Below are 144,179 nucleotides of genomic sequence, written 5' to 3'. Positions count from 1 at the left end.
GTCTCGGCCATCGCGACCATCTCCCTTAGCAGTCGTTAGAGCTGTGGGTGTTAATCCACAGCCTAACGACCGACATGGAGGCGGCCGTTCAGGATGCAAGCGGCCGCCCTGTTTCTGAGCGACCGCTTGCATCCTACGACCGCCTCTGAATGAGGCCCTATATGCTTTATGTACCTTTTTTATGTGATATGACAATGTTGGTGACTTGTCTTTAAGTATACCCTGCAGCCTTTCTTGTGGCGCCCAGGTACAATTCCAATCTTTGTACATTATAAAGATCAATTGTTGTCTATGCACAGTGGATGCAACTTATACATAGGCTGACCCAATATTCTTTATAATACATATTTTCTGAAACAGAGTGAAGATCTTACCAAACAATTTGAAGAGAAAGAGTACCCACAAACCCTAATACTTCAATCACTAGAGGCAGTACAAGATAGAGACAGAGCTGATTTACTGACTCATAAAGTATCAGGCACAAATCGGGAAGGAACATCGAATGACGAAGTCAGATTCATTACACAATATTCACAACAAAGTAGACAATTAGAAAAGATCCTAAGAAAACATTGGGGAAATACTCAAAGAGGATGATATGCTGGCAGGATTAATACCCAACAAACCCAAAATAACATATAGGAAGGCACCAGACCTGAGGTCTAAATTGATAAAGAACCATATTCTGCCTAAAAAAACAATACAGACCACTTTATGTACACCATCAAATGGCTTCTTCCATTGCCATTCATGCTCCGGATGCAGAAGCACAGGAGCAACAAGCACTAAACCAACTACGACATTTGAATCTTGCTCAACAGGAGATACATACAATATCAAGGAAACATTAACATGCAACCATAAGAATGTAATTTATCTTCTACAATGTACATGTCCGAAACAATATGTGGGCAGAACTACTAGACCCCTGAAAGTAAGAATTATGGAACATGTCAGAAACATAAATAAGGGATTGGACAGCCATAATTTATCCAAACATTTTAATGATCATCATGATAATAATCCAAAACATTTGAGTTTTATAGCATTACAGACAGTGGAACCAAACTGGAGAGGGGGCAATTTTGATAACTACATAAATAGAGTGGAACTAGAATGGATGTATAAATTACAAACTTTTCATCCTAAAGGTCTGAATCGTGACAATGAGGTAAAATCCATAATATGTAAAGATTAGATTACTATTCCATTCATTATGCAGACCGTATACCCCATATACCCCCTACTCAGATATGATTACAGAAGTATTTACTTCTTTTTGCTTCACTTTCTCATATACACAATATACAATATGATAATATACTATTGAGGTCTAGGTTTGAGCTATCTATATCCCGTTAGACAATAATATAAGGAAAACTCTTATTCACCTTTATGTATCAATTACACCTCAGGTGACACCTAGGGATATATCTCCACTCGTTTATTAATTTCATCTCTATTCAGTATTTTTGGTTTAGTTATTCTTTCTTTATTTATTTATTTTCTTCATTAATTTTCTTTCTATATTTATTTATTTTCTTCATTAATTTTCTTTCTATATTTATTTATTTTCTTAATTAATTATTTAATTAATTAATTTTTTATTTAATATTATTTTTATTTATCTTTATTTTATCTTTTCTTTACTGTGTTTATTTGTGTATATATATATATGTATACTTTGCATATATATATATATATATATATATATATAGATACATTTATACAAGCAATATCATACCTATTCATCTATGTATGTGGAACCTTATTATCCAGCCTATCAGCTACACATTATAGATAGCACTCTCAGGAGGATGTAATCACCAAGTTGACCCGCCCTCCTGTCAATCACAATTTGAACCAATCACAGACATTGTCGCTGTATTTGAAGGCTCAAGCAGCAGTACTAGAACAATTCAACTCCCAGAAGAAGACCTGACAGGTTGAAACGCGTTGGAGGGAACACTGCAATCCCTATCTAACAGCGTCTCCAGTACCACATTTGCCGTCCAACTGTTTCAGCTTACCACTACCGGAACTTGAATCTACTAGCGAGCAACAGAAGCGCGCCATCACCGCCGACGAAGAAGACCGCCGGGACCAGCAGCTTGATATCCGGGTAAGTATCCTCTGGTGTAGAGTCGTCCGCGGCCCCCGGCTTGCGCAAGCCAGGACCGTAGGCACCCCTCTCCCCTGTCCGGCACCTGGTGCACGCGCACGGACCTGCCCCCTGGCAACAGGGACAGTGTCCGTGATCTCGGCACTCAGGGCGCCCGTGACGCAGAGTGATCCCCGGCGCTCGCCACAGCCAGCCTCCCCTACACTACACGGAGAATAACCCGGGCAACGTACAGACATCCACAGGATTTACAGCATACCACCGAGGTACCCCTTTGGAGCTAGCGGGACACCGCTAGATCTCCCTGACTAAACACTATACTTTAACCATCTCTATCATATTGACTATTCAGTTGGCGGCATCTAAGGTTGAGACCAGTACCAGTGCCTATTCACAAATAGATCGGCACATTTGCTATTTATATTTTGTCTACATTTGTCTATATTTTGTTTATTTTTGTTTATATTTGTTTACTTCTCCTTCTGATAATTTTGACATATTGCAGCATTGTCCATTGTGTTTATTTGTTTGTTTATTCTGTTGGTGTATAACCAATGGTTTACAGGCACCATATTATATTGCATTACAATTGTAGTGACTATTATTGTGAAACTTTTATCAGTAAAAGCAACATTTGTTTCTTAGTTGGTACCCTCTCATCATTTTGGGTTCTACTACTTTAGAATATATTTAGATTATACAGAGTTCAGGAAATAGGTTGTGCGCAGCATCTGGTCCCCACGTTTCTCTTCTTTATAATACAGTCTAATAATTCACTAGGAATTTACATGAATATGACTGCCTCCATGAAAAAACTTGTCACAGGGAATTGATATGTTGCATTCATCTCCAAACACAGTTGTCTCTATTTCCTGTAAGAGACATATCATACTTACCAACTTTTGAAAAAGCATTTCAGGGAGATTGTGAAAGCAGCACCTATGAGCGCGCAGTAAAGTGGGTGTGTACTGCTACATCTGAGGGGCGTGTCATAACATTCACTTGCATCCGAATGTAAATGAGCCCAAACCCAGTTAGTAAGTGTTATGATATCCAATGCCTACTCCACGTGAAAAGTCTAGAAGGAGGCTAGCGACATCTTCTGCCAATAACAACCGCCCGTTGTTCCCTTAGAACTGGGATACGTTCACCGATACTAAGGCAGCCGCCTGGACTTACAGCTCGAGGTAGTAGCAATTCACATAGAGGAGCAAAAGGATACAATGGTGAGAGCAACAGTAGGAATGGGGACTAAACCGTGGATAGTAGATATCAGTTAGGAGCCAGTACTAATGAATTTTAATAATTGATTTGGCTTTGAGAACCGATGGTATGGCTTGGACCCCGTGCTGAAGAGAGTTATCAGTTGATTTGGCTTTGAGAGCCGATGGTGCAGCTTGGGGCCGATGCTGAGGAGTGTAAATAGTTGATTTGGCTTTGAGAGCCGATGGTGCAGCTTGGGACCCATACTGGAGAGTGTGACAATTGATTGAAGCCGATGTTGAGGCTGGGAGCCCGTATTGAAGAGTTTGACTATTGATTTGGCTTTGAGAGCTGATGTTGTGGCTTGGAGCCCGTACTGAGGAGCGGAAAATATTTGATTTGACTTTGAGAGCCGATTGTGTGGTTTGTGCACTGAACGAGATACAACGCCCTGATAATTAGTACATTGGTTAGAGTACAAATTAGTGTACAAGTTTGTGTACAAATTAGCGTCCAAAGGCCTGACAGACAGTACATAGGTTTGAGTACAAGTTAGTGTACAAGTTTGTGTACAAATTAGTATCCAAAGTCCTGACAGAACATAGGTTTTAGTGCAAATTAGTGTACAAGTTTGTGTACAAATTAGCGTCCACTGACCTGCCGAGAATGCTGATTCAGCTTGGAGGGCCGTCACTGCCCATGCAGCAAGGAAGCCGTAGGTGGAATAAGGAAACCAGAGAACAGCACGGGAGTTGATTGTGTGGCTAGAGAGCCGTAGGAGGGGCCACAAGAGGCAGCTGGGAGACAACACTGAGGAGATGGAGATCCTTCCAGCAGATGCAACAGGATACTGCTCATGCCGCTGAGCTAAGAGAACCCACAGGAACGCTATAGTCGGCAGTGGTGGCAAAGGTCCGGCGTGTACAAATAGGAGCGTCACCCAATCAGATTGTGCTATGGACAGTACGTGACCTCCTGAGGCATGCCGATCACCTAGCACCTTAGGAGAATGGAACAGCCACATCACGCACAGATACATTCCTGGAGGGAGACAAGTCGTGACTGCGGCTTGGAGCAGTAACCCCCCTTGACGCGTGGTTGAAGATCCCCCAGAATCCGGTTTGTTTTGGAATTCTAGGAAGAAGAGTCTCTTCAGCCTGGGAGCATGTAGAGCCCTTTCAGGAACTCAGGACGTTCCTTCGGACCATAGCCCTTTCAATGGACCAAGAAATACAGATAAACCGTGGAAATCCTAGATCTTTTCTACCACAAACTCCTGTTGCCCGTAGACCAAAACTGAGGCAGGCCTAGATGGGAACTGAGGCTTAAACTTGTCGAACCTGAAGACTGGTTTGAACAATGAACAATGAAAGGTGTTATTGATGTGGAGAGACTTGGTTAACTGAAGTTTAAAGGCTACTGGGCTGGTGAAGCTTAATATTTTTTGTGGAGAGCCAAACCAGATCACCCTTCTTAAAGTTACACGATCTCCGGGTCTTCTTGGAGCAAAGAGAGACCTTCCGAAGGCTTTGATAAACCATGGTGCAGATGCGATAGAGTCGAGTGACAGAGGGCGACATAGAAAATCTGGAATCAAAAGTATTGGCTCTGGGATGTTGGCAGTGACGCAAAAAAATTGGGAAACTGAAGATGCTGAATGACACGAGTTGTTAAACGCGAATTCAGTAAATGCAGATGGGATGCCCAGTTGTTATGACACTTGGACACGTAGCAACATAGGTATTGTTCCAGACACTGATTGACTCGCTCATTGGACTGCGGAGGGTATCCAGAAGAAAGGCTGATGTTAATGCCCAAGGAAGCACAGAAGGTCCTCCAGAACTGAGCCACAAACTGTGTTTCACGATCCAAAACAATATCCCTGGGTAAATCATGCAGGCGGAAGATATGTTGAAGGAACAGATTAGCAAGTTCTTTAGCAGAGGGTAACTTGGGTAAAGGTACAAAGTGCGCCATTTTACTAAAATGATCCAGCACCGTCAGGATCACGGAACATTGGTCAGAAACTGGAAGATCGAAGATTAAATCCATAGCGATGTGAGACCAAGGAATCTTTGGTATGGACAGAGGAAGCAGAAGACCTGAAGGAGCTGTTCGAGGCATTTTATTTCAGGCACAGACCACATACCAGGATGAACTCCCGCACATCTTTGGACTAGGAAGGCCACCAAACCAAGCGGGAAAGCAATTCCAAGGTTTTACCAATTCCTGGGTGGCCAAAAGCTCAACGGGAGTAAAAATCCAATAAAATAGACCTTCTTAACCTCTCTGGAACAAAAAGGAGACCAGGTCTTTCTGGAGGTGCCTCTGACTGACAGTCTCGAGTGAGTTCGATTAAATTTTGGGTGATTTCACAGTGGAAGAATGTGTCTGGAAGAATAGGTTCAAGAATAAAAATAAATGAACTGCGCTAGGTATGTCTATACAGCTGCTCAATTAAAAAACATCAAGTATGGAAAGGGAAAATGAGCGCTTGTTAAAACTAGATCAGGGAAAACAAAAAAAAATGAAACAAAAAAAAATTAAAATTATATGGACAAACAAACAAACAAATGAACAAACATAAAACACGGAAACCATATGTTTAAGCTCTTTTAGGAAAAATTGATGGCAGGTCCAAGCAAGCGTGCAGTGGTATGTTAAATCCAATGCGACCTAGCTGTCCCTACCTTAATCTGTGGCTTCTAGTGCTGGCAGCGTGTTGAATTGCCTGCACTGCACAGGAAGCTGCACGAAGTGTAAGTGGGGTAGCGGTGGTTGTGAGCAGCGGCACAGGATGACGTCAACAAGTCAGGAAGATCGTCAAGTTGTAGTCCAGTAATGCTCCACTGTTCTTCCTCCACACTATCTCAGGGGTCCAACGCATTTCGTACCTGCCTAGGTACTTTTTCAAGGATAGTTTCCTTCTCTCTGGTTACTTCCTTTTATAGGGAAAACTTTATTAACCAATAAAAAAACCGGAAGTGGTCATCATAAAAATGGCCGAAAAGAGCGGTAAGCTCATGGACCAATGTTAAAACATGTGGTTTCACAAAAAATAATAAATAAAAAATAATATAATAAAAAAAAATGGGACAACATTGAAGACGAACATACAACATATAGCTAAAAGATAAAAGTGAAGAAGGGGGGATATTTCTATAAAAATACATTAAGCTCAATATCTACATTAAGTTCCAATGGCTGTAAAGTTTTTAATGAATAAATCCATTTGGTTTCATTTCTTTTTAGTATGTCTACTATATTGCCTCCTCTCCAATGGGGGGCAATTTTTTGTATGCCGACAAATTTCAGGCCAGATGGATCTTGATTATGTTTCTCCAGAAAATGTTGAGACACACTATGAGTTTTTAATCCTTTTTTTATATTATATATATGTTCGGAAACTCGAATTTTTAGTTGTCTTTTAGTTTGCCCTACATATTGATACCCACATGGGAATTCTAAAAGATAAATCATACCTTCTGTGTTACACGTCAATTGATTTTTGATTCTATACTCTTTCTTGTCTTGGTTTGAAATTAATTTGGTAATTGGTCTTGTATCTGCTTTTTGGTTTTTGAACCCCTTGCATTGTAAACAAAAATGAAAACCTGGTGTTTTGGTAGTTCTTTGTTCTTGTTCTGCCACTGTAATATAACTATTGGTTAGTTCCTGTTTAAGATTTTTTGCTCGTCTGTAGATTATTTTAGGTTTAGGAGGAATTTGTGTATTGAGATCTTTATCTAATAGAAGAATGTGCCAGTATTTTTTCTAAAATCTGTTCAACTTTTTTGTGATCTGTACTAAATTGGGTAATGAAACTAGTAGTGAATTTATTTGTTCCGACATCATTTGATTTTGGTTTATATTGAATCAATTCATTCCGATTCAGTTTAGATACTTTCATTATTTCTTTTTGTAAGAAAGTTTCTTTATATCCCTTCTGTATAAATTTTTCTTTCAATATTTCACTTTGTTCTAAAAAGGTGTTTTCTTCAGTACAGTTTCGTCTAATCCTACGTAATTGGCCCCCAGGAATATTGTGGATCCAATTGCGGTGATGATTACTGCTATAATGTAGCATATTGTTTCCATTCACTTTTTTAGTATGGCATCTAGTTTGAATGTTGTTGTCTTTTATAAAAATTTCCAGGTCGAGATATATGACCATCTCTTTACTGTAGGTAGTAGTGAATTCAAGATTTAATGTGTTCTTATTAATGTAGGCAATGAACTCTTGTAATTCTTCCTCCTTTCCCATCCAGATAAAAAAGAGGTCATCTATATACATGCCCATGTGGGTATCAATATGTAGGGCAAACTAAAAGACAACTAAAAATTCGAGTTTCCGAACATATATATAATATAAAAAAAGGATTAAAAACTCATAGTGTGTCTCAACATTTTCTGGAGAAACATAATCAAGATCCATCTGGCCTGAAATTTGTTGGCATACAAAAAATTGCCCCTCATTGGAGAGGAGGCAATATAGTAGACATACTAAAAAGAAATGAAACCAAATGGATTTATTCATTAAAAACTTTACAGCCATTGGGACTTAATGTAGATATTGAGCTTAATGTATTTTTATAGAAATATCCCCCCTTCTTCACTTTTATCTTTTAGCTATATGTTGTATGTTCGTCTTCAATGTTGTCCCATTTTTTTTTATTATATTATTTTTTATTTATTATTTTTTGTGAAACCACATGTTTTAACATTGGCCCATGAGCTTACCGTTCTTTTCGGCTATTTTTATGATGACCACTTCTGGTTTTTTTATTGGTTAATAAAGTTTTCCCTATAAAAGGAAGTAACCAGAGAGAAGGAAACTATCCTTGAAAAAGTACCTAGGCAGGTACGAAACGCGTTGGACCCCGGAGATAGTGTGGAGGAAGAACAGTGGAGCATTACTGGACTACAACTTGACGATCTTCCTGACTTGTTGACGTCATCCTGTGCTGCTGCTCACAACCACCGCTACCCCACTTACACTTCGTGCAGCTTCCTGTGCAGTGCAGGCAATTCAACATGCTGCCAGCACTAGAAGCCACAGATTAAGGTAGGGACAGCTAGGTCGCATTGGATTTAACATACCACTGCACGCTTGCTTGGACCTGCCATGAATTTTTCCTAAAAGCGCTTAAACATATGGTTTCAGTGTTTTATGTTTGTTCATTTGTTTGTTTGTTTGTCCATATAATTTTTTTTTTTTTTATTGTTTCATTTTTTTTGTTTTCCCTGATCTAGTTTTAACAAGCGCTCGTTTTCCCTTTCCATACTTGATGTTTTTTAATTGAGCAGCTGTATAGACATACCTAGCGCAGTTCATTTATTTTTATTCTTGACTATTTATTACTATAATGAACCGCAGCTGGAAAAACCTTCCCACGCATTATTCTAAATACATTACTCATAAGTATAGGAAAGATAATTTAGCAGAGATCTTTTCAGTAAAAACACCATCACAAAATGAACCAATTGAAGAAGAAAAATTCTGTAATCAGTTTTTAAAACTGGAGAAAAATTATATTCAGGAAGCAAAACAATGGTGGGAAATCACAACATTAACAAAATACTTAGAAGAAAAACTCATTCCAAGAGGTTTGTGGCTCCAGAAAAATCCCACTTTTGACCCAATCCAGCTTGATTTTTTCAAAAAATGGAATAACATCTTAGATGAGTGCTCAAACCGATTAATTCATCTGATCATTGAGAATAGAAAAAAATCCCTAGAAAAAATTAATGTAAGCATTGAAAAAATAGAGAAGAAATTTGAACCTCTACAAAATATGGACGATTACATAAACTTGATTAGTATGACGAATGAAAAAATTGTAAAAATTGAAAATAACATCATAGCCCAAAAACAAAGAAAGTTCATAAGGGATAAAGAAGAAAACACAGAATTTATCAGATTGGCAAACGAAAGAAGAAAACATAATAAAAATCAAAATAATTGGACAAAATTTCAGAAAAGAGAACATACAATATCCCTACAGAAAAACCAACATATTCAGAAATCGACATACAGAAGTCCGTTAATTAAAGATCAACCCATACAATTAGTAACAGAAAGGATCTATAAACCATACAATCATAACAATTTTAGTATGCAACATCAGTCGACCAATGAATTAAGAAATAACCCAAGACAATACAACCAGAAAAATAATTTTCAGAAAAAGCCTTATAGAAGAGAGAATCCTTACACACTTATTAGATAGTCTTTCACACAAGGAACAAAAGAAGCCGAACGAGAACAGACATCCAATTTCAGGACTCTTATAAACAACATCCAATAAAAAAATGAAGGAAATGGCCATATAGATTCAACACCTCAAAGACAGCAAAAGAGGATCTTCTTGGAAGATGAAAATTCTGAAGATGAGAGTGATTTTTTAGACTTCATCAACGGAACAGAGAAACCTCCAGATATGCCGGTGACAGCGTACAAAAAAAGAAGGAACAATACACCTCCAGAAGGAAAAGAGGTAAACGGGGCGGAAGCCGGAACAAGAAGTCAAACATACACAATACAATAGAGGAAAAAGAAACAATTTTTAATCTAAGTAAGAAGATTCTCACTCCAGATCAAACAAGTGTCCTTAGAAAAGGTTTGAAGTTCGCACCTCATTCAACCATTAATAAATTTGACCTATATATCGACACACAGAAGTTCATTCGCAAGTTATGCATAAAAAAGTATTTCATAAAAGATCCGGTTACAAGACAGTCAACTCTTCAAAGTAGAGAATATCAACATACCTCCTTCAAACCCTCATCTACATTCTATCCCTCCCACATTAAAGGAGCGCATATTGAAACCTTTCAAAAATTGGTGGAAAAAGAAATTAGCGAATTGCCGGAGATAAATAAATTGTCATACAATTTCACTATTAAAGAAAAAAAAGCCTTAAAAGAATTAAAAAAGGACAAAACAATTGTAATTAAACCTGCGGATAAGGGTGGAGGAGTAGTCATTCTTGATAGAGAGAAATATGAACAAGAAACAGAGAACTTCCTTTCAGACAGAGAAACATATAAGAAACTAATAAGTGATCCAACAGCAAAATTTCAAAAACAATTGATGGAAAATCTAGAAGAAGGCCTCGAATTTGGAATTATCAATAAAAAGGAATTTGATTTCTTGAATATAAAAGCCCCAAAGATCCCAACCCTGTACCATTTACCGAAGATCCATAAGGATGAAGTGAATCCACCGGGACGACCAATAGTGTCTGGGATAGGCTCAATGACCTCAAATCTTTCTAAATACATTGACTTTTTCTTGCAGCCAATTGTAGAAAAACAAAAAAGTTATCTTCAAGATACCATGCATTTATTACAAGTTATCGAAGAAATAGAATGGAAAGAAGACTATTTCCTTTGTACTAGTGACGTTAAGTCACTTTATACATGCATAGGACACCAAGAGGGCTGCGAAGCCTCAAGACACTACTTATCAACACAAACAGATATCAATAACAGTCAAATTAACTTTATAATGGAGAATATTAATTTTATTTTACAGAAGAATTATTTTTGGTATAATGGCGATTTTTATTTACAAACAAGAGGAACGGCCATGGGGACATCTTTCGCCCCCAGTTACGCAAATTTGTTTGTAGCGTACTGGGAAGACGAGAAAATTTGGAAAAACAATATATACCGAAAACATTTAATTCGATGGTATAGGTATATAGATGACCTCTTTTTTATCTGGATGGGAAAGGAGGAAGAATTACAAGAGTTCATTGCCTACATTAATAAGAACACATTAAATCTTGAATTCACTACTACCTACAGTAAAGAGATGGTCATATATCTCGACCTGGAAATTTTTATAAAAGACAACAACATTCAAACTAGATGCCATACTAAAAAAGTGAATGGAAACAATATGCTACATTATAGCAGTAATCATCACCGCAATTGGATCCACAATATTCCTCGGGGCCAATTACGTAGGATTAGACGAAACTGTACTGAAGAAAACACCTTTTTAGAACAAAGTGAAATATTGAAAGAAAAATTTATACAGAAGGGATATAAAGAAACTTTCTTACAAAAAGAAATAATGAAAGTATCTAAACTGAATCGGAATGAATTGATTCAATATAAACCAAAATCAAATGATGTCGGAACAAATAAATTCACTACTAGTTTCATTACCCAATTTAGTACAGATCACAAAAAAGTTAAACAGATTTTAGAAAAATACTGACACATTCTTCTATTAGATAAAGATCTCAATACACAAATTCCTCCTAAACCTAAAATAATCTACAGACGAGCAAAAAATCTTAAACAGGAACTAACCAATAGTTATATTACAGTGGCAGAACAAGAACAAAGAACTACCAAAACACCAGGTTTTCATTTTTGTTTACAATGCAAGGGGTTCAAAAACCAAAAAGCAGATACAAGACCAATTACCAAATTAATTTCAAACCAAGACAAGAAAGAGTATAGAATCAAAAATCAATTGACGTGTAACACAGAAGGTATGATTTACCTTTTAGAATGCCCATGTGGGTATCAATATGTAGGGCAAACTAAAAGACAACTAAAAATTCGAGTTTCTGAACATATATATAATATAAAAAAAGGATTAAAAACTCATAGTGTGTCTCAACATTTTCTGGAGAAACATAATCAAGATCCATCTGGCCTGAAATTTGTCGGCATACAAAAAATTGCCCCCCATTGGAGAGGAGGCAATATAGTAGACATACTAAAAAGAAATGAAACCAAATGGATTTATTCATTAAAAACTTTACAGCCATTGGGACTTAATGTAGATATTGAGCTTAATGTATTTTTATAGAAATATCCCCCCTTCTTCACTTTTATCTTTTAGCTATATGTTGTATGTTCGTCTTCAATGTTGTCCTATTTTTTTTTATTATATTATTTTTTATTTACAATTTTTTGTGAAACCACATGTTTTAACATTGGCCCATGAGCTTACCGCTCTTTTCGGCCATTTTTATGATGACCACTTCCGTTTTTTTTATTGGTTAATAAAGTTTTCCCTATAAAAGGAAGTAACCAGAGAGAAGGAAACTATCCTTGAAAAAGTACCTAGGCAGGTACGAAACGCGTTGGACCCTGAGATAGTGTGGAGGAAGAACAGTGGAGCATTACTGGACTACAACTTGACGATCTTCCTGACTTGTTGACGTCATCCTGTGCCGCTGCTCACAACCACCGCTACCCCACTTACACTTCGTGCAGCTTCCTGTGCAGTGCAGGCAATTCAACACGCTGCCAGCACTAGAAGCCACAGATTAAGGTAGGGACAGCTAGGTCGCATTGGATTTAACATACAACTGCACGCTTGCTTGGACCTGCCATCAATTTTTCCTAAAAGAGCTTAAACATATGGTTTCAGTGTTTTATGTTTGTTCTTTTGTTTGTTTGTTTGTCCATATAATTTTTTTTTTTATTGTTTCATTTTTTTGGTTTTCCCTGATCTAGTTTTAACATACTGGAAGAATAGGTTCGTCAAAATTGGGAACCAATTGCACTGGTTCAAAGCTCCTGGAGAGAGCATCCGCTTTGATGTTTTTTGAACCTGGACGGAAGGAAATGACGAAGTTAAACCGGGTAAAGAACAGTGCCCAACGTGCTTCCCGGGAGTTCAACCTCTTAGCAGACTGGATGTAGGAAAGGTTCTTATTGTTAGTAAGAACTGTGATCCGGTGTTTGGCCCCCTCCAGCCAGTGCCTCCAGTCTTCGATAGCCCATTTAATTGCGAACAACTCCCGATTTCCTACATCATAATTTTGTTCTGCAGAAGTAAATTTGCGAGAAAAGTAGGCACAGGGGTGCAATTTGTCATCAGTAGGATCTTTCTGCGACAGAACAGCTCCGGCTCCCACTTCAAAAGCATCCACTTCAAGAACAAAAGGATGATAAAGGTCTGGGTGACGGAGTACTGATGCCTGAGTAAATGCGAGCTTGAGTGCTTCAAAGGACCGAACCACTTTAGCTGACTAATTTAAGGTATCCGCTCCTTTCTTGGTCAGTTCCACAATAGGCGCCACAATGCTGGAAAATGACTTAATGAATCGGCGATAATATTTGGAAAAGCAGAGGAATCGTTGGATTGTCTTGAGAGAAGTTGGCTGGACCCTTTTCAGTATGGCCTCAACTTTACCAGGATCCATTGCAAATCCTTGGGACAAAATGACGTATCCTAAAAAAGAGTCCTGGGTGACATCAAAATCAAATTTTTCCAGCTTGGTGTACAGATGGTTTTCTCGCAATTTCTGAAGGACTAAACATACCTGCTGATGATGTTGATCAATCGATTGGAAAAAAATGAGAATGTCGTCCAGGTAAACAACAACAAACTTCCCTAGAAACTCTCGAAGGATGTCATTGATAAGGTCCTGGAAGACTGCCGGTGCATTGGATAGTCCGAATGGCATAACCAAGTACTCATAATGCCCCGAGTGAGTACTGAAGGCAGTCTTCCACTCGTCCCCCCTCCTGATTCGAAACAAGCTGTAAGCGCCACGTAGGTCAATTTTGGAAAAGATATTAGCCTGGCGCAGCTGGTCAAACAGTACAGAGATGAGAGGTAGCAGATACAAATTTGTTATGGTGATGTTATTGTTATTGTTATGGTGATGTTATCTGTAGTCAATACAGGGATGAAGGGTCCCATCCTTCTTTTCCACAAAGTAGAATCCAGCCCCCAGTGGTGATTTTGAGGGGCGAATGAACCCTTTAGTCAGCGCGGCCTTATCTTCAGGAATTGACAGAGAGTGCAACCGACCCTTAGGCCTGAGGGGCGAATGAACCATTTAGCCAGCGTGACCTTATCTTCAGGAATTGACAGAGAGTGCAACCGACCCTTAGGCAGTTTAGCACCAGGAACCAGGTTGATCGCACAATCATAGGACCTATGAGGAGGAAGAACATCTGCCAATTGTTTAGAAAAAATGTCAGCATAATAGCGGTATTGGAGAGGAATGGTGGGAGAAGGTTCAGCAACTGCAGGAAGAATAGATTGGACTGGGATGGCCAAGCAATGGGCATGGCAAGCAGGACTCCATTTAGTTATCTCTCTGGAGGACCAATTGATGATGGGATTATGATCCCTAAGCCATGGGAGACCCAGAACGACTGGGGCCACAGGACACTGGAGAAGATAAAATGAAAGCACTTCCGAGTGCAGAACTCCAACCATCATGTGGAGAGGAGGTGTTTTCAATTTGATATGACCACATGAAAACAAACTCCCATCCAGTCCGCAGACTGGGATATTCTGTTCTAAAGGAATGGTGGGAACACCCAAAGTTTGAAAGAAATGTAAATCCATAAAATTACCAGCTGCCCCACTATCCAGAAATGCTGAAGTGGCAAGAGTAGATTTGAGGAGTTGGACAGTCACCGGGACTAATACCAAATTTTTAGAGGAAATGGGGACTAGGCCTAAATGTAATTCCCCCTGAACACTTAGGCCTTGCCTTTTACAAAGGTTCCTCTGGATCTGATGCCGTAACCCATAAAAGAGAGCAGGGCGACCTTGTGGGAAGATTTTGTTCCCGTCTACGTTCCCGGAGATGTCGGGCAATCCTAAAGCCTTCTGCATGAGGTCGTCCAATATGTCAACAGGAGGATGTTGGACGAGGATATCCTTGACAGTGTCAGAAAGGTCCAAACGGTATTGACTGCGCAACGCCGGATCATTCCATCCAGAGTCATTAGCCCATCTGCGGAACTCAGAAGAATAGTTCTCTGCTATCTTCTGACCCTGTTTAAGGGTTATCGGGGTCATCATACAGTAGGCCCATGGCAGTAAAAAGACATTAACTGACTGTAATGCTGCGTGAGTAGAGGGCAACCCGAAAGCCCAAGTCTGTGGATCCCCCTGGAGTAAGGAAATAACCAGTCCTACTCGTTGTGATTCTGTTCCAGAGGAAACAGGATGAAGCCTGAAATATAACTTACAACTTTCACGGAAGTTGATGAATTGCCGATGGTCTCCGGCAAACCGATCCGGCAAATTCACTTTTGGTTCTCTGGGAGGAACAGATACTGTGGAAGGTCGACTTTCTTCAACCCGTAGAGAAAGATCCTGGATCTTCTGGGTTAGGACTTGGATTTGAGCGGCGAGTGCCTGGGCAATGTTCTGCCCTTTCTCCATGACTGTACTCTGAAACTGTATTTTTTGAGCCGACTATAATGTTATGATATCCAATGCCTACTCCACGTGAAAAGTCTAGAACCAGGCTAGCGAGATCTTCTGCCAAAACAACCGCCCGTTGTTCCCTTAGAACTGGGATACGTTCACCGGTACTTAGGCGGCCGCCTGGACTTACAGCTCGAGGTAGTAGAAATACACATGGAGGACCAAAAAGATACAATGGTCAGAGCAACAGTAGGAATGGAGACTAAACCATGGATAGTAGATATGAGTTAGGAGCTAGCACTAAAGAATTTTAATAATTGATTTGGTTTTGAGAACCAATGTTGTGACTTGGAGCCTGTGCTGAGGAGAGGAAAATATCTGATTTGGCTTTGAGAACCGATGGTATGGCTTGGAGCCCGTGCTGAGGAGAGTTACCAGTTGATTTGGCTTTGAGAGCCGATGGTGCAGCTTGGGGCAGATGCTGAGGAGAGTAAATAGTTGATTTGGCTTTGAGAACCGATGGTGTAGCTTGGGACCCGTACTGGAGAGTGTGACAATTGATTTGGATTTGAAAGCCGATGTTGAGGCTTGGAGTCCGTACTGAAGAGTTTGACAATTGATTTGGCTTTAAGAGCCGATGTTGTGACTGGGAGCCCGTATTGAAGAGTTTGACTATTGATTTGGCTTTGAGAGCCGATGTTGTGGCTGGAGCCCATATTGAAGAGTTTGATAATTGATTTGGCTTTGAGAGCCAATGTTGTGGCTTGGAGCCCGTGCTGAGGAGCGGAAAATATTTTATTTGACTTTGAGAGCCGATTGTGTGGTTTGTGCACTGAATGAGATACAACGTCCTGATAATTAGTACATTGGTTAGAGTACAAATTAGTGTACCAGTTTGTGTACAAATTAGAGTCCAAAGTCCTGACAAATAGTACATACGTTTGTGTACAAGTTAGTGTACAAGTTTGTGTACAAATTAGCGTCCAAAGTCCTGACAGATAGTACATAGGTTTAAGCACAAGTTAATGTACAAGTTTGTATACAAATTAGCATCCAAAGTCCTGACAGACAGAACATAGGTTCGAGTGCAAAGTAATGTACAAGTTTCTGTACAAATTAGGGTCCAAAGTCCTGACAGAACATAGGCTCGAGTGCAAATTAGTGTACAAGTTTGTGTACAAATTAGCGTCCACTGACCTGGTGAGAATGCTGATTCGGCATGGAGGGCCGTCACTGCCCATTCATTAAGGAAGCCATAGGTGGGATCAGGGCCGAAACTAGGATATCTGTCACCCAGTGCAAGGTAGCAATTTTGCGCCCCCCTCTCTACTCGTACCTGGATTTTGTCCTTGCTCCTCCATAAGGCAGTGCACTAGTCAAACGTCCCTGGTATAGTGACTTACATTATTCCACACACAATAATGCCCATTACACATTATGCCACACACTGTAATGCCTGTTACCAAAGTGCCACTTACATATTTGCCCGACACCATTTTATGCCTCACAGTAAGGCTTCTAATTACTTTAAAATTGCCTGCTCGTTGTCAGGGGTTTTATGCTCATTGCCAGGGGGTTTCATGCTCGTTGCCAGGGGATTCATGCTCATTGCTATGGGGTTTATGCTCATTGCTATGGGGTTATGCTCATTGCCAGGGGTTACATGCTCGTTGCCATGGGGTTTATGCTCGTTGCCATGGGGTTTATGCTTGTTGCCAGGGGTTACATGCTCGTTGCCATGGGGTTTATGCCCGTTGCCAGGGGATTCTACGCGAGAAGATGCAGCTTTCAGCATCTTCTCCCGGCACTTGCGCTGGCCTAACAGACACTAGAGGTCCAGTAGGACCTCTGGTGTCTGTCTCCTCCTTGGCGGTGGCCATTTTTGGATGGCCATTTTCCGCAGAGTCCATGCGGACAGCTAGTAAGGACCTCTAGCATCTGTCTCCTCCTTGGTGGCGGCCATTTTTGGATGGCCGTTTTCTGACTCTGCAGCCCCCAAGCCACCGCGAGTCATCCCTTTTTCACTCCCTGCATTCCGGCACCCGGTGCATGTGCACCTCTAGCCCCCCCTAGTTGTGGCCCTGGGTGGGATAAGGAAGCCAGAGAAGAGCACGGGAGTTGATGGTGCGGCTAGAGAGCCATAGGAGTGGCCACAAGAACCGGAGGCAGCTGGGAGACAATACCGAGGAGACAGAGTTCCTTCCAGCAGATGCGACAGGGTACATCTCGTGCCGCTGAGCCAAGAGAACCCACAGGAATGCTATAGTCAGCGAGGTGGCAAAGGTCCAGCGTGTACAAATAGGAGGGTCACCCAATCAGATTGTTCTATGGACAGTACGTGACCTCCTGATGCGTGTCGATCGCCTAGCACCTGAGGAGACTGGAACAGCCATGTCACGTACAGGTAAATTCCTGGAGGGAGACAAGTCGTGACTGCGACTTGTAACAGTAAGATCTATTTGTTGATGAAAATACACTGATACTTTTCAGAAAATGCATGTAGCCATAGGGATCATTGTGCCTTATAAGCAATGCAGAGAAATTATACTAATGATCCCATTTGAATGTATATATCTCTGCTTTTTTTAATATAAAGGCTTCATAATAGGGGTAAGGTGCAATTGGGGAGATTGCTAGGCTCTTCAGGGAGACAGGGAGATTGCTATTATTTCAGGGAGTCTCCCTGACAATGAGGGAGAGTTGGCAAGTATGGGACATATGTACTTGTAATAGAGACCTTTATGGACTGAGGAGGTTTTATGTAACAGGGCCTTATTATTATAATGTTAGCCCTTAAATTTGCGATTAAATAGCATATTTACATTGTACTGTATAGCAGGCTTCCTATATGTATGGACCCCACTCTCCTGCACTGCACTGAAGTAGCTAAAAAAGCAACGCAGACCGGCCAGAACTCAAACCATAAGGTAGGTGGGCAACAATGCCAACAATAGATGACACTTTCATTTTGTCAGTGGCTCTGCTTTTCAGCATTGTGGATACATAAAGTTCTGACAACTGCTGCTGGGACTTCAAATTCAAAAACAACTGAACACCGGTATACAGCCAGCCACATAATAAGCTTAAAACTGAACTGGACTCATATTCATGGTACCTAAATTCACCTTAAGAAATTTGTAAAGCTCATGCACTATGGACCAGTGATACCTGAAATTAGAAGCCAGCCAGCCACAAATAGCTAATGTGCAATCAGCATCACGTTACTTATCTCATACCATGGGCTAAGCATTCGATATGTGGTACATCCGGCCTCTCATCGGGTACATACCGCGGTTGATTACGATGGAATGTACCTAGAATATTGCAAAGGACAGCTCTCGCTCTCTCTCGAGTGGGACCTCCGGGGTTTAACACCAAGAAGTCCCTCTGGTGTCCTTCTGCGCATGTTCAGGAGGCCTCGGGGGTGATGGGAGGGATCCGATTGGAGATTTCTACACCATCACCAGCATCTGTGAACATGTCCAACAGTATCTAAACTTTGCCTATATGAGAACATCTCTTATTTCCCCTAGTCTATCTGTCCGGTCATAAGGTTTGACACATACAACATACTTGCGTATCTGCAAAGCCGCATATGCATGCATTCAGTTTCTGACCATGTCAGGGCCAAATCATGGAATATAAACTACAAACACTGGCATAATACTTGCTTGGCATCAGCTCTTAAAAGGTAAATTTCATATGCGGGTGGGTTTCAAAGCTGATGCGTCTTCAGCAGATTTCAGCTACTGCGGTTTAAATGGGTTATAATAATTAGAGATGTGCGCTGACCCCCGGGTTTTGGATCTCCCCTGGTTTTGGATCTGGATGGGTTTTGCCAAAACCTCACCTCCGTGTTTTGTTTTTCAGTTTTGTTTTTGGATCTGGATTTGTTTCTTAGAAAATCATAAAAACAGCTAAAATCACATAAAATGGGCCTTTTATTGTTCCTACAGCATCATTAACCTCAATAACATTTATTTCCACTCATTTGCAGTAAATTTTGATCCCCTCAAAGCTCACAATATTGATTATTTTCATCTAGTTAAGGGCTAACAGGTTGCATCCAGCTAGCTGGCTCAAAACTGAGTGATAAATAGAGTTGAGGACTGTGCAAAGATGATGGTTGGGGTACCCCTTGAGGATTGAAGAAGTGATAGTTGATAATTGATACAATCACTGGCTGAAGTAAGAATTGATAGTTGATAGTTGACGCAGCCACTGGCTGAAGTAAGAATAGTTGACACTTGGTAATTGGTGCAGCCCCTGGCTGAAGAATTGATAGTTGATAGTTAATTGTTGATGCAGCCTCTGGGCTGAGTAGTAGTGGAATACAGAGCTATGATTAGTTCTGCAACAGCCTTGAGGCCTGGAACTCTTGGCAAGTTGCGGCCATTACAGCCTTGAGGGCTGTTGAGGAGTGACGACAGGTGGCTTTTGGGCCGTGAAGCAGGATGTGGCCTTTGGGATGTGTAGCAGCCTTAAGGGCTGAGAACCTTTGGCTGAATGTCACTGTTGTGCAACTTGTGCCGTCAGGTTGACACAACAAGCAGCAATTGGTTCAGAATTTTCTTTAAAAAAAATGAAAGGGGCATACAGCAGATGCTGTCTGTGGCCATTCCAATTTCTGGACATTCATAAACCATAACATTAAAAATGTCAAACAGCAATTCCCAACCAGCACATAATGGGAAGGAAAAAGGTGCAAGATGGAATTCTCCTTGGGCCCTCCAACCCACCCTTATATTATATATATGAAACAGGACATTCACAGTTTAACAGACCAATCCACAGGGACTGCCACTTGTGGCTGAAAGTATTGGTTTGTTTGGACCCCCCACAAAACATGCTGCCAATGCGCAGTGGACATTGGTGGCGATGATCCCATACACAAACTGGCTTTACAATACATTAGATTATTAGATGCCATCATCGTCATTCCCATCAGTGTGTGCATCCTCCTCTTCTTCACCTTCTGGAATCCACCATTACAGAGTTAGACGCTTCTGTAGTTTTATTACTTAATTGCTGGTAAAGGTCTTCCTCATGGAATTTGTAATTCATTTTGATGAACATCTTCTTCTCCACATTCTTGGAAAGTAATATCCTACGTTGATCACTGACAAGGTTCCTGGCTGCGCTGAAAACTCTTTCAGAGTGCACACTGGAGAGTGGGCAACTTAAGTACAGCAGAGCCAGTTTGTGTAAGGGACTCCAAATTGCCTCTTTTTCATGCCAGTAGTGAAACGGACTCTCTGACATGCAGGGATGGTGCAAGGTTTCTTGACACCCTAGGCATTTCTTCAGCCTTACGCCCCCCCTGCCCCCCTCCTCGGTAGCTACACAAGCCCTTATACAGTGCCCCCAGTAGTGGCCCCCCTATGCAGCGCCCCCAGTAGTACCGGCAGTAGTGGTCCCCCTATGCGGTACCCCCAGTAGTGGTCCCCCCATGCAGTGCCCCCAATATAGTGCCCCTTATACAGTGCCCTCAGTAGTGCCCCTTATACAGTGCCCCCAGTAGTGCCACCCTATGCAGTGTCGCCAGTAGTCCCCCACCTATGCAGTGCCCCTTATATAGTGCCCCCAGTAGTAGCCCTTCCTATGCAGTGCCCCCAGCAGTGGTCCCCCTGATGTAGTGCTCCCAGTAGTAGTCTCCCCCCAGCAGTGCCCCCAGTAGCAGCCCTCCCCCAGCAGTACCCCCAGCAGTAATCCCTCCCTATGCTGTGCCGCCCCCCATTGCTGTGCCCCCAGTAGTGGTCCCCCCAGTGCTGTGCCCCCAGTAGTAGTAGTCCCCCCTACAGTAACCCCAGTAGCAGTCCCCACAAGCAGTTCCCCTAGTAGTAGCCCCCCCAGCAGTAATCACCCCCTATATAGTGCCCCCAGTAGTAGTCCCCCCAGGTTGTGTAGTGCGGTCTGCACTTATGTCTGGTCCACACTACCGCCCTGCAGTGGCCAGCGCTCTTAGGCAGCTGCCTAAGTTTGCCTAGTGGTAGCGCCGGCCCTGCTGACATGCCTATTTGGATGCTATCCCTAAAATAATCATCCACCTTTCTCTGAATGGTGACCGTATCAGACAAAGTCACTGTAGATATGTCACTCATTGTAGGCAGTTCAGACACAACCAGATGTCATTAGTGTTTGCTGACTGATCTGCATCACCACCAGCAGTGGGTCTCTTAGGAAAATTTAGTTTTTTCCTAGCAGCTGCAGAAACTGAAGGAGGAGATGATGCCATGTCACGTGCCACTTGAACTGACAATTTTTTCACCAACAGCTCTTTGCATCTTTTCAGATTTATGTCCGTCGGAAAGAAAGACACAAGGTATGACTTAAACCTAAGATCAAGTATGGTCGCCAAAATATAGTTATCTGATTTCAAAAGATTGATGACCCTTGGATCTTGGCGAAGCGAATGAAGGGCTTGATCTACAAGTCAGACATACCTAGCGGAATCACTTTGTTTCAGCTCCTCCTTCAGTTTCTCCAGCTGCTTTTGCAAAAGTCTGATTAGTGGAATGAGCTGACTCAAGCTGGCAGTGTCTGAACTAACTTCACATGTGGCAAGCTCAAAGGGTTTGGGAACCTTGCATAACACGGAAATTATTCTCCACTGCGCTTGACTAAGGTGCATCCCGCTCCTCTCCCTATGTCATAGGCTGTAGTGTAGCCTTGGATGGCCTTTTGCTGCTCCTCCATGTGCTGAAGCATATAGAGGGTAGAATTCCACCAAGTTACTACCTCTTGCTTCAGCTGATGGCAGGACAAATTCAACAGTTCTTGCTGGTTCTGCAATCTTCGACACGCAGTTGCTGAATATTGAAAATGTCCAGAAATCTTTCGGGCCACCGAGTGCATCTCCTGCACGCCCCTGTCATTTAAAAAAAAATGTTGCACCACCAGATTAATTGTGTGAGCAAAACATGGGATGTGTTCGAATTCGCCCACATGTAATGCTCGCACGATATTGCTGGCATTGTCAGAAATCACAAATCCCGAGGAGAGTCCAAGTGGGGTAAATCATTTTGCAATTATTTCCCTGAGTTTTTCCTAGAGGTTCTCAGCGGTATGCCTCTTAGTGAAACCGGTGATACACAGAGTAGCCTGCCTCTGAATGAGCTGGCATTTGTTAGATGCTACTGCTGTTTGCACTATTGGAGGCAAAATACTTACCCAGTGGACTGTTACAGTCATGTAATCTTTAGTTTGCCCTGTCCCACTTCTCCACATATCTGTGGTTAAGTGGACAGTGGGCACAACAGCATTTCGGAGGACATTAATACGTTTTTTTTAATGTCCTTGTACAGATTTGGAATTGCTATTCTAGAAAAGTAGGATCTAGAAGGGACATGATAGCGGAGACACAGGACTTCCATTAACTATCTAAAACCCACTGCATTAATGGTGGATACTGGATGCACATCGAATACCAGCATAGCTGTTATTGCGTCATTAATACACTGTGCAACTGGGTGTTTTCTGTCATACTTGCTCACAAATGCAAAGCATTGTTTGACAGGCAATTGTTTGGTTGAACTACTACAAGTAGTCTTCTTCCTGGTCCCCTTCTCAGATGAAGATCCACTCACAGCAGCAGCAGGCGTAGCACTCAAGGATCCTTCTGAACAACAGATAGGAGAGGAGTCAGTCCTTATGATATTGGATGCAGGAGGACTATTTCCGATCATGAATGAGGATGTTGATGATGATGCAGGTGTTGGTGGTGGAGATTGCACGCGCTTGCATCCAGATAGAAGGGAGCAGCTAGGTGACACTGGACTGATTGTTGTTCATTTTTATGTCCCCAAAGCTTCAGAATTTGAAGTACCCTTTCCAATTTGATGAATGCGCTGCAAGTGACGTAACAGGGAGGAGGTTCCTAGATGGTTAAAGTCCTTACCTCTACTCACTGTTACATGGGAACAGTTACACATGACTTGACAAAGGTTGTCTGGATTTGGGTGGATATAATTTAACACCTAAGAAGTGGATTTTTTGATCCTTTGCCTAGGCATGGCAACAATGGGATTTTTCCCACCATGGGCAACAACTGTTGCCTGATTTACAGTTTTTACACAAACATCTTCAGCATCAACATCCTCATAATCATCCTTATCATCCTTGTTGTTATCGCTAACTACGTAAATATCCTCCTCATCCTCCTGGTGCAATTCCACTGAAGCATCTTTGATTTCTATGTCACCATGTTGACTTATGCTGCTCATCCCCACATTTGCAGAGGGCACACAAATGGTGGAAGGAGGATCTTCTTCAAGTACAGTAAGGTCAGGCTCACACATGTCAACCACGGACACACTTGGACTCTCCTCGGGGATCTGTAACTTTTCTGAGACAATTTAATTTTTTTTGTAACCTCTTCTACAAGCAGAAGGGCTTAAATCATCACAACTAGAACCACCAGTCATAAACAAAGACCAAGGCCTTATCCTTGCCTTGCCACTTCATGTAGTGAATGGCATATTGCCAAATTTTTGTTTCTCTAAAGCTGACTTAGCTTTAGATTTTTTTCTTTAACAGGGTAAACGTTGATTTTTTTACATGGCCTGACTTAAACCCAGGTGCATCGGCCTTCATAGATGACATTGACGTTGTTGCATCGTCATTATGACTGCTGGCAGCAGCTATAAGACTGGTATGTGGATCCTGCTCTCCTGTCATGTGTATGTCCAACATACTCACTGCAGTCTTAAAGCTGTGTCACCAAGCAATTATAGCGCAGCTAACTTGCTGCTAACGCACACAACCACACACAGAAAAAAAACTTTTTTTTACACACTGGGTGGGGGGGGGGAAGGGGGACCACCCATGAACGAGACAGCAGCCCCTTAATAAATGACACAGGCAGTACCCCTGCACACCTATGCTGCTGATAAGTATGGCTAACGCACACATGAAACACAGAAAAATTTTTTTTTATTTTTTTCACCCTGGGGGTGAAGAGCACCCCTTAAAGAGGCAGCAGCCCCTTGATAAATGACACATGAAGCACCCCTGCGCTCCTTCGTTGCTGATAAGTGTGGCTAATGTGCACACACACACAGAAAAATAAATATTTTTTTCACACTGGGGGTAAAGAGCACCCCTGATGGACAGAGCACCCCCTGGACAACACAGCTGTTGAACTATTTTATTTGGTGGGCCAGTCTACTTTACTATATACAGTATATGTGGAGCTTTTCAGCCCCTCCAAGAAATAAAAAGGTGTCACTGAGTCCTCCACTGCAAACATACACAGTGACATATACACGCACACAGACACAGACTGACAAAGCCAAGACACACACACTGACAAAGACACACACACACTGACAAAGCCTAGACACACACACACTGACACAGACACATACACACACACTGATAACGCTTACACACACACACATACACACTGACAAAGCTGATACACAGACACTGACAAAGCCTACACACACACAAACTGCACTGGCAAAACCTACACACACACACACCTACACACACAGACACTGACAAAGCCTATACACACACACACACACTGACACACTAACAAAGCTGACACACACACACTGATACAAACACACCTCTCACTTAATAACACAAATTCAACCATATAGATAGAGCTGGCATCTCTTATTAAAGATCAAAGCCTCCCCCCACCTTCATTCTCCCTTCTCCCCCCACATGTGATACATTACACCCACCTGCAGCGCAGCTCTGGAGAGAGCACCGGTCACTGTCACCCAGTAGGATCTCTCCACCTCCCACAATGCTGGTGGCCCCATGGGAACTGTGAGGTAGGAGCAGCGCGCTTCCTCTGCAGCTCCCCCTACAGCCAGCCCAGCCAGGAACAGTTGCCGGCTCAGGTCTCTTTACAAAAAAAATTATTGTTAAGCTGTGCTGGGATGGAGTGGTGGGTTTCCGAGTTTCTAGGTACTGGGAAACCCCCTTGCGTGCGCGTATGCTGTCAGTGGTTCTAATGTTATGGCTTACCAATATATAGAGAGAGAAAGAGAGAGAGAGTTAGTTTATTTATTGTTATTAATTTATGAACAGTTACTTAAATAGCGACTGCATGTTCTGTTGCACTTTATGTAGATATATAGATATATAAATATATATTTATATATGTTGGATCTAAATACATGTGTATATATATTTTTTTATATATAAATATATAACTATTTCAACATATAGCGTATATCTACATCTTTATAAACACAAACATCAAAGTATGCTTTATATTAAAAAAAGATGCAACACGTTTGTAAATGAAAACTTTTAAATATTTTTATTTCCAAAACAATAGCCAAACTTAACATGCAATACAGTAAATCAAAAGCAAAAAATCAAATATATGAAATTAAATTCATTATATTTCCAATGGAGGCCTGGATTGCCCTCATGTTTTCTGCAATTAGGCCCAATTCGTGAAGCACAGCCTGATGGAATTTGTGTCTCCAAAGAACATCTAAAATAAAAGTTAGACAAAATGTATAAAAATTACTAGAACCATAGTTATGCTTTGGTGTGTCCAGTTCTATACATGTAACCTTTCACGTGTCTTAGCAACACACGTTAAATGCTATGTCACAATAAACACATCTATATGTAGTGTTGCACGTCACATAACATACAGTATATTGTTATGTGAGTTTCTTGCTTATTGCTTTTTGAAAACAACTGAAGGTGCATACACACTTAGTGATTTGCTCCATTAAGTATTTGCCGAGCTCAACGTCGTTAACAACATTAAGCCTTTACAGTGAACAATATCGTTAACAATATTGTTCAATGACGTCACCGGCAGCATCCCTGAACACGCACATGATGATGTCGTCAGGTTTGCCTGCATGTTTAGGCGATGAAAGATATCGTTAACGATCTGCCAATGGTGACATTCATGAAAGCACAAACAAACAAACAAACAAACACACATTTCACTATGTTAGATTTTCTAGATGTTACATTTTGACAATACACTAATCAACATTACATGACACATGTTCTTTACCTCCACCTTCCAGCATTGGTCCAGCCCCATCATCTTACATCCTGGCTGGTGGAGTTCCAGGCTTGGCAGGGGAAAGGGCTAGCGGAGGGATATTAGGAAGAGCGAGGATATGGGCTGGGGAGACTGTTGGGGAAGGGGTCAAGGTGTGGGCCGAGGATGAGTATTGCACAGGGGGTGGGATGTGGGCAGGGGATGTGGTGGAGGCAGGGAATGGTATGTGGGCAGGGGATAGGGGGTGGGTAGGGGACAGGAAGTGGGGAGGGGATGGGGCCTCCCCCTGCTACCCCTCTTTCCCTCTCGTCTCAGCACAGCTGTTACCTGTAAAGACAACATATAGAGAACTATTAGCATTCTGCTTACATTTACGACATTACAAATACATTTAAAGTGATCTATCACAAACACAACACGTGTCTACATTCAGGGACAATAATACAACTAGGGGTAAATTTACTTAGAATCGAGTCTGGTCGAGTTTGCTTTTTTTTTTTACTCGATTACCTTTGCCGAAACTCGGGTGATTTGAGGCTCCTGAAACTCTCAAATTTACCAAGAAGTGAGTTTAGCTGAGAGTGAGATGGCCGATGGTGAAGCAGAACGAGATATCTCCCCCGAGTAGCAGGTTTTGCAGGAGATGACTAACCCGAGATTGCAGAGTCTTCTCTCTGCAAAACTCTCCCGAGCAAGCAGCCTGCACATATCAGTGAGATATGTGAAGGCTGCTTGTGTTCTATGCTGTTAAAAAACAGGTTAAATGTTTTTTTTTAAAAATGACATAGGGAGAGCAGCGCCAGGATGGAGGTGAGCATACAATCTTTTTTGCAGGCCATTCCACACGGATTCTACATTGGAGAAGAGGACAGAAACATCTGGTAGAAGGTAAGTATGTGTGATAGATGGATGTGTGTAAAAAATCTTTACTATTCACAGTGTGTTTGTTATGTCTTTTTTAAACTATTTATTTTACAGTGGGGATACGTCTGCTGGCGGCCTGCTGGCACTTGTAGTTCCACAAGTGCCAAAGGGAAGGCATGCTGGCACCTGTAGTCCCACTGTAAAATACAATAGTTTACATCTATTTTTCACTTTAGTACCCCCGTACCCACAGCCCAGGGGTGTGGGGATGAGCCCCGGGCTTCAGACCAAGCCTGGGGTTTGGGAGAGGGGGGACCCTTTTTTGGGGGTTCCCCACTTCCCCTGAGATCCCCAGCTTGGCCTGACCGGCTTGGGCTGATAATGCTTTGGCCATGGAGCCCCTTTAATAGGGTCTCCAGGCTGTGGCATTACAGGGTCTGGTGCTGGTTTTAATTATAGGGGGACCCCTACGTAATTTTTTCCCCCCTATAATTAAAACCAGGACTGGCACTGCAGCCTGGTGTTGGTTTCTAAATTATGGTGGAACCCTACTCATTTTGTTCCCCGTAATTTTAGGAAGCAGGACTGTCTGGCAAGTCTGGGGCTGGTTAAGCTTTAGGGGGGGACCCTATATAATTTTTTTTCTAACATTTAACCTTTTTCATCCTATTTACAGGCAGAAACATACATGGATCACAGTGATCTGTGTATGTTTCTGCCAAACTTGCAGATGACAGGCAGGTGAAATTATTTCACGAGTTTTTACAGGAGAGTTCTCCCATCTCAGAGTTTAGAAACTCTCTGCTTGGTAAATTCCCAAATCCTATCTTCACTATTGAAAAGGTTCTCGAGTTTAGCTGATGGTGGGGTAAAATTACTAAGAATCGAGTCTGGGAGAGTTTGCTTTTATTTTAACTCGACTAGCTTCACCAAAGCTCGGTTGATTTGAAGTTCCTGAGATTCTGAAATTTACCAAGAAGTGAGTTTAGCTCATACATGCCTACCCTCCTGGTTTTCACGGGAGGCTCTCGATTTTTCGGGTAACCCCCCGCACCCCGGAAGGGTAGGCATTTCTCCCGCATTCTGCCCAATTCCTAGTGAAGTTGGCAGAATGGGGAGAGTTTCTGCGGCGATCACGGTTCTCAGAGTAGGGGGCGGGGCCATGAATCACGTCATTTAGCCATGCCCCTATTTAAATTTAGGCCAATCGCAACAATTTGATGTGAAGGGGTGGGGCTTAATGACATGACCCGTCAGGCCCCGCCCCCATCACAGCCCATCTGCTTGTCCTCCCCAGGCTTCTCCCGGGGAGGACAATGAAAAGGTAGGCAACTATGGTTTAGCTGAGAGTGAGATGTCCGATGGTGAAGCAGAACGAGATATCTCCCCCGAGTAGCAGGTTTTGCAGGAGATTTCTCCCCCGAGTAGCAGGTTTTGCAGGAGATGACTCACCCGAGATTTGCAGTGTCTTCTCTCTGCAAAACTCTCCCGAGCAAGCAGCCTGCACATATCAGTGAGATATGTGTAAGCTGCCTGTAAAAAAACGTGTTAAAAGTGTAAAAAAAATTACATAGGGCCCCCCTAAAGCTTAACCAGCCCCAGACTTGCCAGCCTATCCTGGTTCTTAAATTTATGGGGAACAAAATGAGTAGGGTTCCACCGTAATTTAAGAACCAGCACCATGCTGCGGGGCCAGACCTGGTTTTAAATAAATAAAGACAATGTACAGTTATACTGTATTTTTCACACTACACTTACACTATCAACCCACCACCCAGGGGTGGTGGGGATAGCCCCGGGCTATCAGCCTAGGACAGGGGTGCCCTGGAGAGGGGGACCCCTTTATTGGGGGGGGTCCCCAACTCCCCAGGGATCCCTGGTCTGGGCTGACTAGCGATCAGGGCTGATTCTGTGGCTTGGGGGCCCGGTGAAAGGGCACCCCTGGCTGTGGCATCAGTCCCCCACTAGAAAGGGTCCAGAGCTGGTTTTACATATAGGGGTAACCTCACGCATGTTTTTCACCCCTATATTTAAAACCAGGTCTGGCCCTGCAGCCTGGTGCTGGTTCTTAAATTACTGTGGAACCTTACACATTTTGTTCCCTGTAATTTTAAGAACCAGGACAAGCTGGCAAGTCCGGGGCTGGTTAAGCTTTATGGGGTGGGGGCCCTATGTCATTTTTTTTTTTAACTTTTAAACTTTTTTTCTATTTACAGGCAGAAACATACATGGATCACAGTGATCTGTGTATGTTTCTGCCAAACACTCAGATCACAAGCAGGTGTATTTTTTTCACGAGTTTTTATAGGAGAGTTTTCCCATCTCATGAGAGTTTAGAAACTCTCTGCTTGGTAAATTCACGAATCCTATCTTCACTAGTGAAAAGGTTCTCGAGTTTTGCCGATGGTGAATTGAAGAAAGTTTGCTAACTCTCCAGTATTTTCCAGTAGCAAAGGAGAGCTCTCTCCCGAGTTTTACATTAGTAAATTTGAGAGTTTGCAAACTCTCCTAAACTCTCAGCTTAGTAAATGTACCCCTTAGTAAATTTACTCCGGTAAATTGAAGAGGGTTTAATATATCTCCAGTATTTTCCCATAGCAAAGGAGATCTCTCTCCCGAGTTTAACTCTCCAGAGATTGCTAACTCTCCCAAACTCGATTCTTAGTAAATTTACCCCCTAGTCCTTTAGAATGTAAGCTCTCACGAGCAGGGTCCTATTCTCTCATGTGCTTTTCCTTCCCTTACTTATACTATCATCTACTCCATACTCCATAAAACGGCCCGTAACCCTAGGTTTCTGTCAGCATGCTGCTGATATGAGTATTATAATAACCGCTACTGCAGGAACGTTTTTGAACCACGTCCTTGTCCTGCAATGTTTTGTACTGTAAGTCACAGTTGTCAATGTACTCTGTAAGGCACTGTGGGACCCTTGTAGCAACGTATAAATAAAGGATAATAATAACAACAGATAATAATGGCACTTCTCACTGCACTTTACAACATTCTGTGGTCATGGCCATGTGTGTACACAATATGGCTTATGTGTAATGATGCAATCTTTCATTGGTGTAGCATATAGTTTAGTGGAATGCCGGCCATACACCTGCACGATTTCGGGCCGATTACCTGATTTTCGACGCACTGTACGATCATTCATGTAGAAATCGTGCATTTTTAAAGTAGGATACGATCCGATGCGAGCTCCCGCAGCTCCTAAAACGGATCATATGATCAGATGTGCAGACCATATTATTCGTCGTATTCGTATGCTGATCGTGCCGTGTTTTTCACCATGTGATGCATCGTGCGTCCAAGCGTCCGAGCCCCGTCACTTGAGTGACAAGTTCCTGTTTATGCCCACTGCAGACAGCGCCTGAGTGGAGAGGAGCAGCATCGTGAGCAGCAGACACGATTGTGCAGGTATGTATAGTATTTGCTGCCCTGCAATGCCCACTGGTCACCAATGTTACCCCAGCAATGTCCACTGGCCACCAATGTTTTGCATATGCATAGTGGGCATTGCTTGGAGCCCTGCATACACTGACCACCTCTGTTTGCCCAGCAATGCCCACCCCTGTTTGCCCAGCAATGCCCACTGCCCACCTATTCCCCAGCAATGGCCACCGTCTACCTATTGTTTCCCCAACAATGCCCACTGGCCACCAATGTTTTGCATATGCATAGTGGCCGTTGCTTTGAGCCCTGCACACACTGACCACCTCTGTTTGCCCAGTAATGCCCACCCCTGTTTGCACAGCAATGCCCATTGCCCACCATCCACCTATGTTTTGGAACCAATGCCCATCGCCCACCCCACCGGCCATGTTTTATTACTGAAATCACGGAAAGCACATTGTGATAATGAATTGGATTTATCCCCCACCCCATAGCCAATTATATATATCTCAAATAAATATATATCTCTCAAATAAATTACACTGCAACTTTATTAATAACAAGTCATCAATTTAACCAAAACTGTTCAATACACCTTTTTGGGGGAGTTATTTTGAGTTCATTGGCCACCCCCACTGTTGGGGGTATAGAGAATATAAGTCCTCTGGGGGCCCCATTTACACAGTTCAATAGCCACCCCAACTTTTGGGGGTGTAGAGAATATAAGTCCACTGGGGGCCCCATTTACACAGTTCAATGGCCACCGTCACTTTTGGGGGTGGCCATATTAAAAACCACCAAATGTCCATTTTACTCCATTATTTAAATTTTTTTTTTCACCATAGGAATGTCTCTGGATCGTGAACCAGAATTCATAACTGGCTTTATCGAGCTATACAGGCACCATGACTGTCTTTGGCGTACCAAGTCAAAAATGTACAGCAACAAACAGAAGCGTAACCAGGCCTTAGTCAAGTTGTCAGAGTATAGTAAGCCATATCACTATGATGCATCATCCCTAGTTTGGGTGCGCAATATGATACAGAATTTGCGTACAACCTTCATCAAGCAGTACAAGAAGGTGGAGGATTCAAAGCGTTCGGGAGCCGGGACCGACAGCGTAATTCAACCCAGTATTATGACCTCCTCCTGTTGCTGGTGCAGCAGGATCCGGTTCGACCTTCTGTACAGATGATGGCTGAGTCAGGAGTGCAGCCTGCAGGAAGAGGATGTTGGGGAATCGGCAGAGACATCTTTTATAAGTTCCAACATTTTTAGATAAACTCCTCTTGCCACGACACTGTACTGTCCCCATTAAAATAGGCCATATATTCTTCTCTGACCTTTTTAGCCAGAGAAGTCCCGGTACCACCACTGAGGGGAACGGAGCAACCTCTTCCGGATTTTCTGGGTCTTCCACTGCAGGTGTGCCCAATAACCTTTCTGGGTGGCTTTCTTGCGCAGGAAGTTGTGCAGGATACAGCAAGCCATGACCACCCAGTCAATCTTCTCCACCTTTAAATTTATCGGGGTATGCAAAATCCGTAATCGGTTGCTCAAGATCCCAAAGGCGTTCTCGACAATACGCCTTGCACAAGATAGGTGGTAATTGAACACCCGCTTTTCATGAGTCAAGGCCCTCTGTGGGAATGGCTTCATTACATTTTCATGAAGGGCGAAAGCCTCATCAGCTACAAAAACGTAGTTTAGGCCATGTTTTGTAGCCTCTCTGGACGGCAAATGAAGGGTGTTAGTGGTGAGCCTCTCGTTGAATGCCATCTTCTGAAAGGAGCCACCGTTGGAAGAATGTCCGTTCTTCCCCACATCTACAAACAGGAACTCATAGTTTGCGTTCACCACAGCCATCAGGACAACACTGAAGTACCCCTTATAGTTGTAGTAGTAAGACCCAGTGTTGGCAGTGTTGGCAGGTGGTTTAAACCTAATATGCTTGCTATCGATAGCTCCTCCGCAGTTAGGGAACTGCCAATGGCTCTCAAACTCCTCCCCATTGGCTATCCACTCTTCCGTGCTTGTAGGGAACTGTGAAAGAAATTTAAATCAAATTTAAAATATGACATTTTAATTAATATTCTCTATTTACAGACTTGTGATATCCCCAGCAACCCAGACCTACACAGTGGAGAAGTTAGTGTTGCGACTCCAAACCCCACCTCACCAATATCCAAAAAACAAAGGCGGAAAACTAAAAATAAAGAAACTGAAGAAGACCCACTACTTTGCCAGGCCAGATAGGCCTTATTGAAACCTCCAGATGAATATGACCACTTGGCAGCCTATGTCAGTGCAGCGTTGCGAGAAATGGTCCAGGACCAAAGAATACAATTTGAAAGACTGACCTCCGAACTCATATTTAAGCAAGGCACTCTCTACTGACATCGGACACTACCATTATTACCACACCAGTAGTTCCAACCCCCCACTCACCACGCCAACACCCACCTACTATTCATCCCAAACATACCATCCACCAACGGCAAACTACCCACCCTACCCTCCTGATACCCCACCCACCTCCACCTTCAAAACTCATCCCTCACCCACCTCCTCCTACCATCCTGCTCCCCCAAACACCTTGTCACAGCGTGCCGGACACCGGCTGTCACTTATCGGGTCCGGCGGCGCTGGAGTCCCGGACAGCGGGCGGTGTGTCCCCTGCGCCCGCTGCCCATGTGTGTGGCTTCCCTCTGTGGTGCTGCACGCAGGCTGTCGCCAGCCAGGTCCGGCGGCACTGGGAGTTCCGGCAGGGAGCGGCAGACGGTGTTTCCCTGGCATCCACGGCTGGTGGATGCGACTCCCCCTGCTGAGCAGCTGTTGAATGGCAGGTGGCTGCGGCTCCTAGGAGCACGTGTGCCGACCTGTAAAGGAATTTAAAGGGCCATGCACAAGCAGTGGTGACGTCACAGTAGGCGCCAGATTAGCCTGCCTATTTAAGGAAGTCCCTTGGAACACTCCTGTGCCAGAGTATAGACTCCATTACCTTACTCCAGCGTTCCAGTGTATATCCTGTTAGCCGTTCCTAAACTTTGGCTTACTTGTGACTCTGATTTTGCCTGACCCTTGGTACTGCGTTTATATTTGGTTCTGACCTCATCTATTTCCTGAGACCCGCTTTTTGTCTGCTCCCTGGTACCGTATTGTCTGTTGGTTCTGACCCGGCCTGTCGGCTATGCTGAATATTCTCTACGCTCGATCCAAAGTTTCTCAGCACCTGTATAGGGGAACCTATCCTGAGGGCCGCGACCTGTGTGTCGGACGCAGCCAAGTCCATACCTTCTTACGAGGGTCTCTGGTGAATACCGCCGGCAGATTAGACTCTGCGCCTCAGGAATGGGTCACGCCAATTCCCTAAATACGGGTTGCTTCCATTATGTACTCGAGAGTTGCGACACACCTCCTCCTACCAATCTCATCCCCCACCAACCTCTTCCTACCATCCTGCTCACCCAACCACCTCCTCCTACCAACCTCATCACCCACCAACCTCCTCCTACCATCCTGCTCCCCCAACCACCTCCTCCTTCCAAACAACTCACCCAACCAATGTGTTGTGTGTTTTATCTTACCTTACAATAACGGAACTGCAGCACCTTCACGATAGCCTTGCACGTCTCCGGGATAATGCGTCCCAAAGCTTGAGCCGAGATGCAGGTCCCAAACTTTAAGGCCTCAAAGGAGCGTCCTGTAGCCAGGTACCGCAGCGTAGCCACGAGCCTCTCCTCGGCGGTGATGGGCATCCGAAACTTGGTGCCCTGCTTCCGGATATAGGGGGTTACCGGACGCAGCAATTCCTGGAAGGTGGTGTCATCCATCCGCAGGAAGTTGCGTTAGTCTGGATTGTTCTCCCTCATCTCCGTCAGCAGGGGCATGTAGGATCGACTCTCCCTTTAGCTGCGTCTTCAGATCTTTCGTCACAGGAGATCCAGGCTCTCGGAAGATGGAAGTCCAACGCCTACAGAAGATATGTTCATGTGGAATCATAAACTGTTATGCTTTAATCGTTTGACTTGAGTGCTTTGGCCAACTAGCCACCTTTCCGGTGGGAGTCTTGAGGGATTTTGCCCTGTATTTTTGCCCTACTTTGGACAACGATTGGTTAGTTTAACATAAAAAATAAATAAATTAATAAATAAAAATAAATGAAACAGATGAAAAAAAATGTTTACAAAAAGAAAAGATTCAGCAGGTTTTTTGTAGGTTTTTACCTCGGGTCAACGGGGTTTAGTTAGTTAGTATGGTGGCGGGCTGGTTCTTTACTGAGAACCGCTGTGGGGGGAAAGACCGGCAATATTGAAGCATCCATCTTGCGGCAGTATGAGCTGTGTGCACCCCTTCAACGCACTGGTTAGGCTGATTTCACCCTATTGGGGTCAGCGGCACCTCTCGACCGAGCAGGATGAATGATGCATTGGCATGGGTGTCGGAGGCCGCATCAGTTGCTTTGAAAGGGATAGTTGGCCTTGCAAGTTTTAAGTTCACACTTGCCCTTGTCTGGGATAGTTGGCCCTCGTAAGTTGTGATATCCTTTTGGCCTAAGACAAGTGGACGCTGGTTGTTTGCTCTTCTTTTTCTGCCACCATACCTACCATTGTAATTAAATAAAGCTGACCATTTATTTTTGAAATGGCATAACTTGGTCTTGTGTGTTTATTTTAGTTAAGTATAGTTTAAGTTTATGGGTCACATCTATCATCTGGCGATAGACAGTTTAGTGATAGTCAAAGATTATTAATCAATAGAAGCATTTGTGAATTCAGATTCAGTACCATGTTTAAAACAATGTTAAATATTAATTCTAGGATGATGACACAGTATGTAACCCAAATTTTGGAAGACAATTGTATCAGGCCTTTGGGCATTTCACAACCAATATCATCCATGACCTTTGCTGCCTCCCCGTCTGTAGCAATGCATGCCACATTTTATATACTACTGTACTTCTTTGTTCAAAATATAGGAAAATTGTCTCTGACTTTTTAGATCTCATTTATTAACTTGACCAATTGAAGACTTAAATGTATCTTATTAGCAATTCAAATGATTGCTTTTAAATTGTCTTTGATTTTTTTTTTTTAAAACACTAAGGGGTATACTAAAGTGTGGGATTTTAAAAGTAGAGATGTTGTCCATAGCAACAAATCAGAATCTACTTAACAATTACATAGCATCTTTTAGAAGATAATAGCTAGAATCTGATTGGTTGCTATCTCTACATATCCATTTGTAAAAATCTGCACTTTAGTGAAATACCCCTAAAGGGGGAGAAATGAAGTCTGATACTCGGCACCATTAGACGCAACTGTTTTATGGAATTGTAACGTGCACCTCCGTTTGCATAAATGTAACACGCCACTTTCTTACTGGGGGGGGGGGATTTTAACATATCAAAGTATCAAAGTACTCTCATTCTATCCTGTTAAATACGTACTGTGCACATTATACTATATACAGTAACTAATTCTATACAGAGGCCTATACATGCCATGAAATGTACTAACAGAGCGTACTGATCAGTGCATAATGCAACATATATATGCAGAAAAAAAACCTCATACGAGATCCCACTCTTGGGCACAGGGGCCGGTACATACACAATGAAGCCCTGCCTGGGCATTACCAGGCTTTCCTAACCTCTGATCTCATAGATGACATAACCCCCCGTAATGTCGCTAGTCCTGCCCCTGATCTTAGCAGAGGACATGGCAGGCAGTACATATTTAGATGGCATGCAAGTCTAAGGAAGAGGGGAGTCTTACACTTACTTAAACGAAGTGTCCCATATGACTAGACATATAACATAACTGAACAAACATGTCCACTTTAAGACGATTGAATGCCTCCTCTGGCCCTAAAAGGTTGCAATTCCTGTGGTAACTCACCTCCAGCACAGTCGCTGGACGGCTCTACAGCCAGGATTTCAATGCAGGATTTCTTCAGGATCTGAAAGAAGAAGCAGTTCTCTGTCTCAATACAAGTTTTAGTCAAGCAAAGTGGGAGCCACGTTATTACTGTTAGTACGGACCAAAGAGGAACAGTTTTCTCTAACTGGTGCTGACAGGAAGAGCAATTTTATGTGCGCTCCATCTCTGAACAATTTCATATACCATATCACATAAAATATACTTTACACTATATAGCAACAAAATAATGCAATCCACATCACAAAATAGCCAAGGGGTGAATTTCAGATATGAAAGGGGGTCACTTCATCAGTTTTACCAATGGAACTTTACTTAGAATTGTCAGTTGAAAATTCTTGGAAAAAGGGGGGCTGTCTGCTCCTCAAAGAAGAAGAAAAGTCATCTGCTGCCCCCACTGGAAGACTCATCTGCCTAAACTATTACATGAACATAAATGAAGAGCATTCCAAACAGGTCACAGATATGATTCGTTGGGAACAAACCTGAGGACAGGACCATCTGACGCAACATCGCTGCTTTCAAATTAATGGAAACTTATCCCCAAAAAAACGTTTTAAGCTTTAGGGGCCCATTTGTGGCTTATTCATCGTTTACGTGGGGTAACCGCAAATATTATTTAGTATCCCATGGGAATCCTCCCTGGTAATGGCCGCAGTGCATGCATAGTCAGTAGACCGCACATGTACTGGAGGCCCAGCACAGGAGTCCCAGCACATCACTGTCACAAGTCGCCGGCGTGATTTGTCACACTCCCAACACTTTGATGATCTCTCCTACTACTTCCGCATGCCGTGCGGGAACCACACCAACTGTTGCTAGACGATCTGGACGCCGGATGACATCGCACATTACTGGGAACATGGGATAATTGTTCATGGTTCTGATTGGTTCCTCTCCTTTTTTATGCCTAGCAGCATCCTCTTGGCCTTGCCGGCTATAGCGTCTCTGTACGTGCCTTTCCGGTTCCTGTTACAGTGTCCCGTCTCAGCATCTCGGCGAATCAAGCCGCACCACGGTCACCCAGGCCGCATCCATTCCTCCGGCTGTACTAGCCGCATCACAGCAAACCAAGCCGCACCATGGTCACCCAGGCCGCATACATTCCTCCGGTTGCAACAACATCAACGGCTGTACCAGCCATATCAATTCTTCCAGCGATATTCGCTGCAACAACATCAACGGCTGAACCAGCCATATCAATTCCTCCAGCGATATTCGATGCATCAACATCAACGGCTGAACCAACCATATCAATTCCTCCAGCATTATTCACTGCATCAACATCAACGGCAGAACCAGCCATATAAATTCCTCCAGCGATATTCTCTGTATCAACATCAATGGCTGTACCAGCCATATAAATTCCTGCAGCGATATTCGCTGCATCAACATCAATGGCAGAACCAGCCATATCAATTCCTCCAGCGATATTCTCTGCAACAACATCCCCGGCTCTGATTGGTGTCACATTAAACTCTGGTCTTCCTTGGAGGTCTGTGTAAACCTCTATTACCATTACTTCTATTATTAGTAAAAGTCCAGGTGGCCGCCTAAAGGGGAGATGTATTAACGGCGACATCGCCGTTGCGGTACATCCCCCCAAACTTCGAGTACATACCGCGGTTCATTACCGCGGTATGTACCAAGGATTTTGCAAAGGACAGCTCTCTCGATGAGAGCTGTCCTTTGCGATGCTGCCGGGCAGAAGGACTTCCGGGTTGAACACCCAGAAGTCCTTCTGCGCATGCGCAGAAAGACGCGGGCCGCGGGGGCTCATGGGAGGGATCTGATCGGATCCCTCCCAGTCCCGAGCGTCGCGCTAAGAAGCCCATAGGCTTCTATTGGGTAACGCCACCAGAAGGTGGCTTTACCTAGCGACGCGAAGCAGCAGAATACAGCGCATTCTGTTGCTTAATACATACGGGGAATGCGGTAAAACCCGCATTTTGCCGTTAATACATCTCCCCCTATGTACCGGTGAACATATTCTGTTCTAAAGGAACAGAGGGTGGCTGTTATTGGCAGAAAACCTCGCCTTCTGGTTCTGGGGGTTTACACAGTGAGTCCTGGGAGACCATAACAATAGCAGGAACGGGCTCCTTTCAGAGCCTCTTTCCCTGCGGGTGCTTTTTGTTACATCCGGGCGGTATGATCGCATCCTGCAATGCAATCATGGACGCTAGTATCGTGCCCAGTTCGCATTGCAAATGTAATCATTAATAAATGGGCCCCTTAATCACTATCAGAGGTGGATCACCATAAATAACCAAAAAACAAATTATATTTTCAATTATATTCATTTTTATTACTTTATGGTTTACTATTACCTCTCCTTTTTAAGGGGTCACTGCAGATGAATGTGACTTTTGCAAGGCTCTATATAAGTCAGCTACGGCAGAATTAACTTTACTCAAGTGTGTTTTAGACTATTTTAGGACACATTATTGAGTTAAAATAGTCCTAATTGATTGAGCTCAAATTGTGCTTTGATTAGGATATTACAGGGAAACATTAGCAACAATACAAACAAAAACAGACAATCTGACCTCATCTTCCTTCACACTCGTCCCCTTTGCTCCAGAAATGCACGCCGCCTCTCCTCCCAACTGATTACGTCCTCCCACTCCTGCCTCCAAGATTTTGCCTGTGCAGCTCCTTACCTCTGGAACTCTCTCCCTCTCTCTATCAGACTCTCCACCATTCTACAAAACTGCAAGCTGGCTCTCAAGACCCACTTCTTTGTCAAAGCCTTTCAGCTCTCATACTACTACGCAGCTCTATACTTTTTCATCACTGTCTACCCCATCTGTGTCACCCCTGACTTTGTTCCCCTCCCCTTTAGAGTGTAAGCTCTCACAAGCAGGGCCCTCTTACCTCACATACTTCTCTTCCCTCACTCATACTATCATCTACTCACAACAGTACCTAACACTTATTTGCTGACTCCCTGCTGCTTATTGTGAGTGTTATGATCACTAATGCAGCTATGTATATAAACCATGTCCTTGTCCTGCAATTGTTTTGTACTATAAGTCACTGTTTTCTTGTGTGATCATTTGCTTATGTACTATGCAAGGAGCTGCAGAACCCTTGTGGCGACATATAAATACTGGATAATGATAATAATATTCCCACAAGTATAGCACTGCATTTATGGAACTCTTATTGGTTGTACAAATGTGAGTAGATAGATATTGGAGCCTCATTTACAGTTGAATGACGAGACGCCTTGTTTGCATATGAGCAGAGATGCATCTACAAGATGAGTAAATCTAGTGTCTGTGCAAAGACCCAACAATCATCATCAATAACTCCAAAAGTGCGCTTGCCATTTATACGGGTGATACATTTACGCCTTACAGCTAGCGAATGAGTCACAGTTTGTGTTAATCTTGCCCTGTAACAATCTGGGAATATTTTGTACACACAGTTCTTTTTAGTTACCAGTGATCCTTAGATTAGTTTACATTATGTAGCGCGTTAATATATATACTCACTGAGTCAATAACGCCCTGTAGAGCTTGAAAGCCACCCGTCACTGGGAAAACATGGTCAATGCTGTCAGCAATTGTAGAGAGCTGTGGAATAGACAGGAGATGCAATAAAATGCTTTGTAAAGGAGCTCCAAACACTATGGGGTCAGTCCTACTAGCCACGAGTTCCCCCGCGGCACGAGTAATGCGGTTATATGTCGCACTCACGGTACCTCCAGACTCACAGATTTTGGTTCACAGCATGAGGGGGCACGTTGCAGGGTGCTGTTGCTGGCGCTTCTACGCCATTGCAATGGCAACTCACCCACCTTGCGGCTAGTAGGATTGAACCCTAAAAAGCGCCAAACCTTGTAAAGAGGATGGGTGTAGACTGACCCAGAGGAAGCAATCAGCTTTTAACTATAATTTTATAGCATGTATTTGATAAATAGGGGTGATGGGAGGCATAGGGGGAGAAATATGGGGTGATGAGAGGAATTTCTGAGAAAAAGGGTGAAATGGAAGAAATAGGGGGAGACTAGAGGAATAGAGAAAGATAACAGGAATAGGAGAAGCAATAGGGGGCGGGATGTACTAAAGGAAAAATGCAGTAAAAACCCAGTTTTCGGGGTCTTTACCGCATTTCCATATGTCCTTAGCCCTGGCCATCCTTTTTTTCGGCACGGAGGGTAACGCCAGAAAAACCAGGCTTTACCCTATAGAAGCCTATGGGCTTCTTACTGCACCCCGCACCCGACACTTCGCCGCCACCTTGCCGCCCCGCCGTCGCCCAGCGCTGGCCCCCACTCACCTGCTCTTAATGGTTGCCAGCCCGTGCTCCTCCTGTGTCCTCCTCCTCCTCCTAATCTTCTTCTGGGTGCAGGGAGGAGGAGGAGAAGCCCGGGGCTTCCTGCACATGTGACCAGCAGGATGGGGATGGGGTCCCACGCAGACCCAGTCACCTGGCGACGGCAGCTTCGCAAAGGGCAGCTCTTATCGAAAGAGCTGTCCTTTGCGATACTAATTGCATATGTTAGTACAAATGCGATTAGTAAGGTTGCGGTGACTGGTGGAATGGTCACCGCAACCTTAGTACATCCCGCCCAGGCGGAGATGGGAGGAATAATGGGAGAAATAGAGAAGATGGGAGGAACGGGGGAGACGGAAGTAATAGGGGAGAAAATAGGTGGAGACGGTAAAGAATAGGGGGAGAAATAGAGTGAGATGGGAGGAACAGGGGGGAGACAGAATGAATAGGGGAAGAATAGAGGGGGCAGTAGGAACAGGGGGAACAGGGGGAGATAGGAGGCATAGGGAGACAGCAGGAACAAGAAGGAACTCAGGGCCTGATTCAGAGCCGGACGCTCTGACAGAGCGCTCGCTCTGAATCAGGGCCGGCCTTCTTGTTTTTTAGAGCGGCCTCCTGGCCGCTCACATAGCTGTGGGTGACCACCCACAGCTATAGCGAGCGGCCAGGAAGATGGTCGCGATGGTCAAGACCATCTTGACCATTGGGCTTGCGACGAGACCCTTGTGGTAGGGTCTCATGGCCGCATGCCCCAGAGAGATTTCGGCTCTCACAGAGTCGGAATCTCTCCTACTGACATCACTTGTGATGTCAGTGGGGCCGCCCCCAAACAGAGGCATTCACATGGGAACGCCTCCGTTTGGGCAGTCACTCCCCCGGCCCGCCCACCAAAGGTGGTGTGCTGTCACTCAACATCGACAGCACGCCTCCTTTGTAGCGAGACCCGGAGCGATGGTTTGCCCGTCGCTATCCGGGTCTCGCGCATGCGCACGACGGAGCCGGCTCCGTCATGCGCATGCGCAGTGGGCCACCATCGACCCGCTCGCGAGCGGGTCTGAATCAGGCCCTCAGTTCCTGAACCTCTCATTAACTATGATGTAATATCCTGGGCCAAAATTTATTTTCCATAAGATAATTTTAATTTTAAAGTTCACTTTTGAGTGCCTTATTTACTATGATATGGAAATGATCAGAAAAATGAAAAGTCTCTTTGAAGATTTATTTGTGTAGCATACACAGAGCTGGAAAAGTATTTTATTGCCAACTGACAACATCATTGAACACTTTTATATATAAAATTGTTAATATCACATAAACCAATCAAATTATTGTTATACTCTCCTAATGGAAGATGTCCAACCTTATCATCATGATCATGTATCACCTTACCCTTTGATTGTGACTTATAGCATTAAAAATATCATTTAACCTTTGTGCAGAATTTCTACTTCCCTATTCCATAGGATGCTAGCTAACCACAGTATATCTATCTATCTATCTATCTATCTATCTATCTATCTATCTATCTATCTATCTATCTATCTCATATCTATCTATCTCATATCTATCTATCTCATATCTATCTTTCTATCTATCTATCTATCTATCTATCTATCTCATATCTATCTATCTATCTATCTATCTATCTATCTATCTATCTATCTATCTATCGTAGAAGTATAGAAGCCATTTTAGAATAAGAATCCATTTTGTTTTCAAGTATGCCACGTATACATAGAAAGTTAATGTACAGGACAGGAGTGAGTTAATTCAAATGCTAACTCCAGAAGTTACTGCGAGCTCATCAGTTTCACTGCTTTGAATGAACAACAGATGTAATATAAATATGAGTCTGTCTGTTAAATAAAGCAGAGAGGAGATGCTTGTGGTTACCCACATTCGTGTCCAGTGTCTCATCTCTCCATATGATCATATGTAGGCAGGGCCGGTTCTAGACATTGTGGAGCTCAGGGCGAAAGTTCTCAGTTGCGCCCCCACCCCTCCCAAAAAAACCCAAAAACTTTTCTAGATGGCGTTGCCATGCAGGCGCGAGCGCTTCCGGAAAGGGGGCGTGTTCTTCACCCCCAATTCATCACGCTGTGGGCCGTGACCAGCACTTACGAAGGTGCTGGGCTTCCCCCAAGCTCTCCCCTCGTGGCAAATAGTTGCCATGTGCAGTAATGCGCCTTACACAGTATGTCTTACACAGTAATGTCCTTTATAACACATTGTGCCACGTGTAGTAATGCCCTGTATAACACATTATGCCACACGTAGTAATGCCCTGTATAAGACATTATGACACACGCAGTAATGCCCTTTATAACACATTATGCCACACGCAGTAATGCCCTGTATAATACATTATCCCCAATTCAAATTACGCCACACAGTAGTCCCTTATTCATGTTATGACCCACAGTGGTGCCCCTTTTACACAATGCCCACATTAGTGCCCCTTATACACAAGGCCCCCAGTAGTAGTGCCCCTAATACAATGCCCACAGTAGTAGTGTCCCTAATACAATGCCCATGGCAGTAGTGCCCCTTACACAATGGCCCCGGTAGTGGTGCCCCCATGCAGTGCCCTCATTAGTAGTGCCCGCAGTGGTAATGCCACCATTGATAATGGCCACATTGGTAATGTCCCCTATAGTAGTGCCCCATTGGTAATGCCCCCAATAGTAGTGCCCACAGTAGTAATTTCCTCTATAGTAGGGCCCACAGTTGTAATGCCCCTTATAGTAGTGCCCCCAGTAGTAATGTCCACTATAGTTGTGTCTACAGTAGGAATGCCCCCTATAGTAGTGCCCACAGTTGTAATGCCCCCATTAGTAGTGCCCCCAGTAGTAATGCCCACTATAGTAATGCCCCATTAGTAGTGCCCCCAGTAGTAATGCCTCCATTAGTAGTACCTCCAGTAGTAATGCCCACTATAGTAATGCCCCATTAGTAGTGCTCCCAGTAGTAATGCCCCCCTATAGAAGTGCCTCCAGTAGTAATGCCCCCATTAGTAATGCCCCCCTATAGTCGTGCCCCCAGTAGTAATGCCCCCTTATACCAATGCCCCCAGTAGTAATGCCCCCTATAGCCATGCCCCACTATAGCAATGCCCCCAGTAGTAATGCCCCCCTATAGCCATGGCCCCAGTAGTAATGTCCCCCTATAGCCATGCCCCCAGTAGTAATGCCCTCCTATAGCCATGTCCCCAGTAGTTATGCCCCCCTATAGTAATCCCCCCTATACCCATGCCCCCAGTGCTGGTGCTTCTGAAAAAAAAAAATAGACTATTAAAATACAGACACAATACTTACCTTAAGCCCCATTCCTGCGTCCGCTGCCATCCGGTCCGACCGCGGCTCCACCACGGATGTATGGGAGAGACATCATGACGTCCCTCCCATAGTGCTCTCTGCGGGAGCCGGAGCTCAGGAGTCAGCTCTGGCTTTCGGCTACCGCTGCAGGGAGGGAGCCGGGTGCCCGCTGATAACAAATATCAGTGGGCGCCCGGCAAATGGAGCTTCCCTGCAGCGGCTAGCGGGTGGGGTTCAGGGACCGGTGCTGTTATTTTTTCTTGTGGGATTTTTTTTTTCTTACCTTCTGGGGACTCAGTGGCACCCGCTAGGAGCCGGCACTCCGGCCGACAGCCCTGTTAACCCGCCCCTAGAACCGCCACTGTATGTAGGCTATAGCAGACAAAGCCCTGTTGGTGATCAAGAACTCAATTTATTAGCCATAGCTATTGACCAGATTCGACACTATCTGTCTGTCTGTCAGACCGTCCGTCTGTGTGTGTGTGTGTGTGTGATTTTCTATAGCTCCACCCCCAGTAGTTCCATCCACAGTTCCTTAAACAGGAATAGAGAGATGGGTGGAGCAAAGGGAAGAATAGGGGAGCTGGGAGGAATAGGAGATAGATGAGTGTTATAGGGGGAGATGAAAGGAATAGGGAGAAAAATAGGGTAAGAGAGATGGGAAGGTGGAAGAAGAGAGAAAAAAAAAGCCCCAGCACAATAGCTAACGACCCAGCAAATGACAGGTCCAAAATACTAGTTGCATAATATTACTGTTGCAAATCCCCAGATAGACCACATCTAGAACATAAAGCACAGTTTGGGCCACCTCACTATAATAAGTACATACAGTAGGTGAACTCAAGATGTTAGAAACATTTGTTGTGTTTATGTTGGAAAAAATTTTGTAAAGGTGACCTTACTAATATGTGTAAAGGTGCGTACACACATAGCGATGTACTCACGATCTGACCTGAGGCACGATTTCCCCTGAACTCTCCCCAGGCAGCTCCCCGGCAGTCGTGGTCATGATTTGGAGTAAAAAATGTCCAATCTGACTTAAGATCTATCGTGCACCCAGTGCATTGTGTCCCAGATTGGCATATATATATATATATATATATATATATATATATATACAGTACATATATCCAATAAGACATTACATCTGTAGCTATAATCACAGGACATCATGTGAGTGATTGATCCTATGATTGCCCCCATTTTTAAGGTAATTCAACATGAACGGACAAATGATTGTTATTAAATTGCTGTAAGACAAATGCAGGTTTAGATCATTTGAAATCAGGTTGAAAATCCCTCAACCTATTCATCCCCATTTATACTGAAAACTGGTCAATACTCATCAATCTGAATGGCGTTCCCCTTCTTTAATTGGGGGAGAACATAAAATACTGTATGTGTTTCATTTTGGCAACCAAAAGACAATAGTAATAAAATAAATACATGTTCTACCAGGGAGGGAGAGAGGGTTGGCGGTGCCCTTCGGCCCGGGGACAGTGAATCTCCGGCAACGCTGCTTCCGCTGCCCTTAGCATGCAACCCCGGGCCCAGCAGGCATTGCAGCCCGGGTGCGCTCGTGAGCCACGAGAGCGATGACGGAGGCAGAGAGGGGGATCCAAGAGACACGAGTGCCGGGGACTGGGAATCCGCGGCCGCGTCAGGCAACATATATAAAGCGGCCACAGGTGCAGGGACACCTGGCCTCCCTGCGGAGCTCCCAGGGCCTGCACCAGCCGCTGTGCCTGTGGTTGCCATTTTGGGGGCTGCAGAACTGAGCTCTGCAGCTCCTATAATAGCTGCCAATAATTCCATTGCTCCTGGGGTGCCCCCTGCAGGATCTGCAGACTATCTGCAGTCAATTAATATTCAATGTTCAATGGCAGCAGCTTATAGTTTTCCGGCTCAGCCTGCACCTATAGATTGTAAGCTTGCGAGCAGGGCCTTCCTACCTATATATCTGTCTGTTATTACCCAGTTTTGTTCTATTAATGTTCTAATTGTAAAGCGCAATGGAATATGCTGCACTATATAAGAAACTGTTAATAAATAAATAAATTAAACTCTCACAGGGCTGTAACTGGTCATACCTTTTCCACTGTTACCACAAGCATACCTCTTTTCCCGGTTTTGCCTGCAATCAGTGCTGCTAGGCAGCCATTTTTTTTCTGCATCCCCTGCCACCCTTTGGTTAGTTTCCATCTTCCTTCGCGGTTTTCCTCCCATCATGCAGCGCAAACCACATGGTCATTAGGCGCATTGCATGGTTTCGCGCAGAATCCCATTTTTTCCGCAATCGCAGTGTCTTATCCATCGTACAACTCCCTTGCCCCAGCAGTTAGTTAATTTTCATACAGGAAGTCGGCTTTTTCTTACCCGCTGCATCTACCCAGCAGATATTAGCCGTGGAAGGCTGCTTATGGGCCACCCAGTACTTGGTTGCATACTTAGCCTTCGCCAAGCTTGCTGCAGCAAAATGTCCCTGCCTCGATGACCATTGCTGGCCCTCCTGTTCCACTGTTATCTCGGACCACTCCAGTCCCTCCTCCCATCCATTCACCTCAGCCTCCTCCTCCCCTACCCATTATTGATTCTATGTCGCCCTCGGAATTGAATGTGTTTATTTATTTCCACTCACGAAGTTCTACCTGGAGTTTCAGCTGCACCTCCAGTTCCAGAGGAGGTAGTGTGACGCAAGAGAAAGGCGGTTCGTGATGAATTGGCATCAGCATCGGTTGTCGTTGTCGAGGCCGAAGGAATTTCTGCAGGTATTTCGGAGCTTCCAGGCCAGTCTGGATCTGGTGAGCATACATTTTGACAAGTTTCAAATGACAGTTCTTCATCTGATTCATCTGTTGGCAGCGAGTCCTCGGGATCCCCAAGGCGCACACGGAAATTAACAAAATTAATTGCGCATCGCATTGTTAAGAATACGGCAAAGAGTAAAGGTTCAAAGGGCAAGACAACTGCGCCTGCTGAAGCGGCCCCATAGTCTGATAATGGTGCATTGTGCCCATACGGCTATAACTAGGGGTTTGAGGAATCAGAGAAAAGATAGATAAGATAGGGATTATGATGAAAAATGTAGTCGTAAGCGGGATGGGAATTCAGTCATGCCTTTAGGTGCTAAGAACGTAGAGGTGTGTTTGGAAGTTACCCAGCATAGTAAAACTCTCTAGAGAGTCATTTGCGGAAGCCAAACGTGGCAGAGAAGGGCAGCTCTGGATGTGCCAAAGGGTAAGTGCTTTGCCTTCAATGATTCTAAATGTACGAGAGGAGTGAGATGTTGTTTTCGACACTCATGTCGCAATTGTGGGGCAGGGCACCCAGCCAAGGACTGCAAGGTGGGGGTGGTAGTGCCCAGTCAGAGAGTTGCGTTAAATAGGGCAAAAACGCCTATTGTTATAGAAGAGCACGGAAAATTAGTTTTTGTTAGCAGGTTTTAGTTCAGGTTTCGTTGCCCATTTCGCCCATTTTAGTCCTTTTCAAGTAATTGCTCGCAGGAATCTCAAGTCGGCGAGAGAGTCACTGCTGGTGGTGAGGCAGAGGGTGGAGACGGAGATTAAATTGGGACGTATGAGAGGTCCTTTTGGTGTTGAACCCCTTCCCGGCTTGTGCATTTTCCCCCTTGGGATGGTGCCCAAGAAGTTCCGGGTAAATTCCGTTTAATCCAGCATTTGTCTCATCTGCGGGGGGAGCTCTGTCAGCAATGCCATTTCAGAAGAGCTTTGCCCGGTGCGGTATCAGCTGTTTGATGACGCACGGAGTTGAAATTCACAGCTTTGGCCCTGGGGCATTCAGGACAAAATTGGACATTGAATCGGCTTTTCGGCTACTGCCATTGCACCCCGATTCTATGCGCTATATGGGTTTTAAGTTGGAATATAAGTTTTACATTGACAAGTGCCTACCAATGGGCTGTTCTGTCTCCTGTGTCTATTTTGAGAAATTCAGCACTTTCCTTAACTGGTGCGTTGTGGTGAGCACAGGACAGCATGGAGTCGCCCATTACTTAGACGATTTTCTCTTTACAGGTACAGGTGACAGCAACATTTGTCGGGAACTTCTGTTTTCAGCTAGCCCATTGTTTCATGCTTTGGGGGTTCCTATTGAGCGGGAAAAGACGGAGGGCCCCATTTTTTGCTTGTCATATTTGGTTATTAAGGTCGATAACAGGGTGGGATGCTGCCGCCTCCCCGCAGAAAAGGTCCAGAAGCTGTTGGGGCAAATTGAAGAAAGTTTTCGGCTAGACAGGCTCAGGTTGAGGCAGGTTTCTATCGCTTTTAGGCTCTTTTAATTTTGCATGCCAGATCATCCCAATGGGGCAAATTTTTTTCCGTAAGCAGGAGAAATCAACGGCTGGTGTGGTTAAGCCACATCATACCATCCGCCTCTCTAGAGAGATCAAGGATGATCTCTGAGTGTGGTTTTCCTTTTTGAAAAATTTTAAACGTGAACTTTTATGGCCTTCCAGTGCGTTTTTTTAATTCTACTCTGCAATTATTTACTAATGCAGCCGTTTTTTCTGGTTTCGGAGCATTTTTCAGGGGGAGTGGTGCACTTCGCATTGGCCGCCATCATGGTTGGTCCGGGGTTTCACAGCCAACCTATTGTTACTGGAACTATTTCCAATAATCGTGGCTATGGAGCTTTGGGCCACCGGGTTGGCAAATCAAAGCATGGTATTTTGGTGTGATAATTTGGGAGTGGTACACACTATTAACAATCAGCGTTCCTCTTCCCCTCAGGCTTTGCAGTTCTGAGGCATTTAGTTCTAAGGTGTTTGCAATTCAATATAAATTTTTCAGCAGAGCATGTGCCAGGGGTTGAGAACGAGATAGCGGACACTTTATCACGTTTCAACTTTACTAGATTTCGCGCTTTGGTGCCTGGGGCTGCCCCCATTGGCCTAATATGTCCTCCTTATGTCTGAAAGATTATCGAGCAGGCATAGCCGGGCTGGCATGTAAGTCTTTGGCACCATCTACTTTGAGGGCATATACATCTGCGTGGCCGGACTCGGAGTCATATCGGGCTAAGTATGGGGATGTGGGTAAATCCCAGGAGGATTGCTTGTTAGCATTTGTGTGGGGTCACTATGAAAGGGGTAGATCTAAGTCAGCCATTGCTGCTGCAATAGCAGGTATTTAAATTCTATCTAAGATTTATCAGATCCATGATCCCACCAAATCTTTTGTGCTAGCCAAGGCTCTTACGGGTTGGGCCAGGGATAGACCTGCCCCCGCTGATGGCCGTAGGCCCATTGATTTGAGCTTGTTATGGGACCTTATGTCAGCCTTGCCATCTGTGGCTTTGAGCAAGTTTGAAGCTTTGCTTTTCCAGTGTGCTTTTTCTTTTGCATTTTTCTGTGCTTTTCGGGTCAGCGAGCTGGTGGCGGTTAGGAAGTCGCCGGCCTGCTGTCCCGAAATGTACTGATTAAGAAGGAGTCAGTCCTGTGCAAAATCCCCCGTTCTAAACTGGATCAGATGGGCCGTGGGAGGTGGGTTTCCCTTAAATCCCATGCTATTCCTGACATCTGCCCTTTGCGCCTTGCGTCCCTTTACAGCCAATCTAGGCCCGCGGGGGGGTGAGTAATTTTTAGTTTATTTAGATTTTTTCCCCCCTTACGAAATTCCAGTTTGCGGAGGTTTTCAGAGTTTACTTGGTTTAGGCCTTAAGAGCGAAGAGTATGGTACTCACTTGTTTTGCATTGGCGCTGCTACATGTGCTGCGGCTGAACGTTTACCAGCATCTGCTATTCCGGAAATTTGCAGGTGGAAATCAGCTGCTTTTATAAGTTATGTTTATTGTGATAAACTTTGAAGTTGCGCTGTTTGCGCCAACCAAGAAATGTTGCTTACCTGTCAGATCACAATTGGCTAAACAAGTGGTCCACGGGAAGTTTTTACGTTTTCTTCTTCACCTGGGTTCTATAATATTGTCTGTTGTATGTTTTAGTAATTTGCATGGTTTTGGGTACAGAACACTTTCTGACGGTTAGGCTATTTTTCTTTTTCATCATTCACGGGCTCTGCAGAGCAGGTGTGGCTTGTGGGCCATTCCTGTAATTTTTGGTCTGAAAGGCACCCCTTTGGCTAAAAGGCAGTTATATTGATGGGGGGTCGCAGAATTAGAAGGCTTGGAATCCGAGGATTGCTTTGGGCGTCCATCTTAGAGTTGTTGTTTAAGCAGGAACAGCAATGGGGGCGTCCCGACTGGTTCACTTTACATTTAGGAGGCAATGATGTGGGCCATATTAAGGGCATTGAGCTGATCCTTCGGATAAAAGAGGATTTAAATACGGTTTTGTCCCATTGGCCGAGGGTACATGTAGTGTGGTCAGAGATTGTACCCAAGTTCATCTGGAGAGGCTCCAGAGATTTAGCGGCTTCGGACAAAGACAGGAAAAAAGGTGAATATTGCGGTGGCTAAGTTCGTGATCGCTGCCGGGGGTGTTGTGGTCAAGCACCCATTGTTGGTTCTTGAAGGTCCGAATTATTTCAATCTTTGATTAGCTGGTTTTAGGTTTTTGGGTGGCAGGCTGCAGTTCGTGGAACCTGACATTGGCGGGAAGGCGCTACTAACCATCAGCCACATGTGGCGTAAGTGGCCGTTGTGGGGCACTTGCCACTTTGAAGGATGGGGAGTGGGTCCTACCTATGCGTCCTGGACAATCGGGTGCTTTCTTTGCGGACTGTGCCAAAGTAAGGGGCGGTGAGACTTGCACAGCGCAGGTTACGCATATTGAAAGGGGGGCGTTTTAGTCGTCCCCATGTCATGGTAAGAAGTATTTGGCTGGAGCTGGGTTGTGGTAGTGCCTTCTTTTGCCACCCTTTAGTAAAATAAATTGCAGTTAATAAATACATTAATTTGATTCGAACCAAGCAGTTGTTGTCAGTGTCGTTATTTTAGAGTTAAGCTTAGCATAAGAGGGTTATAATGTTTTTCACAATAAATTAATGGACGCCTTATACACTGTTTACCCATAAATCCAGCTATGAGGGCCCACTGCAGAGTCAAAATTAATGTTTTTCCAGCTTATTAGTTTATATTATATTGTGGTTATTTTATTACCACTATATAGGAGTTGTGGGTTCACAGTTAGCGGAAGATGTATCAAACCTTTGATAGAGATGAAACTGCCCATATCAACTATTCGTCTTTTAACTATCATTTATCTGGCACAGTTTATAAAGTGATAATTCGAATCTGATTGGTTGCTATGGGCAATTTCTCCACTTTATCTCTCTCTAGGGTTTGATACTGTACATTTCCCCTTAAGAATGTTCCATAGGTTTACATGCCCATCTCTCAGTATCAGTGGCGGAACTAGAGAGTGGAGGGCCAAAGTGCAAGAATATGCTTTGGGTCCCCCTATGCAGTGCCCCACATAGTGGTACCCCTATGCAGTGCCCCCAGTAGTGCCCCTTATATAGTGCCCCCAGTAGTAGTCCCCCCTATGTGCAGTGCCCCCAGTAGTCGACCCCCCTATGTGCAGTGCCCCAGTAGTCGTCCCTCCTATGTGTAGTGCCCCCAGTAGTAGTCCCTGCTATGTTCAGTGCCCCCAGTAGCAGTTCTCTTTAGGTGCAGTGCCGTAGTAGGGGATGTAGTCTGGAACCCGACGGTCTAAATGCCGACCGCCGGCTCCGGACTGCATTATCCCGACTAGGGATGAATGACAGGCGTCTATATGTAGACGCCTGTAATTTGCCCGACGTCGGGAGACCGGCGCCCGGCATCCCGATCGAGCGGATGCCGGGCGCCGCAGCAGACAGCCGCGGGGGGAGGGTTAGGTTTAGGGCTCCCGGGGGGACTTAGGGTTAGGCACCCCCCAGGAGGTTAGGGTTAGGCTAGGGGGAGGGAGGGTTAGGGTTAGGCACCCCCTGGGGGAGGTTAGGGTTAGGCACCTCCCCGGGGGACTTAGGATTAGGCAGCGGGGAAGGGGGGGTTAGGTTTAGGCACTTAGAGGGGGGGGTTAGGGTTAGGCACAGGGGGGGAGGTTAGGGTTAGGCACCCGTAAGGAGGGTTAGGGTTAGGGGGGTTAAGTTAGGTTAGTAAATACTTACCTTTAGGACGATCTGGATTTCCTCCTTTGTTGGGCAGCCGCTGTTGGGAATTGAACCGCCGGCCATGCGCCCGGCGTTAATACATATAACGCCCCGTAGTAGTCTCCCCTATGTGCTGTGACCCCAGTAGTAGTCCCCGCTATGTTCAGTGCCCCCAGTAGTACTTCCTGCTATGTGCAGTGCCCCGAGTAGTAGTCCCTGCTATGTGCAGTGCCCCCAGTGGTAGTTCCCCCTATGTGCAGTACTCCCAGTAGTAGTTCCCTCTATGTGCAGTGCCCTCCGTAGTAGTTCCCCCTATGTGCAGTGCCCCCAGTAGTAGTTCCCTTTAGGTGCAGTGCCCCAGTAGTAGTCCCCCCTATGTGCAGTGCCCCAAGTAGTAGTTCCCTTTAGGTGCAGTGCCCCAGTAGTAGTCCCCCCTATGTACAGTGCCCCCGGTAGTAGTCCCCCCTATGTAGAGTGCCCCAGTAGTAGTTCCCCCTATGTCGCAGTCCGCATATAGGACAAACACACACAAAAAAAACCCCACTTACCTGAATCCCCGCTCCTGCGCCCGCCTCTGTCTGCTGCTCTGTCTTTCCGACATGCTCTCGCTCTGCACTATGGGAGAGACGTCTCTCCCATCACCCACTGCGTGAGCTCCAGCCCGGCTCCCTCCATGGACGCAGCAGCCAATGAGAGTCTGTCTGACTCTCATTGGCTGCCAAAACAAACACACCGCCGCAGGGTACGAGTGTACTATCCGGGGCCGGCGGCGGTGTTTGTTGTGTAGTGCAGACCGCACTCACTGCGGTCTGCACTACACTGTGGGACCCAGGGGACACTGGCAGCGGGTGCAGCGGTGCTGTTGGCTGCAGGGGCTATGGGCCGCTAGTTCCGCCACTGCTGAGTATTGCTCGTGGTCTTACTCTGCGTGTTCTAGTCATGTTTGTGCATGCCAGCTATTGCATTGTATAGCTATGCCAATTGTTTCATAGTTGATTTGATGGTAATTTGTTGTGTTATGATGTTTTCAATGGGTGGGATGTACCATCACAAAGGACAGCTCTTATCGGGAGAGCTGTCCTTTGCAATTTTCTTGGTACATACCGCAGTAATGACCCGCGGCATGTACCTCAGGACAGGGGGGATGTACCGCATCGCAGAAGCGATGCTTAGTACATCCTACCCTATGTCTACTAATGTGCGCATTTTCTGGTCTGCAAGGACTGGTATCCCTGTTGCATTGTATAGCAATCTTTAAAAAAAAGTGTTTTACAATAAATAAATAAATAAATAATAATAATAAGTTTTGTAGTACACATATATATTTGTATTTATTCAAAAGATGATGCAATTATTATGTTATTTATATATATATATCTGTAGGGATGTTTCAAGTTCTTGTCGGAACAGAAAATATCTGAGATATGCTGTTTCCGGTAGGGAAAACCTTCCTCTATATACTGTAAAACCTTTTTATGTATAGTAGGCACCACACGTTTCCTGTAGCAAAGGACAGTAAATTCCACTTCAAGTCACAGATACAAATTCACCCAGTGATTACTGCGGCTTCACGGTGACACAAAGTCATAGGCAAATGCAGGGGGGGTTCCGGTTGCTTGGAAACCGCCCTCCACAACTAATTTATGTGGAAGATAGAAATGTATAATAAATTGCACTAGTCAGTCATTGACAGCAAACAAGGAAACTTTAACACCCACTGTAAGCAGCTTGTTTATCAGTTCCTGTAATACAGCAAAAACCAATGCTATACTGTATGACCAGCATTACACTTACCTGAGATTCTTTAAAGTCTTTTACTCCCACACAATAAACAATAGCACCCATTTTGCGAGCTCTCTCTGCCTACATGAAAATAAAAAAATTATGGGAATATAAACACATGGTATATGCATTGCACTTGTATGTGATAATGCAATTCCCTTCCCCAATCCACGCACAGACACCAGTTATACATTGTTTTATGTATTTGCATGCAAAATGCTATGTTATAGTGTCACAACCGCTGACGCTGTAACTTATCATTTTGCATGCAGATACACCCGCAGTCGCTCACAGAATATAGGCATGCTGCATATAATTTTAAAGAGAGCAAGTGAAAGTCCGCACAGACCTTACATAACTATCATCCTTCCCCAATCATCCACATAAGTATCTAATAATACTGTATAGTGGGAGGTGCACCCAGGAATATAAATGAACTGTCAGTAGCCAGGAGTCAATCAGTGGGCATTCTACAGATAGCAGCAGGGCCAGACCTGGTTTTAAATATAGGGGTGAAAAAAATGCGTGAGGTTACCCCTATATTTTAAACTAGCTCCGGACCCTTTCTAGCGGGGGGACTGATGCCACGGCCAAGGATGCCCTTTCACCGGGCCCCCCAGCAGCAGCATCAGCCCTGACCACTAGTCTGCCCAGGCCAGGGATCCCTGGGGAGTTGGGGACGCCCCCAATAAAGGGGTCTCCCTCTCCAGGGCACCCCTGTCCTAGGCTGATAGCCCGGGGCTATCCCCGCCACCTCTGGGTGGTGGGTGGCTGGTTGATAGTGTAGTGTTAAAAATAGAATTAACAACATTGTCTTTACAGTAGAACTGCAGGTCCCAGCAAGCCTCCCCCACATGCTAGTACTTGGAGAACCACAAGTACCAGCATGCGGGGCATTAAGGGGCCACTGGTACGTGTAGTTCACCTGTAAAGAAATGTGTAAAAAAACACAAGACACACACACCGTGAAAATAAAGATTTATTACATCCATATAAACTCACACATACTGCACTCACCTTCTTCCAGATGTAAAAAAAAGATCCAGTACTCACCTTTTGTCCGACGATGTTCTCTGCAGTAATCCAAATAGGGCCCCGGACACACTGTAACAACACACTCCAGCATGTTGTTACAGTTACGCTAATGACAGCTCAGGGTTTGAGCTGTCATTAGTTACCGGGCCGCGAGCCAATAAGCGGCGGCTTAACATTAGCGTGCGCTCATTGGCTGGGACCAACGTGGCCAATGAGCGGCTCCTCCACGTGGGTCCCAGCCAATGAGCGGCCGCTAATGGAAGCTGCCGCTGATTGGCTCGCGGCTCGGCACTAATGATAGCTCAGTCTCCATGAGCGGTCATTAGCGTAATGTATCAACATGCTGTAGCATGTTGATACAGTGGGGTAAATTTACTAAGAATCGAGTCTGGGAGAGTTTGCTTTCTTTCAACTCGACTAGCTTCACTGAAACTCAGGTGATTTCAGACTCCTGAGACTCTCAAATTCACCAAGAAGTGAGTTTAGCTGAGAGTGTGATGTCCGATGGTGAAGCAGAACGAGATATCTCCTCCGAGTAGCAGGTTTTGCAGGAAATGACTCACCCGAGATTGCAGTGTCTTCTGTCTGCAAAACTCTCCCGAGCAAGCAGCCTGCACATATCAGTGAGATATGTGTAAGCTGCTTGTTTTGCAGCCTGTAAACAAACGGGTTACAAGTTTTTTTTAAAAAAGACAAATGGCCCCCCCTAAGCTTAACCAGCCCCGGACTTGCCAGCCTGTCCTGGCTCTTAAAATTATGGGGAACAAAATGAGTAGGGTTCAACCGTAATTTAAGAACCAGCACCAGGCTGCAGGGCCAGACCTGGTTTTAAATATAGGTGGGGAAAAAATGCGTGAGGTTACCCCTATATTTAAAACCAGCTCTGGACCCTTTCTAGCGGAGGACTGATGTCACAGCCAGGGGTGCCCTCTCTTCACCACCCCCACGCTACAGCATGTTGTTACAGTTACGCTAATGACAGCTCAGGGTTTGAGCTGTCATTAGTTACTGGGCCGCGAGCCAATCAGCGGCAACTTAACATTAGTGGCCGCTCATTGGCTGGGACCCACGTGGACTTAGCCAATGAGCGGCTGCTCCACGTGGGTCCCAGCCAATGAGCGTCCGTTAATGGAAGCCGCCACTGATTGGCTCGCGGCCCGGCACTAATGATAGCTCATTCTCCATGAGCTGTCATTAGTGTAATGTATCAACATGCTGTAGCGTGTTGATACAGTGGGGTAAATTTACTAAGAATCGAGTCTGGGAGAGTTTGCTTTTTTTTCAACTCGACTAGCTTCACCGAAACTTGGGTGATTTGAGGCTCCTGAGACTCTCAAATTTACCAAGAAGTGAGTTTAACTGAGAGTGAGATGTCCGATGGTGAAGCACAACGAGATATCTCCCCCGAGTAGCAGGTTTTGCAGGAGATTTCTCCTCTGAGTAGCAGGTTTAGCAGGAGATGACTCACCTGAGATTGCAGTGTCTTCTCTCTGCAAAACTCTCCCGAGCAAGTAGCCTGCACATATCAGTGAGATATGTGTAAGCTGCTTGTGTTGTAGCCTGTAAAAAAATTATTAAAAGTTTTAAAAAAAAATGACATAGGGCCCCCCCCTAAAGCTTAACCAGCCCCGGACTTGCCAGCCTGTCCTGGTTCTTAAAAAAATGGGGAACAAAATGAGTAAGGTTCCACCGTTATTTAAGAACCAACACCAGGCTGCAGGGCCAGACCTGGTTTTAAATATAGGGGGGAAAAATGCGTGAGGTTACCCCTATATTTAAAACCAGCTCTGGACCCTTTCTAGTGGGGGACTGATGCCACAGGCAGGGGTGCCCCCCAGCAGCAGCATCAGCCCTGACCACTAGTCAGCCCAGGCCAGGGATCCCTGGGGAATTGGGGACCCCCCAATAAAGGGGTCTCCCTCTCCAGTGCACCCCTGGCCTAGGCTGATAGCCAGGGGCTATCCCCGCAACCCCTGGGCGGTGGGTGGCAGATTGATAGTGTAGGTGTAGAGTTAAAAATAGAATTAACAATATTGTCTTTACAGTAGAACTGCAGGTCCCAGCAAGCCTCCACCGCATGCTGGTACTTGGAGAACCACAAGTACCAGCATGCGGGGCATTAAGGGGCTGCTGGTACGTGTAGTTCACCTGTAACGAAATGTGTAAAAAAACACAGGACACACACACCGTGAAAATAAAGATTTTTTACATCCATACACACTCACATACTCACCTTTTTCCAGATGTTCACGTCCCCTTCTCAACATAAAGTATCCAATGGAAGTACCTGTAAAAAAAAAATCCAATACTCACCTTTTGTCACACTATGTTCTCCGTAGTAATCCAAATAGGGCCCCGGACACACTGCAACAACACGCTACAGCATGTTGATACATTACGCTAATGACAGCTCATGGAGAATGAGCTATCAATAGTGCCAGGCCGCAAGTCAATCAGTGGCGGCTTCCATTAGCGGCCGCTCATTGGCTGGGACCCACGTGGAGCAGCCGCTCATTGGCTAAGTCCACGTGGGTCCCAGCCAATGAGCGGCCGCTAATGTTAAGCCGCCGCTGATTGGCTCGCGGCACGGTAACTAATGACAGCTCAAACCCTGAGCTGTCATTAGCGTAACTGTAACAACATGCTGTAGCGTGTTGTTACAGTGTGTCCGAGGCCCTATTTGGATTACTGCGGAGAACATCGTGGGACAAAAGGTGAGTATTGGATCTTTTTTTACAGGTATTTCCATTGGATACTTTACATTGAGAAGGGGATGTGAACATCTGGAAGAAGGTGAGTATGTGTGAGTGTGTATGTATGTAATAAAACTTTATTTTCACAGTGTGTGTGCCTTGTGTTTTTTTACACATTTCTTTACAGCTGAACTACACGTACCAGTGGCCCCTTAATGCCCCGCATGCTGGTACTTGTGCTTCTCCAAGTACCAGCATGCGGGGGAGGCTTGCTGGGACCTGCAGTTCTACTGTAAAGACAATGTTGTTAATTCCATTTTTCACACTACACTATCAACCCACCGCCCAGGGGTGGCAGGGATAGCCCAGGCTATCAGTCTAGGACAGGGGTGCCCTGGAGAGGGGAACCCCTTTATTGGGGGGTCCCCAACTGTCCAAGGATCCCTGGTCTGGGCTAACTAGCATTCAGGGCTGATGCTGCGGCTGGGGGGCCCGGTGAAAGGGCACCCCTGGCTGTGACATCAGTTCCCCGCTAGAAAGGGTCCGGAGCTGGTTTAAAATATTGGGGTAAGCTCACGCATTTTTCACCCCTATATTTAAAACCCGGTATGGCCCTGCAGCCTGGTGCTGGTTCTTAAATTACGGTGGAACCCTACTCATTTTGTTCCCCATAATTTTAAGAACCAAGACAGGCTGACAAGTCCGGGGCTGGTTAAGCTTTAGGGGGGGGGCGTTATGTAATTTTTTTAACACTTTTACCCCGTTTTTTTACAGGCTAGAACACAAACAGCTTACACATATCTCACTGATATGTGCAGGCTGCTTGCTCGGGAGAGTTTTGCAGAGAGAAGACACAGCAATCTCTGGTGAGTAATCTCCTGCAAAATGTGCTACTCGGGGGAGAAATCTCCTGCAAAACCTGCTACTCGGGGGAGATATCTCGTTCTGCTTCACCATCGGACATCTCACTCTCAGCTAAACTCACTTCTTGGTAAATTTGGAGTCTCAGAAGCCTCAAATCACCCGAGTTTCAGCATAGCTAATCGTGTTGAAAAAAAAAAAAACTCTCCCAGACTCGATTCTTAGTAAATTTACCCCTTTGAGTATATTTTTACAGGGGACCGACCAGAGGGGTATTCGCATTACTAGCAAACACCCTCTTACACACATTATTTATCAAAATAAATATTGTTCATGACTGCAGCTGCGTTTTGGCAGGAAAGTATTATTTTTTGCATTGTTTTTATTATTGTCAGGGCAAGCAAAGTATCCAAGTGCTCAGGGAAAGAAGGGGCAGTGTAATAAGCAAACACTTTAACACCTAGCAAACTAGTGAACCTTATTAGTGCTTGTATCTAAAGCTACATATGGCAGTGGGCATCACACCTCTCCAATTACCATGTGCCTGTGATTTGGTTGAAAAACATTTTTAATTTCAGTTTCAGCAACTTCATTTATGAAACTGAAGTTATAACCTAGGCAAAGAACAGGATCTGTCTATTGGAAGATCAAACGTACAGCACTACAATTTTTTCTCTCACAAAGCAGGACTTTAAAGATCCTCGGGTGTTTAGCTAATGTACATGACATAAGTGAAACTGTTAGCAAGCTGTAACATTCAGTAAGAAAAACAGAGGCCAGCAAATGGCAAATAACACACTTTAAGGATCTTCACACTTGCTGAGAAATTAAACAGTTGTTTGTCTGCTGCTGCCCAGGATGTAATTGCAGGATGAGTGAAACACATCAGTGTGCCTAGGGCAAACAGATCTTACTATGAATAAAGCTAGGTACACACTATACCAGCGGTTCCCAAACTTGGTTCTCAAGGCACCCTAACAGTCCAAGTTTTAAGAATATCTATGCTTGACCACAGGTGACTTAATTACAGTGACGTGCAATGATATCAATGGCTGGGGAGGCACACATGGAGATGGGTTTGAGTGCTGGGAACCTGTCTCACCCCCTACTCACTGTAACTCTCCCCTCACTACACTAAGCTTCAGTGTCCATTGATTCTCCTACCTGCATCACTGTATCTTCTCTTGCTTCTGCTGACTGAGCTCCGATCTCTAAACACTTCAGTGCACTTCCTGGTCACATGACACATCCATGGTTCCATCAATGCTCAAGGCATGCCACCCATACTCAGAGGCATGCCTCTATTAGCTCTCTTTCTGTGCAGCTTACTGCCCGTGGTGTGGCCCGTACCCAGCTCTGCAAGCAGTGTCTGACTATACAGAAGCGAGGCTGAGCTGTTGCTGCCTCATCTCTCGTCTCCCTGCAGTCCCAGGGACCTCCACAAAGCTGGTGAGTGTTAACTATAAAAATTTTAAGCTGGTGAGTGTTAACTATAAAAATTATTAGAATAAACAAAGAAGATGTTTATGAGTTATAGATATCTTCTTTGCATTATTCTAATCATTTTATATCAAATATCAGGAGTACGACAGGAAAGGCTCTGCCTACAATGACTGCACATCTCTGCTTAATTAGTACCTCAGTCAATTTGATTTAACCACCTGTGCTCAACCATGGATATCTCTAAAACCTGAACTGTTGGGGAGCCTTGAGGACCGCTTTTGGGAACCTCTGCACTATATAGTTATTGAGCCAATTTGCGAATAATCGGGTGATCGACCTGATTTATTGTATAGTGTGTATGAACGATCATTTCAGCGTTTCACCGATAAAACGGTTAGAGAACATCCACAAACGCATTCCTTCCATTATCTGATCTGTCGGTCAAGAACGAAAATCTCGGCCTCAAATTCAAATGTGTGCGATATCTGCCCATGTTTCCTATGTTCTCCTGTCACTATGTCATCATTCTTGTGGGTGGACATATGCAAAATCAGTATGGTGTGGTGGAAAATCGCTGGCTTCTATGGAAACATTGCATAATGTGTAGCACAGATATTGGGGCAGGCAATTTGCTGAAAAATCGACCCGTTTGTCGCCCCAATCAAAATATACGGCCAGTGTGTACCCAAGTAATTTAGTTAACTAAATGCAAGAAAATACCTTTCAGTTTACTGAAGATTCTGTTGCATAGTCTTGGCCGCCCCTATTTGTTTCATATGATTTAGTATAATGTGAGTATTTTTAAACTCATTGTTAACCAAAAACAATTGGTAGAAACAGTTTGCTCATTAAGTTCATTCATAAAAATCACATGTAGACATAAACTGGAATTGCGCGATTCAGCCCTGGTCACACAGAGCCTGATTGAGATGTCGATACAATGGGGTTATTTACGCAGTTCAGCGATTATCGGCCAAGTGCGCATGCGTCACGATCGTACTGCCAAGGTACCTTAGAGATGCCGCTCGCAGTAAGGATTTTTTTGCAAAATGATTGACATTTAGGGACCGTTTGGTGCCGGTTACGGGGAGTGACGGCAAAAACTTAGGCATGTCGCGGACGTTTTTGGGGCATCTCTTTATACTACTGTGATCCCGTACCCAGAAAACCTGGCGCCAGTGTCTCAGTTCCCGTGGTGCCATTCTGCGCGACCATAGGGTTACTCAGATGGTCGATTATCGAAGGAACTGTGAGCGCTGCTCCATCTTTGTACGCGCTTGCGAGGATCTGCGAGGCGACCGGTGGGCTGCGTGCTTTAGCAGATTTTCACACAGCAGCTGCGCACGGGATCGCAACTGCGATTGCATTAGCGTCCACATATGAATCAGGCCCACAGTGCGTCGCGTCATTCACATGCCGTACTAACATAGGCATAACATAAAGCCAGTAATACAGTATATGATGACCCAGCACATCTTACTCATTTCTGGCTGGATTGCATGTCCAAATAAAAATGTCCCATGTATAAGATTAATTCTTATATTTGATAGTCTGGTGATTTATGTTATTTACAGAGCCATGGGCAGCTGTTTTTTTTAAATGTAAAGCAGCAAATGAGCAGATGATTGCACTTTGCGCTTTCTGAAACCAACAAAACATTGACGTACCTCTTTTTCTGCATAGTAGAACTGGTTTTGTTGCAGTTCCCCATCAGTAAGAGCTATAATAACACTCGCCGCTCTGGCACCTGAGGGTGGGGGGGAAGAGTGTAAACATCAGTTCAAATTCAAAAATGACAGAAATAGAATTTTATTCAGTATACTGTATATCAGTGATGGCAACAGGCGGCCCCCCGATCCATCACCTGCTGCAGCCCCCAGCTCATTCCTGCTTTATCTACAGACTTGTGTAGCTTGTAACACTGCCTGCAGATCCGTTATTACAGATATGCCTTCATTAAATATATTCCTTTAACATATTAATGAGATTATGGGTAATGTGCCGGCCCTTTTAAAGGTTAGAGGACAGCCCATTAAATATATCAAGCTGTCTATCCCTAATGCACGAGTATATAGATCCCACTGCAAAGCTGCCACAAAAACATGGTAGTTTTGTAGTGCAACCAGACACGGTGCTACCTTTAGGCAGCTTTAAAGGTGCCGGCTTCTGGAGGGCGCCGATGATGGCGCCGATGATGGCTGAGTAGCATATTATGAATATGCGGCAGTGTTATGAGGTATATTATGATTTTGGCGCTCTGCTGTGTGCAATATTATATTATGAAATTGGGACACTACTGTGTGGCATATTATTATTTAACTGGGGAGACTGATGCATGGCATATTATGAATTGGAGGGAGCAGGGGCAGTTGGTGAAATATTGCCTAGGGTGCCCGGAAACCTTGCACTGCCCCTTAGTGCAACCAGGGCGGTTTAAGACAGGAAGGGGTCAGTGGGCAGCCTCTGTGCAGGCCCCCTCCTCTCCGTCAGCCCAGTAGAGTCGGGATTTGTGCCAGAGTTTACTGCGCAGACTTTTCTAGTACGCATGTGCTAATCATGTGCAACGCCATTTTCCCGATGATTTCTGTCTGCAGCACCAGCCGACGCGGGACTCCGGAGAGGTAAGTATAATTGTATGGGTGTGCGGTGTGGGCCGTCCTAGGCCCAGGGGCCAGTGTACTAACCAAGAGAATGGCGGTTCTCACACGCTGAGCATTCATTGCGCAGTTACTCATTTCAATGGGAATGACAGGATCTATGCTGAGCATTTTGGTTTTTTTTGCCAAGCCAGAACATGGTTGCCACTTGGACTGAAGAAGACTAGTGGATTTACGTAAGTAATAAATGTATAAAATGTCTAGGGGAGTTTTTTCAATAAATTATACATTTTCAGTGGGTAAGAAGCGTCTTAATTTTAATATTGTTTTACAGTTGTACACAGGTGCCAACAGGTCCTTTTATCCACTTGTGGTTCTCCAATTGCCAGCATGCCCTTCTATCCATTTAAGGGCTGTCTTCAATTAGCCGCGATAAGCCGTTTTAGCTGAAAAAGTTTAGCAGATGATGTCATTTCGCCAGGTGAAAACTTATCCCCGTATTCAATTCCAAGGACTTTTCGCCTACGCGAAAAGTCAATGCAATGTAATCGGCGGACAAGTTTCGCCTATGAGTTGCAGGCGGAAAAAAGTGCAGATTTGCTATTTTGGGGTGCAAACTTCGGGAAACCCCCCTGCACCCTTGGAACAGTCCCACAAAGCTAAACTGTGTCAAAGAAATTGTAAAAAAAGACTTTAAAACACCCCAAAAAAGTACTTTCAAATTGGGGGGCGAAAAAGATCAAAGTTGGGGGACAAACTTAAAAACTAGCGAAATCGACTACAGGGGGGTCCCCAAGTATGGGAGGAATCGGTATGAAATACTGACTGACGCATGGCCGGCAGTTCAATTCCCGGCAGCGTCAGTCCGGCAGTGGCAGCCCGACAGCGCTGGAAATCCTGATCGTCCCTAGGTGATCCCTCGCCGGGATAAAGCAATCGGGAAGCCGGCTGTTGGGCTTATGTCAGCCGGTTTCCTGATTGTATACCGTATGGGACAGGTGTTTATTTGATTGCAGGTGCTTGAGGCAGGTGGATTTTTTACGTGATTTAAAACTTCACCATTTTCGCGTCCTTTCTAATACAAAACGGCGAATAGTGGAAACGCGCCCGATACTTTTCTGCATGCAAAACACGCGATGTAGACGAAAAGTCCGGCATGTGAAAAAGTATCGCGGGTGCAAAACTAATTGAATATGGCCCTAAGTAGGGCATGGCAGGGCTTGCTGGGACCTGTAATACACCAGTAAAAAAATTATATTTGTTTTACTATTAAACTTTATCATTACCCCAACACCCATGGACCACAAGTTATTAGAAGAGCCCTAGTGCTACCAGCATGCTATGCAAGGGGGAGACCTGCATTTTTTTGTGGGCAGAATCCCCCTAGGGCAAAGTTTCCGAAACTCTTCCATTACAGTCCAGGTTTTAGGATATACATGCTTGAGCACAGATGATTTAACTATCTGGACTTAAGCATGGATATCCTTAAAACCTGTACTGTAATGGCGGAGTTTGGGAATCTTTGCCCTAGGGAATACAACCCGGCGCTGACAGGCCTAATGCTGGTTGACAATATGGCGGGGGGACATGCGGGGGGACCCCACGCTGTATGGCCTCTTGCTATAGTGGCACCAGCCTACTACCAGTTCTGGTAGTGGAAAGTTTGAGGGAACCATATGCTTTTTGTACCACCTGATGTTTCCATAACCAAAACTAGGCATTTAAACTACCGTGTTTTTGTGCTTGATAAATATGGTTTATATAATTGTAATGGGAAAAAAATCAGAATGGAGGCTTTGGTTCTAAAGTATGGTTTAGAACCTATGGGAAAAAGAAGACTTTCCTGAGACACATCAAGTTACTACATTAATTAGGTTGGAAATTAATTATACAAAATTGGTAGTAGCATCACTTTTGATAATTAGATCTGTATGCTAAGTAATGTAATTATTGCTAATGGAAACAGTAATAACTTACCGTCACTGTTCGCATGAGAGATTTGTTCGTTAGCCTGTAAAAAACATTTAGGTACAGTTAACTTAATGACAACAAATGATTATATGAGCACTGTTGGTTTCTGCTAAGTATAATTTGAGGAGCAGCCTGGTTATATTGTACAATATACTTCTGGGAATGATGTGTTGTTTATTGCTGGGTATAATTTGCTGGTTAATATTGGTCTTATTGAGCTTCTCACCGCTAGATATAATATGCTTGTTATTACATGGTATGTAATAAAATACAAATATTTATAGTAAGAGAAATTAGCAAGTGACCACTGTTTTGCATGGCCACGCACACCTTTAGAAAATAAATTTTTGATAAATTCTGCAAATTAAATAGAACATATAGGGGTCTATGTACTAAGCAGTGATAAGAGACAGAGTGAAAATTGATAAGTAAGTGATAAGGTGCCAGCCAATCAGCTCCCAACTGCTATCTCACAGGCTGTGTTTGAAAAATGAATTTGTGAATAATTTAGCAGCCCTTTAATATACAGAATGGCAACATTTATTTTAAGCTTATTATCACTTTAATATTAATACCTCACCTACAAGGAACAAGTTTTATGTTATGTGTATAATAAATAGTTATAGATGGACACTAGGGGCCTAATTCACATGTGGACACTAATACCATCGCAGCTGCAATCTCTCACGGATAGCAATTACTAAAATAAGCTAATGACTCACTCGCCGCCCTGTGGGTAGGGTTAGGCACTTGGAGGGGGGGGGGGAGGAGTTTAGGGTTAGGCACCCCTAAGGGAGAGTTAGGAGGGGGTTAGGTTAGTGGATATAGAAAATACTTCCCTGTCGGGATCTTCAGTGCCGGTCTTCCATGTCTACATGCGTCTGGCGGTATTTCATACCGATCCCCTGTTTGGGTCTGTCAATTTTCCTGTTTATTACCATTCTCACTTATAGCTTCCTTTTCTTTTATCCCCAGCAGCTCCAGGCCTCCCCTATCTCTTCCCTGGCCCTTCCCCATGAGGCCATGGCCCTTTTCAGGTGCACTATCTTATGTCCCTGTTTAAAAAATGAGGGGGGGGGGGGGCACCAATGCTCTCTCTGGCACAGGGCACCAAAAAGTCTAGTTACGGCTCTGCGCAATGGCTAACAGTCGCTCAGTCTGCATAAATATCTGCATTGTGTCCATATCTGAATAAGGCCATGGGCAGCAAAGCAAGAAATGCTGTTAATTCCCCGAAAATGCTGTTATCGTGAGTCTGACCACATTTCTCATATGCATTAAGCCCTGGAATGCGATATATATTTCAGGGCTTTGATGCGGTGGGTAACAGTGGGTGGCCAATAGAAGGCTATGGGATCTACTTCCTACCTGGGAGGGGTCCAATCATCGCGTCCATTTGTGCATGCGCAGAAGAATGCCAAAAGGATCTTCTGGGTCAGACACCCAGAAGTCCCTCACTCGCACAAGACAGCTCTGACCTCTTATCGCGAGACCTGTCCTTTGCTTTTTCCGTCATGCATACCGGTGTAATTAATACCGGCAGGTATGCGAAGAGTGGCAGGATGCATTGCATCCCGAATGCGATGCGTCATGCATCCCGCCCCCTATATTCATAGGAGCATATTCATTAATAATCGTGTTTTAGACCCAATAATCATCATTTTTTATCGATGAAAGGAGCCCGTCCCTGGGATAAGCAAAAGTAGTGATCACTTATTCATGATAGGGATGTGCGCCGGACCATTTTTGCCGGATTTGGATTTGGTTCTAATTCGTCGTCCGGCTTTGGATTTGGATTTGCCAAACTGCGTTGACTGGCTTTGGATTTGGATTTGGATTTTTTTACAAAAACTGACAAAAAAAGCTAAAATCACATAAATTGCTCTTTTTTTTCATCCTAGAGTATTATTAACCTCAATAACATTAATTTCCAGTCAATTTAGACCATATCACAGCTTATAATATTGTTTTCAACATTATTGGCCAAAGGTTGCAGTGAGCTGACTGGTTACTAAGCGACAAAGCAGCGGCACAATGACACAGACACCACAGTATAAAGCACATCTATGACATATTGCCACACAGCAGTAGCAGAAATGAAAAGTAGTGCACCCACCCAGTGGGGTATGGCCAGCAGAATCACAGTACTTGTTTACAAAGTGGGCTACGGCCCAAGGAGTCACAGTGCACAATCTTATTCACATTACACCACACATAGTGCCCCTGATTCACATTACACCATAAAATAGTGTCTCTTATTTATGTTACGACACACAGTAGTGACCCTTTTACACAATGCCCACAGTAGTGCCCCTTTTACACAATGCCCACAGTAGTGCCCCTTTTACACAATGCCCACAGTAGTGACCCTTATACACAAAGCCCACAGTAGTAGTGCCCCTTATACAATGTCCACAGTAGTAGTGCCACTTATACAATGCCCACAGCAATAGTGTCCCTTACACAATGCCCCCAGCAGTCGTGTCCCTTACACAATGTCCCCAGTAGTGGTGCCCCCTATGCAGTCCCCTTAGTAGTAGGGCCCCCTATGCAGTGCCCCCAGTAGTAGTATGACCCCCATTAGCAGGCCCCCAGTAGTATGCCCCCCCAGTAGTATGCCCCCATAAGCAGGCCCCCAGTAGAATGCCCTCCCAGTAGTATGCCCCCATAAGCAGGCCCCCAGTAATATGCCCCCCCAGTAGTATGCCCCCCATTAGCTGGCCCCCAGTAGTATGCCACCCCCCAGTAGTATGCCCCATAAGCAGGCCCCTAGTAGTATGCCCCCCAGTAGTATTCCCCCCAGTAGTATGCCCCCCATTAGCAGGCCCCCCATTAGCAGGCCCCCCCAGTAGTATGCCCCCATTAGCAGGCCCCCAGTAGTATGCCCCCCCAGTAGCAGGCCCCCTGTAGTATGCCCCCACAGTAGTAGGCCCCCCGGGAGTATGCCCCCCATTAGCAGGCCCCCAGTAGTATGCCCTCCCAGTAGCAGGCCCCCTGTAGTAGGTCTCTCCATTAGTAGACCACTCATTAGCAGGCCCCCATACACACACACACACACACACAAAAAAAAACGTACCTGTATCCCCGCTCCAGCCGCCATCCGCTCTGCTGCCACGCGACGAGGAGGGAGCCGGAAGACGGAGCTCATGAGTGAGCTCCAGCCGGCTCCCTCCGTGCAGCAGCCAATGAGAGCCTGTGTGACTCTCATTGGCTGCTGTAACAAACAAACAGCTGCCGCTAGCCGCTGTGTGTTTGTTCTGTGTAGGGCAGACCGCTATCACAGCGGTCTGCCCTACACTCGAGGAGCCCTGATGTCAGATTCTCTAGCGAGAGTCCGACATCAGTCGGCCGTCGTTCGGCCCCGAACAGGGATCTGAGTCAGGCGGAGAACACCCGAACAGGGTTCAGGTGGACTCGGATCCCCTATGTTTGGAGCGGTTCGGATTCCACAGAATCCAAACCGCTCATCTCTAATTCATGATCACTTTATTTTCTGCTTCAGCACTCCAGCGTCTGCGTTGTCATCAGACCACACATGTGGGAGCGGCCTAATGTCACATGACGTCCAGAGCTTGGTAAATTTGCCATTGAAGCAGCCCCTTACAAAACTATGATCATTTTATGATCGAAAATGGGGGATCGCAGCAGATAAAAATGGCAAATAGGGCCTGATTCAGCAAGGATCACTATTGCGATTACGCACGCAGATGGCCGATTGTTGCGTACTGTGCATGCGTTTGCATTGCAGTGCACGCACACGAACACTCCACTGCGATCGGGCAGTGAATACGCAGACCCATCGCAAAGTGATTGACAGGAAGCACTGTTTGGGGGTGGTGGTCGGCAAAATGCAGGCGTGCCAGTGCGTTTGAACAAGTGTGCGAGAGGCTCCGATGTTACCGATGCTTTCGCAGTCTTGCTAAGTGTTACGGATGTGTGTAAGGTAAGGTGGGCTACGTATGGCATTGCGATTGCAATCATTAGCATATCTTCGTAGTGAGATTGCTGGCATAATCGCTCTTGCGATTGCAATAGCAATCCTTGCTGAATCAGGCCCAAAGTCTTATAAAAGTTACCAGAAATTCAAGTCATAATAATGTGAATAATAACTGTAAGCTGATATAATATGGTGTCACATGGGTTATCATTGCTGCCTCACAAGGGTGGCGCCATGGGTGGGTTTCCAGCCAGGATACTATCTTGTATGTTCTTCTCCCCGTTTTTTGTCCGTGTGTTCCCTCAGGGTGTGATCAGGTTTCCTCCCACACCCCAAAACTGGAAGGGGAATTGTTTTCTGACTAAACTAACCCAGTTTTTGTGATTGATTGGTAGGGAATAAAGATTATTAACTCCACTGGGGCAGATACTGATATGAATGATTAAATATTCTACATATCGTGCAGCGTAATATTCAGTCACTATATAAATTAAGATACATAATGAAATAAAATGCATTTTGAAACATTCACAGATGTATTTGAAAAAGGTCCAAGACCTAGGCCAATCTTATCATTTTCCATTATCACATATCTCTGGAACCGAATCTGCTCCTAGGTAAACTCTTGCGGGAATTAAATTAAAATGAATAAATAAATAAATAAGGTTCCCTCGAATTGTGAGAATCATGCCAAAGGATAGCATCTGTGCTTAGTGGCTATCTATCAATGCAAGTAGAATATTTTTAGGAAGAATGGAAGTAATAAGGGGGAGATGTACTAAGCTGTGGAGAGATAAAGTACCAACCAGTCAGCTCCTAACTGTCACTTTACAGTCGGTAGGCTCCATTTACAAATGAGTTTCAGCTGTTGAAACTCGTTACTTATGATAAACAACACTTCGTCCTATTTAGTAATGCACGTTTAGGATTTGTGTATAATAGCGCTATTTGTTAGCATTGTAATCATGAAAACCATATCTTAGCGTCCGTTTATGTAAAATAATATCCCCAGGCGTTGGCGTCTTATAAAAAACTCTCACAGGCTAGGAGGTCCCGGCAGTCAGCTGCGGCATCCGGAGATTTACCCAGAATTCCTAGCAGACGCTGTGTACCATGTGATCAGGCCAATGCGTAGAGGCTGGCTGTGACAAGCTCATCGGCTTCCAAGGACTGACACTGCGCATGTACAATATATTCACTTCAGTGCGCATGTGCCAGACTCAAGTTTTTTTTTTTTAAATATATATCGCCAGCGTTATATACATATGAAAAATAGTGCTGACATGACCTTTTTTCATTAGCGCTCGCTCCGAACAGGAAGATTGTTAAATAATGAATGTAAAATGAAAAAAAAAAAATGCAGAGAGGGAAAAAGATATTTATCACTATGCTTCTGATTCATTTGTAAATGGAGCCCTGTGTTTGAAAAATGACAGGAGTTGAATGGTTGGTACTTTATCTCGCTCCACGGCTCAGTACATCTACTCCTAACATGGTGAAATAGGAATACATAAATATTTAGTTGGGTCAGATTATACATTTATTTATTTTAGAACATCTTGGGCTCATCCAGATAAACATGGTCTAGACGAGCCCAAATTTTATTTTGTAGAAAGTATCAATGTCAAAACCAATTAGCACTGTCTTATCACATAAAACCATATTTACCCTTTTAAATCCCTTATGCATGAAAGTGTCACCTCCCGGCATCTCAAAACTAAGGGTCTCCAGACCTTGTCGGATCAGTTCTCTGTGGAGGATACACACAGACTGAGTATTATACAGGAATAATAATATTACATCATTTATAAACTGTTTATCCATCAAAATGTGTCCAAGCAATTTTAAATGGTACCTTTCATCAATAATGTGCAACATTATTTACTTGCAGTACTGTATGTAAACTCAACATTCCCAGTGTGAAAACATTAAATAAATGGTAGAATACTGACCTCACTACCTTAGGAAGGAAGCTGCAACTTTAAATGTTTTGTGCATGTACTGTAATATGCAGGTGAGGTTACCCTAATAAGAAAAATATGGGTTCTAGGCTCACTGGGCTAATCAGCACCTTACATGTAGTCAGCTAGCGGAACCCGAGCATAGTGGGGAACACAGCCCGATTCCTGCTGCTCTCTCCTGTGTGAGGGGGTCTTGCAAATCTAGGAGTTGGACCTGGTAGACCACCACACCTGTAATCTGAATGAGCTCTTGTGGGACTAAGGAGAGGAGGAGGCCTCTAACAGAAGGGAGGAGGTGACCGATATCTTATCCAGCACTAAGAGGGGGTCATATAGCGGTCAGGCACGTGCTCATCTTCCTCTTTCCAGGGCAGTCACATAAAGGCAACTCCACCCTGCCCACCCATTCTTACTGGATTAAGTCACAGAGAATAGCAAGGTTAGGTTGTCATTATTGTAAGGGTATGTGTATGTTTTGTACGCTTATTAAAAAAGAACAACAAAAGGAAATAAAAGATAAAAAATGACAGCAACAGACAACAACAACAACAACAACAACAACAACAACAAAAGGAATACAAAAAACTGGTAATTTAGTTATAGTTAAATGTATACAGGGTATAAGTGCAAATTGTTATGTCACAGGCTGTGTAAGGGAGGGGGCATGAAAAAAAAACATTTCTCTTACAGGGGGGTCAGTCCCTCATAATGGGAATTGTGGGCCTGATTCAGAGCCGGACGCTATTTGCGGACGGTCGTTCTGAAAAAGGGGCCGGATATTTAAATGAAGCGCTCGCTCTTTGCGGTCTGTTGATGCCTCTATATCTGAACGAGCGAACGAAACATGCGCTCGCTATTTTGTAAAGACGCCCCCTGGCCGCTCGCATAATACGTCATCTCCGCTATTTATTAGATTAATCGAGTACATCGAAAGGCGTATGAACTGCTCGCTATTCTTGTGGTAGCATTTTCCTACTGCAATCATGTGAGCAGTTCAGGCTAAAAGACAACCATGTGACGTGGCCGATGACGCTGCTTTGTCAATTATGCACACGCTTAAAACGCCCGTTTTGACCGTTTGGCACGCCTGCGTTCGGATCTCCACTCCCCGTTTTCAAGCACCTTCCCCTGTTACCACCCACAAACGCCTCATCCTGTCACTCAAATTAGCAGGCATTCGCTATTTTGCGAGCACACGATTTCCGACCGCACTGACTGGTTGGCACATGCGCATTACAACCCATACGCATGCACAGATGTGCGAACATCGCTCGGAACGAATGAGCGGCCGCTTACGAGCGGCTCTGAATCAGGCCCCGTGTCCGTTACATTTTTTGGGAGAAATCTATGGTGTTCCTGAACTGTTCTCTTCCTTGGCGAAGGTCTTATCCCCTTGAGTGGTTTCCACTGTGACTTAGGGGCAGATATATGACATTTCTAAAGAGGACAGGTGGAAAAGTCACCCATAGCAACCAGCATTTTATAGAATGTATGTGATAAATGACAGTTAGAAGCTGATTGGTTGCTATTAGAGACGTGCGGGTTCAGTTTTACTTTGTTATTTTTTCACCACATTAGCGCAAGTTCGGATTAGTTCGGATTTACCTTATTGGCTATCCAAAACACGTGAGAGCAGGATAGCCAATAAGATAACTCCGAACTAATCCGAACGAAAAAGAACCAAGTAAAACCCAACCCGCACATCTCTAGTTGCTATGGGCAACGTCTCCATTTTATCTTGCTCAAAGGCTTGATACATCTCCCCCACAAAACCTAATAACAGTTACTGCTCAGTGTTGCTGGGGAATGAAGTAGGTTATGCAACACAAGACTGCACTGTCCCCTCTATGTGGATGCACGAGGTCATCCATCGGCATTAGGCATTACTGTTATCAGCACTACTGGGGACAGTGCTGTCACTGCTTCACTCTCATGCAGGGCTGCCCATATTATATATATCACCTTTACAAGGGGTGATATATATGCCTCTGAATGCCAGGTGGACAGTGGGAGGGCAGAGTATCTGTGATCCTGTGGTTTGTGGCCATATCCCTCCCCTTACTGGTCACACCTTGGGCACTAAATTGACTGCTCTGCCTCTCACCTTGGTCAAATTGTTAGTAAAGGATGATGTATTTCTTGGGTGAAATCTGTAAACAGGAGGAAGGAATTCATTGGGGATAGAGGGGTGGGAAGCTCATCCATCTGTGGTCATGTCATCAAAGATAAACAATAGTGTACATTTCACCTGCCCTTATTCCTTTATCCCATGAACATTTTACACTTTGTAGTTAAGGCTGAGCTCAGTATGTACAATTGCATCATAGGATATGGCTTGTTTAATGGGATTTTCCACTTTAAGTGAACTGCCAAGGTTAAAGCTTGTGCCCAAAGTATCAGAGCTGCAGGTAGATTTAGATAATATAGTTATATATGGTAGGTAATTAGAAGAAACACGGACAGATAAAGGGCCTCATTTATCAACGAGTTTTATCATACACTACGAGTGATAAAACTTGTTGTATATGATAAATGGTGCACCAGCCAATGAGGTCCCAACTGTCATTTTTCAAACAGATAACAGCTGGAAGGTGATTGGCTGGGGCACCATTATCATACACAACGAGTTTTATCACTTGGGGCTCTATTTACTACAATCCGCATTTTGAATGCAGATTGTAGTTATATCACATCGCATTGCGAATTCAGGGATTTACTAAAAAACCCTTGCAGGGACAGAGCTTGCGATAAAGCTCTGTCCCTGCGAATCCCCTCCACATACTTATCAGGGTATTTTCGCAAAAAATACCGTGACAAGTGCCGACGCGTGCGCCGACTAACCATCGCTAAGCCCCACCCCCTGATGCTAAGCACCGTCCCCTGCGATGGCTGACCCCCCCACAACCCCCCCTCCCCCCCCGTGACCCCCCCATCCCTTAATTACACTTACCTGCAGTGATCAGTGCTCTGGTGATGTTCTCCGTGGCTCCGGTCAGCTGACATCCCATCCTGCACTGGGACTTGGTCAGCTGATGACCGGACCCCAGTGCAGGCTGGGAGACCAGCTGACCGGAGGGGAGATATCAACGAAGCCCCGATCACCGGTCCCTGGACTCAGGTAAGTTTTTTTTTTTTTTTAACTAATTATTATTATTTATTTTTTTTACAGTGTATCGGCATGTGGTCTGTTTAGACCACACAACTGATCACTGGGGCCGGCTCAGGGCTCTGCCCTGCCCTGGATAACGCCACCTCCAGGTGGTGTTATTATCAGAGGGCTTCCCCAATATTTTTTCACAATTTATTTTTAGTAATTTTGGCCAGATCACATTTCCCATTACAATTATGGGAAATGCGATCTGTTTACTAAAAATAAGTGATAATTATGGCTTGGAGTAGAATTTTACTAATTCTACTCCAATTGCCCTTTAGTAACTTTAGGTGATACTAAAATAATGTGAAAAGGGTGTGAAAACACCCTTTTTCACTATGTTAGTAAAAATAATGTTAATAAATAGAGCCCTTGTTGTGAATGATAAAACTCGTTGATAAATGAGGCACAAAATATGCTAAATGAAGATTAGGATCTGAGGGTAAAAATGTATATTGAAAGCAAAGTAGAATTGGGAGCACCAAGATTACCAATGGTGGGAGCACCAAGATTACCAATGGTGGGAGCACCAAGATGACCAATGGTGGGAGCACCAAGATGACCAATGGTGGGAGCACCAAGATGACCAATGGTGGCCCTGTTCACTGGCAGCTCCAACACACCATTCGTACCATGCCTAGAGAAACTCAATATATAAATATGTCTTGTGTGTATTTATGCATAAATAAAAACACATATTAAGTATGCTACAAAACAAATACAGCAATATAAGATGTGCTGTGGTTAGTCATAGGCAGGGCCATACCTATTTTCAGTCAGCTTCATGATGGTTTTTGCCCGAGAGGAGAAGACAATAAATGACATCCTCAGCATAGGGCTGTCCCACAGCACGGGCAGAAGAAAGGAAGACAAATACATACAGCAGTTGAATAAGGAAAAAAACATACTGTTCCTGACTACTATACGCCAACTAGACCACAATTTCTATAAGACCATGAATTGCCTTTGAATTTTGGATGACTCTCTCTAGCCTTTTAAAGATGTTTTGTTGTATGCCTCCCTAGCTTGTACCCCACCCACCCCCTCACTCGCCCTCGGTGCCCCTGTCTATACAGCTATGCTTGTATTTACAGACTCTAATTTTGAAGATAATTATTTGGTCTTTTAATATGACCATTTATTTTCTATCTTCATATTTATTATTTATGAACAGTGACATTATAAAAAGCATAAATAAACCCAGAAATGTACAATGTAACTTACTAAGATGACCGACTTCCACTATGTTCAAAGTAGAGTGTAACCCTCCCTCTCTCCCTCCCAAATAAATGCATTTTGAAAAGGTTCATATAGTCACATTGCATAGGCATTGCCCATTTATTTTAAAAACTTCACACTCACTTTGTGAATCTTTCAGTAAGACTTTCCACAAATTGGTAAATCTCATGCCAGTGGTTCCCCACACTGCCAGACCTACAGAAAAAATTACAATTACACTTTCAATCACAGAAAAAATATATATATATCATTGATATGGCAGTGATCTAATTTATCTATCCAATTCTGGTCAACTATTAAACCTCACTTTCACAGGTACCTAGAGTGAGGAACACAACTTGAGGTGTTCCAGCTGTGCTGCTACCAAGGCTGCAGGGCCTAGAGGGAGAGATCATCGCTGCCCTGTGCGCCTGTAGAGCTGCAACGCTGCCCAAAGGGCTCTATTTACGACAATCCGCATTGGTAATGCAGATTGTAGTGTGATATTACCGAGTGAATTCGCATTGCGAATTCAGGCAATATCACAGGGATTTACTACAAATCCCTTGCAGGGACAGAGCTTGCGATAAAGCTCTGTCCTTGCGAATCCCCTTCGGAGCCTTATCACGGTATTTTCGCATAAAATACCGTGAGTAAGTGCCCGCGCATGCGCCGACTGGTCGCAGTTGCTAACCCCCCTCCGGCGCTAAGCTCCGCCCCCAGCGCTAAGCTCTGCCCCCGCGACCCCCCTCTCCCTTACTTACACTTACCTGCATGCTCCAGGCCTCCGGTGATGTTCTCCATTCCTCCGGTTAGGTGATCTCCCATACTGCACTGGGGCCCGATCACCTGATGACCGGGCTGCAGTGCACTGTGGGAGACCAGCTGACAGTAGGGGAGTCATCACCGGAGGCCCGATCACCGGTCCCTGGAGTCAGGTAAGTAATTTTTTTTTTTACTATTTTTTTTTTTTCTTTTTTTTACAGTAATCAGCTTGCGGTATGTTTAGACCACACAGCTGATTACTGGGACCGACTCCCGGCTCTGCTCTCCCCGTTAGAGCAGGGCAGGAGGCCGGTAACCGGGGGAGACCCTGGATAATGCCACCTCCAGGTGGCATTATTATCACAAGGCTTTCCCCGATATTTTTTTCACATTTATTTTTAGTAACTCTGGTCAGATCACATTTCCCATTACAGTTATGGGAAATGCGATCTGCTTTACTAAAAATAAGTGATACTTAGGGGTTGGAGTCGAATTTTATGAATTCTACTCCAATTGCCCTATAGTAACTATAGGTGATACTAAAATAATGTGAAAAGGGTGTGAAAACATCCTTTTTCACTTTATTTTAGTAAAAATAATGTTAATAAATAGAGCCCAACGTGAGGTGAAGACTTTTGGAGGATGGCATGGTGTCAAGAAGGGCAGCAAAGAAGCCACTTCTCTCCAGGAAAAACATCAGGGACAGACTGATATTCTGCAAAAGGTACAGGATTGGACTGCTGAACACTGGGGTAAAGTTATTTTCTCTGATAAATCCTCATTCAGATTGTTTTGGGTATCTGGAAAAACGCTTGTCTGGAGAAGGAAAGGTGAGCGCTACCATCAGTCCTAAGGTCATTCATGTGTGGGGTTGCTTCTCAGGCAAGGGATGGGGATCACTCACAATTTTGCCTAAGAATATAGAATGGTACCACATCCTCAAGAGCAACTTCTCCCAACCATCCAAGAACAGTTTGGTGATGAACAATGGCTTTTTCAGCATAAGGGAGCACCTTGCCATAAGGCAATAGTGATAACTAAGTGGCTCGGGGAAAAAAACATTGAAATTTTGGGTCCATGGCCAGGAAGGGGGGGTATGGGCGGGACAAGGGGGAGTGGACGGGCGGGTGACGGGCATTTGTGGGCATGATGGGGTGGAGCCACACGATCACATCACTTTGGCCCCGCCCCTGCTACACAATGCCGATAATACATGCATTGTGGAGTAGGGGGCGGGACCAAAATGACGCAATTCAGTGTGGAAGATCATCGGCTGCCGGGAGGTTTGACTTCCTTTCCGGTGGGCCAGGAGCTGCACACGATTTTCGGGAGGCTCCCGGCCAAATCGTGAGGGTAGGCAAGCCTGCCTTAATCCCATTGAGAACTTGTGGTCAATACTCAAGAGGCGGGTGGACAAACAAAAACCCACAAATCCTGTCAAACTCCAAACATTGATAAGGCAAGAATGGGCGGCCATCAGTCAGTATGTGGTCCAGAAGTTGATTGACAACATGCCAGGGCGAATTGCAGAGGTCTTGAAAAAGAAGGGTCAGCACTGCAAATATTGATACTTTGCATAAACTTAATGTAATTTTCAATAAAAGCCTTTGACACTTATGAATTGCTTGTAATTTTACTTCAGTATACCATAGTAACATCTGACAAAAAGGTCTAAAAACACTGAAGCAGCAAACTTTGTGAAAACCAAATTCTCAAAACTTTTGGCCATGGTAGTACATTGTTGCATGTTTAACACTTTAATTTCCAGTTTGGAAGCAACATCAGAAGCTACATAGCTCCCAAATCTGATATTCCAATTAAACTGAAACAGGGAGCATGGATTATATCATTGCAAGTGGCCTACTGATGGTGTTTCATCTAGAGTTTAAGTTGAAGCTGTAAAACAATTTTTGTGAAGCATAATCCAAAGCATTATATCACATTGCATCAGGATAAAATATATCACATTGCATCAGTATAAAATATATTATATTGCATCAGTATAAAATATATTACATTGCATCAGGATAAAATATATTACATTGCATCAGGGTAAAATATATTACATTTCAGCCATCAGGATAAAATATATTACATTGCAGCCATCAGGATAAAATATATTACATTGCATCAGGATAAAATATATTACATTGCAGCCATCAGGATAAAATATATCACATTGCATCAGGATAAAATATATTACATTTCAGCCATCAGGATAAAATCTATTACATTACATCAGGATAAAATATATTACATTTCAGCCATCAGGATAAAATATATTACATTGCAGCCATCAGGATAAAATATATTACATTGCAGCCATCAGGATAAAATATATCACATTGCATCGGGATAAAATATATCACATTACATCAGGATAAAATATATTACATTGCAGCCATCAGGATAAAATCTATTACATTACATCAGGATAAAATATATTACATTTCAGCCATCAGGATAAAATATATTACATTGCAGCCATCAGGATAAAATATATCACATTGCAGCCATCAGGATAAAATATATCACATTGCAGCCATCAGGATAAAAGGGGTTGTAGAGATATTGCTGGCGGATGGAATGCCGGGCGTTGATATACTGCCACCCGAATCCCGCCATCTGGTAATATGCCGACGCTGATATCCCGAAGGTGAACAGGATACCGATGTCGGCATCTCGAAGCGCTGGCATCCCGATCGTCCGGATGGGTAAGTAACTGCTCTATGCCCAGGGAAGGGGGGGTTAGGTTTAGCCACCCCCGGGGGGATATTAGGGTTAGGCACCCCCGGGGAGGGTTAGGGTTAGCCTAGGGGAAGGGGGGAGTTAGGTTTAGGCACCACCGGGGGGAGGTTAGGGTTAGGCACCCCCTGGAGAGGTTAGGGTTAGGCACCACCAAGAGAGGGTTAGGGGGGGAGGGGAGGTTAGGGTACTTACCTACCGCTGTCGGGATTCTGCACCAGAGGCGGGCTTCCAGTGTTGGGACTTCAGCCGGTGGCATATAATACTGATTCCGGATAAAAGGTGTGAAATGAGCTACTGTACAGATTCATAGTTTTGCAAGTAAATTAAATATCTAAGTGAAATATTGACATAAACTTGCCACCATGTAAAGGCTAATGCCGGGTACACACTAGACGATATCTCGTCCGATCCGCCGGAAAGTGGAAGGAGATAAAGTACCAGCCAACCAGCTCCTAATTGTCATTTCAAACACAGCCTGTGACATGGCAGTTAGGAGCTGATTGGTTGGTTCCTTATCTCTGTTCACTTTATCTCCATCCAAGGCTTAGTAAATAGACTTCATAGTCTAGTGTGTACCCTCCATGTCACTGATGATGCGTGCACTCACACATCATCAGCGACATTGCACGGTCGACATCTTTTAGCGAGGGCCATGCTGCACTTGCTGATGCCAGCACACCGTCGGGTGCTGTCGCTTACAAAGTCGGTACACACTAGACATTGTCTAGTGTGTACAGGCTATAAGTGTGACTGGATGGTTTACCCGGGTATACAGTACTAGTACTAAGTAGCTACAGACTAACTGGATGGGACACTATCCCAGCTGGCACACACTGATTACATGCTGACCAAATGCTGACAGGGAGCCTGACAGGGATGACACTGAGGGCCTGATTCAGAGGGGGGCGCTATTGCAATTCGCACGCAGACTGAGCATCGCTGTGTGCAAAGGCAGCTGTGTGATTATGTAACGACCGCCGTGCATTCCACGAAGACCATGAAGGTCAATTTGAGATTGATTGACAGGAAGTGACCATTTGTTGTTGATGGGTGTGGTTAAGGAAATGCAGGCGCGTCTGGGCGTTTGAATGCCGTTTCATGGGCGTGCATAAATTAGCCACTGCAAGTGCATACGCAGCCCTGCATGGCAGAAGAGCTTCCTTGGGGGAAAAATGGCCACCGATGTACTTCGATGTTTCCGATATTTATGTTTCCGATATTTATGCGTGTTTGGGATTTTGCATGCAATTACGAAGGCAGCAGTGGGCGTCTTTATGCAAACATTAGCATATTTACACATCTGCGAGCGTGGGAATGCGCGGCTGCGTACGCATTACCATCCACCTCTGAATCAGGCCCTGAAAGCATTGGGTTTAGTGACAAAGGCGATAGTGTCCCATGCAGTTTGTCTGTAGTTACTCAGTGCTGGGATGCCCAGGTTCCATCTTCTCTGCCTAAGGGCTGAATTCAATTAACCGCGAAAAGTGCTGTCCGGCGAAAAGCGGAATGAATATGCCTGTTTTAACGCGATGTTTTCTCCATGCGCATTCCTGCTTTTCGCCCTATTCAACTGTAAAACAGGCGATAACGCGGATGTCGAATGTATACAAGGCGAAGCTAGCAAAAAAAGAGTCAATATTTGCAGTGTTGACCCTTCTTTTTAAAAACCTCTGCAATTCGCCCTGTCATGCTGTCAATCAAATTCTGGGCAACATACTGACTGATGGCCGCCCATTCTTGCCTAATCAATGCTTGGAGTTTGTCAGAATTTGTGGGTTTTTGTTTGTCCACCCGCCTCTTTAGGATTGACCACAAGTTCTCAATGGGATTAAGGTCTGGGGAGTTTTCTGGTCATGGACCCAAAATTTTGATGTTTTGTTCCCCGAGCCACTTAGTTATCACTTTTGCTTTATGGCAAGGTGCTCCATCATGCTGGAAAAGGCATTGTTAGTCACCAAACTGTTCTTGGATGGTTGGGAGAATGTCCTCTTGGAGGATGTTTTGGTGCCATTCTTTATTCATGGCTGTGTTCTTAGGCAAAATTGTGAGTGATCCCACTCCCTTGGCTGAGAAGCAACCCCACACATGAATGGTCTCAGGATGCTTTACTGTTGGCATGACACAGGACGAAGACTTTTGGAGGATGAAACAGAAAAGAAATATGCCCGCGCTCGGTTTTACCCATATCATACATGGTACCAGCAGCATGGCAATATTAATGCCATAAATGTATACAAAACAGAAAAACTTTTGCTATCGGCGCTAACAATAATATACTGCAAATTTATGTGTGTGCAGCAAATAAAACAAAGGGGATTTTGTCATGATTTGATCAAAGCATTTAAGCCTGCAGCCCAGCATCAAGTGACCCCATTTTTCTGCAGGTCCCTAACACTAGCATATATGCCCAGCACATCATTACATTATAGCTAAATGTACTTACTTCCTAGATGCAGAGGGACACATCTATACATCTACGATGCTGGGCTGCAGGCTTAAATGCTTTGATCAAATCATGACAAAATCCCCTTTGTTTTATTTGCTGCACATAAATTTGCAGTATATTATTGTTAGCGCTGATAGCAAAAGTTCTTTTGGAGGATGGCCTAGTGTCAAGAAGGGCAGCAAAGAAGCCATATCTCTCCAGAAAACACATCAGGGACAGACTGATATTCTGCAAAAGGTACAGGGATTGGACTGCTGAGGACTGGGTTAAAGTTATTTTCTCTGATGAATCCCCTTTCATATTGTTTGTGGCATCTGGAAAAATGCTTGTCCGGAGAAGGAAGGTGAGCGCTACCATCAACCCTGTGTCATGCCAACAGTAGAGCATCCTGAGACCATTCATGTGTGGGGTTGCTTCTCAGCCAAGGGAGTGGGCTCACTCATTTTGCTTAAGAACACAATAATCAAAGGTTTTCAGAAAGGAGAACTTTCAAGACCATGGGTGGGGTCTGTAGTCTGCAAATCTGTCCTCATACATCTAACCTCCTTGCGCGTTAAACAGTCCCTCTAGTCGCACCATGCCGTGGCGCAAATCGTCTTTTTGAGGAGCTATTTTCCTTCAAATGTGTCTTATTTGCACATCAGTGCCAGTGGGATGCACAGGCAGCTTCTGCTGATTACAATGATATGCAACATGTCTATGTTCTGTGTGTGACTGCGGGTGTATCCGCATGCGAGATGCTACGTTACCGTGTTACAGCCGCTGACACTGTAATGTAGCATTTCTCATGCAGATACACCAGCAGTAACAAGCAGCATATAGGCATGCCACATATCATTTTAATCAGCAAAAGCTGCCTGTGCATCCTATTGGTATCGCTGTTTAAATAAGTCCCATCTAAAGGGAAAACGTTGCACGAAAAGATGCTTGCCGCTACCAAGTCACACAGCGCTCACGCGTTATGTGTAACACGACTTGTAGCGCAAGGAGGATAGATGTATGAGCGCACATCTGTACTTAAGTGTTTAGGGGCTCAGGCGGAAACACTTTTACAGTCTCTGCTTTAATGAACAACTGCAACATTTGAAGGAAAAATACACACTGCTCACATTAAGGGTCCTATTTTCACACCATTTTAACATTGTTTTAGTTTATTGAAATGTATTAAAGGGCTTATGGAGCAGTTTTTGTAAAAAACTACTCCAAGTCCTTTAATTCACATATTTTTAGTAAGCATATCGCATCTCCCATACATGTATGTGCTTATTTTGGAATCCAAGGAATGATGTCTATAACTGCTTATAGATGGATTGCGGGGAGTAGAGAGACCAGTAAATAGATGGGAACGCCTACCGTCTGGGGCCGGCCCCACTGACATCACTAGTGGTACTAGAGGAGCAGCCTGCAACACACGGAAAGAGCTATGTGATCCCTGCTTAGTTCATTAACGCAAGTTAAGGAATTTTCAGGCAGACTCTTTTATGTACCAGTCTGCTGCAAAGTTGTTTGTGTCTATTTTTGTACAACAGATTGACGGAGGAAAACCTCTGTGCACAACAGCGCTGCGACTTCCAGCCTTTTACCTAACTTTCACACGCTGATGGAACATCTGGTTACTCAGAAGTCATCTTTCTGGCAATCTCAGCTCTCCCGTGTTTTGGATCGTAGGGTTGTCTGGGTACCACACACCCTGCACCCATTATAGATAGGCCACTGTATGGGTTGTTTACTGCCCATGGGTAGATGTAGCAAGCAGTGGAGAAGTGGAGCAGTTACCATAGCAACATACCTCCCAACATGACCCTCTCCAGGAGGAACACAATGCTCTGGTCCTGGACTTCCCTGGTAAGAGGTGGGGCTGCAGCGCAGTCCAAAATTCAAATAGGGGAGTCACACCAACTGTCATTTCACGCGCTGCCAAACATCACTGGCTGGGACTCACTGGCAGTTGGTGTGACTCCCCTATTTGAATTTTGGACTGTTCTGCAGCCTCACCTGTGGAGTCGCCACCAATCATAAATTACCAGGGAAGTCCAGGACCAGAGCATTGTGTCCCTCCTGGAGAGGGTCATGTTGGGAGGTATGCTATCGGTCGATTGTTGCGTACTGCGCATGCATATGCATCGCAGTGCGCGAACTAGCAATTGCGAAGGGAACTGCATTTTCAGAAGCTACGCAGACCCATGGCTGAGAGTTTGACAGGAATTGCCATTTGTGGGTGATGACGAGGAGGGGTGGTCGGACGAAAGCAGGTGTGCCAGTGCGTTTCAACGCCGTTACAGGGGCGTGCATAAATTATCCACTGCATGGCTATAAGCAGCCAAAACACTGATAGCGTGCGTGGCTGGTAGCAATTTCTGAGTAAGGTCAGGGCTTGTGCAAGTGTGCATATGGGTCCGATGTTACTCAGTGTTACAGATGGTTTCGCTATGTTCCCCTAGTATACGGATGAAAGGGAAAGTGGGCGTCCTTATGTCAGGATGCAAACACAATGTGTATGCAAACATTTAATGCAACTGCGGTGCGTGCGTATAAGCAGAATAGCGATCCATGCTGAATCAGGCCCTCTATACACTGCTTGGTAAATGTGTGCCATGGATATATATTAGTAATGTAACTGCTGTGTATGATGGATATTTAATGTATGGCCTTGATACAGCTAATCATTCTACAAATGTTATATTATATACAGTGACTGTTTGATAAATATGTTCAATAAAAACGTATTGCTTGTTTAATAATAGTAACAAAGCAATTACATTTTCTAACCAATCACCAATTACATTCTGTTTATCTGTCACTGGGACTAAGATGAATATCAGATCACATCACATCAATTAATTATTCTGACATATTCCTAATCTTTCTTTTACCATTGAGCATTTGTCAGACATTTTCACAAAGAGATTACGGTGCCCCTATACTGTATGTACACTGAGTGCTGAAAGTTGATATGATAATGATCCTATCAGGATGGAGAGGAACACTAGCAGGCATGGTGGGTAATACTGTCTGAAGATGACTGCTGATAATCCCATCCCACCTATTAGTGCCGTCTTCCCAGGCGGCTTTTCGTTCACCCGATGAGAGAAGCCAAGTTACTCAGGAGAGGAGTAACTGCAGTTCAGGAGAACGCGCAGGATGACAGACTACAGTGAAATGGAGTTGCATCAGACGGAGGTGGAAAGTGCAGCCGGCGTAACAACGGACGCCCCTCAGAACGTGGTGAGAGGAACAAGTCCCACCCCCTCTCACAGCAGTTATGTTTCTCAGCATTCCCAAGCATGGCAGGGATCCCAACGTTCCAAGGGGGGCGGAATGGATACCCTAGCGGATCGGCTAGCGGAATTGGGAGAAAGGGCAACGGAGCAGGAATGTATGCTAATCATTCGGATGTGGCATGACGAGCGCGCACCACCGGCCGTGGTACCCTGAGCACCGTTGCAGACTGCTGTACAGGGATCAGATCATATACAGTTTGCCAAGTTTGCAGATTGTGATGGGGACATTGATGGACATTTGCAAGTATTTGAAAGGACTTGTAAACTACATGATTTACCCAAGCAGGAGTGGGTCAGACACCTAGTGCCCACACTGCACGGAGAGGCCCTGGAGGCCTATCAAGGAGTGGCCACCAAGGACTGCGGTGACTATGACGAAGTCGTAAGGGCCCCCCTACACCGAAACTTTGTCACTCCTGAGTCCTACAGGAAAAAGTTCCGGGACTAGCCCAAGAACCCTACCAGCACCCATGAGCAGTTTGCCACCAAGCCAAGGCAGTACGTGGTGAAGTGGGTGAAGGGATCTGGTGCCATTACCTGGGGCACATTAATTGATCTGCTGTGCCAAGAGCAGTTCTACCACAGGTGCACCCCAGAGGTGAAGGAGTGGGTGCTAGACTGGGAGCCACCCAGCTTGAAGATGGCTGAAGATAGCGGACAAATGTGTGGCAATTTGGCGACAAGGGCAGAAGCGCCTGATCAGCAGCCGACCCCAATGGACTAAACAACCAGGGGAACACCCCTCTTCTACTCATCGCTCCCCAAAGCATGCATCCTCCAACCCGGGTGCTACAGCTGTGGTCAGATCAGCTCTAGATCAGCACATCTACCCAGCATGCCTTTTGCCTCGCTTTTGCAACGCAGAGGATGTTGTTTCCAGCTCGTTGGATCCTGTAGGGGTGCCCAGTGATGCTCCTGTCCCTAGTGGTGTTCCAACTCTGGCAGTGAGCATGAGTGACCACACTGACTTCCCTTTGACTGACCTCAACCAGACTGACCCTAGTGATCCCAACCCCTACCCCCCTATAGACTGTCCCTACTTAGAAGGAAGCGAGGGCCACAGGCAGGAGTTCAGGGAAGCTCAGCTTGCTGACCCATCTCTAGAAGGCATATCGTGCCCAGTTGGCAGCGGCCTTTCAGGGATGGTGCGGTGAGTGTGACCTGGCGGGAAGGGTTAAGGTACAGGGTAGCCAGGAAGGTAGAAGGGGATAGGCCAGCTAGAGAGCAAGGTCCCCTGCTTGTGCCAAGTAGATCGGGGAAGACACGCAGCCTAACCGTGGTGGGTGCCACATGGGGTTCAGAGGCTGGTGATCTGTCCACCATCACTGTGGAACAGGTAGCGGACAAGGTGGTGAGAGAAGACCTAGGTGACAGGGTAGGTTCCCCTAGTCATAGGTCATTGGAGGAGGATAGTAGGGCAGGTCTGACAGTTAGTGCCGACAGATGCCAGGTGGAGATGACAGAGGTGCAGTGCCTGGAATATAGAGTGGAGGGAGACAGTGGTAGGCCTAGACCAGTGGGGGTAGAGGCAATCAGAGCCTGTCACCGGACCACAACCCCAAGACAGGTACTGACTTTAGAAACTGTAAGGCCCTACGGAGGAGTTGTCCCTGACTTTAGTACTGTAGTGACAACCCTTACAGATTGGACTAGGGAGGAACTTCCCAAGTCAGTGGACTGGATACCTGCTTGTGAGTTGGCATTCCAGTCATTGAAGGAGTCTCTGGTACCAGCTCCAGTGCAGATGGCGCAATTCCAGGACCAGGACATTGTGGTACAAACTAACGCATCATTGCACAAACTGGGAGCAGAACAGAGCCTGGAAGGGCCATATGAGCAGGAGCACCCTGTGGCCTGTTTGAGCAGAATTCTGCTACAGTGGGAGGTGGGGTATACCACAATTGGAACCCAGTGGTTGGCAATTGCTTGGGCATTGGGCCACTTTCAGCACTATGTGTGCAACTGATTGGCTAAGAGGTACCCAGGCCGGACTTACCACCTGTGGTAATGTGTTTTGGAGTAGCATAAAAGAAGGCTTCATGCCTGGTAAAATTGTACATCTTTGTTTATCCTTTGTGGAGAAGAATTGCTGAAAAATCTTTGTATGCTGATATTGCCCTTCCATCAGAAGGGAGGGTCTTTTTTAAGACTTTGCACAATAAACACCTTTGCCTTTATTCGACTGCATGTGTACCCTGCGACCAACAGAATTGCGCCAAACGCTATTCCGTTCTCCTACTGTTCTGGGTTGAGTCAGGCATCTCCAAAACTCAAACCCTCTGCCCCCTATCATGCAGAGCCAGGTCCATTGTGAGGGATCTGGTGGGAATAGCCGAAACCAAATAGGAGGTGTGTCCACAGTTAGTCAGCGCTTACTCAGCATTTAGTGGTTCCAGGTGCCGGGGTAGGAGCCTGGGTGTTCGTAAGTGGTTCTGAGTGCCGATAGGAGGAGCCCGATGGTGGCAGCATCATTACATGCCCACGGCACAGTGGGCAGAGTCAGTGACAGGCGGTCACTGATGGTAAGCGGGAATCCCTGATACCCCAAGATCCAATGGGGGTCGAAACCCCAACCTGTGATCGGGAGTCAGGCTGGAAGCCATCCGGTCACAGTGACTCTACCTTTTATGTTAGTCTTGAGAAAGATCCCACCACTTCCTTTTTATTAGAACTCAAACAGCTATTAGACACTGCAGCCACTTCTGGGATTTTGTCTAGAGACGTACACCAGTTTCTATTACCACAATTCCCTACCATTCGAAACTTTTATTTTCTTCCTAAAATTCACAAGTCACTTACCTTATCCCCCGATCTTCCTATTATTTCTGGTGTTAATTTTTTAACCTCTAATCTTTCTTTTTATTTAGATTCTTTTCTTCAGCCTCATGTTAGCTCCCTCAGGTCACATCTCAAGGATACCAATCATATGCTAAATAAAATCAGCAAGCTTGAATGGAAGCCTTCTTATGCTTTTTTAACCCTTGATGTTACCGCCCTATATACTCACATTCCTCACCATAAAGGTGTGGAAGTGCTTGGTCAAAGACTTCGTTCAGATGGAGACCTCAGGGAGGAACACCAGACTTTTTTGTTACAATGTTCTTCCTTTATTCTTTCTCACAATTATTTTCTTTTTCTTGATACGCACTATCTCCAGGAGATGGGAATAGCCATGGGGACCAGGTTCGCTCCCAGCTATGCCAACCTATTCATGGGCAACTTTGAGGAAGCTCATGTGTGGGGTGGCCCCAGGGTAACGGAGCCTGATCTTCTATGGCCATTATAATGATTTATTTTTTGTTTCAGACGAGGATCATGTTTCAGCCACTGCCTTTGTCACTTTCCTTAACACTAATTCTTATAATCTCCACTTTACTTCTTCTTTGTATAGAAACCGGGGTAATTTTCTCAACTTAACCCTTCAGATTCATGAAGGGAAAATAACTACATCGAATTATACCAATTGTACCAATTATACCATATGTTTTCCAGTCAAGCCAAGGATATGTTAGAAACTTTTAAACAAATATGTTATCCTGAAATATTATTAGAAATAATATTATTAGAAAAAACATATATGGAGGTTTTGAGACTAGACAGAGAAACCTTTCTGTGTCCAATGAAATCAACTAGATATAAGACTCCAGATTCTGATAGGGAGAAGGATATGAATTTGGTTTTCATTTGCAAATTTAACAATGGCTTTAGGGAAATCAAAGAGATCATATCCAGGAACTATAGTGTATTGAAACAAGATAATATACTTTGCGATCTATTACCTACTTATCTCTGAGTTACTTTTCGTAAAAACAGGTCACTTAAAACTATTCTAGCCCCTAGCCATCTGGATAAAACAACAAAAACACACAGCAACAAATTAGACAAAATCAAAATGAAGGAATATAAACAAACCAGCATTAAATGGCTAATTTCAAGACAGAACTCAATATACCTTTTTCAGGGGAAAAATATGTACTAAACTCCTTTATGAATTGTGACTCTAAATTTATTGTCTATATTCTCTCATGTGATTGTGGCCTATTCTATGTGGAACATACCATTACACCTCTAAGAACTCGGTTTAAGGAACATAGGAGGAACATCCTTAATCAAAACACTTCACACAGTGTCCTTTGACACTTTAGTGTCAAACATAATAATGACCCTTCTTGTCTTAGGATGATAGGTTTGCAAACAATCGCCCCTATATCAAGAGGTGACAATAGGTTTAATAAATTATGGGGCATATTCAAAAGGCTGCGAGAAAAGCCAAAAACCTGCACCTGTGAGGTATTTCCTGCAGGTGGGGGTTTTTTGCTATTCTATTAGGTGCGTGTTTTTTTTAAAAACACGCGCCGCAAGTTTTTTTTTGCGCACCTCCTGAGCAAACGTGATTTTTCCAGAAATCAATGTTCTTAGGAAAAATCACGTGTACTTGCTCTGACACCCTCCCCCTTCCCCAAAGGACTAATTAAGCAATTGGAAGTATCCAAGTAGCTTAACTAGTCCTTAATTACTCACCTTCCGAAGCGCTGTCTTCTCATCTTCTTCTGCATCCAGCGTCGGGAGCCGGCTCTTCTGCAGCAGCGGTGAGTATGTCAGTGTGTGTGCTGTATGTAAGTATGTATGAGTGACTGTGTGTGTGTGTGTGTGTATGAGTGCATGAGTGTGTGTGTGACCCCCTGTGCGGTGTGTGTGGCCCCCCCGGAATGGACGCTGGGAGAACTACATCTACCAGCAGCCTTTGCTCCTCCCATCAGCCCCCGGGAGTCCCAGCAGCCCCCTCTCCAGTAAGAAGAGAGAGGGGAGGCCGCCGGGAGCCGCGGAGACCCGGACAGGTAAGTGATTTTTTTTTTTTTAATTTACGCCGCTAAAACCTGGGTTATTGCCCTGTCAATGGAATAGGCTCGACTGACCCGGGTCTTGAGCAGGGTTTTACGTGGATAAGATTCGGGTAAAGCTCAGTGGAAACGGGTATCCTGGGTCATCTGCCCCATGTCCCATTCACAGCATAGGGACAGACACATTTCCCGGGGCTTGGTGATGATGTAATCTCCAAGTGCTGCCAGTGGTAAGCCCCGGCAATATCCCGGGCCCATCCTGCGGTGTAAACAGGGTTCAAGCTGCTGTGACACAGCTTGAAACCTGTGTTTAGTATTTAGTATCCTTGGCTGGACTTTAGTGGAAAAACCGTATTAGCTGCAATACGTGCAAGAAAAGGAATAAGCACAAGCAGTGTTAAACACAAAACACCTTCATAAGTTTATCAACTTTTTATATTTCATAAAAATATATGCTCAACTTCAATCAATTTTAATAGCAAAACCGCCAGACAGAATTATATGTAAAACAAACAGATTCATTTATGGAGAAGTAAAGTTGCTGTGAGAAAGTCTACAGTGCTAGTTGCCTCCTGTGGTGTGTGTTAGAGGCTGGGGTGGACACAGATACACACAGCGCTAGTTGCCTCCTGTGGTGTATGTTAGAGCCTGGGGTGGACACAGATACATACAGCAGCATAGTTGCCTCCTGTGGTGTGTGTGTTAGAGCCTGGGGTGGACACAGATACATACAGCGCTAGTTGCCTCCTGTGGTGTGTGTTAGAGCCTGGGGTGGACACAGATACATACAGTGCTAGTTGCCTCCTGTGGTGTGTGTTAGAGGCTGGGGTGGACACAGATACACACAGCGCTAGTTGCCTCCTGTGGTGTGTGTTAGAGGCTGGGGTGGACACAGATACACACAGCGCTAGTTGCCTCCTGTGGTGTGTGTTAGAGCCTGGGGTGGACACAGATACACACAGCGCTAGTTGCCTCCTGTGGTGTGTGTTAGAGGCTGGGGTGGACACAGATACATACAGTGCTAGTTGCCTCCTGTGGTGTGTGTTAGAGGCTGGGGTGGACACAGATACATACAGCAGCATAGTTGCCTCCTGTGGTGTGTGTTAGAGGCTGGGGTGGACACAGATACACACAGTGCTAGTTGCCTCCTGTGGTGTGTGTTAGAGGCTGGGGTGGACACAGATACACACAGCGCTAGTTGCCTCCTGTGGTGTATGTTAGAGCCTGGGGTGGACACAGATACATACAGCAGCATAGTTGCCTCCTGTGGTGTGTGTGTTAGAGCCTGGGGTGGACACAGATACATACAGCGCTAGTTGCCTCCTGTGGTGTGTGTTAGAGCCTGGGGTGGACACAGATACATACAGTGCTAGTTGCCTCCTGTGGTGTGTGTTAGAGGCTGGGGTGGACACAGATACACACAGCGCTAGTTGCCTCCTGTGGTGTGTGTTAGAGGCTGGGGTGGACACAGATACACACAGCGCTAGTTGCCTCCTGTGGTGTGTGTTAGAGCCTGGGGTGGACACAGATACACACAGCGCTAGTTGCCTCCTGTGGTGTATGTTAGAGCCTGGGGTGGACACAGATACATACAGCAGCATAGTTGCTTCCTGTGGTGTGTGTTAGAGCCTGGGGTGGACACAGATACATACAGCGCTAGTTGCCTCCTGTGGTGTGTGTTAGAGGCTGGGGTGGACACAGATACACACAGCGCTAGTTGCCTCCTGTGGTGTGTGTTAGAGGCTGGGGTGGACACAGATACACACAGCGCTAGTTGCCTTCTGTGGTGTGTGTTAGAGGCTGGGGTGGACACAGACACATACAGCGCTAGTTGCTTCCTGTGGTGTGTGTTAGAGGCTGGGGTGGACACAGATACACACAGCGCTAGTTGCTTCCTGTGGTGTGTGTTAGAGGCTGGGGTGGACACAGATACACACAGCGCTAGTTGCCTCCTGTGGTGTGTGTTAGAGGCTGGGGTGGACACAGATACACACAGCAGCATAGTTGCTGACGCAGCACCAGGTCACTAATGCAGGAATCTAACAAAGAAAGTTTTATGCAGTCTGTCCCAAGACCAACACAACGTGGATTCCACAGCCGGTCTCACTGCAGACCACACTGGCATTATGCGGGTTAAAGCGTCCATCGCTGGTTCATAATAAATACATTACAGTTTTGTCAGAAAAACTTTATTTCCTCAGTAGTGTCGCCTTTCAAGTGCATTTGATTCTTACAAAGTGAACGCCTGTACTTATAAGTAATAATACGCTTCCCAACACACAGTTCTACTTTGTCTGATGTTTTGTCACCTTCTTTCAAATTACTGCAAACAACAAAGCTTATAAGACCCCAACCCCTGTGCTACTTACTGTAGGTTCTGCCTTACAAGGTCTTAGGGGCAGGCCTGACTGTTGACAGTCTGTCTGTGTCTAACATCTGTCTGATTGCGCTCACTCCTACTGAATAACGTTTCCTCTATTATGCATCACAGGCTACAATACTGTACATAATGGAATTCTCCTGAGATCTTTCTTGGGTGGTTACTGTTACTTATGCATATACCTCAGTAATGACCAGATTCTGCACTTCTGGATTACTTTTTACTCTTATATCACACATTTGAGTAACATATCTATCTGGGAAATAGTTGCTAAGTCAACATTAACGCTGTCGCCAATCAGTATACTCACTGTAGCTCTCTCTATTCTGTGTTTTGACTTGGTGATTACTACCCACCCCCCTCTGGCTGTTCCATTAGTTCTATCTATGCTACATGTCCCATATGATTATACCTCTGCTCAGGGGCGTATCTTCCTATTGGCCAGGATGGCACTCGCCAGGGGCGCAGGCTGGTGGGGGAGCAACCGAGCCGCCCGTCAGTGCTACCTGCGGCCAGTTCTGTCTGTCAAAAGTTTGTGCTGCTGCTGATCCCTCAGCAGGAAGCATCAGCGCTGGACAACGAGGGAGGGGAGGTGGGGGCGACCACCGCCCATACAGCCACCATGATGTCTATTTTTACTAACTGCCAACAGGGCAGGGGGGGGGAAAGGTGCAAATCCCTTACTTTGCCAGGGGAGATTGGACCCCTAGATACACCCCTGCTCTGCTATATTAGCCCATCATCACTACTATCTCTGTATCATCACTGGTCCCTCTCTTGGCTTCGTAGGTCTCCTGTAGCCCACTCTATATCATTATATATTTCTATCACACTGCTGTAACTTGGATTCTTTCTCAGCGGCCACCACTTTAAAAATGAAGTGCCAGTAAGAAATTTCTTACAGGGGAATTATTCTGCCTACAGCTGGAGCCAGTACTCATACACTTTGTCAGACTTTCTCATACTCTCATCCCATGTCTTGCAAGCTCTGGCTTTGTTGCTGTGTCTGGCTGCTTGTACGCCTTCCCCTCACACTCACTCTCTGCCACTCACTTGTCAATGATGAAGTACAGATCAAATGCCCCATCGCAGGATCTCTGCCCCTCATTCTCCTGGGCCTGGCACAAGAGGGGCAGGAGGGCCACAAAGGCTAGCAGGATCATTGTCTTCATAGCCCAGCAGTTTCCCTGTGTCTCCTCATCCAGGACTGGGGGAAAGATGAGGAGGAGAGGGGGCAGCAGGCAGAGGTGGGAAGGAGGGATAGAGGAGAGGATGTAAGGGAGGAGGAGAGGAATGTCTATGCTGCCCAAACCCCAGAGGGAGGAGAGGATATTAACTAATTCACTACAAAGAGACAGAGATACACAGGAGTGCTTTGCAGCTTAGGACACTTGCCTATGGGGAAATAATGAAAAACAAATAGAACTTTATTGTAGGCAGGGAAACTTTATTAAATATAGTAGCCACAATATTATTATCCTATTATACAGCGCTTTATAGAGAATGTAAAATTCACACCAGTCCCTGCCTTATTGAATCTGGCAGTCTAAATGCTCTACCACACAGGGCGGGATGCAGTAATACTTACCGCCGGACATCGCAATTGTACAGATCGCATATGCACTAACATCATACTTGCCTACCCTCCCGATTTGGTCGGGAGCCTCCTGAAAATCAGGTGACGCTCCCGACCTCCTGGGAAGGCAGGCAATCCTCCCGGCTGCCGCCCACCCCTCTTAACCCCCCGGCACTTACCTTAGAAACTCCCGCAGCGAGGGGGGCTGTGACGTGATTCACGCCGAATCGCTTCATTTTGGCTCCGTCCCTGCTTCACAATGCCTGTAATATCGGCATTGTGTAGCGGGGCCAAAATGACGCGATCACGTGGCCCCGCCACGCTCTGCCCACAAATGTGCATCACCTGGCCAGTTCCGCCTCCTCACGATGGCCACGCCCCCCTGTAATGCCGATCTGGCTGCTCCCTCCCGGAAGGGGCAGCCAGAAAGTCGGCAAACCTGACTAACATATGCGATCAGTACAGCACAGGACAGCTCTTCCTATAAGAGTTGTCCTTTGCGATCTCTGCTGCACAGTGGCTTATGACCCGGGAGTCCATCTGCGCATGCGCAGAGTGACGCGGCGGCCGCGGGGCATGCTGGGAGGGATCCGATCGGATCCCTAATAACATCGAGATGCGGTAGAAGCCCATAGGCTGCAAAAAAACATACCCCCTAAAGGGGCCTATCCATAGCAGATAAATTGAACGATTGAACAATATATCGTTCTATCGTTCAATTTATCTGCTAATGGATAGGCCCCTTAGGGGTATGTTTTTTTGCAGAGTTTATTTAAGTTTTGGTTTGCAGGCTTTAGGCCTCTTTGCTGAAGAAAATTTGCCTGCCTGCCCACCCTTCCCTAGTGCTTGTTTGTTGTTAGCTATTGTTTTGGGCGTGAAAGTACTTATCATCAGCCCGGGTGCAGTTGGTGTATTGGTGCACTCACCTTCTAGTAATTGTGGAAAGTACTGTACCACCTTTACGGGGGCAGTATGGCCATCTCCGGATGGGATTGGGAGAGCTGAAGGTTTGTGCTTAGTACCCTAGTGTTTGGTTTTTGCATACACTGGGCGGACACCGCCCGCAATGCAGTGTTTGGTTGTTTGGTTTGCATTGTTTGGTTGCTCTATGTAGGGGCCATCCTTTCTAGCCACCATACTATGATATAAAATTAAAATTAAATTCTTAAAATAAATAGCTGACCTTTTTAATTCCATTTCTGTCTCTGTCTGTTTATTTTAGATAAGTTTTGATTATGTATAATGATCAAACACCCACGACACACCTCAGCCGTTACTAGGTTTATGTGTGTACTATTTCATGTTACTAGCTTTATGTGTATACTGTTTCATGTTAATTGGTGTTATTAAACAATAGTCACTAGAGGAAAGAAGTTTGGTAGACACGACAGCCGGATAAATTTAACCAGGACCTTGTATTTACTGTAGTGCACAGTTTCAGGACAGCCATACTAACAGTTATGTATACAGGAGACACAGCGGACCAGCCGGTCATGAATGTAGGCAGGATCACATTATTATGCAGCGTTCCCCACGGAGCATACTACTGTTGCACTCAGACATAGCAGTCCAGATGGCACAGAACATGCGCAGGCTAAATAATGGCAGCCATCTTGGTAAAGGATCAGAAGCTTCATGTTAAGGAGCATCATGGAGGAAAATGCAGTAGCGCACTCCATATACCAGCAATATGATCATGAAAATAAAAATCTTTCTAAAGATGTCTTTTTCATAATAGGTATTAGGAACCAATATATAAAGCACACTTGCCAACACTTTCGGATTGCTAAGCTATTGGCGAAACGGACATGGCTGCCGTTCCACAAGCTGTGATTGGCTCTCGGCCGACTCTATATTTGAAATGGTAGTATCTAGATGCCCTTCATGGAGCGGACCTTGGTGTCATCAATGTCAGAGCGCCGGTGCCCTTTCTCTCTGCCTGCTACCAGGTGCATTGTGCAGTGCTACCAATCAGGCCACCTCTCTCTCAGAAAAACGAGGTAAGCTAAAAACAAGGTCACCTGCTAACCCTGCCCTGCATCCCCCCCAACCCAGCCAGCGTTCCCTGCGCTCCCTGCCCCCTACAGTCCAGCCAGCCACCCTGTCTTCCCTACCCTAGTCCAACCAACCTTCCCTGTCCACCTCCTCACCCCAGTCTGGCCAGTTTACCATCCCTGCACCCAACCCCAGTCCAGCCAGCCTTCTAGTCTGGCCAGCCAGCCTTCCCTGGGCCCCCTCCACAGTCCAGCCAGCCAGCCACCCTGTCTTTCCTCCCCTGCCCCAGCCAGCCTTTCGTGAGACCCCCCAGTCCAGCTAATGTTCCCTTTGCCCTCACCAGTCCAGCCAGCAAGCCAGCCTTCCCTGCCCAGTCCAGCCAGCCTTCTAGTCCAGCCAGCCTGTTTTCCATGTGCCCTCCCCCAGTCCAGCCAGCCAGCCTGTCTTCCCTGCCAGCCTGCCCTCCCCCAGTCCAGCCTGTCTTCCCTGCCCTGCCCCAGTCCAGCAGCAGTCCCACAGTTATAATAACTGCCGCCACAGCCCAAATGGTGAGAATTTTAAACTGGTTTACCCACCAAATCATGTCCCACCTCTGCCCTATATACCCAGGAATGCGGGGAGGGGGGGCCTTGCCTATTTTGTGTGTACCGGGCCCCACAATTTCTGATGGCAGCCCTGCTGGGGAAACTGAGCCTGATGGTGAAATAGTCGCCCAGCTTATAGGCCCAGGGGTGACTAGTGTTAGAGCTCCAGGACCTGCGAGCCCACCGAAGAATTATCGCTGTTTTGAAGACTTTGTGTAACATCTTGCCTATGAAACTGCCATATACTGGGTACCTGCCTGTGGCGAGCAATAAAGCTACTGATGGATTTTACCCAGTCTATGTGATTCTTGTCACATTTGGCACCCGAACAGGAACTTGCTGGAAATAACTACGCAGCAAGAGCCCAGATGCAGTGACCGGATCCACCCACAGTGGTAGTGAGACGCTTTGCAGGATGCTACCCACTGCGCATCGGCTTGGTGAGTCTGAGCCACTTTACTAGCAGCTGGGTAGGTGAGTGTGGCAGGCCAGCCATAAAGCACCAGTTGTTCACAGTAATAGTTTGTCTGTGTATATGCAAATTGTGCACAATATAGAAACTGCTCAATTCCTATGTATGTGGTTGAATGCCCAGGGAGGGAATTAGTGCAGTTTTAAAGCCAGATGTTATAGATTGCTGGGGTCTGGTTTGCACAAGAGAATTTATAAAGCCTGCTAAGTTTGTCCATAAAGGGATAAAGCAGTGTTATATGGAGGAATTGATGAAAGTGTTTGCTGAATTGGCTGTAGGACAGCAGACCGAAAATCAGTTATTACATGCAGAGTTAACTGAAGTGAGGAAATGTCGGCAGGAGCGAGAGGTGTTACAGAAGCTTACTCCATCTGATGACATTGAAGCTTTTCTGTGCACCTTTGAGCGTATTGCCTCACGTTTAAAATTACCTGAGGAGGAGTGGGCTACCAGACTTGCTCCCTGTCTCACAGGGGAACCTCAGAGAGCATATGTTGATTTAAACGTGACTGAGGCAAACTCCTATCCGCACTTGAAAAAGGCCATATTAAGCAGAGTTGGAGTGACCTACTTTAGCAAAGCTCAGGAGTTTCAGGAATGGCGGCTAAACCCGTCTGAAGCTCCAAGGGTCCAGCTGGCCAAATTAGCCAGGCTGAGTAAGGCGTGGTTGCAGCCGCATAAGAACTCTGCTCAGCGTATAGTAGAGATGGTGGCTTTGGACCATGCTGTGCAGGTACAAGATCGTGTGGTGCAACAGTGGGCCCTACAGGCTGATCCTCAAGTGTTTGAGGAGTTAGCGGTGGTGATTGAACGGTACCTGACTCTTGGGAAGTTAAACAAAGCCAAACAGGGATTCCAGCCAGTACCCAAGCCTAGAACCCAGGTCCCAGTTGTTAAAGCTAACAGTTCACCTCCAGTTGTGTGTTTTGACTGGGGCGACCCCGATCATTTGCACTGGCAATGCCCAAAGCAGGGTGAGCCGATGGACTGTAGTGCTGGAAAAACAACTCGACCAGTGGTCAGCATGGCTGCTGGAAGCACTTCACCGGTGCAAACAACCTTATTTCGTTTGATGGTGCGAGTGGAAGGGCTGATCAGGTGCTATCACTGGTAAAGGTTATATGTGTACATGGGGACGTAGAAGAATGTCCCCAAGTGCACTTCCCAATAGTGAACAAAGGGCGATCCCTGAAGGTGACAGCCACAGGAGCCGCCAGGCCACCCTACCCATTGATCCTGGGTTGGGACTTTCTGTTGTTACAAGAGGTGCTTATGTGGCATGATGACAGCAGAAGGTCCACATCAGAGGTGTCCCAGGAACCAAGCTCTGCTGTGTCTCAAAGTTTGGTGGTTGTAACGCCCTCCTTGGCCGGTGAGCAAACCGGAGGGGAGTGAGAGCGAGACACAGTGGGCTCCCATTGGCAAGGAAGTGTCCTTGCAGGACTTTGCCCCAGATCAACAGAATGATGGGAACTTGATAAATGCATTTGAAAATGTTGTAGAGATAAATGGTAGATTAATCACATCTTAACCAGCAGAAGGTGTACCATACTTTCCATTGAAAAATGATTCGTTATATCGTGTAACTTATTTGCAGGGTTAGAGAGTAGACCAATTGTTGGTCACCCGGAAACACGAGCAGTTGGTGTTAAGGACGGCTCATACACACCTATGGGATGGCCATTTGGGGGATGAGAAAACTCTCCAGCGTATTCAGTTAAGATTCTTCTGGCCCGGCATTCATGTAGCAGTATAAAAGTATTGTCAGAAATGTCCAGTCTGTCAGAAGGCAGCACCCCGGCCAGGGTTTCGGGCACCCTTGGTTCCCCTCCCTGTCATTTCCGGATCTTTTGAGAGAATTGGTATGGATCTGATAGGGCCGGTGGAAAAATCTGCTTGTGGGCATCAATACATATTAGTGGTGGTAGATTATGCCACAAGGTACCCGGAGGCCATCCTGCTATGTAACATGAAATCTAGCACTATTGCCGGGAATTGTTGATGCTATATACACGCTTGGGAATACCAAAGGAGGTCTTAACTGACCAAGGTACCCCTTTTATCTCTAAATTAATTAAAGATATGTGCCGACTGTCAAAGGTGGATAGAATTACTACCTCAGTTTACCACCCGCAAACAGATGGGCTTGTTGAACGCTTTAACCAGACCCTTAAACAAATGATAAAAAGGTCGGTGTCTGACGAAAAGCGAGATTGGATCTTACTCCTACCCTATCTAATGTTGCAGTGCGAGAGATATCCCAATCCTCTACGGGATTTAGGGCCTCATTCAGAGGCAGATGTTAGATGCAAGCGGTCGCTCTGAATCAGGGCGGCCGCTTGCATCCTGAACGGCCGCCTCCATGTCGGTCGTTAGGCTGTGGGTTAACAACCACAGCTCTAACGACCGACAAGGGTGATGGTCGCGATGGTCAAGACCATCGCGACCATCGGGGCTTACGATGAGACCCTAAGGTAGGGTCTCGTCAACCTTAAGCCCCAGGGAGCTTCCTGCTCTGATCGAGCAGGAAGCTCCCCACTGACATCACTGATGATGTCAGTGGGGCCGCCCCCAAATGGTAAGCATTCTTACTGGAATGCCTCCGTTTGGCCAGGCATGCCCCCGGCCCGCCCAGCAAACGGGGCGAGCTGTCACTCAACAGCGACAGCTCATCCCGTCTGCAACGGGACCCCTAACGATGGAGTACCCGTCGTTAGCCGGGTCTCGTGCATGCGCACGACAGAGCCGGCTCCGTCGTGCACATGCGCTGTGGGGCAACATCGAGTCGGTCGTGAGCGCTGAGCGCTCACGACCGACTCTGAATGAGCTCCTTAGTCTCTTTGAACTCCTCTATGGGAGGTAACCTAGAGGGATCTGTTGAAAGAAGGGTTGGAACAACAGTCTATGGCCATTTAAGGCAAATTGCACCACTCATGAACGAGCACATGGATAGGACACAACAGAGGCAAAAATGTAGATATGACGTGACCGTGGTTAATCGGTCTTTTAAACCGGGAGACAAGGTACTGGTTCTGGTACCCACCACTGAAAGCAAAATGTATGCCCAGTGGCGAGGCCCTTATGAAGTTATAGAGGCAGTGGAACCTGTTAATTATAAGGTTCGACAGGAGGGTAGAAGGAAAGAAGTGCAAATCTACCATGTAAACCTGTTAAAACCCTGGAAAGAGAGTGCTGGTCAGTCCTCTTTGATTGCCAAGAAAACCCTGGAATGCCAGGTACCCTTTGAAGTTACCCTTAATCCAGAAACAGGAGGCGGTGAGTTTAGTAGCACGGCACCAAAATGTGTTCTCTGCCATTCCAGGGCAAACCCAAATTATCCAGCATGATATAGTTACTTATCCTGGGGTGGTAATAAAATAGAGGCCATACCATATACCCGAGGCAAAGCGGGCATCGGTTAAACAGTAGAGGAAATGCTGCGTCTAGGGGTCATAGAGGAATCAAATAGCGAATGGAATAATCCCATAGTTTTAGTGCCTAAGCCTTCAGGTGCTTTAAGATTCTGCAATGATTTTCACAAATTAAATAAAGTGTAACAGTTTGATTCCTATCCGATGCCCCGGGTGGATGAGCTGGTGGAGAATTTAGCAAACAGCCAGTATCTCACCTCCTTAGATTTGACAAAAGGGTATTGGCAGATTCCTTTAACTGAGGCTGCTAAGGCCAAACAGCCTTCTCTACCCCAGAAGGTTTGTTTCAGTATAAAATGCTGCCGTTGGTTTGCATGGGGCTCCGGCAACCTTCCAGAGGGCTATGAACAGGTTGCTGCGGCCTCACAAGGAATATGCAGCTGCATATCTAGATGACATAGTCATCTTTAGCCCCGACTGGGAGTCACACCTTCCAAGAGTAGAAGCAGTGTTGCAATCTTTACAGGCACATGGGTTTACTGCAAATCCTGAGGTGTGCCATTGGAATGGTGGAGGCAAAATATTTGGGATATATTGTAGGCAGAGGGCAGGTAAAACCTCAGCCCAGTAAGGTGGAGGCGGTCCTCACATGGCCTAAACCCAAATGTAAATCCCAGCTCAGAACATTCCTTGGCCTAGTGGGTTACTACCGCAGATCCATTTGTGATTTTGCCACTAGGGCAGCACCATTAACAGAGTGTCTTAAAAAACAGTCCCCAGATAAGATACTATGGTCTAGAGCAGCAGAAGCTGCATGGCAGGATTTAAGGCGTGCGTTGCATGCACAAACTATTTTGCAGGCTCCTAACTTTAAAAAGCAGTTTATATTGCAGACAGATGCCTCAGGTACGGGACTGGGAGTAGTCCTTTCCCAAGTGGTAGAAGGGGAAGAGAAACCCATCCTCCACCTTAGCTGGAAATTGCTGCCCAGGGAGCACAAGTACTCAACTGTGGAGCAAGAGTGCTTGGCAATCAAGTGGGCAGTAGACTCATTAAAATATTATTTGTTGGGGTGGGAGTTTTTGTTGGTTACAGATCCCGCTGGTTTTTGTCTTTGCAGCCATTTAAGTTTGAGGTGCAGTATCATCCGGGGAAACAGCACCTCAATGCTGATGCCCTTTCCATAAGGTTTGTTGGGCCTGATCCTCCATGCAACCCTATTGTGAAGCTAGAGGAGGAGGAGGAGGAAAAGGGTGAGGATGGCGAACTGTGGAAAATGGGAGAGCTGTGTACCTGGACGGATGGCACAAATAGATGTGGGCAAGGCAGATAGCTTGCCTGAAAGTGTTTTAGCTTCACCAGGGTGGTTTAAGCTAAGGGGGAAGGAGTGTGACAGGGTTAGCATAATTCCACATGAGGTTTGGCAGAGCAAAGGCATTAGGAATGTGTAATGTCCAGTTCAGGTGTTGCCTCAATCAGGATCTGGAAGGCAGCTGATTAGACACCTGAGTGAGGCTGGTTTAAGAACTGCAGAGACACTGGTGAAACTGAGCCTGATGGTGAAATAGTTACCCAGTTTATAGGCCCGGGGGTGACTAGTGTTAGGGCTCCTGGACCTGTGAGTCCACTGAAGAAATATTGCTGTTTTGAAGAATTCATCTAACATCTTGCCTGTGAAACTGCCATATTCTGTGTCCCTGCCTGTGGTGAGCAATAAAGCTACTGATGGATTTTACCCGGTCTATATATAGATAGATAGATAATCCACAATCTGGCACTCTGAAGGCAGCTGGAGCCTGGCAGGTAACTTGCTTGGGTGCCTGCCTTGGGATAAAGTACCCCTAATCCATCCAAACAAATAAGGTGGCACTCCAAGACTTTCAAAATTCGTGATAACTGATGTATTTAATCAATGTTTCGGGGTCCAGCACCCCTCCCCTTTGCACACTCTTACAAAGAGAGTCCCAGCAAACATCAATGTACTGTAAGTAGGGTCCATCATAATCCCCTGCCTAACCACGACTTCATTCCTACCCCATCCATGTTTGTTCCATCTTCTGTCTGTGTCTCTGCTCCCTTTCTGTGTCCTGATGAAGGGGTGCTGGACCCCGCAACATTGATTAAATACACCAGTTATTACAAATTTTGAAAGTCTTGGAGTGCCACATTATTTGTTTGGATATATATATACTGTATATAATAAATATATATATAAGTGTCTCCCCATCCATTGACCTCACCACACATCACTGGACTCCAGGGACTCTGTAATTCAGCCCAGCTATATTGAAACTTAATCTGTGCAGTTGTGGCTAGCAACCATTTTTGTCACTATAGTATTAATCCTATTGTATCCAGACTCCTTGCTTGTGAACCAACAGGAAGGTTATTTGGTTTACATCTGCCGAAAGTAAGCCTGGCAAGCTTCCGAAGTCATTTTTGGATTTACAGATCTAATATCTGTTATCAGTGGTTGGCTAGAAATGCTTCTCTAAACATGTCCTGCTCACCCTGGTCCCCTCATCACTATCATAGTGTCACCTATAGGTAATCTTATCCTCCTCCACGCAGCAAATTAATATTCCTCTGCTCTCTTTTGTCCCCCTGCTCCTTTTATGATGTCTCAAATAACTAAGAAAGTTCTGGCACCATGGGCCAAATGTAATAGGGTGAGAGTTTAGAAAATGTGAAAGTTTAGCAGTAAACTCTCACATTGGTTGAGTTTTATCTTCAAAATGGGAAAACATCTGAGCCCAATGATACAAGTTGGCAGTAGCGGATTGACAGCGAGGACAAGAGGCCGAAGAGATCATACCCGCCAAGTATTGCCTATAAGGGGAGAGGTATGCCCTATGAAAAATATTCAGGAACATTTCCTGGTATTGAATAGCTTGGAGTAAATTGCGAGATAAGAGAAGAGCTTTGTTAAGAATTTCGCATGTTAGTGAAGGAATCACCTGCTCATTCCAGTACGCACCACCTCATGTTGTATGGGTTGTCATAAAAAGGAATAATGTATTGATAACGCCTTTTTTGTGGCCGGTTCCGATTGTAGCATAATATCAAATGTGTTTTCCCAATCCGAATCCAAAAAACATTTAATGACTGAAGCCACATAGTGCTTAGCCTGCATAAAAGCAAGGAGATGTATACGAAATGAGGGGAACCTTTCTGACGCCTCTTCATAGTTAGGTGAGCGTTTCAATTGTATGTTAAGAAAAATACCTATAGTAGTCAGTCCTTCTTTATGAAGTTTAGTGAAAGGAAATGCTGCCCTACCCCCCTGGAATTCCGGGTTCCCTATAAAAGGTAAAAATATAGATTTGTAAGGGTTTAACTGGCCGCGGTGACGAATGATATGCCACACTTTTCGCGTGGACCATAAGAGAGGGTTCTCTCGTATATGAGTTGGAATCTCTGCATCATGCATGTGCAGGAAGTTCACCAAATTACAGTCTTCTAAAAATTGGCCCTCAATCGAGGAGTTTGCATAAAGATCTTGATCATGGATCCAATCACGGAGATATCTTAATATTGCGGCATGATTATAATTTAGGATATGAGGAAAATTTATACCCCCGTTCGCTTTTGTTTGCTGTAACTTAATCAGCCCAATTCTTGGGCGTTTAGATTTCCAGATAAAGTTTCTAAAAAGAGAATTTAATAAGCGTATGTCTTTTTGCGTTAAAAGAATGGGAAGCGCCTAAAACAAGTATAACAGCCTCGGGAACATCACCATCTTAATAAGATTGGCCCTACCTACGTAGGACAAACAAAGGTGTTTCCAACCCTCCAGTTCTTTAGTTATTTGAATAATTGCTTTTGAGAAATTAAGGCCCTGATTCAGAGCCGGACGCTCTGACCAGAGCGCTCGCTCTGAATCAGGGCCCACCTCCATAAATATGGAGCGCCCTCCTGGACGCTCGTATAGCTGTGGGTCACCACCCACAGCATATACGAGCGTGCAGGATGATGGTCGCGATGGTCTTGACCATCGCGACCATCGCCACTGCGAGCAGAAGCCTGCGGTTGAGTTTCTCAAAAGCCAAAATCACTCCCACTGACATCACTAGTGATGTCAGTGGGGCCGGCTTTTGACGGTAGGTGTTCCCTTGGGAGCACCTCCGTCTGGGAGGCACGCCCCCGGCACGCCCACCAAAGGGGGCGTGCTGTCAATCAACATCAACAGCACGCCCCCTTTGATAAGACACTACGAGCAAAGGAAAGTCCTTCGCTCGTCACGTCTCGCGCATGCGCACGACAGAGCTCCCTCCGTCGTGCGCATGCGCAGTGCAGACCATCGACCCACTTGCGAGCGGACAGCCGCTCGCAAGTGGGTCTGAATCAGGGCCTAAGTCTATACAGCTCACCTGGACATTTAGGAAGTTCAATTCCCAAGTAGTCAATACTCGTTTTGGCCCAACGCAAAGGAAATTGAGAACCCCAATGAGGAACTTGTATGTTAGGATGAAGATAGAGGCCCACCGACTTGGATAAATTTACCACATAACCCGATATTTTCCCAAAGTCCGAGAGTTTAGACAATATTTTCCACAGAGAGTTTGCAGGATCATTTATATAAAGTAATAGGTCGTCCGCAAATGCAGATAGTTTAATCTCTGTTGCCCCCACCTTGATTCCTCGGAACTCCGACCAATTTTGAAGGATTCGAAACAAAGGGTCAATACATAAATTGAACAATAACGGGGAGAGGGGACATCCCTGACGTGTTCCTCTGTGCATTCTAATTGGATCCCCTCGAACCCCGTTTATTAGCAAGGTTGTAATAGGATGGGAATAAAAGGTTCGTATTAGTCCAATAAACAAGGAATTGAAGCTTGTTCTTTCTAGTATTGCAAATAAATGCGGCCAAGCTACCAAATCAAAGGCTTTGTGGGTGTCTAGACTGAGTAACATTCCCCTTGGCCCCTCCCGACCTTTATTTGCCAGCATCTCTGCCAATGCCATACGGATAGCCCTAACAGAATGTCTGCCTTGGACGAATCCTGTTTGATGTGGGGATTAACAAGTCAGGCAGTATAGTTTGTAGCCTATTGGCCATTATCTTGGCCAGCAGTTTAAAATCCGAATTTAAAAGCGAAATCGGGCGATATGACTCCGCTAATAGTGGGTCTTTGCCCGGTTTTGGGAGGAGTATCGTATAGGCCTCCATGAATGCAGAAAAGGCCTGCTTATTATGCAATATTTTATTAAATAATTCCACCAAAGTGGGTATTAAGCTGTCTTTTAATAGCTTATAGTAAGAACCTGAAAAGCCATCCAGTCCAGGCGACTTATGTGGGAGTAATCCAGTTATAACGCTGCCTAATTCTGCTTCCGAAATATCCTTTGATAACAATTCCCGTTGGTCTTAATACCGGTAATCGAGCTTCTGAGAGAAGTTGTTCTTGTAAATCTCCCTCCTCCCCTATGGGTTGATAGAAATTTGAAAAATATGAGTGGAAATGAGATAGAATCTCTTTGGTGTTCACATGTGTATTATTAGATAACGGGTCTTTCATTGCTGTAATAAAAGATTTTTTAGTTCGTGACTTGGACATAAGTGCTAGTAGTTTGCCGGGTTTGTTCCCCCATTTGTAGTACAGTTGTTTAGAGTACTCTAAGCGGGTTCTAGCCTGAGCAGATAGAAAAGACTCCAACAATTTTTTATTATTAAGATACTCTTCCAAATAATGGGCAGATTGATTAGTCTGGTACTGTCTAAATGCCAATGCCACTGCAGCATGTAAATCCAAATATTGTTTTTTCGATTCTCTTCTAAGTTTGCATACATATTGTAAAACATGACCTCGCATCACTGCCTTAGAAGCGCTCCAAAACAAGACAATATCCTGCCAATGATCTATATTATCAGCTTGGTAGTTAGACCAAGAAGTAATTAAAAATTGTTTAAATTGTTCCGATTTAACTAAATAATCTGGAAATCACCATAGGCGATCAGTAGGGGACTGTGATGCGTGCCATAAATCCAATGACACTGGGGCATGATCCAAAATTAAAATCTCATGAATCTCCGACTTACGAACCTGGGTCATTAAAGAATTTAAAATAAAAAAAAAATCAATTCTAGATAAAGATTGGTGAGCCCGAGAAAGATGTGTGTACGTACGTTCTGAGCCGTGTATAAGTCTCCATGGATCAGACAGCTGGTGCAGTGTCTTGAGAGATTGAATATAGTACCACGAGGGCATGTTAGATCTATTTACTAAAGGGGACCTATCAATGCTAGGATCGTCCACCGAATTATAATCTCCCGCTAAAATCAATTCATATACTGTTCTGTGTGCTAGTATCTGAGAAATTTTAGCCAAAAATTGATGTGGGGATATATTTGGAGGGTAGAGATTAACTATAGTATACTGCCGTCCTTCAATGGACAAATCCATAAAAAAAAAGCGACCCTCTGGGTCTATTATCTGATCCAAAATAGAATAGTTTAGGTTTTTATTAAATAGGATCGCCACCCCTCTAGACTTAGATCTATAAGATGCAGTGATGCATTCTCCAATCCATCTAGCCTTTAGTGTACCCTGATCCCCCCGTGCCCAGTGCGTCTCTTGTAGTAGTATGATATCTGGGTGCAGGCGGTGCAGGTGAGTCACTACCTTCCTACGTTTAATAGGGGTATTGAGGCCGTCCACATTCCATGACACCAAATTAAAGTGTGGAGGGGTAGTTAAGCCATTTCCTCTATTTAGTTGATTAGACATGGATTATTGTAAAAAAGAAGCGCTTCCTCTCCGAAACCTTTGTCCAAAAGGGGTTACTAAAAAGGGGAGAAGAATAGGAGGACCCCCTCAGCGCCTTCCCCCCCAGTGTACCCTGATCCCCCCGTGCCCAGTGCGTCTCTTGTAGTAGTATGATATCTGGGTGCAGGCGGTGCAGGTGAGTCACTACCTTCCTACGTTTAATAGGGGTATTGAGGCCATCCACATTCCATGACACCAAATTAAAGTGTGGAGGGGTAGTTAAGCCATCCCCTCTATTTAGTTGATTAGACATGGATTATTGTAAAAAAGAAGCGCTTCCTCTCCGAAACCTTTGTCCAAAAGGGGTTACTAAAAAGGGGAGAAGAATAGGAGGACCCCCTCAGCGCCCCCCCCCCCCCCCCCCACGGCCGCGTCTCCCCCCGGCAAGGTAAATTCTTTAAAAAAAAGCTGTAGCCACATTGGGTAATAGAAATAAATGACATAAGGTACAAGCATTGTTGTAATTACAGTCAACAAGTAAACAAATAAATCTAAATCATGGTGTTCAATTTTTTCTTTTTTTGAAATACAATATGGTGGGACATAGCCACCATCTTCCTCAGAGGATCCCATCCTAAAGCAGGAGGGATGCTCCGTACAAACAAAAAACATTTTCACAAATGAAAAAAGGGGCTTAGAGCCATATCAAAGTAAACATACGAAAATAGAACAAACTGACATAGCACAGGTTTTAAGTGCCAATAGGGCGAAAATCAAACTTCATTGTCACCACATTTATAGATGAGAAATTGTAGTGACTCTTCCGTAGAAGTTACTAAATACCCTATTAAAAATCAATAAGTGAATTCTAACAATTGAGTAGACATTTCATTCATCTGGACGCGCGGGGGAGTCAGGAGGACTCCTAGAAACATGATTCTTAGCCAACCTAGGGTCAGTAAAGAATAGGGGCCGTCCATTTTCCATAATCCTCAACTTCGCTGGATACATCAATGCGAATCTTCTGTTTTGTTCCACCAACATTTTACATACATCAGAAAACTCCCGTCTTTTTTGAGACACCATTACTGAAAAATCTTGAAAAATCAAGATCTTAATATTATCAACCATAAGGGATTGTGTAGTTCTATAGGCCATGAGAATCTTTCCTTCACCCTGAAATCTAAAAATTTGGCAATTACAGGCCGGGGTCTGGGATCACGCCCCGAATGTTCCGGGCCTATTCTATGTGCCCGTTCGATCTGTGGAGAGGCTGCCTCATCTGCAATCCCTAGTGCCTGAGGAATACGAGTGCAAAGGAAATCCATCAGCTGAGGTTTTTTTTTACAGTTTCTGGGATTCCTATGAATCTTAAATTATTTCTTCTATCCCTATTTTCTACATTATCTAGTTTAGTAGTTAAAGACTGTATCGTTTGTGATTGACGGTCTACGGTTGCTTGTAGTGCATGCACCGTATCTTCACAATCACTAGTACGTTGTTCTACTGTCATGATTCTAGCTGTGTTTGCATCTATCTTAGTTAGTGATGCATCCAATCTTGTGTTGAGATCCTCAAATCTCTTGTCTAGCAGGGACATAAGCATATTAATTGTAACCCTAGCATTGTCCTCCGAAGAGGGAATTGAGATGGGTTGTGAGGTACCCGCTGCTTGATTCCCTAAGGGGCCATCTGTAAAGAGTAACGGAGGTGAGGGGGGAGATGCAGATACGTTTGACTTCTGACGGGTTCTACCCATGTTTGTTTCTCTATGTATCTACGAAGAAAACAAAGAAAATTGGTATGTGACTTGCGCTAACAGAACGGCGGCTGGGGTCCAACCCACAGAGTCACCAGCTCTTAACCTTGCAAAACATATACAGAAAATAAGAGAAGGCCACCCAGCGCTGCTCTGAAAAACAATTTTTTTTTAAAAGATTCATAAAACCAAAATATATTATGAAAAGTTCTTCTGTGTAGTAACACCAATCCAAATCTTTAGGGAACTTCAAGCAATCGATGTCAACTGATATATCCCAATAAGAGTATGCTCACCTCAAATTGGTGAAAAGTGTACACATAAAGGTATCTTTGAGGAGATCTTCTAGATTTATTCAGGGATAACCCTTGTCCTACTGTAATCGATATTCCATGGACCCTCAAATAGAATCACAGAGAGCGCACTGCCATCGTGTAAGGCAGTAAAGCAATTTATTCACAATAAAAATACTCTAAACACGTGACAAACAGCACAGGACAGAAAGATATGTATAATAATAATTAAAAAATCCCCCTTCGGGGTATCCTGCGTACCGGAATGGGCCTAGAGATAGGCACTGTAAAGAACGTGGGTGGATGGATGTTAACCCGGGTACATCTCCTCCCCGATCAGTCCAGAAAAAAATCCCTTCCTAGGTCCAGCCAGGCAGCAGTAATTTCTCCCACACCACCAACGCGTTTCGGAAACCTGTTCCTTCCTCAAGGTGTAGTACAGCTTTAGAAATGGAAACTAAAGCTCCTTATATACATGAACACATGATTAATGGTGTTCATTAGTAAAAACACCTGTGATCCTAATGATGAATTTTTAAAACAATAAATGCTTTCAAATGACCAAAAAATCTCTGCAATATCCACATTACATACATAATAATAATCCCAAAACCCTAAAACAATCAATCTTTAATAATAAATAAAAACATGTAAAATCTCACAAAGTGTCCCCGATTGGTAAAAAAATAAAGTGCGGTGCATAATCCTAGCATAAGGCTATCCATCCTTAATGATCCCATAATTTTGTTGATCCATTTCCTGCTTTGTTAGTACAGAACTATGCATCCAGAATATAGCTGCGACGTAATATCTGCGACGTAATACCTGGATTCCGCGTACCTGGATTCCGCAATCTAGAAGATCTCCTCAAAGATACCTTTATGTGTACACTTTTCACCAATTTGAGGTGAGCATACTCTTATTGGGATATCTCAGTTGACATCGATTGCTTGAAGTTCCCTAAGGATCTGGATTGGTGTTACTACACAGAAGAACTTTTCATAATATATTTTGGTTTTATTAATCTTTTTAAAAAAATTGTTTTTCAGAGCAGCGCTGGGTGGCCTTCTCTTATTTTCTGTATATGTTATCTATGTATCTGTCCATGCCCTAAGTTGGGCAGGTCAAGAGATATGGCTTTACTGGGCCGTCTACTATTTATTGCAAGTTACTTTAGAATAATAAATTGAGTGGACCTGTGTATGTCAAATTCGGCTCTTTAACCCTTTAAGAGTTTTAATTACATTTTATATATTCTTCGTATCCACTTAATTCCTGAGGGTATATCCCCAGATTTTAATTAGCAAAAGCACCGTAGTAGTATTTGCAGAAATATCGATAACAAAATTCTACAGTACAATAATCGAGCAATGTGCCATATAACTGTTACACCCTAGATATCGTTTTATGTATAAAAATACACAATAGTAAAATATCACAATAATTATGCCTGTTTTGTAATAAAGTTGTTATCTTTACCCAAGGGTGATTTCTTGTAATAAAAACCAAAAGAAAAGAAAAAAAACAAACAAACCACATTTGTGATTTACAAAGAGCCAGTAATAAAAAAAACCCCACTAGGTGGAGACAAAACATCAGAAATAGACCACTGGAAGGTCTTATCATACAATTTTAATATTTCCCTAGTCAGGGCAGTATCTGATAAGGATTTAAATTCAATCAATGATGTCACAGTCCTTCTATTGAAGACTCTTCACCTGTTTCCTTGTATTAAAGATTCACAACAGCTCTTGCATATCCTTTTATAGCCAATACTGGCTCAGAACCTGAACCTCCCCCAACGTATCTTCAGGTATGGAGGTAAGTTTGGAGGGATTATCAGAGGATACCCTTAAATAGAGGAGAGCTAAGCAGGGAATATAGTAAAGGAAAGGTGTGTATGGGGGATTTGGTAGAGAGGGCAAGGATCACACACAAGGAGGGCAGGAACCAAGCAGGGGTGTATCTAGTGATCCAAGCGCCCCTGGCAATGTAATGGACTGGCGCCCCCCCTATGCAGTGCCCCCTATAGTAATCCCCCAGTAGTAATCCCCCCATGCTGCATTGACCCCAGCAGTAGCCCCCCTATACAGTGCCCCAAGTAGTAGCCCCCCTATACAGTGCCCCCAGTAGTAGTCCCCCCATACAGTGCCCCCCAGTAGTGGACCTCAGTAGTAGTCCCCCCCTATCCAGTGTCCCCAGTAGTAGTCCCCCCTATACAGTGCCCCCAGTAGTAGTCCCCAATATACAGTGCCCCCAGGAGTGGCCACCCCCCTAAATTGCCCCCAGTAGTAGCCCCCCTATACAGTGCCCCAAGTAGTAGCCCCCTATACAGTGCCCCCAGTAGTAGTCCCCCCATACAGTGCCCCCCAGTAGTGGACCTCAGTAGTAGTCCCCCTCTATCCAGTGTCCCCAGTAGTAGTCCCCCCTATACAGTGCCCCCAGTAGTAGTCCCCCTATACAGTGCTCCCAGTAGTGGCCACCCCCATAAATTGCCCCCAGTAGTGGCCACTCCTATACAGTGCTCCCAGTAGTGGCCACCCCCATAAATTGCCCCCAATAGTGGCCACTCCTATACAGTGCCCTCTAGTAGCGGGCACCCCCCCATAAAGTGCCCCCAGTAGCGGCCACCCCCTATTTCAGTGCCCCCCCTTTAGTGCCAGACTTACACACACAAACACACACACACAAAGGACAAAAAAAAAATACAACTTACCTGATCCCCGCTCCTGACGTGACCGCCGCTGTCTGCTCTGAGCCCCGGCTGCTCTTCTCCTGCATGGGAGAGACGTCATGACGTATGACGTCTCTCCCATCACATGTTGCAGGGGTAGCCAGCACACGGAGCTCATTAGTGAGCTCCAGCCTGCTCCCTCCGCGGATGACGCAGCAGCAAATGAGTGTCTGTCTGACTCTCATTAGCTGGCCGCTATTACAAACACACAGCCGCTGCTGGCGGCTGTGTGTTTGTAAACTGTGTAGGGCAGACCGCTATCACTGCGGTCTGCCCTACACTTGTGGGGCTGGGGGACTTGTCCACCCCTTGGCTACTGGTGGCACTGCCGGATGGCGCCCCCCCCTTTGGACGGCACCCCTGGCGAGTGCCATCCTGGCCAATGGGTAGATACACCCCTGGAACCAAGTTTCAGGGAATATAAAGGGATAGTTAGTAGATGTTAGTAAGAGAGGAATGACAAGACGATGTTAGTACCTGGAGGGTCTGAATGGCTATGACCCTTCCTCCAAGCACCGCTTTCCTCCAGAATCTCCAATCTACTCAGATGGATGGCATCTAGAGGTTGAGGACGATCTGGACCCACAGAGCAAGGCTTCTCTCAGCACCGGAGCGATGTTCTGTAATTCAGCTCCACACTTCTGACTGCAGACTCCTCACAGTAAACAGGCTCCAGCGGCTGCAGTAATCTTCAGTGTCAGGCGCAGGTCCCAGCTCTCTCACTCCGTGCAAACAACAGCTCCCCTCAGATGGAAAAACAGCCTGATACACGCAGGGACTCAGTCAACCGTGATCACCTCTCCAGCCAGAGCAGCAGCCCCTCTTCATAGACTCAGTTCCCGGCAGTTCTATCCCCCGCTGCGATCCGCGTTTCCTCGGCAGATGGGCGGAGTCAGAGGAAATGTTCCAGTCGGCACTGGCAACCCCCAGCAGCCAAAGCAGCGGCACCAGACAGTAGTTCCCGCACTACAAGCGGTGTCCACAAAGGATTAAGAACTCGGCAGTCCAACCACCGGGTGCAGGTAAGGAAGTCTTGGAGCCGTCACAGCTGTCAGCGCAGCTCTCCAACAGCACTGCTATAGCTCCAAGCACAGCACTCCCGTTCCCCCCACGTTCAGGACTCTGTAAATGGAGCACCAGTATGTACTGCAGGGTATGCTTAGCAGCTTGCAGGGTAAGAGCCCAACAATTAGCTCTCTCTCCCCCCCGCCGAATTTTCGTGCCAAATATATGGCGGTCATGCAGGCCAGCAATTCGTGCGGCCAGACTCTGGTGGATATAAATGTCCCGCAGAGACAATATAGGTCTCAATCAGATCACCCACTGTTCAGCTAACATATATCTCCGGTGTGAGGATCCTACGAACCCTCAAAATCATGGATTATCTCCGATAGTATATGTCCCCTGCAGGAGCAAGACTAAAAGGCGGCCATGCTTGATGCCCCGCCCACCGGAAGTCCAGATAATATGTATATTAATCCATCACAAATACACTGAATTACAAAACACACACATATAGACTTACATGCATACACATACGCATGCACCTTTGAATGCGCACGCACCCACACATACGCGCAACACAAACTGGCAAAACTACACAATATTCTCACACTTACACATACAATAACTTATAAAAAGGTTCCTTCACATTAAACATGATATTAGAGGTTTTATTAGCAAATTATTATGTTGTGAAATGTATGTATATGATATTTAAGGTATAGAAGCTAGTATGTCATGTTTGGTACCATTCTAAACCCCTGTTTATTTGCAGATTTTTGGCTCTATCGGCAAGGAGATCGCAGCAGGCGTTCGCAAGATATGAATTATTGGTTAGAATGTATGTAGTGTATTTTTTTAGTTCTTCGGAGGGAAACCTACACAAAGAAGCAGTTGGAAAGCTAATCCATAGCTCTGATGACACCATATGAACTAACCAATGAACAGAATGACAAGGAGCAAGAACCAATGGAATCATGCCAGCTCATCTCTATTGTTGTATATGTAATCTGTGTGCTATAGAGGCCCTGTGAACTGTAAGGGAGTAATTTTCCCTTACTAGATGACTGCAGACTTCAGGATTGATGGCTGAGTACTGGATTCCAGAGCGCTAGCATATGTATCAGTTTGTACCTTTGAATTTACTTGCTTTTTGCGCTACTTGTGTTACATCTAAGCATGTAACTTTCTTTTTTATTGCAATATAACATTTTGTGTTTTGGAACCACAATTAGATTGGAAAGCAATTATTTCTTACTTGTAGCACTACATAGCGACATTTAGGGTGTATAGATTAAGGGGTAGTCATAATAAGTACCAACATTGTATCGTAAAATTAGCTAGCAACCAATAGAGAAAGTACTATTGAGTGGAAACACAATTGTTATACATACACAAAGTAGCAATGATAAGTAACAATAATAATAATTGTAAGCCCATAGTTTCATTTAGCCACTTCGGACTCAAAGTATCTAGTAAATAGATCCATTTAGCCTCTTTTTGAAGAAGGGCTTTGGATCTATTGCCACCCCTGATCAAAGGAGGAACATGATCGATGGCCATATATCTCATAGCAGTCAGTGAGTGGCCTGACGAGGCAAAATGCCTTGCGACAGGTTGCTCACTAGTTCCGGAGAGAATGGCATCATGGACAGCAGACCTATGCAGTGCCATTCTCTCCTTGAACTGTTGCTCGGTCTTTGAAATATAGTATTTGCCACAAGGGCATACCAAGACATAAACAACAAACTTACTGGTACAATTCATGTGATGAAAGATTTTTTATTGTTTTGCAGTATAAGGATGTTTAATGACACTGGCTGTCATCTTGTACCCGCAAGTCACACACCCTGCACATTTAAAGCAACCTTTTTTAAGGGGTTCCAGAAAATGCCTGGACTCTTGTTTGCCTAATTGTGTCACATCTGAGTGAACCAGAAAATCACGAATATTTCTACCATGTGGGTGACATGTAAGTATTCGTTTGTCATTTAAACGTGGCAGGTCCTTATCACTGGTAATCAGGGGCCAGTACTTTTTGATAGCATTACGTGATTTATAGCTAGCAGTACTGTATTTACTGGGCCAAGTAATTCTACTATCAAGGGACTTAGGCTGTTTAGAAATCAATGTTTTACTCCGTGGGATAGAGATGATATTTTCTTTAATCTTGAGTAGTGTATTACGGTCACAACCTCTATTCACAAATGTAAGTATCATAAGATCCATTTGTTTGTGCATGTCCACCTCATTGTTGCAAATTCTTTTTATTCTCAGCAGTTCTGAGAAGGGAAGCCCTCACTGCACTGAGTTAGGATGAAAACTAGTTGGATCAAGTAGCATATTCCGATCAGTCGGTTTAACATAAAGTGAGGTATTAATTTTACCATCAATAATCTTGATGGTTACATCCAAAAAAATCTATGGTTTCAAGATCCATTTTGTAGGATAATTGAACCGGGCCACAACTTAGTAGCAGGACATCAGCTCAGGACTCAGGAGCAGGACATCAGCTATGTACCTGGAGCAGTACAAAATGTGCTGTGTAATAGTGTGCTCAGAGAAAAACAGATCATCTTCAATGGAAAACATAAATGCGTTAGCGTAAGATGGGGCCACAGAGGACCCCATCGCACACCCGGAGATCTGTAAAAAATAACATCTGTCATACCAAAATTAATTTTTGGTCAAAACCAATTCCAATAACTCAAAAAAGAAGTCAATCTCAGGACCAATGAATAGAGGGTTATCACAAATCAGCTTCCTGGTTGCAGATATACCACAATCATGAGGGATACACGTATACAACAAATTTATATCAATAGAGCATAAAATGCAATTGTCAGGTATACTAGAAATCTTATCCAAAGCTACAAGCAATGAAGTAGTGTTCTTTAAGAAAGTCTTCCTAGCCTGGACACATGGCTGTAAAAAAGAGTCCAGATAGACAGCGATGGGTTAAAATAATGACCCCCGGGCAGAGATAATAGGTCTACCCAGGGGGCACTGCAGGCTCTTGTGGACTTTAGGCAGCGTGTAAAGGATAGGTTTTACTGGAAAATCAATAGTTAACAACTCTTGATCTGTGCAGAAATAATATGAGGATCACAAGCACGTTGGAGAGTGGCATCTAATTCCTTTTTAAAAATAATATAGGATCAGAAGATAATTTTCTATATGTAGAAGCATCTGCTAATTGGTGTTCTATTTCTGCCTTATAGTTCACTAAGTCTTGAATAACAATAGACCAGCCTTTATCAGAGGGTCTGATGACAATGTCCTGTCTAGAATTCAATGATTTTAAAGCTGTCCATTCTTCAGAGGATAAATTAGAATAGATTTGATTATTTCTAGAATCCTCATTGTCAACATCTTTATCCACCATTCGTATAAACGATTTGATCGAAGCGTTGTTATATTGAGGATCAAATTGTGAACGGGGAGCTAATTTTTTGAAAGCATTAGGAACACTTTCCATAGAATATTCAATCGGATGATTAGTATAAAATTTTTTCAATTTTAGTTGCCTTTGAAGCTTAAAGATTTAATTTTTCCAGACAAACGGGTCGAATCTAGTGGTAGGTACGAAATTTAATCCTTTATGGAGCACTTTCAATTCAGCTTTTGTCAATTCAGTAGATGATAAATTAAACACTATTTCTTGGGCAACGGGGGTTTTCTCTGGCGGTCTTTAGCCCTCATTCAGAGCCGTACGCTCTGAGCAGAGCGCACGCTCTGAATGAGGGCCGGCCTCCATAACTATGGAGCGTCCTCCTGGACACTCGTATAGCTGTGGGTCACCACCCACAGCCTATACGAGCGTGCAGTTTGATGGCCGCGATGGTCTTGACCATCGTGACCATCGAAACTGCGAGCCGGAGCCTGCGGTTGAGGTTTTCAACCGCAAGGCCCGGAGTGATTTTGGCTCTATCAGAGCCAAAATCACTCCCACTGACATCACTAGTGATGTCAGTGGGCCGGCTTCTGACGGGAGGCGTTCCCTTAGGAACGCCCCCGTCAGGGAGGCACGCCCCCGGCACGCCCACCAAAGGGAGCGTGCTGTCAATCAACATCGACAGCATGCCCCCTTTGATCAGACACAACGAGCGAAGGAAAGTCCTTCGCTCGTTGCGTCTGGCGCATGCGCACGACGGAGCTCCCTCCGTCGTGCGCATGCTCAGTGCAGAACATCGACCCACTTGCGAGCGGACAGCCGCTCGCGAGTGGGTCTGAATCAGGCCCTTTGTCTCTTCCATTGCCCACCTCTCCTGGTAAACTCACGGACTGAGCGGTTAATTGAGCGCGGGTACGCATCCCTAAAGGGAGAGTTTTGTATTTATTACCACGTCTTGATTTATTATCTGATTCACTTGCTGATGTACCGGAATCATTTGAAGAATCAAAACAGAATTTGCGATTAGGGTTACATCTCATGCCACCACGGGGCACGAGCTGCTGAGTACCGCCAGTTAACCAACCATATACCTTATGTGTATCATAATCCTGTGTAACCTTCGCCAATTTCTCTCTTTTAAATTGAATCAAATCCGTTTTGTATATTCCTAACTGCTCCGTAAGTTTTCCCAGCCAATCACATGATTTATCATCAATTAAAGTCTTTTTGTTAATAACTTCAAATTCCGCAATTTTATCTTTGTTCACATTCAGCTCCCTGGTTGATTCCTCAATGACGAGGAGTATTAAATCCAGGGAGCATTTATTCAGAATTGCAACCCAGAGTTTACAAAACTGAATATTATGGCGACCAATCGTGGGTATATTTCGTACCCTAAAGCCACGAGGGATTAATTTCTCTGTATAATATTCAGAGAGTGTAACACTGTGACAATAAAAATCCACTTCTTTTTTTCTTGAGTTTCATGAGATCACAAAATAAGTCCTGGACCGGGATACCATCAGTTTTTTGCAGGATTTTATCCTTGTACAGAATATTTTCTGCTTCCACGTCAGAAAAACTATATGTGTCATGTCTGTCCAGAGCTACACAACTGGTACCATCAGCAATTGATGTATTAGGCTCACTGGACATAGGACCTCATTCAGAGTCGCTCGCAAAAAGCAAGCGCTTGTTCTGAATAGGGGCAGCTGCTCCTTTTTTAAGAGCCGGCCTCCTGGCCACTCGCTAAGCTGTGGGTGACCACCTAACAGAGCAGGAAGCTCCCTACAGACATCACTGGTGATGTCAGTAGGGCCGCCTACAAATGGCAGGCGTTCCATCGGGTATGCCTCTATTTGTCCGGCCACGCCCCCACCACGCCTACACAACAGGGCGAGCTGTCGATCAACATCGACAGCTGCCCCTTTTGTAGCGAGCCCCGGAGGTCTAGCGCTAAATATGGAGTGGCAGAGGGTTTAATGTCTAACGTTACAAAAACGCATTTAAAGACAGTTTCTCATTGAGTCCTGCAGGATGGATAGTATTTAATCTGTGCATCCAGGTAGCTTCAAGACGTAGAAATTTTTCCCCTCTATTTCCTCCACGTAATGAGGTTGGAATATGATCGATAAGAAGATGTTTTAAAGCGGACAAGGGGTGTCCTGCATGTAAGAAGTGTCTGGTGACGATATTGAAATTGAACCTCTATATACCCCTGCCTGTACCTTCTAAAATCCTACCTATAAACTTCTAAGGATGATGCTAATTTGCATACGCAGTCATACAGTAAATAAAAGACTCCAGACTTGGAACGTGTGGTTCCGAAGCACAAAGTATTATTCAAGTAAAAAGTACAGTCAGTTACACGCTATTGATCCATACACAATTAGACGCAAAGGAATTATACAGACCCCAAGTACAGTATACATATGCATGCGCTCTGGACCAGATCCCGGCATTCAGAAAGAAAACCTCCGTCAATCAGCATTCAGCAAGAGGACTAAAGACCCAGTGTTTGAGCACACATGTTTATACCCCCCAGAATATACAGGACAATGGAGAAGTTTGTTGCTGATATCATTGGTTCCCAGGGGAGAAGCATCTGTTACAGAGCGTTTAACAGGCTGGTTCAAATAGACTCACCCAGCCTCTAACAACTGGGGGTCTCTGCCCTCCCTCCCCCAATGCTGCATCCTAACAGTTGTTCATAAAATATACATTTTGTTGCTTATAGTCTCTGCGGTCCATAAGTTGAGAATGCATGATGCGATCTACACACCGATAGTACCGGAATTCTGTTGAAAGAGTACGCATTAGTACGAACCCAAACACGGATTTCTTAGCATGTATAAAACCTTAGTTATCAAATATCTTTATTTCACAGCATTTATACTAACTGAACCAACTTAAATCTTATACTTTAAAGCTTATTAAACCTTTTATGTGGATATGTAATGTGTGAGTATGCGGGGTGTGATGTAAAGACGCTAGTTAACTTGGGACAGATGCATGCGCATGAAGCTAACATCCATCGTTTTCATACAGGATCTTATGCATTCGCTAATATGCGATTAGTTACAAGCGTAATAGTGCGTATTAATGTGTGTATGAGGAATAGTGCACTTAAATCTCGCTTACTAAGTGAACATCTAGCAGTGTGAAATGCTGAGCCTGATAGTTCCACATGCCCCCTCTCTCAGCAGCCCCCCCCACCTTTCCCAAGCTCAAAAGAAAAACCCTTTATTCTCCCAGACTCTTGTGTGAATGCAAATAGCCCAGCTACATGACCCAAACCTAAGATACCACTCTAGACTTTGAAGTTATTTCATTGCAGGAAGCTTATCTACACAAGCTAGTTGTCACGTGGCCATTTGCTCTGTTCAGCAAATGCAATCCAATTTTGACATACTGTAAAGCCATTTCTGAAATATATCCTTTATAATACGTAAAGTCATGAAATGGGCTTTTGGTGAATCGCCGTAACTTATGGCGATGGTCACAGATGCGTTCGCATGATGCTAATAGTACTATCGCCACATGTACCAAAGTGTGAGTTTATCTAAAATGGCACTTAGGCGGCCATTTCGCAAAATGGCGTCTTGCAGCCAGTCGCAAGATGGTGTCGCTGCGATTCAATTTTAAACTGATCTTGTCTAAGCCAATAATCCAGTTTCGACACTGGCGACAGGTTGCTCAGCTACTTTCTTAGTAAGGGCTGATTTAATGGCCGAACGGTGTAAAGCCATCCATTCTCTAACTGTCCTGATAGTTTTCCCACTAGGAGATCAATAAAGGTCAGGTGTCCACGTTACTTCCTGTATATTGGAGAACTCCCATAACAATATATATTTATATTCCATTAGTTCATCAGCTTTAGGTTTATATACTTTAATAAGTCCCATGGGAATATTGTCCTTGTAAATAGTTTTAAAACGGTTTGATTTCGGCTACTTCCGCCCTTTCTAACATGGCTTCCGCCCTCACTCCGGCGTGTCACATCCATTACTGATGGCTGTGTTTATCCAGGGCGCGCTCTTTCCTTGGATCCATGTCCCTTATACCTTGCCACACGTGTTCAACGCTAGCAGCATCACCTCCGCCTAGGCACACGTGTTACTCCGTCACTACTGTCACTTGGTCCCGTATCGCGGCCACGTCCTATGCTGGGTGTCACTTCTGCCCTTACTTTGTGTATGAGTGTGGACTTCTTCCGCCTTCTGTTTTTTCTCATCGGAATGTAGTTTGTCGTTATTACTTCCGCCCTTCTTTTGTATGTATTAGGGATAACATCCACCCATATATGAAAAAACTTTTAGGGTCAATCTTCAGTTTTATTCTAAAATTAAAAGATAAAGGATAAATATTAGGGTTTGATACCAATACATGTCTTAAGTGATAAATATGTTTGGTTATTATTTAGGTTAATTATCACAATATAATACTCCTACTGGAGCCATATAAATTACTGACCAATAAAAATTATTTCAAATGCAATGCATTTCAAAACACTATGTGTATTTAGATGCACTGTATAGAATATATGAGGTAAATCTTAGTGGATGTTTGTAAATAGAACAAGTGTAAAGAACTACTAGATGTAAGTTCCAATGTGGTTTAAACAGTAATTGTAATCAATAAATGATTTAAAGTTCGTAGTCCTTATTAGTCTTCAAGGAAGAGCATAACTCTGCTTGAGGTTCTTCAAGGAGGAGCATAACTTTAGAAAGGGCCATATCTGATGGTTAAGAGTTTCATAGTCCTTAGTAATTTGTAAGTTCTCTTTAGAAGTTCTTCTTGCCTTTAGTTCCTTTTCTTTCTTTTTCCTTCAGGGTATGCACTAATTACAACACCTGGGATTCCCAAGATGTCTCCAATCTTGGTACTAGTCAGTCCCAAAACACAATTAACTTTCACCCACACAATTGGTGCTTACGTGTGTTGGTATAGTTGTAATGCATGGCATTCTAGTACTATTTGTTCCTTATAAGCCACTTGGCTTTTTGTTGTGATTGTGTTATGGTTCCCTTTTTAGGCAGTGTCACCTTGTAACTCGATCTTGTTCCAGATGACCAAATATATTTGCAGCACCAGGTATTCTTAAGAGGTTGCCCTTCTTTGTACTGGCCCGGCTCAATCATGCTTTGCTACCAAGATCAGACAAGATTGGGCTCACATGATGGTATGGCAGCAAATAAATTCCATAAACGGTCAACAGTGCCAGATTTTCTACCAAACCTATGCTTCCCCCAGAGGGTCATCCTTCAGGGTACTGGTCCGGCCCATCCATACATTATGGTGGTATATTGGTAGATAGGAACTAAACACATCACAGAAAAGGAGCAATTTCATAGTACTCATTAATGCCTTTGAGTGTCAATGTGTCCAGTTCGAATAGCCAAAACATTTCCCTTCTTGATAGCAGATTGCTCAAATCTCCTCCTCTCTCTCCCAGGGTCACGTGTTCTATTGCTTTGAAGGTAATGTCTTCAAGATTAGAGTTATGCTCTATCAAAAAATGTTTGGAGACTGCATGTCCCTCAACTTTGTTTTTGACATTCCGAATGTGCTCTTGAATCCTCAATTTGAGTGGTCTCTTGGTTTTTCCTACGTACTTGAGTCCACATGTACATTCAAATAAATAAATAAATAAATAAATAACCAATGTAGAATTCCAATTCATGAAGTTTTTATAGTATACTCCTTGGATCCATTCGAGTTTGCAAATGTTTTTCTCTTGGGGTGGACGAATTTACAGATGTTACAATGTCCACACTTGTAACTTCCATTGCATTTTAAGGTGTTCATAGTTGATTTGTCTTTTTCTTTATCCCTTAGCATACTAGGTGCCAGTATGTCTTTCAAATTTTTTGACTTTTTGTATACAATCTGTGGTCTTGTTGGTAAAATCAGAAGAATGTTCCAATTTTTATTGAGGGATTTCTTGATTTGATTCTCATGCCCATTGTATGTAGTGACAATGGTACCATCTCCTTTCTCTGTGGTTCTTCTATCTTGTATTGCAGTAGATTTTTCCTTTCTAGATGTTGAGTTTTCTGCATAGCCTTCACTATTGTTGCTTCAGGGTATTCTTTCTCTCTAAACCTGTTAGCATAGACCTGTTAGCATAGCATAGTTGTTCACTGCAGACTGTAGCATCACTGCAATTACGTTTTATTCTATAAAACTGGGAGTATGGAATATTCTTTTGGGAAGCTGTTCTTGTAGTTTCCTTGAACATCGTGTTTTTGTTGCTTGTGTGGTCTTGTGCTGGTGATAAAAAAAGTTCATTAACACTGTTTGAATCCAAATGTAATGCGGAGAATCTATGCTTAGGCTTGAGTCCTGTGGAGTCAATGTGTGTATTAAATTCTTTGTTTCTTCTGCAGCTGAATTTTCTCATAGGGGCTATTTTCCAACTTGGTCCTTCTCCAGATTCATATCTACTGATGATCCTTTCTTGTTTCTGCAACCTGCTCCAGTGTTTCACCTTATTGAATTTGTAATCCTTCTTATCTCTGATGAACTTCTTTTCTTTGCTCTACATGACTGATTCCTCTATTCTTTCCACCTTTCTTTTTCATTTTCTTTGTATTCCTCTTTCTCTTTGAACTCTTCCATCTGATGTTCCATTTTTATGATTTCTTTCTCTAGGTTAGAGAGAACTGCCTTTTTTTCCTCTATTATTAATTTTATTAGCTCTAATGAGCACTTGTGTAGGATGTCGTCCCTTTTTTTATAAAGTCTGAGTTATCAAGACCAAAAGTGGGATTTTTAATGAGTCTTAAACCTCTAGGAATTCTGGGTCTTATTCAGACCCGGTCGCTAGCGCCGATGCGCTCGCAACAGGGTCGATGGTCCCCACAGAGCATGCGCGAGACCCGGTTAGCGACGGGCACTCCGTTGCTAGGGGTCTCGTTGCAGACGGGGCGAGCTGTCGATGTTGAGTGACAGCTCGCCCCGTTTGCTGGGCGGGCCGGGGGCGTGCCCGGCCAAATGGAGGAGTTCCAGTCAGAACGCTTGCCGTTTGGGGGCGGCCCCACTGACATCATTGATGATGTCAGTGGGGAACGTCCTGCTCAAACAGAGCAGGAAGTTCCCTGGGGCTTATGAGAGCCCAGACCCAACCTTAGGGTCTGGTCGTAAGCCCCGATGGTCGCGATGGTGATGACCATCGCGACCATCACCCTGGTCGGTCGCTAGAGCTGTGGGTGGTAACCCACAGCCCAGCGATCGGCCAGAAGGCGGCACTTTAAAAGTAAGTGTCCGCCCTCATTCAGAGCGATTGCTTGCAGCAAGCGATCGACTCTGAATGAGATCCTCTGTTAACAGAGACATAATGTTCAAGTCCCCTGATGTCCCACCATGCTTTCAATTCTTTTGTCAGCATTTTTTCCATTTCCCAGAACATATAATCAATGTTCTCTGTGGGAACACTTTCATTAGTTGGGATATTTTCATTGAACACTCTCTGACATAGATCACTTCTTCATACGGTCTCTATTTTTAAACATATTAAACAAGTATAGGCTGCTGTTAATTAACCCAAATTAGCACAAAGAGGAAGTATCAAGAAGTAGGTGGGTACAGCACCACTACTTGAATATTAAGTACATTAAAAAAACTAAAAAAAAAAAACTACAAAAATGGCTGCCGCCTTCATCTAAAACGACCTCATGGTCTACTAATACAATTACAAGCGAGCGACACATCCTCCGGTGGGGATCTGGAGATGGAAAAATAACATCTTAATAGCTATTTAGTGGTGATGTAATATGGGGACTGGTAGTCACTTAACCAATACTACATGGAACAGGAAGTGACGCGGTGCGCTCATCCTGTGTTCTCCCTGCGTTCCACCTAGACTGGCATTATGTTAAACCAATACCAGCCCGCGGACCACATGACCGGAAATGACGGGGTGCGCCTCACATGTGTTCCACTTGGACAGAACTATAATCATGAAGCAGAAAAACATTGACTCACATAATTTATTTGCTTTCTATGTTTTATATTGTTTATAATGAGTGCCATAATACAAATTTTATTGTTAAAATCTGGACATTATATGGCTTTTGGACCTGAAATAGGTAACAGGAAATGATGTCACGAAATGAGGACATGTGCTTCCTGTACTTAAGGTATATAAACCCTGCTCTGTCTCTATGCATACACTTCCCCTTGATGAAGTCCAGAGGACGAAACGCGTTGGGACCCTGACCTTGCACTTTATGAACTCTTCCCAAAATACTGCTGGAAAAGATAAGCTATAAATCCGATTTATTTTAGAAAATATATATTTATTTTTCACTAAAAATCGCTATTTATTATCTTTTAGTACTAGCTTTTTATCCATTATTTCTGTGTATTTATGTCATTGTGTGTTGTCTATGAATTGTTTTATTTAATTAAAAAAATTTTATGCACATTATTTATGCAGTTTTAAATATATTTATTCATATATATTACACGGTTGTATTTATTGCACAAAGTCACTTGTATGTCACGGTCCTGGATAAGGACAAGGATATAAACACAAAAAATTGTTTTTGCACAGGTTGCGAGATTTGCACAGGTTTAATTGGTTCACTGTATATGCACTAGGAGGCGCTTGTGGTCAGCTATATTGTCATATTGTTTCCTGTACCAAGGTGGCCTAGCCATGGCCACCATTTTTTGTTGACCAAGCAGACACCTTATACTTATCAAGGGAGTGCTACATATACAAATAGTATATGTATATATATATATATATATATATATATGTATAATATTTCTATTATATTTCTATTAGATTTACCAATAAAAAAACAAAAAACACACACTTGTGAAAGGTATTTCACGTTAAACAGAGTGGACAAATTTGGCGCTGTTTTCTTCTATTGATTTATATATATATATATATATATAGTCTATATATGTATATGACAAAATGTATATGTGCCTTTATCATGAGGCCTTATAATTGGTATATTTTACATTTGGGGTGAGCGTTTGGGCATAGGGCCCCCGGGGCTGGTCTGGCTGGGCCTCCTCAGGGCATCACCAGTTAATACCCATAGTTGCTTTTCACATCACCTGTTATGTTTGTATTTTATTCATGTAACATTTCACATATATTTTAACCCCTTTTTTCAACACTTATTAATTAGTCTTACACATCTATACTTTACACTGCACTGTCAGTCTTTTTCCATTTTTCGTGTGATGCCCTGGGGGCAGTGGCGGGCTGGGCTGGGGGGCAGGGTGCCATGTGCCCCCCGGGCTGGTAGACTTTTGCCTCAGTGAGTGCCGGTATCACTAGTGCACAGGTATGACTGACAGCCGGGTGACAGGTATAAAGTGCTCTCAGTCGCTCCGACTATAGCAGCATCAGAGCGGCTGGGCAGCATTCTCTGCCTGTTACCCTATGTAGCTTGTGGCTGCACACTGAGCAGCACTCCTTCCGAGGCCGCTCTGCTGCAGGGGCTGTGCACCTACCTCTGTGTCCTCTCTAGTGATGGGTAGTTCACGAATGATCAGTTCAAAATTAACTGATCTTCAAAATGAACTAGTTCACAGCTCTGGCAAAGATCAATTCATCAGGATCTAAAACAAGTGGGAGGAGTTAGACACAGTGACAGAGAGAGCACAGCAGCTCCATTAGGCATGAGTCAGTACTACTAAACGACCACAGGTGGCACTGCTATGCTCATGTCTGTGTGCAGTTCACTGAACTAGTTTGTCATGACTATGAGTCATTCTGGCATTCTAGTTCACTAGTTCGAAAAGGTCAGTGACTCAGTGACTAATGTGGAGCTGATTGAAATATATTGTCATAATGACTCACTGAGTAGTTCAAAAGTCACATGATACATTCCCCATCAGCTTTCTCACATACAGTCATCATGAGTCAATACTGCTAAACGACCACAGGTGGCACTGCTGTGATCAGACATATGCATTGTATGGATCTGATGTATATTGTCGGGATTCATTCTCTTAGTAATCTCCCCCTCAAAAAAACCTAACCCTAACCCCGCTAGACTCCCTAAACCTAACCCTCCCCCCTGCGGCTAATGCTAAGGGCACCTCGGACTTATCTTCGTTCAGGCTGGCGTCATCGGCATTCCGGCTTCGGGATTAAGATAGGCATCTGTATTTCGACGCCTATCTTATCTCCCTTGCTGGGATTCGGTATTGAGACCACCCCCTATTTTTATGTGGAGGCTGTAATCCCACCCGCCCTATTGTTAATTTACAGTAGCTCTGGTGTGCATTAAGTGACATTAATGGTGCAATTAAAAAAAGAGCCAAAGTTTTTTCATTGTAACTACTGTATTTTAAAAGAATAAATAGTGACACATTACAATACTCTGAATTTGGGTCTCTCTCACTTGTATTTTGTGGAAATAGAAAATATAACAACATTTAAATTAACATTGCAGAGCTAAACATGTCACTACTACTAGTAGTTTGTTATATATTGCTTTTTTAAATATTAAAAGATCAGACATATTAAACAGCTGATCATTTGAACAAGACTTTAACTCACCTAATGATCTAGTAGTTGAAATCCCTACTGTGTGTAATAGACTAGTTCTAGGTTTCAGCAGTGTATCAGAGTCAGTGAAAAATGACCTAAATGAACTACATGAACTGATCATTTGAACTATTCTTTTCAGTGAACTAGATCATAATGAACTGTTCACCAAAATGAACAAGATTTCCCATCACTAGTCCTCTCTGTCCCTTCCCTTGGGCTCCTTCCTGTCCCCGGCTAAGGCCCCGCCCCCTCACTGGAAGGCCCCGCCCCCTCTCCTACCCTGACTGACTATATTAATCCCTGCTGAAGACCCCGCCCCCTCACCACGAGTCTCCACCCCTTCACTAGTCTATCCTGTCTGTGTCATCTCTTCCTGTACCCTGGAGCTCCGCAGGGACCAGAGACAGAACAGCCTTCCAGGCAGGTAAGTGCCAGTGGAGGTGTACATGTTTAAATGACATTTGAGAGGGAAGGGGGGGGGGGTGTTGGAATACTTATGCAATGGGGGGCTGTAGTTATTTTTATCTTTGGGGGATGGGGTGTTTTAATACTGTCGGTGCTGGGGGTGATGTAATAATGTGTGTGAATGTGGGCGGGGGGTATTATTATTGTGTGTGAGGGCTACTGTATATTCATAATACCTGTGTTATATGTGGGTCACTGATGATTTCTGCATAATCTGGTGATTACTGCGTTATCTGGCAGCCATTACAACGCTCCCTGATCAGGTGGTCACTGAGAACCTCTCTGCATTATATGGCAGTCACTGCGACACTCTCTGATCTGATGGTCCCTGCAAACCTCTCTGCATTATATGGCAGTCACTGCAATGCTCCCTAATCTGGCTGTCACTACAAACCTCTCTACATTATTTAAAGCACACTCACATTAGGCACACCTTACTTACAGAGGCTATTATCATGTGTCTTTTCTCCATTGCAATGCGCTGGTGGAGAAATCGGGCCACTTACTTGTGTCTGCCCCCAGGCCAAAAGTTGCCAGCCAGCCCCTGCCTGGGGGGGTCCTGGGCTGGACGTTTTTCGGGGTGCACTGCGCCCCGGACGTGAACCCCTTAGTGTTAGGGACTGCTAGTGACAGAGAAGCCGTGACGTGGCCTAGCAGCTTCCCATGTATTTGTAAATGCATGCAACCAATATCTCTGAAGTTCTATCACCATATAGTGTTCATATATTGTTGCAAGTATTATTCAGTGTGCTGAGGAATAATAGGGGGTTAAACCCCCCCTCCTTTTTATATATATATATATATATATATATATATATGTAACAGCCCGCAATCAGAAATGTAGTAACATTCTAGTACACACATATCTTTCTGGACAGAGGTGGGACCTTCTCTTTAGCTCTTCAAATAGACTTCCTAACTTTTGTTTAGATACTTCAACAGAGAGGTGAGGATGTTTCTTTCCCAACCACAATCAAACAAGTGTTATAGGAAAAGTTGGTTTTATTTACTGTAACTGGAAAATAGTCACTCAGGCAAGTCATGGCTGAAACAATTGTTCGCAGAAGAGTTTTCGATAACATGTCAACTTCAGTTATAAACATTAATAGTAATACATCTTCACAATATATATTTGTCTATTTTCTTTTGTATCAACAATTAACCTCTGTACCTATTACAGATATTTACCATATACAATTATTACATATTTTAACCTGCTTTTATAAATTAGTGTAAACTTTCAGTTCTAACTACAGTATTATATCTTATTTTGCATAAGTATATATTCTCCGATATTATAAAAGGTTTATTGAGTCCAACTCAGTTCTCCCTATTCCCTGTTTCAATAAATAGGACAGGCCATTGTTGGTGCACTTTTCTTAGGTTACTTAAAAGCCCAGGAATTTGTCATAATGCATCCGAGCGTTTGGCGGCAATAGTTTAATTAAAGTCTAAAATCTGTTTGAGATGTTTCCCCTTTAAATGTTGCTGCATCTTTAAAACTCCGCTTAAAGGTCCATGGTCAGTTGAGGTTTTCTGGAATACCATGTACAAGGATGTACAGGGGCTATTGGGTCCTCAGGAGATTTAAACTAAGTCTTTGTTATTTTTCTCTGCATTTGTATCTTGAGTTACAGTACCTTTAGTATAGTTGCATTAAGAATAGTATTAACTATATAGATATCTATATAAGTATATCAGTCTTTTTCCTTTCTCCTTTTCGCCCACTTTATAGTAGCTTGGCAACTAGGCTTACAGTCTATTACGGCTATCTCTCTCTGGATAATTGCTACTAATGTGTGAGTTTAATATTGAAGCTTTAAAATAAATTCTCTCTCTGAGTTCATTAGAGACAAATACTTCTTACTTGGGTATAGTGAGGCGCTGTCCTCAGTGTATACACTGCTCCACAATGAGTCCCTATAGGCTGCACCTCAGTAACAACCTGAATATGTTGCTTCAATCCCCTCACAGGGTAGGAGTACATCTGTTCCCCGCAGTGATGACATGGGGGAGTCACTTTTTGCTGAGTCTGCCTTAATCACTGCCCAAAAGGACTGGATAGTCCTAGAGGTGTGTGGGATAGACCCCTCACACCCTCCTTTCAGCTCTCCAGAGCGGCCGTCCTCAGCGCCTCCTCATAGCTCTTCCCTCCTAGACATTTACCTCAGCTCTGCCCTGACCAACTGCTACTGGCTTACAACTGTCACTTGCGATGCACTGGTCATGTGACCTGCATCTGACCCCTTTAGAAGCTGCAGTGGCTGCTGGGAATTGTAGGGGGTGACACACAGGGGGAGTAATAGTTCACTGTTAATGGACATTTACATAACATAAAATACTTTACAATAAATGTATATATATATTTACATGGGCATCCCAGCACAGATAGGTACCCAGAATCTGGGGTACCACATATATATATATATATATATATATATATATGTCTATGCCAACATGATTTTTTTTTGGCGTTCTTGTATAAACACTCATGCCCCCATTTATCAATGATGGTAAACACCAGCACAATTTTTTGGTTTAGTATCACTGTGATACAAACTAAAATTTACTGGTGTTTACCAATACTTAAGCCCCCAGCGAGGTCCCGTGAAGTCCTCCTCCGCTGGGCTGCAGGCTGCCTAACGCTGCCAGTTTCAGGGCTCTGGTGTTATGCGCATGCGCAATGGTCCGCCTGCGCATGTGCATAACACGGGGACCCGGCAGTGCCCGAAAGGCTTTGCCGAAGCCATAAAGGCACCGCTGGGACCGCATTGCACTCGCCATCTAAAAGATAGCAAGAGCGATGCTTGACAAACAGCGTTGTTTGTTGAAACCAGAGAAAAAAGCATAATTCCTTTAACGATCGCTAAAGGGGTTATGCTTCGTTGATAAATGGGGGCCTTAGATTGGTGGTGGGATTATCTGCTAGGGGACACCACTCAAAATTTTGCCTAGGGCACCAAATTAGCTAGGGCCAGCTCTGCATTGGGGAAACAGATGGCAGTAAGGTAACACTGCTGGACCCGATTTCGATGTGGAACGCCCTAACTGTCACAAAATACCCTCAAATGTCACTCTGACCTCCCATTTACCACAAAAAGCCCCCAACTGCCACTATGCCCTACCAATTACTACACATTATCTTCAAATGCTACTCGGGCCACAAAATGTCTTCAAATGCTACACAGGAGGCCTCCCATTTCCCACAAAATGATCCAACTAATTCCAAAATAATACTCTCATATCTCAAAGGCCCTCCAAAACTCCCAATGTCACGTAAATGCCTTGTTTACTCCACTGCCGCTGAGATCTCATATAGGGGTGGACATCTCCTATTTAAGGTATCCTAGGTAACATGCTGGATTTTGTTGATCCCCCAAGAAATCCCTGATCATCATAGTCCGCTGATCGGCGAATTGGATCGGGATGGGGAAATCAGGGTATCGGCACATAGATGTATGACCTGCATTAGATTAAGCAGCCGCTGGTGGAAACTAATCGGGCGACCTGCGGCCCATCACTGGTTATTTTTTTGGCATGTAAATTTTATTACAGTTTCAAGTAACAGAAACATATAGAATGCAGTACAGCCACATATGATAAATATCCAGTATAAATCAACATAGAAAATTAGGCAATAAACAAAGGGATACTTGTAAAAAATACAATATATTAATATACACATATACACATAGCACATTAACAAGATAGAAATTAATTATACACACAACCAATATGAAAAAGGACAAAGAATAACAAAGGGAAAAGAGAAAAGAAGAAAAAAAAATAACAGAAAAGATAGGGAAGGGAAATATCAGGAAATAGTTGTCACAGGGCCATGCTAAATAATAGCCTACAATAAAACTATATAAAAAATAGTAGTATCTATAATGGACGTGTGAGGGATTTATATTGGTCTGACTCACTAAATTCCAACCAGTTAAACCAAATTGCTGGATAGGTTAGAAACTTATCAGGAGAGGACATAATAATATCATCCATTGTCCTGTACAATTCTTTCCTCTGAAACCAGTCCATAAGAGTCGGGGGGAGAGGTAGACCTCCATCGCACGGGAATCACCACTTTAGCCGCACTATTAAGATATTTCAAAAGTGACATTTTATATACAGATAAAGGTCTAGGGAGTAGTTTCAAAAGCCAGAATTCAGATCCATCTGGGTCATCAGGACCCACTACTTCACGTGTGACTGAAATCACCCCATCCCAGAACATCCTCAAGACCGGACAGGACCACCATATGTGAAGGGGAGTTCCCCTGTCTATACTACACCTCCAACATATTGCGGACACACCAGGATACATCTTAGACAAAATGTAGGGGAAACGATACCATGTAGAAATAACCTTGAAATGAGTCTCAATGTTAAGTATGTTAGTGGAACTATTCCAAGACTTTTCAAAAATAGAATCTTTCTCCCATTTTTTAGTAAATCCTGGTAATGTTAAGAAGTATCTCTCAATTAAGAGTTTCTAAATGGTCGATAGGCTATGAGAGGGAAAAGATTGCAACATAACCAGTTGCTCAAAGGGCAGCAAGCCTCGAGACACTACAGGGTTTGGGGTTTCTCTTAGCCAAGGGAGTGGGATCACTCACAATTTTGCCTAAAAACACAGCCATGAATATAGAATGGTATCAAAACATCCTCCAAGAGCAACTTCTCCAAACCATCCAAGAACAGTTTGGTGACTAACAATGAGTTTTCCAGCATGATGGAGCACCTTGCCATAAAGCAAAATGGATAACTAAGTGGCTCAGGGAACAAAACATCCAAATTTTGGGTCCATAGCCACGAAACTCTGCAGACCTTAATCCCATTGAGAACTTGTGGTCAATCCTAAAGAGGCAGGTGGACAAACAAAAACCCACAAATTCTGACAAGCTCCAAGCATTGATTAGGCAAGAATGGGCGGCCATCAGTCATTATGTGGCCCAGAATTTGATTGACAGCATGCCAGGGCGAGTTGCAGAGGTCTTGAAAAAGAAGGGTCAACACTGCAAATATTGACTCTGCATAAACTTAATGTAATTGTCAATAAAGCCTTTGATACTTATGAAATGCTTGTAATTTTACTTCAGTATACCATAGTAACATCTGACAAAAAGGTCTAAAAACACCGAAGCAGCAAACTTTGTGAAAACCAATATTTGTGTCATTCTCAAAACTTTTGGCCATGGCTGTACTCCCTAACTTTCATTTTTGTACCAAAATTCTGGATACAAAAATACAAATATCTAAAAAATACCTTCAATTTATCTGTGTAATATGTAACCTGTGCTTGTGTGACACCTTTTTATATGGTACAAAAGTTAAGAGGTATCAGGGTCATTAATAGCAAAATGTATGGAGTTAGCTCAATGTTTGAACCTTGTACCTTCCTATGTGGTCTATCACTATAGGTGGGAGGGAGTCAGCCATTTCCTCTTATTTAGCCAAAACTCAGTATAATAAGGTGTCAGGACTGTTCCATTGAGTCTATTTTCATAGGGGTTGGGATTTATTCATTGAGTCACTATTCTAGTTAGGATCAGGGCCGTAGAGAGCCGACCTGGGCCCCTTTGCTATCAGGGGTGTGGCCCAATTGAGGGAGGCATGATTACGTCCCCTTTGCAAAACAAAATTAAAAATCCTATTTGCAGTGCTGCTTCGAGCTGGGGAGTGGGGCGCCATAAGCCCCTCAGCATAAATCAAATCCAGGGGGGGTGCATGGTCAGTGTGATCGCTCCCCCCCACAGGAAGAGGAGAGGAGAAGGCTGCTGAGTCTCCCAGGTCTCCAGCTGCAGCCCAGCTCACAACAGCATGCGGGCTGCTGACAAGTAAGAGAGGGGGAATGGCATTGGACCCGGGCCACTCCAACAAGCCCAGGCCTGGGTAATTAGTACATGCACTGCCCCCTCTTGGCACCCTGGTTAGGATATGTCCCTATTAGAGATATGTGCCGACCTCCGTGTTTTGGTTTTGGATCTGGATCTCCCCTGGTTTTAGATTTGGATCTGGTTTTTGGATCTTTTTCCTTGGTGTTCTGTTTTTCAGTTTTGGTTTTGCATCTGTATTTTCTCCAAAAAGTTATATAAACAGCTAAAACCACATAATTTGGGCCTATTTGTGTTCCTACAGTATTATTAACAATCATTTTCAGGCATTTCCATGCATTTTAAAAACCTCACAGCACACAATATTGATTTCACTATTTTTCACCAATATAGGCAAAAGGCTGCAGGGTGCTGGCTGGCTAAAGTAAGCGACAGAGCAGCGGCACAAACGCATGGCAGTTAAAAAAAATATAGGACATCTATGAAACATTGCCACACAGCAGTGGCAGACAGGATGGCAGTTTAATAAACTATAATAATGTCAGCTGGCAATGCCCCAAATTGTGTAAAATGTAAAGAAAAGAGGTGCAAGATGGAATTGTCCCTCCCACCCACTCTTATGTGGGATATTAAAAGGACATGTACAGTTTAACAAACCAAGCACTTCAGCGACTAGGACTGACACTGAAACTGAAAATTATTTTGGAAGGACTACCTTCAATTATTAAGGAGGAGGTTAATGATGAGGGTGTTGGTGGTGGAGACTGCATGTGTTGGTCCAAACTGCTGGTAGCTAATACTGGACTGCTTGTTATTAATTTACAAATTATTATAATTTTGTTAAACAAATTGCATGAACTTGCTGCAAATGACGTAACAGGGAGGAGGTTATTAGATGTTAACGTCCCTTCGTCTGCTAACTTTGTCTTTACAAATGGAATAGATGCCTCCATACCGGTTGTCAGAATTTAGATTGAAATAATTCCACACCCAAGATGTGGCTTTCTGGCTTTCTTTTATCATGAGCAAGAACTGCTGCCACTGGTGGCTGATTTAGGCAAACAACATCCTCTTCATCAACATCCTCATTAGCATCAGATAGGACACGAATTTCCCCCTCATCCTCCTTTTGCACTTCCTCCACACTATAATCCTCATTTTTTATTATTTCACCATCTATTAACAGCACAGCCATCATGGCGTCAGTGATCCGCTGTGAAACTCTGTGACAGCTGTTATACTTACTTCCTCTATCAAAGGACTGTTCAATAGTCAATTGTTTTTTTTTTATTACTACTACTAGTAGTCTTCTTGGTCCCTTTCTGGGATGAAGATCCACCCCCAGCAGCAGCAACAGGCGTAGCACTCAAGGATCCTTCTGAAGAATCACGGATAGGAGAGAAGTCAGTCATGCTTATGAAATTGGATGCAGGTGCCACCATTGTCTCCCATAGTTTTGCCCCTGATCAGACCCACCTCCAGAACGTTCCACTTTGGTGTTAGATCAAAAATAGTTCCAGCTAAAAAGAACAAAAACAAAACAAAAGAAAGTACACAGAAGAGACAGGAAACTTTCATGCTGTAAATAGTTATCCTTCATCTTTGGTTCAATTACTTTGCCCTCATGCAAGTTTAAGTTGCTGGGAAAAAGTCTTGCATTGATGAAGCACGTCCCCCTTTTCTTGTTCTTGATTCTCCTTTTGTTCGGATACACTCTTATAATGAGTGGAATGGATCCAGGTGTCTCTTTCAGCAAATCTCAATGTTGTAGTAGTGGTCATCAACACCTGGTATCGTCCTTCCCAACAATCTGTTAAGCAACCAGAACTCAAGAAATTTCTTAACCATTACATTCTTATCCAGGATTACTGACATGACATTTAGTGCTCAACATGATCAGAGCCAGAAGCTTTAAACTCATCTGTTATTGTCTCGTTTGCTTTCTCACACCCATGGTGTACCTGACAGTCATTTCATTATCACAGTTCAAGGTTGTCTGTCCAACAAAAAATAAAATATATATCCAATGGTGACAGGTTAAGTGGTGGCCTAGGGGTGGTTCTGATACTTGTGTATTACTAGTGGCAATGCTTCTTGCCATACTTACCCTGTGTCAGTCATCACCTCACTCAACTTATTATTATTTTTTTCTTATAACCAAATTAAAAACAAATTGACCCAAACAAACATTTCAAATTCCCACATTATACTACTTGAATGAAGTTGATTTGTATTACCTGGGTTGAAATGAGCCCCCTGTGGTAACACAAATCTTGCATATTTATCAGTTTCTGGCCGCTGAGAGTATCAAAAAAAACAAAAACAAATTGGTTGCCTGGATTCTTGGCAACTGAGCAATAGGTGAGGCTGCCTCTCCCTTTGCAACCTCATCAGCTCTCCTTTTCTTAATATCATATAATAAAAAGTATAATTCCTATATATGCCAGTGCTTAGACATTTTACATCTGTCACTACCAGTGTAAACAGTAAAAAAAAATAAAAGGTTGTCACATGTCAAATCAATCTGATATAAATGTTCCATGCAATCATAGGTATCTGTGTAACTGCTAAATCCTCGTCACTCTCCACCCTTTGTATCTTTATGAAATACATATGGTAAATAAATTACAGGATTTAGCATATTACACCTTTTGATGGTTATTATTTGATGATGCCATAAGGGACAACTTCCATCCTGTGCTCGTTTGTATCAAATTTAGGAGCAGATACTGCATAGTGTGCAAATAAGATTAGATCACGCCCTTATACTGTGTTTTTCCTAAATCCTGTCCGGTGTCAAGTGCCTCATCCCCTGGGACAGACATGTCCCACAATATTTCTCCTATTTCTCCTATAGCTTATCCTTAATGCGTCCTGCTTGCAAGAGATGAAACTATTGTTTTAGCATTAGGCAAAAAAGACAATAATGATCACAACAATAACTCATCCATATGACTAAGGATGGATACATATAGAGGTTATTAAGGATCTGGTTGCCCCTCTATCTACAATAAAAGTTTGATTAGTAAAAAAATGTTTCTTCATTAAGTTCATCATCGAGGTTTTCTGTCAATCTAACTGGCTGTAGCATACAGGTATGACCTAAACTTCAAGAGTTATTGACATACTCAGGTGTAGCATTTGTGGCTATCATTTGTGCTTGTCTCTGGTATGTAGCATCAGGTACTTGGATATTCTCTGAATAATTCCCATATTGTGGGCCTCTTTCTAATCCTTGATCCCTCCTAGGCCAATTACCCTGTTCCTGATTATATGTAGGGTAATCTCTCCCATTTACCTGAGAATAACCTGAGTCTCTATATTCCTTCTTATTCTGTCCCAATTTACATTCCTGCCTATATGTCCTGTTTGCCCACATGTGTAACACTTACCTGGCTATGGCTGTCTTTCCTTACCATATCGTCCACAGTACCTTTGCTGCTGTGTATGCTGTTCCTGCAGGGCCTGTATACTCACAGTCATAAATTTCTCACTTTGCATTTCCTTTCTCTTGGTTATATTTTTATCATGGTCAATAGCTGATTCCCTAAGGGCATCTACCGTGGTTCCTCTCCAATTTGGAATAGAGGTCTGAACTCTTGTTTTCAAATTTTCCTTAAGACCATCCATAAGAACTGAAACAGCCTCTTCCCTGTGATACACATTGTCTTTTATTTCAGATATTCCTGTATACTTGGCCATTTCCAACATAGTTCTATGGAAATATTCTAAAGCATTTTCATTATCTTTTTGCTTTTTGGAGAAAATCTTATGCCAATCAACAACTACAGGGAAGTACATTTTTAACTGGGTGTTAATGTGAATAATGTTTGCTTGATTATTCTCATCATTTCAAGGTTTGTCTTCCTCCAGTTGACGATCCTCAATAAAATGTTGCACATTAATTGTGGGAGAAAGACATGCACTTAATACTACTCTCCAATCTTTATTTGTGGGTTCATGGGCATTACCCAAATCCTTAATACATTTTTGACAATTTGTTAGATCTTTCCTAGGAGCTGGGAATTCAGTAGTAATTGACCGTAATTCAGATCTACTCCACGGACAATACATAGCTACATTTCTAACTGGGCTCACATCATCCTTATCAGGCTTACCATTGGGAACAGCTATTGTGCGTACAGGATGTAATCCTGCAGGTTCACTATTGTTTATGCTAATTGCAGGGACTATTGTTTCAGTAGCATGGATGCTCCAGGCTTAATAGCATCTGAGAGCACCTCATGATCCTCAACAATGGCCACTGGAACAGAAACTACCCCTTCCCTTTCTTTGTGGGTCCTCCTGTAACTGGATGACATGAGAAACAGCAGAAATTAAAGCAGGTTCATTGTCTTCATCATAATCATCATATTTTTCTTTTTCCAACACTGGATAAAAATTACATTTAACTTTCTTATCAGCGGTACTTAAGCCATCATCTGCATATGGCGGAGGTGGTGTGCTTGCAACTTTTGTAACCAATTGCATCTCTTTGTTCATACCAGTATGTGCAATTTTTTTTCCGCACCATATACTGCCCTCATGTAGCCACAAATTCAAACACGTATTATGTTTAAGTTGCCACCTCAGCGATCTTAACGTGCAAATTTTATCTTTAACTGAGCTCAATATTTCTGGGTCAAAGCTACCAACATTAGGAAATGGTCTCACACATTTTGCAGTCAGTTTCATCCACCTATCACAGTACAGTGTTGCCTTCACACCATACTTTTTGTGCATAATATACCTTGCCGACCTTACTGGTCCTAATTTGACCTGCACATCGGTCACAATTTGCCCCTGCTGCGTCTGCTTTGCTCCCATAGCAGAAAGTATTATTCCTGCTGTATGCAAACAGACCGCGGTGCGCATCCACGAGCTCACGTTACTATAGCGACGTGTCCTCCACTCTACACAACTGGGAGCAAACCAAGCCAACCTCAAGGTGCTTTCCAGCGTGGTCCCTAACACACCCTATTAAAGACTAATACAGTCACTCAGTTACAATATCTTGTTTCTGAGCTGGGCCAATCACCTGCTTTTGTTGGTACTATTTGCCACAAACTTTGATGATTGTTGTAAACAAAGTAAATGGTGAATTCTGTCACTCCAAGCAGCGACCTGATAGTGGCTTACGAGCTACCAAAAGCAAATTGCAACGAATGGCTTGCGCACGCGCACTGCGAATTATACGCATGCGCAGTTGGGGAAAATCACTCAGAGCGAGCGATCGCCCTTAGCGAGCGGGTCTGAATCAGGCCCTCTGTGTATTATGAATAGAGTGATGAGAGATCTGCTCACAAGCCCCCAATTATTAAAGATAAAATAATTGTGAAGTCGGCTCAGCTTCTTGGAGTTCCAAAGTCCAAAAGATTTATTTGCTTAAAGAAATACGAAGAGTACCGCCTCTTACACTGCGCATGCATGGTTGGCACAACACAAGGCTTCAATTCTGAATGCACTGACTTGCAGGGTCAGTGTGGTACAATTTATACACAGCAAACAATACAGTAGTAACCTTAGTAACACATATTACAGTTCAGATAAACTGGTCACTACACAATAGATTACAGGTCAAACAATGCAACTGGTCACTTTCAAACTGTCTTCCAGAGTCGTGGTAACATCTTGCTTGTGATCATTGTCGTATCCATGTGTGCTTCTGTCCATAAGCACTTGCCACTCAGAGTAAGAAAGTCCAGGCAACAGTTTACAGTTAAAACCAGTTTCTTATGGAAAGCCTATGCATCTACCAAACAAGCTGTAACTACAAGCAATGTTGAATAAAATAAGTGATCACAAATCTGTGATCACTTACAAAATCAAATATATTTTCATACATAGAATTGCAGTGCTATATTTACACACTATTTTGGAAATTGTGCAACGTTCGTAAAGAATATAAACACTAATATATAACAATGCATGATATTGAAAAGCAATATTTAAGTATATAAAATATGATTTAAACGTACAGAAAGTTGCTTATTGTTGTACTTCATTCAATTTTGGTATTTGACTTTGACAAGGCGAAACAGTTGTCACAGACATAGCAGATGTACTATTTGTGCCCGATCTAGGTTCCAATCTGATTTGCTTTAGTGTACTGTACAAGGACTGTAATTGTGTCAGTAACCTAATGCCAACAAAAGTATTTCCTGGATATGTTGTGCGATGGTAGCTTCTGAATCTAACCAGTCTATGGAGCTACGCCATAGAAGCCTGGGTCACCTAGGGTACTACAATGTACAGAGGCTTCTAGATAGCATGGCGACAGGGATGTTGGCGAACAACCCTGAAAGACCAAAGTGTGAGAGTTTCTTGGAAGGCAAGCAAACTTTGCACCTTTCCCAAGTCAGCATCTAGAGCTAAAGCACTGTTGGCATTAGTGCATATAGACATATGATTGTGGACCAATGGAAGTGGAAGCCATCAGAGGGAAACAGTACTTCATGACACTCAGGGTTGATGCTACAAGGATGACACACGTTTACTTCCTGAGAAACATAAGTGAAGCTACTAGCAAGATCATAGAGTATAAGGGGTAAAAGTGAGAGATTTTTAGAAGTGGAGATGTTGCCCAAAGCAACCAATCAGATTTTACATAACATTTATTTAGCACCTTCTAGAAAATAATAGCTAGAATCTGATTGGTTGCTAAGGGCAACATTCCCACTTTTAAAAACTCCCACTTTAGTAAATTTACCCCTAAGAGTCTCGTAGGGTATCAGACGGCCTGAAATAAAAGTACTAAGGGCTTGATTTACTACCGATCGATTCCGCATGCAATTGGCCGAATGTTGCGTAATGGGCATGCATATGTATTGCAGTGCATGTGCGCGAACTGGCCACTGCAGTCGGGACTGCGATCGCAGTGGCCACGCAGACCCATCCCAGAGTGATTGACAGGAAGTGCCATTTGTGGGTGGTGACGGGGGGTGGTCGGCAAAACGCAGGCGTGCCAGTGCGTTTCAAGGCTGTTGCAGGGGCGTGCATAAATTAGCCACTGTGATGCTGTATGCAGCCTGACAACTAATAGCGTGCGATGTTGTTAGCAATTTCTGAGTAAGGTCTGACCTTGTGCAAGTGTGCATGAGGCTGCAATGGTAATTGATTGTACCGATGGTTTTGCAGTCTTGCTAAACATTACGGATGTGTGTAAGGTAAAGTGGGCATCATTATGTAGTGCTGCGACGGCATAGCGATCGCAATGGATTAGCATACTATTGCAGTTGAACTGCATGCGTAATCGCTATTGCAATCGCAGTTGCGATCTGTAGTGAATCAGGCCTTGAGATCTAACAATGGTGGAGAATATGAAAGTAAAGATCTAGCCACCTACAGTATCTAAAGAAAAACGTCATACAGCACCAACTAACTACGCACCAGAACAAAACAGTGTGAGTGATAGGGCAAAAAGAACAATAGTTGAAAAAGCACAAACATGTTAAATGATGACGGTCAAGAGATTCAGAAGCAGCTCAAATCGCTGTTCACCTCAACAACCGTACATCTCATGTGCAGTCAAAGACAAGACACCATTGGAGTCATGGGGGTAAATTTACTAAGATTCGTGTTGATCCGAGATTGCTATCTCGAGTGAAAATATAACTATTTTGCAAATCGGGAATTTACTATCATTAAAGTCGGGTCATTTATTCATCTTTTGGGGTTGAAATTGGGTGAGTTAATGCCACAAATTCGGCCATTTTTACCAATGGAAATTATTTAACCATCGGCTCAAATTGGAAGAACTTTTCATTAATTTCTGCCTAAATCGGGAATTTACCATTATTCGTTTTGCTATATTTGGACGTTTTACAGCCAAATCGGGGTGTCAATAGAAGTTTCAAATGCACCACCTCCTGATCTGCGAGTTGCCATCAAACATAAACAAATCAGTGTGATTTGTGTATGTTTTACTAATGTTTAGTGTGTTTTTAGGGTTAATTTTTAAGAAAAAAATTACATGGGGTCCCCCCCAAAAGCCTAACCAGCCCCGGACTGGTCAGTCAGTCCTGGTTCCGAAAATTACGGGGAACAAAATGAGTAGGGTTCCACCTTAATTTAAGAACCAGCACCTGGCTGCAGGGCCAGTGCTGGTTTTAAATATAGGGGGGGAAAATTGCGTTGGGGTCCCCCTATATTTAAAACCAGCACCGAACCCAAACCAACCGGGGTGTAATGCCACAGCCCGGAGACCCTATTACCGGGCCTCCAGGGCCAAATCATTCTCACCCCAAGCCGGGCAGGCCAAGCCGGGGATCTCTGGAGAGGTGGAGATGCCCTAAAAAAGAGGTTCCCCCCTTTCCCGAAACCCCAGGCTTGGTCTGAAGCCCGGGGCACTTCCTCGCACCCCTGGAGCGGTGGGTACGGGGGTAATAAAGTGTTAAATAGTTGTAAACTATTGTATTTTACAGTGGAACTACAGGTGCCGGCATGCCTGCCCTTTGGCACTTATGGAATGACAAGTGCCAGCAGGCGGCCGGCACCCGTACCCCCACTGTAAAATAAATAAATAAAGAGACTTTCGGTGGGCGGAGCATCTGGAATGGCCGCATTTTAGTTGTGCTCCCAGCTGAGGCTCCTGAAATCCGTCTGCATCCTCGTAATCTGGTGATTTTAGGAGCTAACACCTGCCTCCCTACACATAGCTAACCTTGAGGAAGATTTTGGAGCCTTTATTAACCTGGGGAAGCGTTATTCACCGGAGTCCGGCCACTGAAAATAGTAGCTTGTATGACCGCCATTTTGGCACGAAAACTGGCATGGCGTCTTGAGAGCCTGCTGTCATATTTATCTGCCTGTGGCTGTTAGATCCCAGATGTCTCTGGCTCGGCCTTTATACCTGATACCTCGGGAAATATTACATTTGAGGGAGTAAATAGATGGGCGCCTTACCTGAAGCTGATCTGCCCGCTCCATGCGACTGTCACTGGAGTACGGTCCCTGTGGTTGAAGCGGAGGCTACCGACTTGAGTGACGCCTGGGCTGCTGAAGAAAGGCCAAGCTTGCTGCCCTTCTGGGAAAGAGATTTCCTACTGCAGCCAGTCTCTGTACCCACTGATGCTGCTGGCTGCTGCTGGACTCTGGCCGTCTTTGCCTGCTGCTGGGGCCACCCGCGGGAGGCTGCTATCACTGTGCCGCCGGGAGGATCCCTATTAAGTAAGCGCAGACTGCGCTGCATCGGCTCCTGCACCCTCTGCTACCTTCCATTGCCGCTGAGGACATCCACGGGAGACTGCTGCCGCTGCGCTGCCGGGGAGGTCTTTGCAGAGAAGCGGCTTGAGAGGCACCATATCTACATATCCAGTCCATGGGAGGTGCCCGCTGGGGGGATACGGAGAGGATCTGGGCTTCCTTTTGCTGTTGCTAACACCATCCACGAGCGGCTGTTGCTGCCATAAAGCTGGGGTGTCTCATATTTGGAAAACACCAGTCTGAGCACCATACCTCTCACACCTCCGTTTTGCAGGCTGGGCTTGATCGGGACTCCCTGCAGTGACCACTGCCTTTTAAGCAGCTTTCCTGATACTTGCAGTGCACCAGGGGATAACAACACTTGCTCCTGTGGCTGAGGTTTATCTGCTGGGAATCCTCCCTGATACTGCAGATCGCAGAGTTCTTGGGACAACATATGGCGAGTCTTTCCTAGGACATTCTACAATGAAACTTACCTAGAGTCTACTCTGATAACAAGACAAGACAGTGTTGTCTGAGTGAATACAGTCTGGATTTGATAACGGACACATTCCGGGACTCTGCTGCTGCCACCTAACTTTTTTGTGTTGTGCAAGAGGGACAGACTCCATCATATTTGTTAAGTATATTTGATTGATATGTTTATTCATCTAAAGCCATTTTTAAATGGATATCTGCTCCTTTTCTGCATGTAGAGATATATTAATCTCCTTATTCATACTATTATAGTATATTTTAGGTATTTGTCACCCAACTTGATAGTCTCTTCACAACATACTGATTATTTTTCCAATACTGTGGTATTGTACCACCATTATATGACTATAAAGCAAAACTGCTTGACCTACGGTATAGTGCCGAGTAATCTCTGTGCTGGGCTCTATACTTTGTACATTTTAGTCCATAGGTAACATAGGATTATTCTATTCGTGATCCTACATTGCCATCTAGTGACGCAATATGTAATAGCAATATTAGTTTTTGTGGTTTTATTTCTTTTCCATAAGACAAAAACAAAGAAAAGATTCCCCCAATTTTCTGTGTTACTCGTATAATCCTTATCTAATTGTTGCAATATACTGTTTACCTTAATTGTAACAATGTGATGTTGATTCATCCAGTTTGAGTGGGTCTACCGAATATGTTACTATAATTTTTTCTCAGGACCACATAGTCTTTTATTTGAATAACCGGTGTCATGTGGTATTTGGTTTCTTTACTGATGCCTCAAAATTACAAAGATTGCTGGGAAGAGTGTAATGGACAAATACGTCCAGAAGCAATCCTCGGTTAAATCATCACAATCCTCTGTCACCACGAGAATGAATAGAAATAAGCAGTTCTCCGAGAGGTCTAATCCACCTTCTCCTCCAGTTAATACCTCTTCGGGAGAATCTACTGATGTAGATACTTCTGTAAGTCAACCCTCTAAGTCTCAGATGGCTCGAGAACTCTCTAAGATTCTGATGCCTCAGATTGAGAAAAAACAAATAAAGATACTTCTTGATACGACTCTCGCTAAAATTGAAACAAACTCCTCTAGAATTAATTCACTTGAACGAAGAGTGGGTGACTCCGAGGATCGGGTACACGCACTTCAACATTCTCACGATGCTCAAGCAATGTCCATTAAAGCTTCACAATCCAAAGTAGAAGATTTAGAGAATAGAGGCCCTGATTCAGAGCCGGACGCTCTGACCAGAGCGCTCGCTCTGAATCAGGGCCCACCTCCATTAAAATGGAGCGTCCTCCTGGACGCTCGTATAGCTGTGGGTCACCACCCACAGCATATACGAGCGTCCAACAAGATGGTTGCGATGGTATTGACCATCGCGACCATCGGACTTGCGAGTGAAACCCTGTGGTCGGGTTTCACAACCGCAAGCCCTGGAGTGATTTTGGCTCTATCAAAGCCAAAATCACTCCCACTGACATCACTAGTGATGTCAGTGGGGCCGGCTTCAGACGGTAGGCGTTCCCATAGGAACGCCTCGGTCTGGCAGGCACGCCCCCGGCACGCCCACCAAAGGGTGCGTGCTGTCAATCAACATCGACAGCACGCCCCCTTTGATGCGAGACTCCGAGCGAAGGAAAGTCCTTCGCTCGCCGGGTCTCGCGCATGCGCATGACGGAGCTCCCTCCGTCGTGCGCATGCGCAGTGGGGAACATCGACCCACTTGCGAGCGTACTGCCGCTCGCGAGTGGGTCTGAATGACCCCCAGAGATAGAAGAAGTAATCTAAGATTTATAGGTATCCCAGAAAATATTCGAGATGCACAATTGTCAGATTATCTCACCACAGATGTTTTGAAGCACTGGATATTTCAGGTACCGCACTATTACCCCACATTGAACGAGCACACCGTATTGGCCCTGCTCATCCTGATACTGATACTAGACCCAGGCCAGTCATAGCGAAATTCATGGATTTCCGCATGAAAGAACATATTTTGAGAGCTTACCGTAAAATTCCCTAACGTGTAGTGAATGATAAGCACATTCTCATTTTTCAAGATTTTTCTGCCTCAGTTGCGCAAAAACATAAGGTTCTTCTCTGACCCTACTCAGGCCAAAGCCCATGTTACACGAATGCTTGGTCCTGATAGTCCTTCTAATCGCTGATTTATTACAGTTCATTGGGTTTCTTCTTTTTCATCATAAATTGCTTTCTTAAAACAAAGATTATGTATTATTGTTTATCTTAGAGCCACTTAGACTAAGAATGTCTACAGTAATTGATGTTTCAAAATATATTGCATGTACCATTTTGTTGTATGGTACTTGCTGAGTTATTATTACTGTTTGGAAAATATAGAAAATGTTGTGTGAAGCAA

General features: G+C 44.3%; 1 protein-coding gene across 2 annotated transcripts; it reads right to left on the bottom strand.

The window, feature by feature from the left end:
- Positions 1-25,748: 25,748 nt before the first annotated feature.
- Positions 25,749-92,679, bottom strand: LOC148522897 (anthrax toxin receptor 1-like). Of its 2 annotated transcripts, XR_015878480.1 has the most exons (11): positions 92,481-92,678; positions 75,111-75,182; positions 74,515-74,586; positions 70,305-70,386; positions 64,706-64,739; positions 61,799-61,878; positions 54,112-54,180; positions 40,172-40,252; positions 36,633-36,693; positions 26,479-26,796; positions 25,749-25,935 (listed from the first exon to the last, which is right to left on the bottom strand). XR_015878480.1 is itself a non-coding variant. In XM_088473490.1 (10 exons), exons 1-10 carry the CDS (start codon positions 92,597-92,599, stop codon positions 34,665-34,667), a joined length of 711 nt encoding a protein of 236 aa, XP_088329616.1. In that variant the 5' UTR covers positions 92,600-92,679; the 3' UTR covers positions 34,566-34,664. The 2 variants fall into 2 exon arrangements, 1 of the variants encoding a protein (XP_088329616.1); XM_088473490.1 differs by lacking the exons at positions 25,749-25,935; positions 26,479-26,796 and adding an exon at positions 34,566-34,705 and having other exon boundaries at positions 92,481-92,679.
- Positions 92,680-144,179: the final 51,500 nt, after the last annotated feature.

This window comes from Taudactylus pleione, unplaced genomic scaffold, assembly GCF_031769625.1.
Source record: "Taudactylus pleione unplaced genomic scaffold, aTauple2 ptg000136l, whole genome shotgun sequence".
Lineage (NCBI taxonomy): Eukaryota > Metazoa > Chordata > Amphibia > Anura > Myobatrachidae > Taudactylus > Taudactylus pleione.
This window is presented reverse-complemented; position numbering and strand designations above follow the sequence as displayed.

What these genes read in the sequence shown, in the direction of transcription:
- LOC148522897 (XM_088473490.1), bottom strand. Translation starts at nt 92,599, where the DNA reads ATGAAGACAATGATCCTGCTAGCCTTTGTGGCCCTCCTGCCCCTCTTG. An exon ending in TGCATAAGGGATTTAAAAGG is followed by an intron (nt 64,740 to 70,304) that starts GTAAATATGGTT and finishes TGTTTTTTACAG; the next exon opens with GCTAACGAACAAATCTCTCA. An exon ending in TCTACTATGCAGAAAAAGAG is followed by an intron (nt 54,181 to 61,798) that starts GTACGTCAATGT and finishes ATTTTCATGTAG; the next exon opens with GCAGAGAGAGCTCGCAAAAT.